This window comes from Pelobates fuscus, chromosome 2, assembly GCF_036172605.1.
Source record: "Pelobates fuscus isolate aPelFus1 chromosome 2, aPelFus1.pri, whole genome shotgun sequence".
NCBI classification, from domain to species: Eukaryota; Metazoa; Chordata; class Amphibia; order Anura; family Pelobatidae; genus Pelobates; species Pelobates fuscus.
In genome coordinates this window covers 49,583,439-49,727,617 of record NC_086318.1, presented here as the reverse complement: position 1 = coordinate 49,727,617, position 144,179 = coordinate 49,583,439, and the positions used below count along the sequence as shown (strand labels likewise).

At 41.5% G+C, this 144,179-nt stretch overlaps 1 protein-coding gene across 6 annotated transcripts; it reads right to left on the bottom strand.

Moving 5' to 3' along the window:
- Positions 1-39,193: 39,193 nt before the first annotated feature.
- Positions 39,194-120,449, bottom strand: CYRIA (CYFIP related Rac1 interactor A). Of its 6 annotated transcripts, none has more exons than XM_063442143.1 (12): positions 120,270-120,359; positions 99,249-99,315; positions 61,208-61,287; positions 53,959-54,080; positions 52,596-52,701; positions 51,361-51,497; positions 51,197-51,274; positions 49,185-49,301; positions 48,992-49,071; positions 47,992-48,118; positions 40,804-40,874; positions 39,194-40,009 (listed from the first exon to the last, which is right to left on the bottom strand). In XM_063442143.1, exons 3-12 carry the CDS (start codon positions 61,275-61,277, stop codon positions 39,946-39,948), a joined length of 972 nt encoding a protein of 323 aa, XP_063298213.1. In that variant the 5' UTR covers positions 61,278-61,287; positions 99,249-99,315; positions 120,270-120,359; the 3' UTR covers positions 39,194-39,945. The 6 variants fall into 6 exon arrangements, with proteins under 6 accessions (XP_063298213.1, XP_063298210.1, XP_063298214.1 ...); XM_063442140.1 differs by lacking the exon at positions 61,208-61,287 and adding an exon at positions 60,918-60,997; XM_063442144.1 differs by having other exon boundaries at positions 120,319-120,340.
- Between the last annotated feature and the right edge of the window lie 23,730 nt (positions 120,450-144,179).

Below are 144,179 nucleotides of genomic sequence, written 5' to 3'. Positions count from 1 at the left end.
CGTTTTAGCCGCGAGGCAAACAAGGCATTTTCCAGGGGGCGGCAAAAAACGCCATCTCCAAATGCCCAAGGCAAATGTCTTGTTAGCCTTGCGGCTAACAGACATGCCGGCGGGCTGCTGGGCGGTCGGGTGGCGCTGGCGGGCGGCTGGCGAGGGAGCACTTCCTCTGAGCTGTCTGCTCAGCTCCCTCGCATGCCGCAGAGTGAGGCTGGGAGCCAGAATATGACGTCATATTCCGGCTCCCAGCCTCACTGCGGTGCGCGAGGGAGCTGAGCAGAGTGCTCAGAGGAAGTGCTCCCTTGCCAGCGCCCCCCGACCGCCCAGCAGCCACTGGACCACCAGGGAGAAAGATGCCTGCCTAGGGCAGCACAAAACCAGGATACACCACTGCTTACAGAGCTGCAGCTCCAGGCCCAGGCGCATGGAATAGGCCCATTTAAAAAAAAAAAAAAAATATATATATATATATATATATTTATTTTTGTACTTTTTTTTTTACACGCTACTCTTAGGTTTGCCACCTGACTGGTATTTTACTGTCACAGCCGGTATTTGAGGCTGCCTGGCCGTGCCGGTATTGCAGTAATACCTGAGACATGGGGACACTGGGAGAAATCGGGACACTGGGAGACTAGGGGACTGGGCGACATGGGGACACTGACACTGATACACGGGGACACACTGAGACATGGGGACACTGGGAGAAATGGGGAGACTTGCGAGACTGAGACACTGGGAGACAGGGAGACACTGGGAGCAATTCATCTATACAGCAGAATCAAACTGTGAGTAGTTTGTTGGTGATTTTACAGAATTTTCTCTTATGTCACTCCTTGTGATTTACATCATGTGATGTCACTCATAACCAATTCATTATACAAAGTCTGGTATTTTTTTCAAAGAAAGTTGGCAACCCTAACTACTCTTTACATACTCTTGCTTAAAGGAACACTATAGGGTCAGGAACACAATCATGTATTTCTGACCCTATTATGTAAAAAACACCTTCTAGGCCCCCTGGCCCTCTCTTGCCTCCCTAAATATAGTAAAATCTTACTTGTATTCAAGTCTGCAGCTTCTGGCTCTGCCTCTGAACTGACTCTGTCTGCTGACATAATCAGAAGTGGTGGTCTGAGCAAATTACAATGCTTCCCCATAGGATTGGCTGAGACTGTCAACTAGGCAGATCAGGGGCAGAGCCAGCACAAGTCAAACATAGCCATGGCCAATCAGCATCTCCTCATAAAGATAAATTGAATCAATGCTTCTCTATGAGGAAAGTTCAGTGTCTGCATGCAGAGGGTGGAGACACTGAATGGCAGTGCTGCACACTAGGCAGCACTGCCCCTGGAAGCACCTCTAGCAGCCATCTAAGGAGTGGCCAGTGGAGTTATTTTCTCTGAGAAGACAGTGTTTACTGCAAAAAAACATTGTAAGAGCACTTAATGACACCACAGAATTAAATAAAGCTGTTGGTTTCACAAGTATTTCCAATGATTGTGCTGACAAACATTTTTGAGGTTGTGATGAAAGGAAAGGCTTTACACCTGCCTGATCAATATATGCCTTCAAGAGGAGTCAACCACAATCTATGAGTGAGTACACGTGCTAGATGTTTGGCACTCATAGACTTCTAACATATGGAGGAAGATGGAGCAGAAGGTTCTTATGATTGACAACACTTTGTGCCAGCTAATGTCAAAGGTTCAAATATGCCTCAAATGTGGCCTCCTTGATTTCTGGCCTGAAGGATCAACATCTGGAGTGCTCAATAAAAGGTCTGCCTTAATAACTTGTTAGGTCCCCCTCCCAAGCATTGTCTTAAAATCTATGTATTCTGGAAAAAAATCCACGTCAGTGCTACAGTTACAGTGGGTCCCTGGTATTGTCCATATTGGTTGCCCATTTAGGGAATTCAGAATAGTGGCTAAACAAGGCTGAAATGTCTGTGTTTTTTTTCTAAACACTCACGTAGTTTGCCAGATATTGTATTACGTAGGTCCAAAGAGATGACTTCCAACTATCAATGACCAAGATCAGCTGGAGACCAATGAGGTTGTGAATGAGTTCATCCACTATATACCCAAACAGGTCACAGTTGTCATCACTTAGGAAAAGAATGTTATCAATATACCCTATATGTACATAATTCTCCTGAAGAACAAAAGTCCACTTTTATCTGAATTTGTGCTATTGAGTTTATTATCTTGTTGATAATGTTTCCCCCCATTTCAGACAAGTTATTTGGTACTTCCAGTGTGTTAGTGTTCATATCCTCAATGGCTCTGCAAGCCATTTTAATGAACCATTCAATATGGGAAGACAAACAGGGGGTGCGTATGTGTGCCACTTTGCTTCAAACCTATCTTTGGATGAGGCTCATTATTCTGTTCATCAAGGCAGCTTGGGTCATCCTTGTTTTGGTAGGAGATAAACAGAAATGAGTGACAACTGATTGGCTACACTTCATACTAGCTCATTATTCTGAAGATCTAAGTTGGTATGCTTCATACTAGCATACCAACCCTGCTATTTTTTACTAGGTTGAGGCCCTTAAGTCATGGAGGATCAAAAAATACCAGAGTACACCCATGGATGCCTCTCTAACTTCCTTTCATTCCAACCTCTTCCCACCTTTTATTTCAGGCTTTTTCCTGTATTCCAGCGGGTACTATTTTTTTAATGTTCCAGCACATTACTGCAGTGTTGTGTGTATAAAGGAGCAGGGACATGACACATTGTAATTATTGTGATTTTCTGCTTCTCTAAACTCTTATACAGCATTCAGCGCCGAAGGAGCATGAATGGTCTTTCCCATGAACCTGCTAAACCATACAATTATTTGTGTATGAGTGGGAATTTGGGAACCCATAGGGAAGGGACACTCCATGATCCCTGGTTCCAGACTCTTCCTCGTTAGTCGTTACAAGACTTTTGGCTTGTTATATTAACTCTGAGCAAAACTCATCTATCATGATATACTGACTCTCCTGCCTCAGTGAATTATCCTTGTTTGTAGTCTGCCTGTATGGAGGTTAGCCACTGTACTATTGTTCACTTGTGGGATAGGATATTTCATTTTATTTACATATATACTTGTTGCATTATTTGTATGTGCATTTTACATGATTTATTAAACATTTTAGCATTTCTCTGTTAAGTCTGTCAATTTCAAGTGATAGTTAGTATTGTTACGTTCTGTATTTAGGACCTAACCTATACATAGGCTCCAATCTAAGAGCCTTCCATTTACTGCTGATTGGACAATTACAGTGCTGAAATAACTCTCTCCTTTATGCTCTAACTAAGGAGGAACAAAGAGTAAACACCGTGGTCCATATCTGCAGAAATTTGACGTTGTGGCAGGCTTATGCAATGTATGATCATATAATGTAACTAAATCCCCATTATTATTTTTTTGCCTAGATGAGGTGTTTTTAAAAAAACTTTTAAAAACTAATAAAATCTGTCAACATTGAAGTTGCTGTTTAGTAGATAGGAGAGTGCGCTGGATCTTGTGTATTGTTTACCATATCTGCAGAAATGACATAGTTACATAGTTATATAGTTACATAGTTACATAGTTATATAGTTACATAGTTATATAGTTACATAGTTATATAGTTACATAGTTATATAGTTACATAGTTACATAGTTACATAGTTACATAGTTATATAGTTACATAGTTGTATAGTTACATAGTTATATAGTTATATAGTTACATAGTTATATAGTTACATAGTTACATAGCTGAAAAGAGACTTGCGTCCATCAAGTTCAGTCTTCCTCACATTACCCCAGCAAAATACCCCAGTTTGAGGCACTTCCAATTTTGCAACAAACTAGGAAAACAATTCCTTCTTGACCCCAGAATGGCAGTCAGATTAATCCTTGGATCAAGAAGCTATTATACTACATAAAAAAATATATATATTTGAATATTCTGTGTTTGCAAGTATGCATCTAGTTGCTGTTTGAACATCTGTATGGACTCTGATAAAATGATATAAAAAGGATATAATCTGTGCCATCTGAAATAGGGGAGAAAGCTTGAAATACAAGGTGGGGTGAGGGTGGAATAGAAGGAGGATAGTGCTTATGGGAGGAGGCTGTGAATGTGGGAATAAACTGGTAACACGGAGCTTGGAAACCAGTACAATTTGTAAATTAGGATTGGAACTAGACTAGATTAAGGGAAGGTGAGAGAGGCTAGCAACATAGCCAGAAATTAGAAATCTGAACGCAAACAGCCTGAAAATGTGGGATGACTGCTAAAGCATTTTAAAACAATTTCATAAACAAATGAGTCCCTAAAACACAAAACCCAACCATTAGCTTGTTCAACTCAAAGACAAGAATTGTCGTTAAATCACCCATTGACACAGACTGTAAGGGAAATATATTTGTTGTGCACAACGAAGTGTAATTTGGTAAAGACATAGAATTTTTAATTGGCCTTAGCCTTTTTTTTTTATTATTATGTATATAACGCCCAATTTTACAACGCCCGCTGAATTCAGATATTTAGTTATTATTGTGTTTACTCTAAGTAACCACTATGCAAAGTCATTACCTTTCCGTTGTTTGATTTATTAAATACAGAATATTTCTTTGAATTTCACAGTAATAATATGGTATATTCTAAAATGCATCCATAGAAAGCTTATCCTATGAACCGTGAATTGCGCTGAAATCACTAAGTACAAAATCTAGTTCAAAACAGTCAATTTGGAAAAATGAACGGGTTTGAGCGATGTTTCCAACTTTGCTCTTTTTTTTTTTGCAATTAATTTAGCAATTTGGTAGCTAATGTTGTCCTTTGAAATGATGGGCTGGGTTCTATGGCAAGAGAACTAAATTGCACATCTCCCATTTGGCTTATATGGTAAATTGCTCTTCATTTACAAGAGACGTCGTGCATATCTCTTTTATTACAATCTCGCCCTGGCTTTGATATTCGTAAAGCGCAATAATCAACGTACAGGGAAGCTGCTTTGCTGCATTAAAAAAAGAAAGAAAAAAAAAAAAGTTCTGTGTTCCAGGCTCTACAGATACACATTTGGAAGAGAGCCCAGCACAGAAGAGATTTTGGTTTATGTGAGATCACGGGTGGTCAAGGCAAAGGGAGAAACAGCAGCATGCGCCTTGGGTGTATATGATATACATTCCTAAATGAATAGGATTTGGGAAACAAAACTTCTGACAGCTGATGGATTAGCAACAGCTAACATCACATCCGAAGGTCTTCTTTGGCACTGCCGTAGGGTTTGTCCAGAATCAAATACCACTGTAATTATTATATCACTTTCAACAGCCATGTTTTTACACAATCCCCGTATTTTTTTTTCCCATTTTGCTGCCGATTTCTTCTCTGTGTTTATCTGCCCCCAAGAGCCCCCCAGAATCTCCTTAATCAGCATCTAGCTGGCTGCTGTCACAGCAAGAAAATTGATAGGATCTGCATTGCAGATGAATCACTAGAGCCAGATTAGCTGCTGATGCTGAGGCGTCCTCTTGCAGCTACGCGGTTCGCTGCAATTTCCTTTGTCTTCAGCTGTCTGGCTTGTGTATAGCTAGTCAGACACATTCAGCTGTTGGTGCCAGACAGACACATACCAGCTGACAGACAGTCTCGCTTTTGATGCGCTAGTGCCATCTAGGGGTTGCTAACGGGTACACCATTCCACGTTGAATACAAGACTGAATAAAAGACAAATGGCTCAAGGACATATTTCGCATAAGGCAGCTTTTTTTTTGAAGGGGGGGATGTATGAAAAATAAAAAAAATAAAAATCTGCTAATTTTGAAAAGCAAAGATACATACATTTATTAACGAGTAGCAGAATACAACCGAGACAAGCTAAATAATTTAATGTTAAATGCTTTAAAAAAAAAAGGCATAACGATTTGCATAGACGAAGGTCATATCGTGGTCACAAGACAGCTTCCTGCAGAGAAATGGTTTTCAATGAAGTGGGCATGGTTATTTTTAAACAATTGAGAGGTAGTTAACTATTCAACAGCACAATGGAATGATAGAGATCGGTTTGTAAGAACTACAGAAAATAGTGACTTTATTTCAAAGTAGTCTTTAGAATGTTACACTTTCACCAAAGAATAAAGCAAGTGTCTGCCTCTCTGCTTAATATATGTTAATGCTTTCAGCCAGTACCTGCAAGGGTAGTATTTAAGGCACGTTAAAGAAAGGAAGATGCTATTTAAAGAGGAACTGACACTTCTCTGGAAATTACACTATAGAATAAAACATTGAAAATCACTTAAAAAAAATGTGTTAAACTTTTATTTTCCTCGATGCTCAGTTCTTTTTTGAAGGTATTTTAAAGATTTAGAAAATTGCATCACATTCCAGTTCAGTCTAGGCAGTCCAGGGTAATCATTGCAAATTAGAAGGAGAAATAGAAACATTCAGAGTTATTTACTAAAGTGAGAATTGTTGGGGTGGAATCATGTCAACAACTCAACCAGTGGCGTACATACCAGGGTCGCAGGGGTCGCGGCTGCGACCGGGCCCGGCCCACCAGGGGGCCCGGCCGCCCCTGCGACCCGGTATGTACGCTCTGGGCCAGCCTCTTCTCCTGGGGGGCCCAGGAGCCGGCCACCTCCGGGCCCCCCGAGGCTGGCCCTGCTTACACCCGGCGGGCAGTCAGGCTGGCCGGTGCGCGAGGGAGCACTCTCCCCTTAGTGCTTCCTCTTCAGCTCCCTCGCGCACCGCACTGATACCGGAGCCGGAAGATGACGTCATCTTCCAGCGCCGGTATCAGTACGCGGCGCGCGAGGGAGCTGATGAGGAAGCACTCAGGGGAGAGTGCTCCCTCACGCGCCCGCCAGCCTGACTGCCCGCCGGGTGACCGGCCTCCCAGGAGCCCAGCAGCACCACTGGACCCCAGGGAATCCCCTCAGCACTCCAAAAGGTAAGGAGGCTGGGGGGATTAAATTTAAAAAAAAATGCGTTAGTGTGTGTGTGTGTATTAGTGTTAGTGTGAGTGTTAGTGTGTGTGTGTGTTAGTGTTACTGTGAGTGTTAATGTGTGTGTGTGTGTGTATGTGTGTGTGTGTGTGTGTGTATGTGTGTGTGTGTGTGTGTGTGTGTTAGTGTTACTGTGAGTGTTAATGTGTGTGTGTGTTAGTGTTACTGTGAGTGTTAGTGTGTGTTTGTTAGTGTTACTGTGTGTGTTACTGTTACTGTGAGTGTTAGTGTGTGTGTTAGTGTGAGTGTCAGTGAGTGTGTATGTTGAGTGTGTGTCTGCTAGTGAGTGTCAGTGAGTGTGTTACTGTGTGTGTCTGTTACTGAGTGTGTTACTGTGTGTGTCTGTTACTGAGTGCGTTACTGTGTGTGTCTGTTACTGAGTGTGTTTGTGTTAGTGAGTCTGTTTGATGTCTGTTAGTGAGTGTGTGTTTGTCAGTGAGAGTGTATGTTTTGTAAGTGAGTGTGTATGTATGTCTGTCGCTGAGTGTGTCTGTCAGTAAATGTGTGTGTCTGTTAGCTAGTGTGTATGCATCTGTTCGTGAGAGTGTGTGTGTGTCTTCAGCACTTACCTTTCTCCAGCGTCGGACTCCCTTGGCGCTGGGGATCCCTCCGCCGCTCAACTCCGAATGCGTACGCACGGCAAACCGCCCATAGGAAAGCATTACTCAATGCTTTCCTATGGACGTTCAGTGTCTTAAAATTGCGGAAGCTCCTCTAGCAGCTGTCAGTGAGACAGCCACTAGAGGCTGGATTAACCCTCAGTGAAACATAGCAGTTTCTCTGAGGGTTAAAACTAGAGGGACCTGACACCCAGACCACTTCATTGAGCTGATGTGATCTGGGTGTCTGTAGTGGTCCTTTAAGTGTGTGTGCATCTGCATGCACTGGTGTACATACTGCGGTCGCAGCCCTGCAACCCCTGCGACCAGGTGCCCGCCGCCATGTGTTGCGGCCCCGGCCTGCGCAGAGTAAGTGTGCGGGGGGGGGGCCCTCAGATCAATTTTCGCACCGGGGCCCCATCGGTCATGTGTACGCCTCTGAACTCAACTCACACTGACCTCTCATTGGCTTAACTGAGTACGTACGACTGCAAATAGCTGCTAATTTGGGGGGGCGGAGCCAGCGCCAGAGACAACAAGACGCACATTGCCGCAGCTCCGTCCTCTAAACCCGCTAAAGACCAATACCGGACCAAAAAACACACACTGCTCAACTCTAAAGAGCTCCACGTGTGCCCTACGGTATGGGGAAGAAAACAAAAGTCTCAAGCGGACCCCGGCCAGGGTTCCCAGGATATTGGGGCATACATACGCACGGCCATGCGCACGGCCATTCCCAAATGGCCGTGCGCATTGCCTCATTCGTCGGACGACGACGGCCTGTTGACCGACTTACCTACTGCAGTACCGGCTCGGACAAAGCCCACGTTACTCATGGAGCTGGGAGACACTGCTCCGGCTACGAAAGCCGATATAAAGGCCCTGATGAAGGACATCCAAGCTATGTTTCAGGCTGATATGGCGCAGGTGCGAGGGGAAGTTTCTACGCTTACCAGCAAGGTGAACTCAGTGGAAGAAAATGTCCAAAACATCAGAGCGGCACAAACGACCGCAGATACAGCCTTACACTCATTGCAGCAGCAATATAACGCACTGACAGCACAATTAGCCAATATGAAGGACTTGAGAATCCGGGGAATTCCGAAACGATCACTACAGCCAAACTGCCTCACTATTGCAGACGGCTTATAGCCACCCTCCTCTTGCCTAAACAAACAAAACTACTGGGAGTTGACTCCTGCTTTCGCCTACCCTGGGCCAGCAAAGCACCGAAAGATGCCCCGAGTGATGTACTAATAAAATTTGTGAGAGACTCTGACCGAGGGGTGCTGATGGGGGCTGCGAAAGGCTCTCCAACGGTTCCCTTTGAGGGGGCTCACCTGGCATTTTTCCGGGACTACTCCAGACACACCCTAACATGGACGGAGATCTTTCAAAAAAATCACACAGCAGCTTCAGGACAATTCCATACCATACAAGTGGGGACCGCATCGCCTGCTGGTGGAAAGGGAAGGCAAGATGAACCCTCTTATACATATATCAGATGCTCCGGCTTTCCTCGAAGCTCTTGGGGTGCCGACTACAGCTTTACAAGCGGTGCAAGGCCCAGCGTGGAATGTGGCCAATATCAGACCCTTCGTGCCAAGGGGACTTGAGCCAAGCATCCCCGAACCTCCCGCATGAAGGCGACGACCGCTGCTACAGCGGGACTCTATATTCACACATTTCTGTTCAGTTTTCACTGTATATCTCCATGGTCACATTAACGTGATATACGTTACGTTTAAGTTTGTTTTTACTTTATGTGTTTCCTAGTTTGTAAATACCTATAACTTCCTACTGGCTCTGTAAGCTTACAGTCAGACACCTAGCCTAGAATACACCCCCCCCCCCCCCCTGCATAACTTTAATTGGGACGTGCAAAGCTCTTACACTCGTACAAGCTATTAGTAGCACGCCCCGAGACAGACCTACTACGGCCTGCACTTACACCAGCTGCCACAAAATATGCATTAGGTCACCGACTGCTCCTCTGACCAAGCAACATCTCTTTAGCACAAGTGCCTAAAGTAAAAAATTCACATGCCCAATATTGATAGAGACCAGGGCGCACCCCGCTCTTAACAAGCACCCTCCAGCCCGAACCACACCTACCATGGCGCAGACATGAGGGAACCTAGCAAACAAACAAACCTAAAAAAGGGTAAACATAATGCCTGTGTTATTCTACTATATACTGAAAATGTACCATTGTTTGTTCACCGTCTCTTTAACACAAACTGAAAAGTTCTGTACTTAAATACCCGCAAAAATAAAGAATGAGAAAAAAAAAATGTTTTCTCTTTTTTTACCAAAACTAAAAAAAAATTATTGTGGAGAAAAATACAGCACGAATAGGATATCAAAACCTGTAAAATGCACTTAAATTGTGTTGTTACCAAGTGTGTGCTTGGAGTGTCCTTTTTATGGCTGCTTTGTAACAACAAATATAAAGAAGAGCCCTATGCATTTTAAGTTCATGTTCATAGATTTTACCCGATCAATTTTGCTTACCACTAAAAACAATCTATAGACATAGTTCAAATAAATAAACCAAAACCATATGTAGTCTACCGATACCATAACTGCAGAGGTAAATTTAATCCCAACCCCTTCAGTCTTTGGTCTGTGTCCTGAATGGTTCAAATGTTGTTCTTTAAATCCGTGACTTTAACTAGACTCCACAGAAAATCATTACATGAAAGAAAACATTAGTGGTGACCTTGAGAATGTTGGGAGATTGTGTAACATGCTTATCAGTTCAGGGGAGAGAGGTGGTGTCCTACATGTAGCACCCAAGATGTACGAAACCTAGGACGGTAATATGAACAACATCCCTGAGTTGCACTAATTAAACCTTTTCAGTACTCTTTCAGCTCTACCCAGGAAAGGCAAAAAATAAAAATAGCCCCTTACATCTCTACACTGTGTGTGTGTAGGTGTGGATGTAAGTGATCATTAACCAAGTAGTAATATTGTAAAGCGCTACGGAATCTGTTGGCGCTGTATAGATGGCAATAATAATCATAATAATAGGGGCTGGTGATTCTCCCAGGCTTTTCTTACACCTGCTATTGTGGGGATGGGGTGAATTAATACATATATGGTAAGAAAATGAGTCTCTAAATCCCCAAACCCATATATATATATATATATATATATATATATATATATACACAAATATTTACAAATTCTGGCACTCTTCCCACAAATAAGCACTTAGAAAAATTCAGACCAAGGTGCTTCACAGTGCTAAATATATAAAAAAAAATCCAAAAAATGAGAGCACTCACTGGTTTTGCAAAAGCTGTGTATTCAAGTTCTAGGCAAACAAATCAACGTTTCGACCGTCAAGCGGTCTTGATAAAGACCGCTTGACGGTCGAAACGTTGATTTGTTTGCCTAGAACTTGAATACACAGCTTTTGCAAAACCAGTGAGTGCTCTCATTTTTTTGATTTTTTTATATATATATATATATATATATATATGTGTGTGTGTTATCCCTATGTAACACACCGCTACTAAACCGGTATTCAAGGCGCTTGTCTGCGAAGAACCGAGACTGGCTTGTGTATAACTGAACACCCTACTGTCCTTGAGCCAGAATTGTTTGACTCCATACACTATGGGTGAGCAATTAATACATATCACAATTGAACTATAATAATAGCGGAATATGCTATGTGCTGTTTTGTTTCTTCGTTTTATTATTTTTTGGAAAATATGCCAAAGACATATATTTGAGCTCTTGAATAGATTATGGTAACTCTGAGTTGTTTATTCTGCACACACTTTTGCTTGTTTTCTATTTTGCTGTACTTTGGAGGCATATACAGTATACACAGGTATTTTGTAGTGTTTATTGGATAGGACCTGCCAAAAATAGGGTACATTAGCGTTATACTAATATACAGTAACTAAATCCCTATTATTTCTGCCTATGTTAGTGTTTTTGGAGAGACTGCTGCATTATGTGATCTTTGTGGCTGCTGTTTGGTGGGTGGGTGGGTGAGTGAGCCGGCTCTTGTATGTTTATATATATATATTTTAAAAAAATACAATTTGTAGTGTGTGTGTGTGTGTGTGTGTGTGTGTGTGTGTGTGTATGTGTGTAAAATAACAGATTAAATTACTATCTTGTAATCTATCCTTTGGCCTTTACATTGAAAAAATCTCTTCAAAACTTTACCCAAAACTAGGTGCCCTGTACATAAACAAATCCTGCCTATGCCCTACAGTAATGAAACAGATAGTGCAACAAATGCTAATCTATCATCTATTATGGGGATGTCGTGTATACACCTTCATCGCAAAGCCACCTTCATAAACTTAATACATTATATAATTCGTTCTTCCACTTTGTATTCAAATGTAATTACTTTACCCACCATTGTGACATGTTAAAATAGCTAAATTGGCTGTCACTGGAATCCCGACGCACTCTTCATCTTTCTAGTCTTGTGCATAAGAGTTTTTCCGGGAAGCTCTCCCCAGCTCTTTCCACTTCCTATAACCTCCGATCCAGTACTAGCACGATATTTAGCATACCGCAATACAAAAATAAAGTGGCTCGATCCTCATTTCCCTACAGAACACCGCAATTATGGAATAACCTCAGGGACACAATCAAATCTTCATTCAATCTAAAATCTTTTAAGAGATCTATGGCTATATACCTCAGCACAGAATTTACCTGTCATGGTTGAATATATTTATCACCTGTTATATGTTAACCCCTTAAGGACCGCTGACGGTTCAGGACCGTCAGCGGTAAAACGTGCGTTTGGACCGCTGACGGTCCTGAACCGTCATAACGGTTTTGGGCAACTTACCTGATCGCCGTCGGTCCCACGGCGGCGATCAGTGCTCCTCCCGGTCCAGGGGGACTGCCTGTCTGCCCGGGCAGTCCCCCCTCGGCAGATCAGGACCCCACGGCCATGTGATCACTCGATCACATGACCGCAATAGGTGTCTGTGTATCTGCCTGCAGGGGGACTGTCTGTGCTGACAGGCAGTCTCCCTGCAAGTAAAAAATCATAAAATAAAGTTAAAAAAAAAAACAATCAGTGTAAAAAAAAAAATAATATGTATATATATATATTATATATATACATGTATTATATCTATATATACACACCTATATATAATATATGTATATATATAATGTCATACTAAGTGTATTTTTATATTTATATATACGTATATTAATATAAAAATACACTTATATTTAAATTACACACGAATATATACAATATATATAATAACTATATATATGGTATATATATATTATTATAAAATACAAATAATATGTTAATAAAAATAAATAACAAAAAATAAAAATAATTTTTAATAATTAAAAAAAATTATATATATATATGCAATTTTATTCTAACAGTATTTTGATATTGATATATATATATTTATATCAAAATACACTTAGAATGTAATGATATATATATCTATGTATAAATAAATAAATAAAAATAATATGAAATATACATATGTCCACATACATAATTACATAAATAATTTCATAAATATACACGTAGACGTCAAATATATAAATATGTATATATATTAAAATTATACGTGCATATTTATGTAATATTTTTACCTAATTAAGTAATTTTAATGATTGCAATTTGAGGGACCTGCCTGCCAACCCAGGCCGAAAGTCCAGATAATTTAATTTGCTAGCACTGTGTTTAACCCTGTAACTTTCTATGACACCCTAAATCCTGTACATGGGGGGTACTGTTTTACTCGGGAGACTTCGCTGAACACAAATATTAGTTTTCAAAACAGTAAAACATATCACAGCGATGATATTGTCAGTGAAAGTGAAGTTTTTTGCATTTTTCACACACAAACAGCTCTTTCACTGAGGATATTATTGCTGTGATATATTTTACTGTTCTGATACACTCATATTTGTGTTCAGCGAAGTCTCCTGAGTATAACAGTACCCCACATGTAGATGTTTTATAGTGTTTGTGAAAGTTACAGGGTCAAATATAAGGCTTGATTTAACTTTTTTTTTTATTGAAATTTGTCAGATTGGTTAGGTTGCCTTTGAGAGCGTATGGTAGCCAAGGAATGAGAATTAGCCCCATGATGGCATACCATTTGCAAAAGAAGACAACCCAAGGTATTGCAAATGGGGTATGTTCAGCCTTTTTTAGTAGCCACCTCGTCACAAACACTGGCCACAGTTAGCGTTTTTTGCATTTTTAACACACAAACAAATATAAATGCTAACTTTGGCCTGTGTTTGTGACTAGGTGGCTACTAAAAAAGACTGGACATACCCCATTTTGAATACCCTGGGTTGTCTACTTTAAAAAAATATGTACATGTTAGGTGTGTTTCGGGCATTTATGACAGATAACGGTGTTACAATGTCACTATTGATACATTTAAAATATATATATATTGAAACAGCAATTTCCTACTTGTATTTATAGGCCTATAACTTGCAAAAAAAGCAATAAAGCATGTAAACACTGGGTGTTTTTAAACTCGGGACAAAATTTTGAATCAATTTAGCAGTTTTTTTCATTAGCTTTTGTAGATAAGTAAAAGATTTTTCAAGTAAAAGTTCAAAAACATGTTTTTTTTTAATTTTTCACCATATTTTTTTTTTTTAATACAATATATGACATAATACAAATAATGGTATGTAAAGAAAGCCCTTCTCGTCGTGAAAAAAACAATATATAACTTGTATGGGAACCGTAAATGAGAGAGCGGAAAATTACAGCTAAACACAAACACCACAAAAGTGTTAAAACTGCTCTGGTCCTTAACGTACAAACATCGCAAAAACAGGCCGGTCCTTAAGGGGTTAAATTTATATATGTGTGTGTATATATATATATATAGTTTGTATATTGTATTTTTTTGTAATACTGTACCCTATTGTAACAATGCAATGTGTTGTAGACCCAGGACATACTTGAAAATGTGGGTAATCTCAATGTATCCTTCCTGGTAAAATATTTTATAAATACTAATAAATACATATATCCCCTTGTTCTTATAGCTTTAACCAATTAAACATAACAATATTAATGATAACAAAAAAGTGGTGAATGGAGTGTCCCTTTAATATTGTCAGGTTCCCTTTTCTGTACTTTTTTTTTCTGAACTGTACTTTTTATACACCAAAAATGTGTTTTATTGAACTAACAATCAACTTTCAAAACATAAAATTCTTTAGCTGTGCAATTTCAGTATAAATCTTGCAATTATAACTTAATTTACAAGTAAGTAAATCGTGGTAAATAGAAAATTTTCAGACTTTTAAATTTCAAACTTAAGAGCATGAAACAGATGTTTATCTTTGAAATAAATAAATCACAGCTACAAATGTTGTTGCAGAGGTGAAACATAGTAGATTAAATGGACACTCCAGTCTCCTAAATCTCGTCAGCTTCCTGGAGTGCTTTATTTGTGAAGAGTGTGCCATCTCGTTTCCATTTTACAAAAAGTGCAGACTTCAATAGAAATTGGCACGTTGATAAATTAACCTTGTTACACCCCCACTGGCTGTCAATCAGACAACTAGTCCTGTAACTTCCTGGTTGTTTAGCTCAGTGGAGCTAAACTCAAGGGGCAGCAATTGCCCAAAACACATGCCTTGCAAAGACTTCTCATTAATATGCATTGGTAAGTTTGTGATTGCACAACCACATAAAGTCTGGGCGAGGTTAGAAGGAGACGGTTTGCCAAGGCTTCAAATTTAAAAAAAAATGCTTAATTAAATACATCCATATATTCATTGTGGTTATATCTACTAAACATAGCTTACATGCATCCATCGAGTTCAGCTTTCTCACAACTGTTTTTGCTTTTGATCCAAATGAAGGCAAATAACCCAATTTGAACTTCCAATTTTGCAATAAACTAAGAAAACAATCATTCTTGACCCAAGAATGGCAGGCAGATCTCCTTGGACCAAGAAGCAGTTACCCAACAAATGAAACATTTAATCTCTGTATATTATGTTTTTGCAAGTATTTATCCAATTGCTGTTTAAAATTCTGCCGTCTTCCACCTACTCTGGACCCAAGACCAGTATCCAGCTTCCAGTAGATAGACCTCTCTTATATCCAGAGAGCAGGAACAGGAACAAGCTCTTATCAGAGCGGAGTCATTATACCCTGATTATCTCCCAAACATGAGCCGAAATGTCATGAAGGTACAAGATGATCTGTTTAATGCGCACAAAGGCATTTATTTTATACACATTTACAGGCCATAGGCACACCCCCTGGACCTAGTGGTAAACTGGGACAAAAGGGACACAAACCAATGGGAACAATAATTAACACAGTAACACTCCCACATACCCAGTAAAAATCCCTCCCCTCTATCCTGGAGATAATTGGCTTAAGTTGCTGTAGTAAACTCAATTATCTCCAGGTACAGAAAATATTCCTAAGTTGAAACTGTAACAAAAATAACGAGCAAGATGACCGCGTAAATCTTTGCTCCAGCACATGGGCTCCACAACATTAGAAAAATAACGATCAGGAACGGCATATCAAACTTTCTAAAACCTACTCACCCGCAATGGCACAACCCAAACCTAAGAAAACCGCCGCAAAGGCGGATAAATTGAGCTTTTTCAGCCAAAAAGGAGCGACAGCATCTGAGGCTGCACGGCTGCTTCCACCTGGAAATCAACAGCAGACCAAATCAAGCAAGAGGCACGAGACCTCTCATCCAGAACCTCCCAGGTGCATCAACACTGCCAGGACTTAACGTCTCAACAAGAAGAAACAAAAGACCACCTTAACAACTTACAACACCAACTAGAGGCAATGGAAGTATGCATGGCGGACTACGAAGATAGGGCACGACGAAACAACCTACAAACAACCTACAACTAAGAGGTGTCCCAGAGTCAATACTCCCAGACGACCTGCAGGTCTATGTGAGAGGCCTCCTCCACTCATATGCCCCACGCATGCCAGCAGACATACTCCTCGTCAACAGGGTACACAAACCCAAATACCTACCGGACTCCACTCCAAGAGACGTCCTCCTCCGGGCACACTACTTCCACATCAAGGAGCTTGCCCTCAGAACCTACCGCAGCAGACCGAACCCGCATGAGGATTACCCCACGGTACGCATCATGGCGGACCTCTCCACGGCAACACTTAGACGACAACGAGAGTTCCAAAAGATTACAACTACTCTCCGAGAGCAGGAAATTCGTTACAGATGGGGCTACCCAACCAAAATTATTCTCACATGAAATGGAGAAACGAAATCCCTCTCTACCCCGGAGGAAGGCCTAAAAATGCTCACAGACTGGGGGTTACCTGCTCCGACATCAAAGAGGCCATTGCCCTCCTACAGAGAGGCCCGCAGGCCCTAGATGATCTAATCGAACTGTAGGACTGAGGTACACCTTGACACAAAATTCCTACGACATATACGATAAGTAAACCCACCAGTAATAATGTTTAATTTGTTTGAGTTAACAAATATATGTTTGTGCATATAACCTAAAGAACACCCGGGCAGTTAGCTGAAGGGCCACGCAGTCTTACACCCACCATATACCCGTTACACAGAGCTAATGCCACTCCGGTAGCCAGACCTACAAATCGGGGCAACAAAGCAGCTTAGACGTTAACAGTTAAAACTAGACGGGGGGGGGGGAGACACTGCGGCCTTTAATCGCTATTACCCAACTCCCACAATCCTAAGATAAACAGTTAAATCCCCATAAAGGGGCCATCAGGGCAAACTGGGTGTCCAACAGCTAAAGAGCGGACCAGCCCGATGGTGGTAATAACATTCCTCCCAAAAAAAAACCCAAAAAACAACGATGAACAGAATGGGGAGGAAAGATCACATGCACACCCATTCCACAGGTTTACACATAAGGCAGGTAGCATAACATAGCTACCTGATGCATTATTCTGTTATAACACAAGCTGTACCTATCGCAAAGAATGCTTGGAAAATGTTTATGTATCTTGTTTATGCAATATATTACTAATATATACGTTCCTGTTAAACTCACTATTAAGATGGAGCCCAAGCAGCCACTGCTTGGAAGTTTACACTCACACCCCCCAGGTGTGACTAACGCACCGGACCCCCCCAGGTCCAAGCACCCACATTCTACACCACCTCGCGACACCCTCCCTAACAACCCTAACCCTACTTTGTTCGACAGCAAGAAATAGGCTATACCTTACAAACAAGCCTTTGTAATTCTTGGCACCCTCCACCCCAGCCATCAATACCGACCACCATGAGGCTATACACGCACAATGTTAAAGGGATTAACACACCCCACAAATGGCGCATACTGCTTGAAGATTTGAAACGTAATAGGGCAGACATAGTCTGCATACAAGAAACGCATTTTCTTTCAAACCGCATCCCCACATTTGCCACAAGGGACTACCCGCACCAACTCCATGCGACCCACACCTCCAAATCAAGAGGAGTATCTATCCTCTTCCATAACTCCCTTATGGTCGAACCTCTCCACACCAAAATCGATAGCCAGGGAAGATTCATCATAATCCATTGCTTGATCAATAACAACCCACTCATGCTAGTGGGCCTATATAGCCCCAACGACCACCAACACAATTTCCAACACAGAGTCCTCACAAAACTGCCGGCCAACACCAATGCCCCAGTACTTATATATGGAGACTTAAACCACACGATGGACTCACGTATAGACACCACAGTCCCTCAGACCTCAGACAGACATCTCACACTTAAACGTACCAACGAAGCATTTGCAAAACTACTACACGACCATGGACTGTACGACGTCTGGAGAACACTCCACCCTACAGACAGAGAATACACCTACTATTCACAAGTCCATAAAACTTACTCCAGAATTGACTACATCCTCTCATCGGGACCCCTCCTCCAACAAATAGAAGACTGTTCGATAGATAACATAGTGTGGTCAGACCATGCACCCATTTTAATGACACTACAAGACCAATACCAACATAGGGGCAAACCCCCCTGGCGCCTCAATGACACACTATTGAACGATGACACATTTACACATCAACTCACGCAACAACTACAGGACTATTTTGAACTTAATGACACCCAAGATGTCTCTGTGGCATCCATATAGCAGGCTCATAAAGCAGTCATGAGGGGAACACTAGTTAGCCGAGCATCCTATCTAAAACACAAGCGAGAAAAGGAACATATAGACCTCTTAAGGAAACTCCGAGATACAACAACCACTCACCTTTTGAGACCCTCAGATACACACACTGACACCATTAAACATATAACCAGCCAAATCAACCGCTTGAATCTTGACAAAACAGCTTACATGCTCACTAAACTGAAAATGAACACGTACGCCCAAGGCAACAAGACCGGGAAACACCTGGCATTGATGCTCAAACAAAAACAGGCAAACTCAAAGATCCCATACCTAATAGCAAAAACAGGGGAGAAACTCCTCAACCCACAAGATATTAACGATGAGATGGCTGCTTACTACCAAAACCTGTACAACCTAAAAAGTGATATCACTGTGCACCAACCTACGGAACACAATATAGACACCTTCCGTCAAAGGACGACACTACCGACGCTCTCAAAGACCCAAGCACAAGCCATACAAGACCCAATAACTACACAAGAAATCTTAGACACAATACAAGCACTCCCACCAGGGAAATCACTGGGCCCAGACGGCCTAACTAATCTATATTACAAACAATTCACACCAATCCTAGCCCCTTATCTAAGAAAACTGTTCACTCACATCCTCAACATGGGGACTATGCCAAAGGAAATGCTGATGGCACATGTTGCCACCCTCCCAAAGCCAGGGAAGCCACCAGATAGGAGCCAAAACCTCCGCCCAATATCACTACTGAACACAGACGTGAAGCTCATTGTAAAGATTTTCTCTAACGGACTAGCACCCATCATCCCGACATTAATTAACAGGGACCAAGTGCGGTTTGTAGGGGGTAGGCAGGGAGCAGACGGCACACGCAAACTCCTAAACATGCTCCATGGGATGAGAGGAGGAAGGGTCCCAAACGTTCTACTCTCCTTAGACGCAGAAAAAGCCTTTGATAGACTCCACTGGCCCTTCCTTCTCACAGTGCTTCAAAAATTAGATTTCCCACATCAATTCATATCAATAATTGAAGCGCTATACTCAACCCCAACGGCACGGGTGGTAAATGGGGGATTCATATCTAAACCATTCTCCATTTCAAACGGTTCCAGACAAGGCTGCCCCCTCTCCCCCCTAATCTATATATTGGCGCTAGAACCCCTGACGCAACTAATCAGAGTCACGCTCAAGGGTCAAGAATACAAACTATCCCTTTTTGCTGATGACATCCTCCTAACATTGGAACAACCCCTTATATCCCTGCCAAATTTCCACCAACTCCCCAACCAATACAGACGCTGCTCTTATTACAAATTAAACATTGCAAAAACCCTAGCCATGGGGATCAATGTTCCGACACAGGATATGGCGCAATTAAAAACCAACTTCACATATGACTGGAGGCATGATCACATAAAATTTCTAGGAGTATACTTCACGCCCACACCTATCAAGCTATTTAAAGTAAATTACATCAAACTACTTGGTGAAATCAGAACACTGCTGCAGAGCTGGAAAGGAAGATTTATCTCCTGGGGAGGAAGAATAAACTCTGTGAAAATGATTGTCTTACCTAAAATCCAATATTTACTTAGAACACTTACAATTCAACTACCTCACAAATATTTCCGGGACTTGCAGAACCTCCTAAGTGAATACATCTGGGAAGATAAAAAACCCGTGTGGCGAAAACAACAATGTACCGAACATTTGCCAGAGGCGGGATGGGTCTACCAGACATAATGGGATACTACAGAGCAACACATATAGCATCCCTATTAGATTTACTAGCCTTAACAGAAACCTGGCTCTCCCCCTCTGACACTGCCACCCCTGCATCTTTGTCCTTCGGTGGTCTCCAACTTACCCACAACCCAAGAAACTCTTAATGTAAAGGTGGTGGTGTTGGGTTTCTCGTCTCCGCTCACTGCTCTTTTAAACCTCTTCCCACCCCCCCTTCCCTCTCTTTCCGTAATTTGAAATACACTCAATTCGCCTTTTCAAACCCTTCTCTGCTAACATTGCTGTTATTTACCGTCCCCCTGGTTCCCCTCCTCTCTTCCTTGACCACTTTGCCGCCTGGCTACCCTATTTCCTCTCTTCTAACATTCCATCCCTAATTCTCGGGGACTTCAATATTCCTATAAACCCACCTTTGACCTCTGCAGCCACTAAACTACTTTCAATTACTTCCTCCCTCGGGCTATTGCAGTGGGCAAATTCTCCCACATGACAGTATCTAAAATCTGCAACACTCCATATCCACTCTCTGATCACCACCTATTATCATTTGCTCTCGCGTACCCCCTCACCCAACAACCTCAGCCTAACCCCCCTCAACTCAGGAGGGACCTTAATTCTCTTGATCTCCAACAGTTGTCAGCTGACATTGATTCACAACTGCTGTCCATCCCTTCCCTCTCCTGTCCTTCACTGGCCATCTCCATATATAACTCTACTCTTACATCTGCCTTGAACACTGCAGCGCAACTCCAAACAAGCACCTCAAGGAGGACCCGCCCCCAACCATGGCATACTAAATCAACACGCTACCTGCAAAGATGCTCCCTTTGTGCTGAACGCTCCTGGAGGAAGTCTCGTATCCAATCAGACTTTCTCCATTATAGATTCATATTGTGTTCATACAGTGTAGCCCTTGCCCTTGCCAAACAGTCCTATTTTTCCTCTCTCATTAGTTCATGTTCCCGCAACCCCAGGCGTCTCTTTGACACCTTTAATTCTCTTCTTCGCCCTGCTGTGGCCACCCCCAAAACTAACCTTACTGCTGATAACTTTGCATGTTACTTCACTGACAAGATTGAACAGCTAAGGAAAGAATTCTCCCCTCCTTGCCTTTCTGTTTCTCAATCACACATAGATCATGCCTTTTCTACCCTTCAGACATTCTCCCCAGCTACTGACACAGAGGTGGCTGCTCTTCTTTGCTCCTCTCGTCCCACCACTTGCCCGCTCGATCCTGTCCCATCTCACCTTATCAGATCTCTCTCCACTTGTCTTGTGCCTTCTCTAACACACATCTTCAACTGCTCGCTCTCTTCTGGCATCGTCCCTGCTGACCTTAAACATGCCACTGTAGTACCTATACTAAAAAAAAATCCCTCGACCCATCCACCCTCTCTAACTACCGTCCCATATCCCTGCTCCCTTTTTCCTCAAAGCTTCTGGAAAGACTTGTCTTTACCCATGTGTCTCATTTCCTCAATTCCAACTCTCTCCTTGAGCCCCTTCAATCTGGCTTCCACCCTCTCCACTCTACAGAGACTGCCCTTATCAAAGTTACTAACGAGCTAATCACAGCTAAATCCAAAGGCCACTACTCCATACTAATTCTTCTTGACCTCTCAGCAGCCTTTGACACCGTTGATCATGCTCTCCTTCTTCAAACTCTTCAATCGCTTGGTCTCTGTGACTCTGTCCTCTCGTGGTTTTCCTCTAATCTCTCCCAACGCTCATTCGGTGTCTCTTTTTCTAATGATACCTCCTCCCCTCGCCCTGTCTCGGTTGGAGTCCCCCAAGGCTCCGTCCTTGGTCCCCTTCTATTTTCTCTTTATACTGTGGTGCTATATTTGGCAAACTTATTACCTCTTGGCAAACTTATTACCTCTTTTGGATTCCACTGCCACCTGTACGCTGATGACGCCCAGCTATATCTCTCCTCCCCGGACCTCTCCCCTGCCGTCCTGCAACGTGTCACTGCTTGCCTTTCTTCCATCTCTGACTGGATGTCCTCCCGCTTTCTGAAACTCAATCTCTCAAAAACTGAGCTCCTTGTCTTTCCTCCTCCTAATACTGATCCTCCTCTTTCGCTCTCCCTTCAAGTTTGTGGAACCAACATCAGTCCATCCTTGCAAGCGCGCTGTCTTGGCGTCACACTTGACTCTGGTCTCACCTTTGAGCCTCACATCCAGCATGTTGCCAAATCCTGTAGATTCCATCTTAAAAACATAGCCCGCATCCGCCCCTTTCTTGCACCAGATACTACCAAGGAGCTTGTCCATGCTCTAGTAATTTCCCGCATTGATTATTGTAATCCTCTCCTGATTGGTCTTCCCAAAAGCCGTACTGCACCCCTACAGTCCGTAATGAACGCTGCTGCTAGACTGATTTTCCTCTCTAGTCGTTTCTCTCACACCTCACCCCTCTGCCAGTCCTTACATTGGCTTCCTGTATGCTATAGGAGTCAATTCAAGGTACTAACGCACACCTATAAAGCACTGAACAACTCTAGCCCCTCTTATATCTCCTCACAGATCCATAGGTATGTCCCTTCTCGGTCTCTCCACTCTGCCCGTGACCACCTCCTGTCCGTTGTCCGCACCCGTACGGCCAACTCGCGCTTGCAGGACTTCTCGCGGGTGGCTCCCTTCCTATGGAATAGCCTGCCTACCGCCATCAGACTCTCCCCTAGTCTTGCATCTTTTAAGAAGTGCCTTAAAACCCATCTCTTTAGGAAAGCTTATGGCCTCCAAGACTACCCCTGCCTCACATACCTGTCTCTTGCCCTCTCCTAAAGGGCAGCCCACCTTATTTGATTGCAAATTCCTGTCCTAATGTGTTTTACACCCCACCTCCTATAGAATGTAAGCTCGATTGAGCAGGGTCCTCTTCAACCTATTGTTCCTGTAAGTTTATTTGTAATTGTCCTATTCATAGTTAAATCCCCTCTCATAATATTGTAAAGCGCTACGGAATCTGTTGGCGCTATATAAATGGCAATAATAATAAAAATTATAATAATCCCAGCAACAACATGAACCAATGGCATGGACAGAAATGGAAAAGAATTACACGAATGGTCTCTCCATCTCAGTTTTAGCCTGGCTACCTAAATCCCAAAGACCAAAACTCACTGGAATGCTGCCCACAACAAGACTCACCATCTCAATATGGGACAACTACAGGAAACGTATGGGCAACAATGCCCTAGCATCCCCTGTCCTCCCACTGGAATCGTTGAGACTACTTATACCGGACTTTAACTACAAACTTTGGCATCGACACGGCATAAAATCGCTCTCACAGCTACTACAAGGCTCCCATCTGAAACCATTCCCAGCCCTCCAGCTCAAATACACACTACCCATAACAGCTATGTTCTCATACAGACAATTACATTTCTGGCACGCCCTGCAATTGAAACAAATGCTCACCCAAGACGCAGACCAAAACTGGCACGCCATTGAACAAATCTGTACAACAACCAAGCCAGCCAGAAAACTCATCTCAATCGCTTACACATCAGAAAACCTCAGGCCCCAACGGCACCCCCCCTCCTTCATAACTGCATGGGGAAAAGACATCGGACACCAACTCTCCAAAGAACAGTGGCAAACTATCTTCAAGACACACAAACAGCTCACTCTATGCACGACCCACCTGGAACTAACCCGAAAATTCTTACACAGATGGTACCTAGTCCCCACACGTCTCAAACACAGCTTCCCCACCACATCAGATGTCTGCTGGAGATGCCAGAAGGACAAGGGTACCATGCTGCACATCTGGTGGTAATGTATGGAGCTACATCAATTCTGGACACAAACTGCGAACCTAATAACCAAATGCACGGGGACACGGCTACCATTTAAGCCCCAAACATCCCTTCTCCTTCTATTACCGAAAGGAACACACAAACACCTGACATACCTCACCTTCCATATCATCATAGCTGCTCTCACTAACATAAGTAGAAAATGGAAGCAATCCACCCCCCCACAATCACTCAATGCATCGCAACAGTAGACACCAACAAAATCTACGAAACCATGGCCAGGCGAACGCAAACAGCAGCCCTATACTGGCCCAAAGCATGGGAAACCTGGGAACAACATAAACCCAACCAAACATGAACCTAAGTAACCCTACCTATAGCACACTATAGACACCAATACAATACAATCAAGCCTCCTTGACCAGAGGCAATACGCGCATCACCACCCCCCACCTCCGCTAACACCAACTACGAATGAAGGCCAATCCCCAAGTCAGCCGTAGCCTTCTCAGCTGTTACCAACTGTTACCGCTGCCTTTCCCCCCCCCGCTCAAGTCCCCCCCCTCATCCCCACCCTACAACGGCCCATGGAACAACAGCCCATTGAACACAAAAACATGCACGGCCGCTCAGAATGCGGAACCCTAACAACTCCCACCTCTGGGACAAGGCGGTACGAGAGCAAAGGCACCGCGCTATGTGAGCCACATTGACGCACTAAAGGACACACTAACACAACCACTAAAAGGCATGTAATACAATGTGTACCACCTTGCAAGGTGGTTCGAATGTTTAAATCAATGTTTAAATATATGAATACACAATGTTGCAAACTGAACAGCTCCTTCTCGTACCATACCAGGGCTCCCCTATCCCCTTCCCCCCCAATTGTTTTCTGTACCCTTACCCAAATCATAAGCATACTGAAATTATGAAAAATGTTTTCTCCCCCCCCCCCAATCTTTTTTCTGTACCCCTTTGACGATACGAAAAACAATAAAAATTGTCAAATTAAAAAAAAATGCATAACTTATGTTTCACAGAATTGAACCCCCACATGTGACATATCCCCAGATAGCTTGGATCTGAGCGCCCAATGTAACAGTGCTAAGATCCCACGAACATAGTCAAATCGCCATGGGCGATGGCTTTCCTGCCCAAAACAGTTCCACAGAATTTGGCTGTGCAGCCGGTCTATTTCCCATGTTAAAGTCAGTTCAAATAGACGAACGGCAACCGTTCGTGCGCTGAAGTTCAGAGAAGGTAAAGTTCAGCGGTGTTCGTGCCGTTGCGTGTCCGATTTGAGCTCCGTGAACGTGACAACCGAACACTGCTGAACGCGTTTGACTAAACAAGATGGCCGCCGCCACATGTTCAACTATACGAACGGCGACCACCCAGCCGTTCTTCAATTAGCTGCGGATAACCGCAGCTCCTGGGAGTCTGGGGTCTGGCTGTTCGTATAAATGAACACCATAGACACAATCCATTCGGTAGTCCTATAGACTGAACTGGGGAAAAAAGACACAAACAAAATCCCTTTCTCCAGTCTGTATCCCAGTCTAATACATGGGCCATAGTCCTGGGGCAAGAGGCTGGCAACCAAGCCCCTCCAAAAACTCATGGCAAATTCACAGGAAAAGGGGAGTTTGTCACAGCGCATATAGGTAAGGTTACCATAGTCTATCTTTGGTGATCAAGGGATCTATTTTCAGACGCTGTGTAACACCAGATCAGCCATTAATTAATTGCATATTGTTGGGTTTGTGCCCAATGTGCAGGAATAATAGATCAGTCTGTATACTGGAAGTCCCTGCCAAAAGATCCCTCCCATATCATATTTTCCACTGTATGCTTGCACGGGGGTAATTCATGTACTATGTCACATGATCATAACATTATGGTCTATTTTCTTGTCAGTGGTGGGAGAGATGCCCGTCAGTCCGTGTGGGTGGTACCGTATATTACCTGTAAGATTAATAAGAGGCTCCATTGATTAAAATGATTAATGCTTAGCTTTTGTAAATATCAAATCATTTTACATGATGTTTTATGGGTTTTTTTTTAGATGTATTCTAAATATTTATTTTAGCATGTTTTATGAAATCCAAGTAACAAATCTTTATTTTAAAAACCCATGTTATTGCAAATCACTACATGCATTCGTCATACTTTTCAAGAAAATCAATTTGGCTGATAGAATGAATCACAATGCTGCAATTAAAGTTGTGTGAAAACAGCTGTACTTAATTGCAACTAAGTTTTAACTGAACTGCAGATGAAGTTAGATGCTAATAAGAAAACAAAAAATAAAAAATGCTGCTAAGATACTAGTGGTGTTTGGGGAAATTTAAATTTGGGGTATCATTATATGGTTATGGCGAATTGGAGGTATCCTTAGGATGATTAGGGGTACCAGATTTAGAATTTTGGTTGCCTGGTTTGTTTCAAGAACCCAAGATCAAGTGAACAAATGGGTTTTGCTTGTAAATCATGAGCGAATTGCTGAGTGATCAACTTTTGTTTCTGATTTGCATAATTTTACCAGTTAACCAATGACAGTCAGGTGGTTGTGCAAATATACATGAAACCAAATTTGCCCTCGGTGAATAGCTGAATGGTTTAACCCCTTAAGGACCAAACTTCGGGAATAAAAGGGAATCATGACATGTCACACATGTCATGTGTCCTTAAGGGGTTACATTTGTTTGGAACTTGTAAGAAAACTATTTTAACAACCGAATCGCACTCAGCAGCCGGACAGCTCTAAGTAAATAGACTGCAGTATCTTACCCGTAACTAAAACATGAGGCATTCACCAAAAAAAATAAAAAAGACTATTTTTAGTTTTGTCATACAAAACAACACAACAAAGAAAAACTGCTCTATAGAATTAAGATAATTCCATTATTGTTTCTTTCGCATGTTACCCAGTCTTTAATTACCACGCCATTCTCTTGAAGATCGTTCTAGCAATGGTCTGTCAACTGGAATTGAATAAAATATAGACAGAATTTTCACACAAACAATTGAGAAATCGAAAAAGAAAATCAAACTGATTAACAATTGTTCTGATTTCTTTTTCTATAGAAATATCTGTTATCTATGTATAGTCCCATTTAACTGGAATTTGAAGGTCCACGCATAGCTTATATGTGTTTATTGTCAGGAAGTCTGAATTAAACTGTTTCCTTAACCATAACATGTTTCAACTAAATGGTACCTTGTAGTTGGTAACTTTGAAGTAAAAACGAGATGATTCTGAATGTCTTTGGAAGCAGACTTTTCGATGAATACACAGTCTGTACTAAACAGAAAACTCTTTGATGTCAGAAAACCATTTGCTTGCATCTATACCTATTTTATTCTAAATAAAAAAAAAAAATTGCATTGGGAATATCAGTGATTGTAGGAGCTAATTCAGCCAGACTAGCTGATTTGAGCCATCTGTTCATAATGCAATTAAATGACTGCCCCGTAATCAGGATGGCTCTGCTAATTTCTTTCATCATTCCCAATTTTGGATCCATTAGGACTGAAAGAGATAAATACAGAATTTCCCTTTCCTTCCTATCAGTCTTGTCAACCTGAAAAAAAAAATTCAAATAGTTTTTTTTTATTTTTTTGCTATAAACAACATATTCTCAGATTCACTAAAGGAGGGGGTAAGGCCAGTATGGGAGTGTGCCAGTAATGTAATATTATACCACATTGTTGTTACCACAAATAAAGGGTGTATGTTATCCCAGTGTGTAAGATGAAAGCATACCCAGCAAGGTGGCCTTTACAGACTGCTAACTTGTTTGCTTATGGGCTACAATGCCCTGGAAATCTTGCTTAGTGCATCATGGGTACATTTAAAGTACTATTACCACTACAACCTGCTCTAGTGGTCATAGTTCCAAGGTGCCCTCCCAGAGCAATCTATTAAACTGTTTTAGGATGGTTTGATAAATTACCTGAGTGCCTCAGGTCTTCTCCTACACGAGAAGCCGACTGTGTTTATTGACCTCAGCCCGTCACACACTGGACCGTGGTCATTAATTTGGAGCATTCAAGTGACGCTCTCAGCCAATAAGCATGGCCATGCGCTGCCCAGCTTAGTTCAGTGGAGCTAACTGGATTCCACAGCAGGGAGAATCCGGAAGTTGTCATTGTGACCGAGGGTGAGACTGAGTCTGCAGAGTCCCAGGTAAGTTGTCAAACCGTTCTTAGATTGTTTTTTAAATGACTCAGAGTGTTCCACTGCACTCTTGGTACCATAACCACAGCAGTGGGCTGATGCACATGCAGTCACTACGAACTTCCATCTGCTGTTCACAATGGTGGCTCTATATAAAATATAATAATGTATGAAAAGAAGAACGCTATCCTCACAGGCGGTCACTGGCCTTTCATTTCTCTGAAACAATGGGATCAAACGAGGGCAGAGACTCTCGCAGGCTGACATGATTGGGCAAATATAGCACCACTCTATTATAAAATCTCTGGAATTGTAGTTTACTCTAATATACTTATTCTCTTGCACACATAAGAGCTGCTAGAGGTTGAAATGGATGTATGGAGGAATATTGTGTTTTGGTATTTACAAAGAAACAGAAATAGTTAGGAACAAATTTCTGAGAGCAGTCATGTGCAGTGCATTCTGGGAATAGGCCGCATGCACTGTTTGTGAATCGCACTGACCGATATTTGCACCGCCTATGACTTTATGCCGACCACATAGAGGTTTGTATTTTGATATTCTGTATCAAATAATATTTGGCAGCAATTTGGTTACCACAATGTATACACGAAATGTATTCATCTACAAAGTGCACGATGCTGTCGTTGCCAAGCAGATGTTCTCTAATTTAACCATATGAGTGCCATACAGGTTAGCAATACATTTACTCATGTACTCATGTATTGTCAATCCACAGGCTCTGGTCAACAAAAAGTTTAAAAGTGCGATTAGAAGGGTGTTGGAATCTCTGATGCTACTGACAAAAACCATGCAACATGCGTATACTACCAGCACAGTAAACGTTTGATTGTTTGGAAGTGTAATAATAACATGAAAGTAATTATATTAAAAGTGGCTAGTATTGCTCATTATTCCAGTCATTAAATGGTTAATTTATTAATGATGTCAGCTAAGAGACCCAGCAGTATTGATATGGTATTGGATGGTTTATTGTCTTTACCTGTGTCGGCAGTGGTACACAAACGCTACCCTAAAGGTATATAAAATAGAAATGTAGGATGTTGTTTTATGACCACATCAGTATTGGCTTCCACAATGCATGTGTTGTGAGTTAGAGTCAAAGGACGAAGGAATTGAAAGCAGACGGATCTAGGTATTTATGAAGGGTTCATTTTTTCGCATTGTGTCACATAGCAAGATCACAATTCGTAAATATTTCAACTTCTCTACAAGGAATCTATAAAAGGTAACTAACTGCTTTTTAAGAACCATTAGTTGCCATAACAACCTTTTAAATAGTGGAATGCAAAAAAAAAAGCATAGACAACCTATTCTAACCTCTAAATTATAAATCCTAACAAACTTGATAGTGTGGGTGGTTTTCCATCTACCGCATTAGTGGAACAACTTTGCATAAATTACTAGCAAACCATAATTATATTATTGGATAATTATTATTTTTTTCATTTTGTATATTAAAAAACATCTGGCCTGCGCAAAGCAGATTAATTATATAATGATCAAGAACAAAATGTTGACTGTAAATCACTTTAATTCGATAAAGAATTATTGAATAATCTTTTACATAGAAGGTATCAATATATTATTTATCACTCTAAAATAGAAGAAAGAAAAAAAAAAACATATAACTGTTTGGAGAAAATACACATTTATCAACATTAACCCCTTAAGGACACATGACATGTGTGACATGTCATGATTCCCTTTTATTCCAGAAGTTTGGTCCTTAAGGGGTTAAAGGAACACTATAAGCCATAACCACTATTCATTTGGGAAAGGATTGAATTGGCTGAGATGATCAATTCTGATGATGTCAGCCAAGGAGGTGGATTAGATCTCCTGCAGACCCACACTGCGCTGAAAAAAAGGAACATTTTCTTACCTTTTATGATTGGCCATGCCGCCTAAATGGTGTTTTTAGAATTAGGAATATATGTTTGTGTTCCTGCTGTATAGTGTTACTTTAAATTTGAAATTCACATAAGTGATTGCCTTACACACCCCAGACCATTCCCTGAGGCTAGATTTTGAGCATGACCAATTTAGTGACACCTCATTATTACAATATTTGTGGACTCCCAGACAGTACCACAACATATTCCTCTTCTGTTCCCTACTACAAGCTTAGCTGTTTGCACATGAAGTGTGTTTATCTATAAATTGGGTGACCCACATAATTTCCACCCTATGGAGCCATTGCCCTCTTTATATGTCGTTTCACCTTGGCTGACTATAGATCCATGGTTGGCATACAGGGCTTCACACATCTCACAGTTGTTGGCTTTGGGGTTTTTAATGGCCTGCAGGATCTCCGGCTGAGTATCCCCTTACTTCTCAGCTTCTTACGCTATTTCCACCTTCTATTTAATGTCATTAGGAGTGCTCAAATGGCCATCTCAAAGTACTCTGAGCAGTACTTGAAGGGGAAATATAGAAAGTGATTATAGAAGTGATTATGGCCTTTATCCCACTCCTCCACAGTCAAGACTACATGTAGGAGTTAAACAGAATGGACTTTATTGTAGCTGTGCAGATGTGTTTATACCCACATAAAAGTACATACAGTTTCCCATCAAGTCCTCTTCCCATGTTCCATTTTGTCCATTTAATTCAAATAACCTGAAACAACAAATACCCCTTGTAGAATTCCCACCAAAGCAAGAGGGACTCCTACCCGACAACCCTGGGTCCAGAACAGGTTCTGTGATCCTTTTCCCAAACCTCAAAGATACATATTTGTATACTTCAAAATTTATATTCCTGACTCTCCAAATGAAGAGTACCCTTATTAAACATGCTCGAACTGCCAGGGAATTGAACCATTCTGGCAATGAAGGCATAGATTTTAAAAACAAATTTGTAGGGACTCTGCATTTAAACCAAAATCTCTCTCCCTATGTTATAGACTCACTTCTCTTATGTCCTCAGGTGGATATAATACTTCAATTTATGCTACAGTGGGAGGAGGCATCTGTTAGTCTATCCACAGAACATTTGATCAAACTAGCTAATGCCCTGAAAGGATTTATGAATTGTTACAATCTGTTAGAATTTTATTGCAAAATTATTTATAGATGGTACTCAATCACACACCAGCTTCATAGAGCATATGCCTCAATTCCACCTATCTGCTGCAGGTGCCAAACCTCCAAAGGCAATATGTTCCATATCTAGTTGAAGAAGCAAAAACGCCAGTCCTTTTGGACATGGTCTCCATGCTTCTGGCTTGACTGGGCTTACAGAATGTTCCCTGAGCTCCATCAGTGTATCTGTGGCTTGATTTTCCAGACACACTCCCATTTGAGTATAACGCTCTAGTGTCCTGTACTATTGACTCCAAAGCACCCCCTTGCTTTCCATTGGAAAAGTACATTATATGCGATGGAGGGCCAACTCCAGGGTATGCTTCGAACAGTATAATCTTATTACTGTCAGTATTAATTATGGCTCAAAAATCTAAAGTAGACTTACTCCTTGGAGTAAATTTGAACCTGGAGTTTTATATATGGAACTGAAATGGACAAGAATAACCGGACGCACACATAACTTGGTTTCTACCAACTATGTTGGTGACACTCCATATGCCACATTTTGTTATGGTCTTTCTACTACTGACCATGTCTACTATTCCAATGATTTTTTTTCTCAATGTGTTTTAATTTCTGTTAATATTCTTGCTGTACCTATCTTGGTTTGCATGTGCAAAAAAACTTCAATAAAGTACAAGATTTATATAAAAAAAAAAAAATCACATTGAATTCACAATGTAGCGACTAACACTGCAATGACTTAAATGTTTTATTTTGTTAAATATAACTAATCCAAACTCACAGTGCCTGTAGGGTTATACTAGTATCCGGGTATCCTTAGCACACCCCTTTCAAAGGGACTTGAGCACAAGTTTATTGAATACCAAATAGCAACATTTAGGCAAAAATATCAGATTTATAAAAAATCACCAGCATTGCTAGTCACAGTTCTGCGTGAAATTTTGTAGTTTGGTTATCAATTGACTACAATTAGGTGTTTAGTTTATACATCTCATAACCATCGATGTTACCATAGTGAATTGTTACAGAATAAAACTTGGCCAGGGTCCAGCTATTTGATCTTACCACTTTACCAGTGTTCCAAAATGATATATAGGCTGACAAGTAACAATGTATTTGTCTTTCCAAATGTGACAGGCAGACTTCCATAGAAATTGTTTTAATTGGACCTCACATTGATAATGCATTAGTAACCAAGAAACCGTTATCCCAAATATGTAGGGTTTTGTTTATATTTAAAGGGGAATTATACAAATATATTGGCTTTAACGTGTCTTCTAGCATAATCCCAAATGTAATGGAGTAAAAGCTTTATTGTCCTTTTATTACAAATAACAATTCAATTTTCACTTTCTATGTGGGGGGGGGGGGGGGAGGGGGGCTATAAAAGACATAAGCATGCTGGACACTAGGCTCTTGGAGTCTAGAATTTCAAACAGTGGGGACCTCAAAGGACAATTTATTTGATTAAAGAAGGAAAAAATGGTTTCCTCCTCCAAATCCTTCTTGTTTTACCTTCACAGATTTGATTCTCAGCCACTTTTGTGGCAACACATGTTTTATATGAATTGATATTAAGATGAATTTTAGTCTACAAATAACTGAATACAGCCTTACCGGGGGACAGAATTCTTAAAACATGATGTCAAGTTTCTTAGGCATTAGAATTAAAACTAGCATACAAACTGCAATTCAGCCAACCTGGCTCTGGCCCAAAGAGAACATTTGGGATGCATTATTGAGTTTATCAGGGGTAACGCGCCTTATAAAATCTGCTTCTGTTTTTGCACCATTTTTTCCCCCTATTTACCTATTGATTTTTTTTCTTCTTCTTCTAAACAACCAGTACTAAATTACCTAAAAAGTAAAGTTTACAATTTTTATTTTCCAGAAATTACAACATAGCCTTGTGTAATGAGTTTTTGGAATGCAATCGGAATAGGTGACATACAATGAATTGTTCAATCACTTTGTTCTTGGTACTGCCTAGGGTTTTCCACTGCAACTTGTCATTGCGTTTGATATCTTGAACCAGTGCAGGATTATTTTGCCTTTATAAAGCTTTTCAAATCTTTTATTAATGCTCTCTAAACTTTGGTGTGCCGCACCCATGTTACTAAACTACAACTCTCATGAATCCCTGGCACTCTGCTTAATTGAAAGAGCCATGGGAGGTGTAGTTCAGCAACATCCTGGGTGAGGGGAGGACTGGTGTATACATTTGGGGTGTTGGCTGAAGAAACTCCCGAAGCCGGAAGGCGTGCCAACAATGCAATCTGACCAAGTTTATAAACGTTTATTACATACTTTACAAGCTTTTTTTGTTTGTTTGCTTGCTTGCTTGCTTTTTTTCCCCCCTCTATTTTGGTTTGTATATGTGTTTACAAGTATTAGTTTGCTGGTAAAAAAAAAAAAAAAAAGATAAAAAATAAAATAAAAATAAAATGATTTGTCTCTTTAAGCACTTGTACACCAGAATGTATTTGTATTCACTTCATGAAAATTCTTGCAGCAGGCAAAATTATTCATTTTCTGTAATCATAAATATATTGAGAGATGTCTAACCAGACCTTAGAATGGCCAAACTTAATGTACCAGAGAATAGTCAAAATACGAGCCGAGGTCAGGAACACAGAACGAAACACAGTTGCAAGGAATAGCCAATAGTCAGGGATACCAGAATTCAGGGAAGTCAGAACAAAGTCAATAACCAAAGAAACATGATCAGGAACACACTCTCTGAGAACCAGCAAAGGGAAACCATGATAGGGCAATGAGTAGAATGAGTGAATTTAAAGGGAAACTCCAGTGCCAGGAAAAAAATCTGTTTTCCTGGCACTGCAGGTCCCCTCTCCCTTCCAACTCCCATCCCAGGTAGCTGAAGGGGTGAAAACCCCTTCAGGTCACTTACCCGAGACCCCGCCGATGTTCCTCGGCAGTGGTTTCGGGTCGGCGTCGCTCCTCCCTGTAATCACGTCAGCTGGTGGGCGAGACTGATCCCGCCCGCCAGCTGAGGAAACCTAATGTGCATGCAGGGCAATGCCGCACACGCGCATTAGGTCTCCCCATAGAAAAGCATAGATTTGTAATGCTTTCCTATGGGGAATTGAGCGACGCTGGAGGTCATCACACAGCGTGATGACGTCCAGCGACACTCTAGCAAAGAAAATCTTTGCTATAAATGCGGAAGTGCCCTCTAGTGGCTGTCTAGTAGACAGCCACTAGAGGTGGAGTTAACCCTGCAATGTAATTATTGCAGTTTATAAAAAACTGCAATAATTACATTTGCAGGGTTAAGAGTAATGGGAGCAGAAGTGGTCTGGGTGCCTGGGGTGTCCCTTCAAATATCCCTCCTGTGAATCCGATTGGCCGTACTCTGCCTTTGACTCCAAAACAAGCGTCCGTCCTCTGCGTGACGTCACCCGCACGTTGACATAGCTACCACCGTGGACAGACGTGGGGCTATATAAAAGCGTGGATCCGCTGTGGCCGGCTTCAACCGGCATGTTGCAAAAGCCTGGCCTTATGGCATAGGACCGCCGAGCAGCACTTTTACTACTCCTGAAAAGGTGATTTATGTTGTGCATAGCAAATGGATATATACGTGACAGATTTATAGTATTGGGACACCATATTATGTGATAGGTTTACTTTGTTTCTCTCATTTCCAAATTAAGAGATGGTGGGTGGAGATAATCCGGGTTTAAACTAATCTGCTCTTTTATGACAGTTACCAAGAAAACCATCAAGTATGGGTTCTATAAATAAATCACCATCACATCTTCTGATGGGAAAATCCAGTTATTCACCAAACTATTAATGGCGATAATGGAGAAGATTAAAAGCATGGTTTGTGCCATACTGCTATCCCATCAAATTGGACAGAATTTTACCACAACTCTGATATGATTGCAGCTTTCTGTTCAAGTAGCACCATAAAATATGTAGATTAAGGTAGATGTAGGAGTACTTTACCTATTGTGCAAGTAATGGCCAGCAAATGCATAGAGTAAAATCCAACAGTCCAGTATTTAGGGATTACCCTGTTGAGTCTAAGGTGTTTTTTTTTCCCCCTTTCTTTTTAAAAACACTTTAGACACAACAGGGTAATCCCTAAATCATGGACTAGTAGGGGGTACTTGAGGACTGGGTTGGGAACTACTGCTCTAGATCAACCTATTTTTGTTCAAGATTAGCCAAACTCCTACCTATGCATCAACCCCAAATAGCTTCTTGGCAGTGGCTATATCGGTATTATATTGGGCTTGGATGCATTTGGGATTTAAAGATCTCACCACGTGCCACAACATTCTCAAACATTTTCAATAACTACAAAATTAACAGTGGTGTACCAAGTTTTTATTTTTTATTTCTTAAGTCACGCAAACATTTATACAAAAATTAAATAAAAAAAAATAATGCAGTTCAGGAAAATCCATTACAATAACCCTAGTGAATATTATCAAACTGTGAAAAAAAATTTGATTTATTTTTAATCTTTGTATTTCTGACTTAATTTGGGAAAAATGGCATTTAAATTATTTTTTGAATATTTTAGAAAGAAGTAAAATATATGGTTTATTTTGTAATAAAGTGGATTCACACCCTTTGTTAATGCTGTATGTTAATATTTAAAGCAGTAGTCACTTATATTTATATTGGACAAGTCTAATCAGAATAGTAACCTAAACGATTACAATAATATACCACAAACCTGTATAGTCATTGTTGGGATCCAGGTAGTGAGCATGTCACACCAGGTCATGTTACAGAGGCAGGTGATTGAGCCACAATCTATTTGGGACATTCAATGTAAAGTACAAGCGACATTTGTACATCTAGCCTTGCTGTTTGCCGCACTAATAATGTATTGCTCAATGACCTGCTCACGTCCAACAGAGACATTAAGATGCACGAGTGAGGGTAGGAAACAGTAAAACACCATGATAATATACTGCAATTTTCCAAAAAATGACATTCACAGTGCACTATCTGCTGCAGTCAAATCATAACTGCAACTTTGTATCACAAATACAAATGTATCTAGAAGTTTTAAATCCTGAAAATGCGCAATTCTTTACTGGAAGCATGGGCAGCATGTCCATCTGAGATACTGCAGTGAATTGGATGAAAAGCCTCCATATAATGCACCTGGAACTAGCAGATCCAGTGCAGTCAGTCATTCTCAATCAGGAAATTCTTAATGATCTGTTTATGAATGCTAGTTTGTAAATTACTTTCTCTGTAATTTGCAATATCATCAGATGTATTTGCCAGTCTATGCTTTCCGGATGGCCCTGCTCTCGGTCTGCCCATTCTGAGGCTACAATGTTACAAGGAGGCATTCAATCCTGTACACTCAGTACTAAATATGGCGATACTATCCACATGGATGCACATAACATGTCATCTTTGGAATCAAATGCTTATGAAACATCCAGGGTTATTCACTAAAGAAAGAATTCAAAGTGAAATATATTTTTTCTAATTTAAAGCAGCACTGTCACCCTCAACCCAAACAATTTATGAAATATTCATATTAACTGTGTTGGAATTTCATTGAAATTCCAACCAAGTCAAAAGTTAAACGGAGACAAAATAGGGAAATTGTCTCTGTATATTTCCTACGCGTGACACTTCTAGACATTGGGAAGAGCTACCGCTGTCTAGAAGTGTCAAGTCCCTCAGCCAAAAAGAGAACTGCAGGCAAGCAGCAACCATAGAACCTCCCAAACCAGGAAATAACTGTGCCAATCAAGTCTCTCCTTCTGGTCTATGGGGCCTGCAACGATTTAAAAAAAAAACCTGCCCAGCAGAAGTTTATGGAGTTTAGATTTCAGCTCCCAGCAGCAGTCCCAATCAGATATTAGTCTATTCACAGTTTTGTGAATAGGATTAAGTACAGCATCACCTGAGCTGCCAAGTGACACAGCTTAAGCTCCAGAGAGCCATAAAGCTGAGGTAGGGACACATTTGCATGACGCGAGAGCACGCCATAAAGAGAGCAGATTCTTCCATTGACAGAGGAATAAGAGGCCGGCTTTTCAGCTGTAATGGTTTTTCCAAAGTAATGGCGTTCTAAGCCACTAGGTGCAGGAAGAAAAGAACGGAGGATCTCCTGGAACCATAACCTACGCAATGAGCATAAACTGTTCTGTGCTGTAAGAGTCCCTTTAATACATTTTGACAGTTTTAATATATAAAATAATTGAACACTGTGGTATGTGAGAGTTAGAGAATGCCCTCTTAAGTTTATTTATGGAATTTCGTGCAATGCTCCAGTAAAAGATTGCTTTTGCATTAGTCAGCAAAGATCCAGTTTTATGTTCCAAATGAGCACAGACATTTGCAGAAACATTTGATCTGCACAATTACAGCAATAATTCCAGTATAAAACAATTTGGATCACAATTTGATCATCACATTTAATATACATTTCCTGGGCGAGAGGAAAGGCTGTGCATATTGTGCTATACTTTATTTTTAGCTTTATAAAATCGGCAGATTCAGTCATGTTACCCCAATTATATGTGTAACACTTACAGATCATAGCAAAGCAAGTATCCAAATGTTAGGGGTTTTTGTGCTTTATCACATTCTTATTTTACATTTAATCTTTTTATAAACTTCTTACATAAAATATTTTTATTTATGTGTGCTTTAAATCTGCATTTTGGGTGGTTAAACATACACCGTAACATGGCTATATACGGCTGTGAGGAGTAGTTTAATAATTGAAGTAGTAAAACAATTCATTGTCATCTCTTGTTTAACCAACTGGCATCACAAAAAAGCTATTTTTTTTGGGGGGTGTGGGGGAAGAAGGGAGGAAACAGGGGGTGAACGATGACAAAAATCTAAGCTTTGCAGGCAGTTGGCAGGACAGTAAAGACCTAGAGGTTTTTGGTATACATTCTACTGATAATTAAAAGAAAAACGAAAAACAACCAAACATGATCCTATAGGAGTATGAAAGAGCATGTAGAAATATGTTGATAAAATCATGGACACTGTTATATGAAGAAACTTTGACAGAAAAAAATAAATCTGTTTTGGTCAAAGCAGCTGTTTTGCATGGCTTCTCACAGCAAAATATCCAATTTCCTTCCATAAAACAGATTTTTAGACAAGGACAACATTGGGAGGTCTTGTTTGGTTTCTATTTTGCATTCCATATGCCTTTAGATTTTAATTACAATAAAAAGATCAGAAAATCTTTGAATATTTGCAGCAGTACAGTAGCAGGTTGGAGCCAATGCGCTAGTTTCTAGAATGCAATGCTTAATGCAGGGTATAGACACTTCAAACATGTCAGCAGTACGGTCACCTAGACGCAGCAGCAGCAAATCCAAATTCTAAAAATATATACAGTATATGCACACATTTGTTGTATGTGTATTATCTGGGAGCACGATCGTTGGATTTATTTGGTAATGCAAAGTGGGCAGCAATGGAGAAAAACACTTCAATATGGAGAATACATAGATAAACTGATCTGTGATTTACTTTATATAAGGTTAAAGCATCCTCTGAAATATAGGACGTTCTTCAAAAAAAAAAAAATAAATAAAAAAAAAACACATGCAAATGTCCATTAGCAGCATTGATCCACAAATCCACCAACAGTCCCAAAAATACACACTGACCGTTTAGGGGTCAGTTGGGTAAAATCCCTTTGTTAAAAAAAAAAAGGAGGGTAAGAAACTGGCCTTGAGGATCAGGATCTAATAAAATAATAATTACAAGACTAGAATATAAATAAATGCCAGTACTGTGATGATAGGAGCTGCATGCTTAACTCTAGAACTTCTGGATTCTAGATTCTAGATTTGTTTTATGAATGTGTATTTTAGGACTGGTCTTCTGCAAGCTGCTTAATACTATAAATGTGGGGGTGCCCAACGGCTCCTTGCCAGGCAGCTGTAGCACGAAAACACCCATAGTTCTAAAAAAAAATAAGATAATTCTGGGTATTGCAGTCCAACAGCAGGGAGGAGCAAAGTTTAACACCTCTGCTATAATGCCTCTGACTGGAAACTGGAAATGGAACAATAAAATTATACATTTTAAAGAATAAGTGCCTAAACATGGTTTGACAAACTGACAAATAACACGACAGCAGATACAATCAATTCACACTATTTTAAAGTATGGTTTAAGCACTTTGGTTAAAAGTAAAAAAAGAAAACAAAACAAAAAAAAAAAACTCAAAAGGGGAACAATGTGTTCAATTTGCAAGTCAAATATAATGGCCGACAGTAAATGCAAGTTGTGCTAGATCAGTCAGATTAAAGATAAGAATACGAGTCTATATTCAGTAACAGGAAGGTAATGGCTATGTAAATACACATAAGTATTAACATCAAATCTGTATTAAATTATGTAAACATATACATCTTCTGAGGTCAGTAAAAGAATCCTCTGCACTTGTAGGATTTTACTGAAGCATAGCCCGGATCTGTTTCGAAGTCGACTCATCGTTCAGGTGCTTTGTGGTAAACCTGCAAGGTTAAACAAACAATGAGTGGCCAATTGTCAAAATGGTTTCCATGTAACATGCTCACCCATATTTAGAATTACATTGTCTGAACCAGGAGGGGGAGCAACAAAAATTTAGCTGCAACAAAAATGATGAAATGCACAGCTGCAAATATACAAGTTTCATGCTAGTTTGCATTAGTGCCAAAGCACGAGAGAAGGGCCATGTTTTTGTTTTTTTATTCCAAAAACCATATACTTGGAAAAATTCTCCCTTTTTGGAAAACTGAAGTGTCCCTTTATGTACTGTTGCACTCCCTATACCTAATACTCCATTCCTCTCATTACAACATTGACCTACATCCACCCGCCCTCAATCATTTCATCATTACATTTCAACCTGTAGGATTACAACACCTCTAGTTTGCAATATCTGTTTAAAACCATTTCCCTAGATTTAAATATAATATAAAATGCTCCTGTTCAGAGAACCTTATTTAGAATTTATAATGAGGTCTCGTAAACATACACTCCAACAAAATCTATTTCTGTGGCCTCAATTTATTGAGCTTTTTCCTTCTTCATAGCGATGTACACAGAAACACACCTCCATGTTCCAAAGAGGCCCACTTTAAGGCTGAAATTCCCAAACAACTTACAAAACAGCAAGCTGTGCTTCAGATTTTTAAAATAAAACTAATTTTTCAGTTTATGGTGATGGACAACCTTTTTCAGTAGGTTACTTTGATTTCACAGATTTGCAGTACGTATGGGCTAACAGTATTTCAGGGCAATATGCCTTTGGACAGTACGGTACCTGAGCGCATTTAGAAGTCCTTCCACACTATCGGGGGGTTGCTCCTTCAAAACCTTTATGCAGCCCTTCATCTATAAGAAATAATAATGTTGTTTAAGGTTAAGGAAGGAGAGTATGACTGCAGTGTTAGGAATAAATAGTTTTACTACATGCAAGGCAAATGCAAAACAACTGAATATTTACATACAAGTATGTGTCTGTTTTTTTCTTTTTAAAACAATTCAAGTAAAAATTCAAGGGGAAAATTAAAATAAAATAAATCACAGAAAACCAAGCAACGTTCCCCTCCCCCCCACATTATATCCATGTGCACTGTAGTATATTTCCCTTCAAATTTAAAACCATTCAATAAATGATGATATGAGCTAGGTTAGCGAAACAAGTCTCCAAGTGAAAGATCTGCTAGTCTTGGAGCCAGTCAAGATTTGGCTCAGTAATACACAAAATAACTTCCCCCCCTGCATGGTCCAATTTATGATATATAGATAATGGAAGGTTTAAATATATTTATTTCCTCCTAGTACTCAATGCATTAAATGGATCAAAATCCAATTTAAATGAATATTACTGGGGAGAGGAAATTAAAGTGACACTCTAGTCATCAAAACAACTTTATCTTAATGAAAGTTTTGGTGTATAGATCATGCCCCTGCAGTCTCACTGCTCAAGTATCTGCCATTTACGAGTTTATTCACTTTGTTTATACAGCCCTAGTCACACCTTCTTGCATGTGACTTGCACAGCCTTCCTAAACACTTCCTGTAAAGAGTCATTCTTTTACACTTCCTTTATCGAACATTCTGTTTAATTGAAAAGTTCTTTCCTCCTGTTCTGTTGATAACTTGCTAGACCCTGCAGGAGCCTCCTGCTTGTAATTAAAGTTCAAATTACAGAGCAGGAGATAAAAACCTTTAACCCCTTAACGCCGTTACGGCGTGCTATGCCGTCACGGGTTAAGTGGGCTTTAAAGCCGTTATGACGGCATAGCACGCCGTAACGGCTTGCAGCCCCAGGAGGTAAGTTATACTTACCTCCGCCGCGATCCGCTTCGGGAGGACTGCCTCACAGCCCAGGCAGCCCTCCCACGGCAAATCAGGCCCCCGGGGGCCATGTGATCGCTCTCAAAGAGCGATCACATGGCCCCCTATAGCTGGCTGTGGATCTGCCAGCAGGGGGACTGTTTGAAATATCAGACAGTCCCCCTGCTGGTGGGAAGTATAAAAAATAAATAAAAGACAAGTGTAAAAATAAATTAAATATATATATATATATATATATATATATATATATATATATATATATATATATATATATATATATATATATATATATATATATATATATAAATATTATATATATGTAACGTCATACAAAGTGTATTTTAATATTAATATAAGTATATATATATTAATATTAAAATATGTGACTAAGTGGCTACTAAAAAAGACTAAACATACCCCACTTTCAATACCTTGGCTTGTCTACTTTTTCAAATGGTATGCCATTATGGGGGTAATTCTCATTCCTGGGCTACCACACCGTCTCAAAGGTAACATTACCAATCTGGCAAATTTCAATTTGAAAATGTAATGTTCTATATTTGACCCTGTAACTTTCCAAAACAACATAAAACCTGTTAATGGGGGGTACTGTTGTACTCGTGAGACATCGCTGATTACAAATATGTGCATTTTTTTTGCAGTAAAACCTAACAGTATTATGACATTCACAGTTAAAATGTCAGACGGAAATGCAAATTTAAAAAAAAAAAATCTTATTTTCTCACATTTTTTTTACTTTTATTCATAATAAATGATGTTCCATATATGAATAGTTAATGATAGATTAAAGCCCTGTTTCTCCTGAACAAAATGATATATAATAAGTGTGGGTGCATATAATTTGAAAGAGGGGAACTACGGGTGAACAGACACATAGCGCAAATTCCAGTTTTTGTTTACGTTTTGTTTTGATCAGAACGTGCACTATTGACTCCGTCCTGAAGGGGTTAACCCCTTCAGGATCGTCATCGGCATGTTTACTTAACCGATCGCCGTCGTTCCCCTGGCGGCGATCAGCGTTGATCCCATTGTGGGGAGACTGTCTGCAGCCCAGACAGTCTCTCTATGGCGGATTAGGACCCCTGTGGCCATGTGATCGCTCAACAGAGCGATCACATGGTCACAATAGGTGTCCTAGTGTCTGCATGCAGGGGGACTGCCTGTGCTGACAGGCAGTCTCCCTGCAACTGTAAAATCATAAAAAAAAATTAAAGTTAAAGTTAATAAAAAAAATATATATATATTATATATGTGTATATATCTATATCTATATCAATATAGATATATATAGATATCAAATTCCGCAGCGCTTTAAAAAGTTAAAGTTAATAAAAAAATATATATATTATATATATCTATATAGATATATAGATATATATAATATATATATATTTTTTTATTAACTTTAACTTTTTAAAGCGCTGCGGAATTTGACGGCGCTCTATAAATAATATAATAATAATAATATAGATATAGATATAAATATATATATCTATATCTATAATTATTATTATTATATTATTTATAGAGCGCCGTCAAATTCCGCAGCGCTTTACGATGGGTGGACGAACAGACATGTAGTTGTAACCAGACAAGTTGGACGCACAGGAACAGAGGGGTTGAGGGCCCTGCTCAATGAGCTTACATGCTAGAGGGAGTGGGGTAAAGTGACACAAAAGGTAAGGATAGTATTAGACTAGTGACTGTTGCAGAAGAGGAATTAGTTGGGAGCTATTAAGAGTTATATATATATATATATATATATATATATATATATATATATATATATATATATATATATATACACGCAATATAGAAAAAGGAGATGCACTCACAGGTCTTTAAATACGTGGAAAAAAAATGGTGCTTTATTAATCCATAGAAAGTATACAAAAATCAGTCGATTTTTGTATACTTTCTATGGATTAATAAAGCACCATTTTTTTCCACGTATTTGAAGACCTGTGAGTGCATCTCCTTTTTCTATATTGCTTATATATTGGACGCCAGAGATTTGCATCCAGGCAATAGATTTATATTTATTTTTTTGTAAGGAGAGTGCCAAGCCTTCACCTTAATATATTATATATATATATATATATATATATAAATATAAAAATACACGTATAATTAAATTACATATATATATATATATAATAACTATATATATTGTATATAAATATTATAAAATACAAATAAGTAATTTAAATTAAATAAAAACATGTAAAAATAAAAAAATAAAAAATATAGATCTATATGAAATTTTATTCTAACTGTATTTTGATAGTAATATATATATTTATATCAAAATACACTTAGAATGAAATTGTATATATCTGGGGGGCGGGGCCTGGCCGCAGAACGGAGCAGTCGCATGTCGCTGCTGCTCCTGCTTACCACCGTGCACACCGTCGACTACCGACGAACAGAGGCTGTGAACCACAACATAACGACTCCCAAACTACTGGGGCTACTGAGACCTACGTGTAGACACCAAGCAAGGTGATCTTTGCACCGGTCCCGACCCGCACGGGGTTGCGGCCTACGAGCATGGCGGCGGTGAGGGAGACGGCCGCTCTCTCACTGCTGAAGCAAGATACGAGACAAGGTTGGTGCCCTCGTTCCCCCCCCTATGGACCGGCGGGGGTTATCCCGGTCCCCACCAATGGGACATACGTTGATCCAACAACTGCACCTACCCACTCAAGGCTGGACTTCGGATGTTCTGGGTCCAGCCACATGGCGGGAACCTCGCAAAGCACACTCCTTAAACCACCCAGGGACGCCTTGGAGTTCCTACACCAGTTATGCACACGCCTGTGGAGGGGGCACAATACCAAGGGCCTGCCTTACAAACGAGGAATAAGAGAATTGGCGGCCTGGATCCGCCCGGCTACCCGGCGCCACCTGTGGGTGATCCCTCCACGGAAGGCAAAGGCGGCCTCTCAACGGAAACGCAGCCTAGGCGAGGCCTTCCCGAACCATGTCGGCAAACACGAGGTGGAGGTAGGACCCAACCCAAGCAAGCTCCTGAATACACCCCGGACTCACCGCCAAACACACCCAGCCACCAAAGGGGCCACACGATCTTCTTCCGAGCTGGGGGTTCGTCTAGAGGTAACCCTCCCACGCCACCCATACACCCGAGGGGACAGCCATGCACCGGCAAACCCTCAGGCCCACGACCCTGTTGATGGGGCCAATGGACTTGTGGCAAGAACCCCTACCAAGGCCTCGGGCCGAAGACACAAGGTCCCCAGACACCAAGCGCCCGGTCGGAGCGGGCGGAGAGCAGGGAATCGGGAAAACCCGGGCAGAAACGATGCTGAGAACACCGCGCCGGACCACGAGGCGGTCTGCCTCCAGAAACATCCTAAAGGCATCGGGTGAACTGTCTCAACAATCCGCACCTCAGCCACCAGTCTAGACACCGGACGGACTTTGGGTGCTATCTTACTGCTATAATTGTAAGGCAGTCTAGAGTCACTAACGTTATTATCTGCTTCAGTTTAACCCCTTACCTTGGTTTTGCTAGCTATAAAGCAATTATGATTCGTATACAGTGCCTAAACTAAACAATAATCTAAACCTAACTAGAACTATCTAAGTCACGTTTGCAACCAGCCTTAATGTTATTACATAAAAAGCGCAAGGTGTCTCTAAAATGGTGATAATGCTTTCTGTGGACGTTGAAACTGTAATGGATAATTCAGACCTATGCACTACCACACTGTTATACCTGCTGTACTGTGAATCTTAAGCCTACAGAAATCTTTTGTCACTAGTGACCTTAACTCGCGACTTCATGACCAAACGCAGATTTTTGTTATGTTATTCACAATGGTCCTGCAAATTTGCCGACTTAGATGTGTTAAGCGACAGTTATCCAGAGGCAGGTCTATTAGTCTACTAGACCAACTTAAGTCTGCCATGCTTAGCGTGTTTAAACTACTTTATTGCTGTTCTAAAGCCTGAAATTTCTATGTATTTCCACGACGAAATTTGGCAAAACACCTGTGCTCACATGTTTTAAAAATGTCGTAACTTGTGCATAGCTTAACTTACCTGACCAGTACCACTAACGCTGAACTAGCCAGACCTGCTTGCATATTGAAGTTAGCATGTACTTAGCATAAGTAACTAATGTTTTGTTTTTTTTGTTATATATGTGTAACCTGTCGCCTGACTGGCATGACCTAGCGAGATACTAATCCGGATCCTACGATCCTTAGCTTGTATTTTCAAATTGGAGCTTAACTACGTTACATAAAAAAAAAAAAAAATTAGGCATTGAAAATCTGGAAATGTACGTTAACTATGAGTATTGTTGTACCAACCCTATAATGTAACTCGCTTTAACGTTTCCTCCGTCTTCTCTTTTGTACCCCATACTATATGCCTTAATAAAAATCAGATTGACAAAGAAATTGTATATATCTATGTATATATAAATAAAAATACGAAATATACATATGTCCATATACAAAATTACATAAATGATTATATAAATATACACGTAGACTTCAAATATATAAATATGCATATATATTTAAATTCTATGTGCGTATTTATGTAATATTTTTACATAATTAAGTAATTTTATTGATTGCAATTTAAAGGAACCTGCCTGCCAACCCAGGTTGAAAGTCCAGAGAATTTAATTTGCTAGCACTATATTTTACCCTGTAACTTTCAATGACACCCTAAAACCTGTACATGGGGGGTACTGTTTTACTCGGGAGACTTCGCTGAACACATATAATTAGTGATTCAAAACAGTAAAACATATCACAGCGATGATATTGTCAGTTAAAGTGACTTTTTTTTTGCATTTTTCACACACAAACAGCACTTTTACTGATGATATAAATTGTTGTGATACGTTTTCCCTTTTTTGAAACACTAATATTTGTGTTCAGCAAAGTCTCCTGAGTATAACAGTACCCCCCATGTACAGGTTTTATAGCGTTTTTGAAAGTTACAGGGTCAAAAATATGGGTCAAATATTTTCACATTGAAAAAGGCCAGGTTGGTTACGTTGCCTTTGAGAGCGTATGGTAGCCCAGGAATGAGAATTACCCCCATGATGGCATACCATTTGCAAAAGAAGACAACCCAAAGTATTGCAAATGGGGTATGTCCAGTCTTTTTTAGTAGCCACTTAGTCACAAAATTAGCGTTCAATTTAGTTTACTTTTTTCAAACACAAACAAATATGAATGCTAACTTTGGCCAGTGTTTTCGACTAAGTGGCTACTAAAAAAGACTGGACATACCCCATATTGAATACCCTGGGTTGTCTACTTTAAAAAAAATATGTGCATGTGGGGTGTTATTCAGAGATTTATGACAGATAATAGTGTTACAATGTCACTATTGATACATTTTAAAAATGTATGTTTTGAAACTGCAATATCCTACTTGTACCTATAGCCCTATAACTTGCAAAAAATCGTGTAAAACACTGGGTATTTTTAAACTCAGTACAACATTTTGAATCTATTTAGCAGTTTTTTTCATTCGCTTTTGGAGATGAGTAAAAGATTTTTCAAGTAAAAGTAAAAAAAAAAATGTATTTTTTTTCCAATTTTTTATCATATTTTTTTAAATTAAATTACATGAGATTATATAAATAATGGTATGTAAAGAAAGCCCCTTTTGTCCTGAAAAAAAAAAACTATATATAATTTGTATGGGAACAGTAAATGAGAGAGCGGAAAATTACAGCTAAACACAAACACCACAAAAGTGTAAAAAGAGGCCTGGTCGCAAATGTACAACATCGCAAAAACAGTCCAGTCCTTAAGGGGTTAAATTAAGTTAGATCCGATTGAAAATGAAACCCATTTTTTGAATGCAGGCTGTGTCAGTCACAGCCAGAGGAGGTGTACCTAGGGCTGCATGAATAGAAAAAGTGATTTAACTCAAATTGCAGTGAATTGAGCAGTAAAACCTCAGAGGCATGATCTATACACAATATTTGCTTTATTAAGCAAAAGTATTTTGGTGACTATATTGTCCATTTCAATTTTTTTTATTTTTTATTTTGGCACGTTACGTATATTCCAAACTTTGTATTCTGTAAACAGACACTTGTACTCCAAAATTAACTGAATTTTCTTCTTACATCAATCTTTGATGTCTTGCAGAAAGCACCAACTGGATGCACATGATCATAAAGTATGATGACACCAACCATTACTCTCATACAGAACATGAGAGTGTCTTCACTTGTAAACCGACTTCTGTATTCTCTGCCAATTAAAAACCAAACAAAAACAAAACACAAATTAATCATTTTAAAACAGCTTACAAACAGGGGACCTCCTGACATGTTAAACAGATACATTCTATATAATATTCCTGGTCAGTTCTGATGCAGTGAAACAAAAATATAATCTAAAATTTCAGCTGTTATAAAATATCACTTCTGTCACCCTCACTGAATAAAATGCATTTCTGATCTATCCCATTAAGAAACATTTCACGCGGGAGGGAAAACCTAGGGTTAATAATTTATGAAGTAGATCAAATATGGCACTAGAGTTATACACTAAAAATAATGTCTCCCTCTAAATTTTTAGAAAACTGCCACATGGAATTCCTGCCTGCTGAAGCTTTCCATCAAGTCTAACTATAGGTATCAACTGGATAATCAACACAGGATACTTCATTCCAGACGGGATAACAGTCATTGTCTGTATGTAACGGCAAGACTCAGAAATATGCTTTTTGTAAAAATACTAAAAGGCTGACTTTACTTGGTATCCAAGTTGGTTCACACTGGCATTGTGACTACTCCAGCAAGGAAAAGGCTAATCTTCGAATTCCCCATTTATGAAAAACTAAAAACCTTGTATTACATAAAAAAAGGAAAAAATAAATAAAGAGGCCCTCAAAAAAGCTTATTTTGTAAACTAAAAGGATGATCAAATAAATTCAACAGTATACATTTTTTTCTGCACACAATTCCAGAGTGCAGCGGTTGTTAGTGATGTACGGTCTGAAAATGATGCAGTGGGCAATTTGACTTTATAGACTTCCTCGAATGCCAGATTTTTTTATATATAATTTAATATCTCAAACAAACAAAAAACGTACATATAAAATTGCAAAAATAAACTTACGGAGTTTCCAGCATTACTTTACATACACTGGCCATTGTACTCAAGCAATCGGTGGTATTTTCGATGGGTAACGTTTTATTCTACAGGGGTTGAAAACACAAAAATATATATTTTATTAAATTCTCTTTGAGGAAGAAAAAATAAAAAAGCGTATTGAAATGAACTCTGTCTATAGAGGATATCAGTAACTTACTTCAGACACAAAGTTTGTTGTAGAATTGCTAAGAGTCTTTAACATTGGCGTAGCTTCGGCGTAAAAAAGGGACATTCGATTGGCCATTTCATTGTTTACTTCATTCTCAATATCTAACTATTAAAAACAAAATAAATCTAGTGTTAGGAAGGAGCACCAGCAAAATACATTTTCAAGTAAGCAATATATAGGTTTTAGAATATAAAATTATTTCAGGGTTTTCAACACAGTGTGAACCTTGGAGAAAAAAAAAGCTATTTAAAAGGTAAAGTCACATAGCCACAATATGAATAGTCCTCACAGAAGGACAAGATGGACATACAAGTTTAAACGCTTTGTCTTTTATTTATTGTTTTCTTCAAAAAGTTGAAAGAGTTTGGCATTAAAGGGACCACTTCAGCTCATTGAAGTGGTGTGGGTGCAGTGACCCTGTCCCTTTAACCCTGTAATGTTACTTATTGCAGGACTATGACCGCTTCTAGTGGCTATCAATTAGACAACCACTAGAGGCACTGCAGGAGGACAAACGTCCATGAAATCCCCATAGGAAAGCAAGAGTTTTCTAAACTCAAACTAGTAAGGAAGTATTTGTTCATGATCAAGACAAACCAAAATTAAGATCTAAATGATTAAATTTACATAGAGTTATTTTAAATGAACTTCGCAGTTAGCAGAACCTTTTCCTGGTTTGGGGAGTGCTCACAGCAGGTACTGCATAGCCTGGGAATATGCAGTGAATGCTGGGACTTTAAATAGGACTATTTTCATTATTTATTTTTTGCATATATTGGATTTTTAAATCGATATAAATAAAAAATAATCAATATCAACCTGGTGTGTACCTAACTTTCTACTGCAGTATTGATCTTCTCCTATAAACACAGATCACACAGTCGAGACGGTTTATACTGATGACATCACTGGGAGACTACTAAATAAGAAAGGTTAGGCAAACGAACACTAACCATTTAGGCAACTTTCATACATTTTTGCCAACAAATTATGCAGAAAAACCAAGTAAGCAACCTTCAGCTTTTAATTTCAGACAAGGAATGAACAGCTGAAGGATGTTGAAACAGCCAGGAAAACTTGCACTGACATCACATTTTACAAGCATCTACCGCACAAAATATGTGAGTGACTTTGCTCTCGCATACTCTGTACTATTTAATACTTTGTATGGAGAGTACCGATTTGCTAGCAATCAGTTATTTTCAAGTGCGTAATTGGCAGGTTTCTATGCTTTCTGAAAAGATTTTTGAAGCACTTATCTACAAGACATGAGGCACTGAAAAAAATAAAAACTGGTCATTTTCCGACCTTTTTGTGATATAATCGAAGTTTAGTTACTAATTATAGCAATATGTCGGCAACGGACCACTCAGCGTGGTGCAGCTGACAGTGGGGATCCTGGGTAATTAGCACATTACTGAATCTTAAAAGCTTAATGTAAAAAAGACGAGAATTTCCAAGCAGTCATAGACCTCAAACACTTTTCTCATAACTGCATTATCCATATGAACGCAAAGAGGTCAATTAGAATGTCGTTATTCATTTGCTGAAAAATATCAATGCCAAACTAACATTTTTAGGTTGATCTACATGGTTGCCTGCAACTGCACTTTCACAATGTATAGGTTTTTTACTTTTTTGTTTTACGCTCTACACATACCGTAAACATCACTGACAGTTATGTTAAGTAAAAAGATGGAGTAAAGTAGAAATCCTACAGACTTTGAAAGTGTAAGGTGAAACCCAGGAAATGAAATGTGCTCAGATTGTCTCCAGTGTTCCAGAAAGACTTCATTTGGTTTATTTCACAAACTTCTTGGCCTTTCACTTTCAACAGGCAATTCATTATACAATTATATGGCACACAAGGTGACCTTTTCCCAGTAACCACCACTACACAGAGAGCTTTTTATAGTCTATTCAAATATTTCCTATGCCTTTAATCTCTGAAACCTAACTCATTGCTTTAAAAAATGTAATAACTTGAGCCACATACTCACATGCATGTTGTTTATTCGGTTACGACTTATTGTCCGCCTGTAATAACTAAAGTCGTTCTGAATTGCTGGGTTTCTCATCTGCAAACACAAATAAAACGATGGAATAATTTGATTCCAAATAGCATCATGTATTCTGTAACAGCTGGTTACAGGTTTCTTAATACCTTCAGTTCATCGAAACGTAGAGTGAAATGCAGAATTTCAGCAAACTCTTTAGCGAGAGCCTGTTCTCGCTCTAGATGTTGTGTAGGAGTATACGGCGGGCAGGTTAAAGATTCCAGTAAGCTCTGCAAAGCTTTCTCTAGAATGAAAAATATAACAGGAGAAAATCAATAAATAAAGGATAGACCAATAAGAACAATATTTTGCTTCCTCGGCTTAGCACTGGGTTTATGCTACAGCTGTATTTTAACAGTTAAGTTCAACTGGATGGACGGGTGCGCCATTTTTATATATGGTGCTTTAACATTACATAAGGTATATATGCCACACGCATGTGCTAGTTTAATTCCTTGTTAACTTAAGTTATTTAGGAACTATGTGTGTCTACCCCTATTGCTGACAGCTTGCTAATACGGATTAGTACTGAACAAATTAAATTATTTTTACTCTACAACGGAACAAATCGATGTGTCTTGGATTTACCTGTGGAGTCGTCGTCAACGAATAAGATTAGACAAGGTAAATCCTGGATGGATTGATTTATTCGTACAATAAGAAGAGTTTGATTAGTTCGACCCTAAGCCTAATACTGATGTTCATGCACTTTGTCCACGTGTAACACAGGCTGTCATATTGGAGTATGTTCAAAGCCATAAAATAATAAATGGGAGACTTTTTATTTTGTTGTTACAATATTCATGGGGTTACACTGTGTTTTATCAGCTACGATCTTAGAACATATCTTTGTTTAAACAACTCCGTGTCTTCTTTATTAGGTTTACCATGATCAATTAAAATTGCGACTCATGTAACAGAAATTCAGGAACCAATTACTTTGCTTCTTTGCAACTCCTGTTAGTCGCCTGGTAATGCTCTTAAACCTTGCATAAAAACCTAAATGACATTTTTTCATAGCCAACACATACTGCCAAGCAGCAATTAATGAAAGCAATTGTATTGAGGATTTATGGCATTTACACTCTTTTCAGGAAGAATTTGTTTTTGTTTACACAATTTGTCCGTGGACCGTGAAGTCACACCTTTTCCAGGGTGGTCCAACCCAATGCTTCTGATTGAGGAGCACTGGGGCCCTAATTTACAAGCTCTGCGAGAGCCACATTAACATTTAAGCTTCTCGATAGGCAAGCACTGATTCAATGCTTTCCTATGGGGGCCTCCATGTCATGTAACCTTTTTAATTGGTGGGGGGGGGGGGGGGGATTGTCCGATAACTTACCAAGTCTTAAGGAAAATTCATAAAATCTTTTCAGTCTCACTACTAGCGGGCATACTGAATTCCATGCTTTTTCCTGGAGTTGCATTCCATTTGGATTCTGTATAGCCTGCAAAGTACACACCGGTATTATACAAGATTATTTCAATTTAAATAATGAAACTACATATTTTGGAGTACTAAAACAAGCATACATCAACCATGTTTTGTTTTAACCCAGAGGTTTCCAGAACATTTTACACCGAGGAGCGACTTTTAGAAAACAATTTAAAATTAATAAGTACACCCTAGTAAATTTCCATGCAGTAGTTATGGTGCCTAATCTGTCCCTTTACTTGAGAAACATTGCAGCTCACAGTGGCAGGAGGATAATTATTATACAGAGCAGTCGGCGTTACATGCAGTGCATGGAGGAGGGTCAGTAACTGTTGGTGTTTATGTGTGTGACGAGGGAAGGAGGAGGAATCCGAGCACAGCTAGTACCACAACCACTACAGCGCATTGTAGGGTTTATGGTGTGCGGCGAGTTTCATAAATATAGGTTTTAATTAAAAAGCTACAGCAATGACAACTTTGCAAAACTTTGCAGATTAACATATGCTATAGTACAACATATCATATTTGTAAATATAAAGATAAGTAAACAGAATACTATAAGCACTGGGTAGAGATAGTTCCCCATCAAAACTTTATACTTCAGGTTAGAGACGTAAACATTTAAAAGTACGTTTATTTTAAAGAAGTAAACAATACTTTTAAGACACATGCAAAACTTGTGAAAAAAGTACACAGACTATGTAAGATTTATGTCAGTTTTCCCTCTGATCACACAGACGATCATTTAGCGTCACAGAGCCTTGAGCACAGACCAGACTGCCATCATTCAGTTTTCTTCAACTCTCACTGTGAGGTCCAGTTAAGACAACTTTAAATTTAAAGAGAAGATGTATCACTCAAAGGACTAAACAGTGAGGAACTTGCATTGACTAGAAACCATTTCCATTCAAATTGAAGCCGGCATGTTCAAAATAGGAAAAAAGGATCGTGGTCAACCACATTTTTTTTTTTTTATTTAAGGGGCACTACAATTGATCAGTGATTTTGACCGAATGAACAGCGTTGCATAATTTGTTGGCGCTTTTATTATTTCATAATAATGAAAAAGCACACACACACACAAAAAAAAAAAAAAGTCTGTGTATTGAATGTGCTACAATGTGCTTTAAAAGTTTTATAAGTACAGGGCGTTTCACGGCTGTCACCATCACACGTATAACTAGGTTGGTACACAAACATTGATTTGATATGAAGACTTTCACATTGTGATATTTAGATTTTCATTTTGACTGGTTACGTTAAGGCATACATCTCTTATTTCTTGTCCAGCGCCTTTGTAAGCCTGGAGATCGTAAAGAATACTTTCGGACTCCTGCAAAACTGCATTGACCTGGTTCCACACCTCCCTTTCTCCTTCAGTAGGTTGAGCATCTAGAAAAAGAGAAGTCAATTAGCTTTAAGATAAATTGTGTCATTATTTGTAACGTGAGTGATAATTATTATACAGCCAGTACAAATAAGAATTAATTTTTTTTTAATTGTGCTTCCTCATAGAATATTAGACAAACCACTATCACTTGTCAGATTCCCAAACCTCATTTCTGCCAGCAAAGATATGGTTTTAAAACATGTTTATGCCAATAAATGGGTTGTGATCCAAACTTAAAGGGCCACTCCAGGCACCCAGATCACTTCTGCTCATTGGAGTGGTCTGGGTGCCAACTCCCACTACTCTTAACCCTGCAAGTGTAATTATTGCAGTTTTCATAAACTGCAATAATTACCTTGCAGGGTTAACTCCACCTCTAGTGGCTGTCTACTAGACAGCCACTAGAGGGCACTTCCTGTTTCCTAGCACAGGAAACCTGTGCTAGAGCATCGCTGGACGTCCTCACGCTGTGTGAGGACCTCCAGCGTCGCTCAAAACCCCATAGGAAAGCATTGAAATGATTTTTCAATGCTTTCCTATGGGGAGACGTAATGCGCATGCATTAGGTCTCCTCGGCCGGTGGGCGGGATCAGTCTCGCCCACCAGCCGACGCAATGGACAGGAGGAGCGTCGCAGAGGAGGAGACAGCGGCAAGGGACATCGCCGCTGCCTCAGGTAAGTGACTGAAGGGGTTTTCACCCCTTCAGTAACCGGGGATTGGGGGTGGGAGGGAGAGGGACCCTCCAGTGCCAGGAAAACTGATCGTTTTCCTGGCACTGGAGTTTCCCTTTAAACAAACCAAAAAAAAAAAATATATATATATATATACATAAAAAATTGGTCGAATTGATGGTTGGTCAATGGTCTATTAAGAACATCTTAACATTCTTATTTTCACATAAAACATCCATCAATATTATGGATCATAAACACAGATAGCATTGTGAAAAATAAAAGTTGAATGAATGTATTATGTGGACTGTGGCTTTGGTATCTGTGTTCATGTTTTTGCAGAATGGATACAATAAGCAAGGACGGCTTCCTTCATACAATAAGGTTTCTTGCTCCAATCACTACAACAAGCGACCAATGATTTCTTATGCCATAATCACTGCTGCACAAGAAATGTTAAAGGCTAGTAAAGGACATATAGATGCTATGGAGGTCTGGCATTATACCTCTTTGCTACCACTTTATTTCTTTGTTTCACCCTCTTTAATGATGGGAAACGATAGCCTATACTAGCAAAGTTCTGTACCATTTAACACAGAAAGTGGAATACGGATATGTATTCACAGCAAGTCTGAGTGCAATGTAAATTGCCAGGAATTTAAAGCAACTGTCAAATCTGGGTCTAAAGTAGCCAATTTGAATACATAGAATACAAACAATCACTTGAATTTCCTGACAATTGTTACGTGAATAACCACGTGAATCTGGAACATTATCTCATTGCTGTTCCTTTAAGGCCCTTATTATGAAGAAAGACTATAGTGGTGGTTTGTAAGTGTTAAAAACAACAACAACAAAAAGTACCTTTCGACAGCACAGAGTGGATATATTCTATGCTAATATGATCATTAAATAATGTTAGAAGGGAAATCCAGGTCTGTCCTGCCTGTACAAATATTATTCAGAAATCATACACTCTTGGCAATAAAACAACAACAACAAATACCGCTAGTTTAACTTGCGCATGTATGCATTGATTGGAACAGAGAACGCAGTCTGACATGATTTATTAAAGCCATACTATTTCTCTGCATTTCTATATGTTTACGGAGGTTTAAATCAGGACCACTCAAAAAATATATAAAAAAAAAAAAAACTTACAAATTAAAAGGAACATGAGGGCAACTGATACTGGCAATGGAGCGGTCCTAAAAGGGCCCTCTATTCCCCCTACACTTAAATGTCTTGGCAGTCTTTGCTAGGCTTGAAACAATGCAAGCATTTTTGACAAGTATGGCTTTTCTAATACAGTCAAAACACCCCTGTGTACTAAGGCCAAGAAATTAAAGTAACCAAGAAGGCCCATTCAGAGAGAGTACATTTGATTATAGAGGAACTTGCATACATACATTATAGGAGTCGAGAAAATACCAAAAGGTCTGATAAAGCAAGGCTGCTGAACAATACATATCTTCTTTCACTAAACATGTAGATTATATACAGTCACAGCCAGTATAATTCATGTAACAAATATCCTGCTTTAGAATCTAGTAATCCTTACACTCTACTGAAACAGCCTTAACCAAAGGCATCCAATAAACTACCAATAGACTTTACACAATTGTCTCCACTGATTCTTTTAAAACTCTATAGTGCTTTCAACACTCTGAATGTGGGTATTTATGAAATTGCTCCTTGATTGACTCAAGTCATTCTCTGGTTAGCTATCTGTGACAAACTCCCTTTTTTAAGGGAGTTTGCCGTGAGTTTTTGGAGGGGACTGCTTGGCAGCCTCCTGCCCTGTGACTATAGCCCCTTTAATTTACTGTGATTAAAACTACTATTTGTGCATATTGGGACTTGGCACAATGCCCCTTTACACCTTCGAAGTGATCGAAGTGGAACTTCGAACTACCGAACAGCCAGACCACACACAAGTGGAGTGTGCAGCCAATTTACCTCCCAGGCTGGGAGTTAACCGCAGCCAAATTAACGAACGGCTGTGTGGTCGCCGTTCGTATCGTCGAACATGTGGCGGCGGCCATCTTGTTTAGTCAAACGTGTTCAGCGGTGTTTTGTCGTAGAACGCCTGGAACGGTTTTCGGCAACTATTTCCACGAACACCGCTGAGACTTGTACCTTCCGTGCATTCGGCTAAATCCATACTTACGGAGAGCTATTTCTAGAGAGCAACGGCACGAACACCGCTGAACTTTACCTTCTCCGGGAGTCTAACAGAGTTTGACAATTCAAACGCCACTTTAACATTGGCTATTTGCACCAACGGCCCCGTTCGTGCATTCAAACTGAATGCTGTATTGGAAATAGACCGCCCAATTCTCTGAAACGGTTTTGGGCATGAAAATGTGCGTGCAGTCGGTCAAAAGAGACTTCCAGGAATTTCCTGAACCCCTGATCTGGGTGATTTTTGGATATGTTGTTCACCCAGATCAGAGCTATCCAGGGATATGTTAGAGTGTTTCTGTACTTTGGGTAAAAAGGTGTGTTTTCTGCCTGTGGGTAATTGAGTTGGTCCATTGTCTTTGTTAATTGTATCACAGGCAGATGGGAGGGTTTGTGTACAGTAACTGGGAGTGTTCAAGTGTAAAACTTTTTTTATTGGATTGTGAATTTCATGTCCTGTGCTCCACAAGGTCCACCTGGGCGGAAATAATATATAAAAGAAGCCTGCAGTTCTACTTCAGCCTCAATCTAGAGTCCTGTCTCTTATTGGGGGAATCTGCTACAAGGGATTGCTATGCTCTTCATACTCCCTTGAATAATTACTAAGCTCTTGTAAGCGCTTGTTCCTGCTTAACTCTGGTGAAAGAGGTTCACCCACTGGAATTTGGAGCCTTGTCGTAGGCCCAGGGTGGGCAGGAGACGGCGAGACCCAAACCAAGCTGCAGCAGTTTGTAGGGTCTGCAGTGCTTATGGTTTCAAGTGGAGTGCTTGGAGCCCTCGGGAAGCACTTGGAGCATCTGTCAACGGAGGTAACCAGTCGGGGTGCAGGGTGATCCGTTACACTATCCATTCTCTGTTAAGGTTTTAAAAAGACCAGTTCTTTTGAAATGCTTGCATCTCAAAAACAGTCCTCATCTCTTATAACTTTGACTCAACGGTTTACAGTGCCATCCAACAATTTGTAACAATATGTTCCATAGCAAAACTACCAATGCCGCATGTGAAATTACGCCTTTAGCAGGTTTTACCCCAAAGTTTGTGTTGTGTGTTCAGCACCTCTGCCTTCCTTCATCTCTGTGCTTGCAGTATGAACGAGCGTTAGCCAGGCCCCCATTCAGAGAAATAGTTCTTGGTTTTACTAGGAGGGTCAAAATATTGCCTGTTACCCAAGGTGACAGAATAAAACATATCAGCATATTAATCCAGTTTGGCAGAGATTTTTTTGGGGGGGGGTCGGGGGGGAGGAGTTTCCTTTGGGTGAGTGCCTGTCTACTTTGTTGAACCATTGAATCAGCTTCTATCCTGCTCAAATCAACAACCACCTTCTACAGCTCTAGAAGACTGGAAGCAGCAATGTTGCTCGGCGAATCCAGGCTAGTGCCAAACCATGGAAAAGCGGTTTGACAGGTTACGATGAGTCCGGGAACTCCTGTTGTAGTTAATGTGTGTGTAATTATATATATATATATATATAAAAATTTACATAAATTTAAATGATGGGGTAATTAAAAAAAAAAAAAAAACTATACACACTACATTACATAGATAATGCATTAATAAGATCCTATAGCTTCATAATTTACAGTAGCTGCCTGCATCTACAGACTGATCTCTCCTCACTGGGAAGAAAAAGCTGTAATGAGGATGGTCTTATTCTTACCTCATAAACTTGTGCTCAGCAAGTGTTTATGGAATATATAGCAGTTCCAGTTATCAGAACTGGGGATTAAGGGATAACTAGTTAATCCCCCAAGAACAGATCCACTCATTAGGTCTGATCCGTGTTGGACCGAGCCACTGACTGACTGCAAAATCTAAAACCTGATGCTTTCAGCACAGCAATAATAATACCCCACGATTAGATGTCACACCACTGTGTTTACCTCCCTAATGTACATTTCCTGCTTCGCATAACAATTTTATAAGAAGAAATTGTCCCTTTTACAATGCATGAAATATAATCAGATACTGCGTACACTGAGGATCAGTAACGAAAAACACAATATTGTGCAACGTGTGTTACAACGATGATAGAACAGATGTTACCATGACACATGCATATTAGTGGCAAGACCATGCAACAAGCATTTCAAATCAAACACACAATCCATAGACTTGGAATATTCAAAAGTCTGAAAACAAAGGGCAAATAAAATAAAATTTTAAATCAATGTAAAAACATTATAATAAAAAAAAAAAAAATTGTATATGAAACAAAACCTGATTTACACAAAAAAAGTAGATTTTCTTTTTTGTACACAAACAAAAGCCTAAATGTATTTATTTATTTTAACTGAAACGTGTCTGCATTGACACATTAACAAAGAAAATTCACAGATTTTGAAACATGCAAAACAAGAACATGCAAAAGCCATGCATGTAGAATTTAAGATCTGCAGCAATCTTAGGTTCGGTTGAGTGAGCCAGAGAGGTGGAGATTTTTATTTATTTTTTAAACCCAATTGGTATTTGAAATCTTTGATAGTCACAAAAAAAGCATTTTCAGTTTTCGGACCATTAAAAGGCACCCAGACCACTTCACTTCAATGAGCTGGTCTGGGTGCCAACTCCCATCACCCTTAACCCTGCAAGTGTAATTATTGCAGTTTTTATAAACTGCAATATTTACATTGCAGAGTTAAGTCATCCTCTAGTGGTGGTCTACCAGACGGCCACTAGAGGGACTTCCGGCTTCTTAGACAACTTTTGGTCATCTAAACGACACTGGACTTCCTCACGCTATGCACAAGGACCTTCAGTGTCGCCGGAATCATTGCCATTGCCGCGCATGCGCATTAGGCCTCCCCCGCCGACATGGTGGCAGTGAGGAACGTGGGCGGAGGCTGATCCAGCGCCGAGGGACATCGGCGCTGGATTCAGGCAAGTGACTGAAGGGCTTTTAACCCCTCCAGCGATGTCGGATGGGGGAGCGGGAGGCACTCCAGTATTCTCTTGTGCCAGAAACACGAGTTTGTTTTCCTGGCACTGGAGAATCCCTTTACCCTGTGCTTGGAAAAACAAACAAACAAAAAAAAAAAAAACTTTACCAAGGCTTCAATAAAAGAATGACTAGAGCTCACCTAGGGTTTTAGGGCCCGGCACAAAGTACAGCTTGCATTCATTAAATAAATGTACAGTTGTGCATTAAAGGAGCACTATAGGAACCAAAACAACTTTTCTGCTATTCAGGAGTTAAATCACTTTGTTTATGGAGGTCTAATTACTCCTCCCAGCATGTGACCTGCACAGCCTTCCTAAACATTCCTTTAAAGTGATCTAATGTGTAAACCTCTTATTGCACATTCTGTTTGATTTAGAATTTCTAATCTCCTGCTCTAGAGCCTTCTAGACCCTGCAGGAGCCTCCTATATGTGATTAGACATTTTCATCTCCTGCTTTGTAAATTGCACTTTAAAGCAAGTTAACATCTGAATGAAAATTAAACCATATTTTGTCATGCAGGCTGTCTCAGTCACACCGGATGGGAGGTGTGGCTAGGACTGCATGAATAGAAACAGAAGTGACTTAACTTCTAAATAACAGAACTGAGCAGTGAAACTGCAGGGGCATGATCTATACACCAAAACTGCTTCATAAAACCTAAATGTTCTGATGCATATAGTGTCCATTTAATAAATAAAAATGAGCCAATAAACATGAACATTGAAGGAAGTCTGACATTTAATTTATTTCAATAGGAATTTTAGAACTTTTCAGTATATATGCTCACCAAATGGCTAACAAATGCCTTAATAAAGTTAGCTAGAATGAACGTTTGAGTTACTCTTCTATACCATCAGCACTTAAGACTGTGCCGCGATGAAACTTTCCAAAATCAATTTGTACTCCTCCTTTTAGTCTAACACAACTTTGACACATTCTAACAAAAACAGATTGTTTGCAAATCTTAAAAAAACATGCAAAACACATGCAGTTAGAGTGTTAGTAAAAGAAACCAAAAGCCAAGCAAGAGGTTTGCTCACTTTCAAAGTCAAGGAAAAAGTTTGGCCCCTGATCAAGCTCTGTGCATGTAAGAACTTTTAAAAGATTTCCCATTTGGTTCCTGGAAAATAGAAAAAAGGAAGAGAAAGAAGAGGTGCTAAGTGGGTGAGATATTCATAAACATGCAGGCGTGTGGATGTTTCCAGTGCAAAGGTTAGGTGTTCCATCTGTGGTGCGTTTCCAGTTCATCAGACCAGCCCAGGAGAAAAACAAAAGGTCACCAAATTTGACTTTTCTTTGCGACAACACACTTCAGAAAAAAAAAACTTACTTTCAAAGTCCAGGAAAAAATGTGGATAGTTTTCAATTTCCCTGGTAAGCACTTTAAGAAGATTACCCATCCCAGCAAACCTAGTGGATGCAATATAAAACAGCACATCGTTATAAATGCATAAACGTAAAAATAAAAAACTCTAAATCTACGGGTTTCATAATGTAGACTAATTAATTATGCAGAAGTGGACAGTCTTGGCAATGATGCATAGAAAAATCAGCAAGTTAGGTGGTACCTGCAAAAAAATATTTATAAATTTCAAAAAAATAAGAATATTTCTTTTACCATAAACAGTTGCTTAAATATGATAAAGTACTACCGGTGTTCTCTAAATACAGTGCACTCTGAAAAGAGAATATTATTTCCCATACAAATTGGACATTGCATGTATGTATGTATGTATTATTGCAGCATACAATGCGATAACATATCAGACCAATCATTAGTAATACCTAGAGGCTCTCTAATCAATACAATCCATTAAACCGTGTCAGAATGAATTTGGCACCATCTCTCGGTTCTACATCACATGGTTTGAGCTTATTGACACAAAACAAGGGTCTCCAGGACATCCATGACCATGTCATTGCTCAGTCTATTGCTATTGCGCAAGTTACACTATTAAAGGGACGTTATAGGTACCGAGACCACTTCATCTAATTAGGACAAAATCACGGTTTAGCGCCCATTTATTAATCTAACAAAGTGCAACACAAAAAGTAAAAACAAAAATCAATAACCATGGATGGTTGTATTCACTAAACAATGAACTGTGAATTGAAACTCAGATTGTAAAATTTAGGCAAATTTGGAGACTAGAACACTCAGTATACAGTTTCAGTGTGCCATTTAGTTTTAGATTCACTATATCTTGGAATTTAGAGATTATACCTCTAAATCTCCAGTAAGCAGCTGAATCAGGGGAGCGATGTGAATCAAATCCACACACATTTGTTTAGTAAATGCAATAAGCGTGTACACATTTCTCAGCAGACAGGAACTGGAGACTGTGGCTTGCAGAGCTAAGCAGGCAAACTGAACTCAATAGGCCTTTCTAGCAGATATTGAAGGGAATGTGAGGCTCCCCAAAAAAAGGGGGTTTTCTAAATCTGTCCCTGGGTTACCGGACTTCGTGGTGTGAACTCAAATTGGGAAACCGGTAACCCTCAAATATGCTTTACCTTTTACAATAAAGACGCTATTGAGACACTGTAATCTAGCTATAAGGGATGAATGTTTTAGATGTATGCCAATCTGAAGACACTGACAAAATTTAGCCATGTCAATATGCACCTGACCCTTCACAGCTTTTATGAAATGGACTCAAATAAAAAAAAGTAAAAAATAAAAAAAAAAAAGTAAAAAAAACTAAATGGTTACTTTAAAAAGGGAGACTATACGGTCAGGAATACAAACAGGTATTCCTGACCTTACAGTATTAAAAACCATATTAGCCCCTGGCCCCTCCGTAAAGAAGTACAAAACCCATACCTTTGTTCCAGCACCAGGCGGGTCCGCCTCCTTGACCGAGATCATAAAACTGATGAACTCATAGGAAAGCATTGGGAGGTTAAGGTGTACGTGCGGCAACAACGCTGCGCTGGCCAGTCAGAATCTCCAGATAGAGATGCATTGAATCAAAGTATCGCTATTGGGAAAGTTCAGCGTTGCACGGGACCCAGGAAGCACCTCTTGTGGCCGCAGGACGTATGTCTCTAGAGAGTAATTTAAACAGTGCCTTTTCTCTGATAGGCAGTGTTTACATTAAAATGCCTGCAGGGAAATCTGTACAAATACATTAAGTTGTAGTTCTGGTGTCTATATTGTCTGGGGAGCCTAAGCTGCACCATTTAAAGTGTTATATGAATTCAATAACTGCTAAGTGCTGATCTAAATGTCCCATTCATCCCTTGCTGGATGTAAAGTAAGGGAGCACCATTGCTTCTTTCTGATGGGCAGTCCATTTAACCCCTTAAGGACACATGACATGTGTGACATGTCATGATTCCCTTTTTTTTTTCCAGAAGTTTGGTCCTTAAGGAGTTCAAGGGCTGCACTGCATAATGCAGAATTCACAGGCTACAGGGTGGAAATCAGAACTATTTAAAGCAGTTAATTTAGGATAAAAGCCTTGATTAGTTAACTGATCCTCCTTCAGGGCTGCAGTTTTCCTATATGGCTCATTACAATGTAGACGTGATAAACATACAGAGGAAAAAACTGTTGATCTGGCAACTAGGAAAGAAATCGGCAATAAAAGACACATCCAGAGTACTAGTGCCCAACTCAGTTTTTACTTTTTTAGACACAAAAGAATTCATGATGGACAGGTGGTAGTGAACACTGTGCCAGTCTCCCATGTAGTTCATTCAGTAGTAGTTTAAGAAGCTCTCAGACTATGCCATGTTATTATTGAGAAGGTTTCTCTGGTGTCCCTATAGAAAGATCAACAAAGAAAAAGGGACCAGACTGACTGGAACTACTTGGAGGTATGAACAAGAGACATACATTTGTATATATGTGGCCCATTCCTATTGAACAATTAAAGATTAGTCTGTTAAAACCAGGTTATCCCTGGGATTAAACTAACCAGGGATTGTGAGTTTTCAGGAGCATTTCTTAAACATTGCTGTAGCACAGGGCCTCCCCAGATTGATCAATTAAAATCTTAAGATTGCACCCACCAGAATCTTTGCAGACTCCAATCTATACAGAATATGAGAACCAAGTATTCTTGGGTGCTCATGCCATAGGTAGGAGGGGGCTAGAGGGCTTATAAAAAGATTTTTTTTAAAAAAAGTGTTTACATCTTTAATATGCTACATGCTTTATACAACCGATGCATTGCATGATCTAAAAGGATTGTGTGGCTTGGTTTAATATGGAAAAAAAAACAGCACCTAGAAAAGCACTTTGATATCAAACGTACATGAAATGCGCTATGATAAACGCTGGGCTACGTTTTCTACACAAAAAAGGACAACCTAGTCATAAAGCTTTATTGTAACAAGCAAGCAGTATTGTCCAGGAAAGCCAGAAAAAGCAAAAACATGCACACACAAGCAGACATTGTGCAGCTGTTTTGACAACCCAGCAATGCTACTCAGTGGATTTCCTGAGAAGGAGACAGACTGGCCTATAGACATTTGCTCATTCAATACAGTTCACATGAAAAGTGCGTAGAATGCAATAGTGAAAGCTATTGTTTATTGTCTACTGCCCCCTTCTGGTACAAAGTGATGTTAGCACACATATCTATATATATCCATCTATCTATATACCTAAAGGGTGGGACAAAATTCAGAGTGGGGTTTGTTGAGTAAATAACTTTTTTTAAATTAATGAACCAATTTCAATTATATTATATACAACGAATGGTAAATGGATGGATATGCGTTTGACCGGGGCCATCAAAACCCTCTCTTTCTGCACATCCAGCTCGTCTTGTTGCAAATACATGTCTGTTAGTCAACTTATTGTACAGCGCTATGGAATTGGTTGGCTCTTTATAAATATTAACATCTTTTAAATGAGACGCATTTGCCACCTTGCAAAATAGGGCACATTCGATTGCATTGTTCATATCATTAGTTCATGCTTGTGACTATTGCTCAAATTTCTGCACGGATATTCTCACGAGGTTTGATTACATACACCCACTCCTTCAGATATCCCCACAGGAAGTAATCGGGAGCTGAAAGGTTGAGCAACAAAGCGGCCAATTTAATCTGGGAATTTCTTGATATTATCCACTCAGATCAATTTTGAAAATAAAATTCCACTACTTCTACTCATTGTTCCTTTGTGAAATTAGTCATGGAATGCAGGATAAAACTTACCAGGAAAGGCTAAAGGATCTTAACATGTATAGCTTGGAGGAAAGACGAGACAGGGGGGATATGATAGAAACATTTAAATACATAAAGGGAATCAACACAGTAAAGGAGAAGACTATATTTAAAAGAAGAAAAACTACCACAACAAGAGGACATAGTCTTAAATTAGAGGGACAAAGGTTTAAAAATAATATCAGGAAGTATTACTTTACTGAGAGGGTAGTGGATGCATGGAATAGCCTTCCAGCTGAAGTGGTAGAGGTTAACACAGTAAAGGAGTTTAAGCATGCGTGGGATAGGCATAAGGCTATCCTAACTATAAGATAAGGCCAGAGACTAATGAAAGTATTTAGAAAGTTGGGCAGACTAGATGGGCCGAATGGTTCTTATCTGCAGTCACATTCTATGTTTCTATGTCATGAGGAATCTCCCAAGACTCCGTTATATGTACCTTCACACTGATGCCAATGTGCTGACAGTGAAGCCAGCATATTGGCAAGAGCAGTGAAATCATCCAGCCTCTGAAAATGTTCCCAGACAGGACCAATCACAGCAGACGGGGCAGCAACGGAGGGTGGACATTACAGCGCTGTGCCTGACATTTACCCAGCAAGCATGCCAGCAGTGAGCCTAAATGTGGCAGGGGACAGGAGAACTGGCAGAGGGAATATCGTAGTTTCAAACACAAATGTTTTGCAAGCGCGACCTATTTCCAAAAACAAACACCAAAAAAGTATTTATTTAATTGGAATCCCAGGATGTTGGTTATAATTATTTTCTCTTCTGTATGGTTATTGAAAATTTTTTTTATTAATAATAAATGTATTAATAAAAACTACTTGAAAGAAATCCCAGGATGTTAATGTAATAAAATTTTTAACATTCTTTAAAAAAAGGAAATGGTCACAAAGCGCCAAGAGATGCAAAAGAATTGCTAAACTAGTACGCACATGTGTTATAGCAGGTGGAATCTTATTTTACGTTGAAGAAATGTATGCATCAACATGAACAAAGAGGCACAGGTTTACCTATTCCATGTGGGTTCATGTTCAGAAGCAAAATCATGGTGGTCATGTCATGCATTGCCTGTGGTAACTGTCTGTGTCTAGCAATTTTGTAGTTTAATAAAAACCATGAACCTACCAGGTCTACAGTCAGCTGATTTCCTCTGGCTAAGCCAATACTGATGTGAACTAAAGACTATAAATATGGGGTGTCCAACCCGATGCCCAGGATCGCTAACAGTGCAGCCTGGTTGCCATCCATGCTGCCAGGTGGCGAGGGAGACAGGGAGCACTTACAGTCTGTGCTCCTCCTGGACAGCTCCCTGTGCGCCCTGCAATGAGCGAGACGCCAGGATATTACATCATCACCGCTGTGATTGCATGTGAGTGCACATCTGATTGTGTGTGTGTGTGTGTGTGTGTGTGTATGTGTGTGTTTACGTACAAGGCTGTGTATATAGGTCTGTCATTGCGTGTGTATAGCTGTGACCGTGCATATATGTCTGTGACTATGTGTGTGTTCATCTGTGACTGTGTGTCTGATTGTGTGCGCGTATGTCTGACTGTGTGAATATGCTCCCTAAGTTGCGATCCTTAAATATGGCAATCCCACATAAGGAAAACAAATAAGATATGTATCTACTAAATATAAGAAAAGGGCTTTTGAAGTTTTATTATATAAATTATATTATAGCTTTTATATGCGGCCCAAGACAATTACTCTGCGCACAATGCGGCCCAGGGAAGTCAAAAGGTTGGACACCCATCCTATAAGCCATGAATCAAGTTTACATGTGTCTTAGAACCCAAACATGACATTTTCCCTAAAATGCATGCTTTAGCATTTTGCATCTTTTACATTACTTTTTTTTTCTTTTAGAATTAGCATTAAGTCTATGGCATATTTCCTATGTTTCCTTAATGCTGAGAGTAGTATTTCAGCTCCTGCCATGGAGGCAAAATTGTACGCTTTCAGTCACCTCAACCTTTTCCTGATACATCAAAAGAGAGCTTAACTATAAATGGAATGAAAGATAAGGAGTATTCCGACAGACTTCAGAGAGTTTCATAGACGTGGTGCTGAGATTACGACATTGCGCTGTGTCAGTCAAACTGTGTTTACTATATAATAATGCACTGAGCAGTATAGAAAGGAAAGCATGCCCTGATATACATGCTCACATTTTGTTAAATGACTGCTATATTGAAAAATATCCTCTAGGTGGTGCAATATAGCAGTTAAATTGAAATGTATTTTTTTTTTTTAAAGAATAAAATTAGCCACTCATACCTTAGTAACTGCTAGGACGCAGTTTACGAAAACAAAACATGCACATTCAAAAACAGACTGATGAGCAGATTTGAGAAGTCAATGGGTTTCAATCTGTCTGTTATTACAAAATAGAACAAATGTCCCTTTTTTCCCCCTCTCGACAGTTTTGTGCACAGTAAAGAAAACCGTTTACCAATAGAAATGTAAAAGGCTGATGCTGTAAACAACCAAAGATATCCACTCCTGTAACATAGTATAATTCTCACTTACCCAACCCCAGTCTTAAAGTAACTCAAATGGTGCAAACGCTAGTGAGAGTATGACCTATAGATGCAGAATTGTGTAGAATATAAATGTAGAATATAAACACATATACAAATAATACAAACATTTAACTTATTAATAGCTTTTTGGAAGCAATATTCTAGTTGTATTACATTGTTACAGAAAACGCATTGAATCCTTCATATATACAATTATAAGCTACTGCAGTGTAGAAATGTTTGACTTATGCTGGCAGGTGACTTATGGGCTGTCCTATGGGGTAGAGATACTGCATTCTCCAGTTTAACAGTCTGTTATAAATAATCAAATGCCACAAATTGCCAGAAGCTTGATTCCAAATATGCACACAACGGCTCATCATTGTTCCTTACACTGTGAGTTCCGTTCTTAATGCGTTACTCCAAGCACCATGACCACTTCTGGGATTTAAAGTGGCCATGATGGCTGGAGTCTTTATGTGCAGCGCTTCGCTTTGAAATGCTGCAAATACAGAGATTAACCACATAGCTGCCAGAGGTGTAACTCCATCTCTGACAGAGTCATTAGAGTTGCATTAGATGTAACTCGAACATCAATTCTGCACAAAATAGGGGTCAGACGCATGCACGCACAGCTTGATGGCAGCAGTCAATGGTGGCATGCATCCCCCCCCATATCTGACAACCTTGTCCTCCTTGACATTACTTCCCATCTGGCGAGGGGGAGACATGTCCAGCAAGGAGTATTCGGAAGCAGGTTTAGGGTTTATCACTACAATATTTAACTTTTTGTGTTGAGAGCAGGGCACCTCAGAGAGGGCTAGTCTAACCTATACACCGGTTTGTGGTTGGAGTAACTACTTATAGTTACAATAAATATCACTAATCATCAAAAACAGGAACCTACAGAGCATTGCAGAAAATATTGTTACAAACTAGTTGGTAAAAAGGCAATATTACAAATCATTTTGCAACTAGGAAACATGCACAAGTAAAAAGGACCTGTGTATCTATCTATAATGCGTGATATCAAGTGCACCTGCATTAACAGAGCTGAATGGGAATGTGTAAAACCAGGACCAGCATGGGACACACTAGAGGAGAGGGTACACAAAAACTGCGGAATCAATCAGAAGATATAAAAGAATACATGGAATGTATTTGGAGAGGGGAAATGTGACTGCTCTGCAGGATGCACTATGGACGTATAAAAATGGGGCTTATTTTTCTAAGGTCAAATGTGACCAGACCATACATTTTTAGAATACCAAATTCTACTGAATGTGCAAAAGGTGCCCATGTTTACAAATCACTTTTTATTTAAAATAAACACCACTAGGTACACATTTTGCAGAGAACAAATGTAGGTGACAGCTTGGCATGGGTATATAGCATTACAAACGCTACCATAGTTCATCAGGACAAGATCATATTCAGAAGAATCCACTAGTATAAAGAAGGTGAAGGATAACACACTAATGTGGCAAGGAATATGGAACTGCAGCACAGGATGGCAGTAAATGAACAGTAGTGTACCGAGAAACTGAGGGTGCGATACTGTTCTAATGCCCTGCGGTTACAGTAAGCTATCCCCAGTTCCCAGGTGGACAATTTTCCTTAGCCTGGGGAAGAATGACCTTATGACACAAAAAGGAGGCTCAATTACAAAACCTCCAAAGTCAGAATGACAGATCACATACTGCTTAATGGTTATATTTTCCTCAAGCACAGATACCTTAACAGGTGGCAAAATGAATGGTTTAGAACGCATCTGGATTTCTGCCATTTGTTGGCTAGAACACACTTTACAACCACAGATTATTTGCACAGGGATTCCTAGTATCAGCCTTTTGGAGGACAGGTACAAGAAAGGCTTAAAAATCGTTTGTTTTACATCTCCACTGCAGGAAGCTTCTAAAATGGTTCTGTTTGATGTTCGATAATTAATCATCTGATTTTACAATCAGCCTTTAATCTCTGCAGGCTCAGGTATCATAACAGGGGTTTTATTCTATACATGAAATAGTAATCCCATTTGCACTCTGTGTAGGTGGAAGTTATACAATGGAGAACAAGAAAAAACAAAAACAAACAAAAACAAATAACAGGTTGTTGGTGTCATGGAATGAAATGTGTGAAATTTCTATTATTGAAACCCTAGTGATACTCCCTGTTCAGGGAGCTAGGTACAAATAATCCAATTAATAAGTCATTCTATAGCAGTATAAATGTATTGTATATCTAAGTGACTACATAGCATCCTTTGTCACAGTTCTTCAGAAAGATTCAATATTTTTGAGAAGTGACAAACACCACAGATACCCTCACATGTCCCTTCATTTCTAAATACAGTTGACCTATCTTAGACATTCCAGTACGATCTGCTGGCAGTGCAGTGTTTGCTTGTTTCCGGTTTCGCTTTCACGGTAATCCTGGGGTTTCTGAAACCAGCAACACTCCTGCAGTGCATGGAATTTCGGCAAATGATATGTGTAAAGTACTTTAAGAGTTAATCCTTCTTACTCCCACAAATCTGTATTACAATATGATACAATGCCTATAGCAAGTCTGCACTAGACTGCAGATTTGTTTAGGAAGAAGAGGAGGGGAAGTTAACAAACCGAAGGCCATGTATACACTACACTGGGAGAAGGCAGCTGACATCCTGTTGCACATAAAATGCTGAAGTATTCAGGATGGCAAGGGAAGCGATACCATAAATTATATTCAATAATACTCTTTCTGAAACCGCTTGCTGGCGAAATGGGGAAAGCCAGCAAGCAGTGTAATCTTTTAAATATGTTCATTTTTTTTAGCTTTATTTGTTAAAATGGTTTTGGGAAATGTAGAAACGTTTCCTTTTACGTTTGCACCAGTATTGAGCGCACGTGACGTTTTTATCTACCTCGTTTGCTCACCATAAGGCAATAGGGGTTGTGAAGAAAGGGCTTCAGGTTTCCAATGTGGTGCCAGTGTATTAGAATTACACGGTTTGCGGTGAGATTTCTGAGCTCCTTTGCCAACTTTCAGGAATTACCATTGTTCCGGGCCATTTATTGATACTTTTAAATGGCACTCCTGTCACCCTTGATGCCATACACAAGATATACAGTCCCACGCAACTTGGTATGGCTAAGTGCTGCAGGGTTGCTGTCCCTCACACTGTGATACTTATAATTAAGGTAAAATGTGTGCATAACAGTTGTCGGGCAGACTTTTAGATGTCCTTGCCGTCCACAACAGGATTAGATAGTCGTGGAAAGTATACCATACCTCGTTGACCCCTGCTTAATCTACGCTGCCCATTCTGTCTTTTACCATAGATGGGTTCCTGGTGTCTCAAACGACCGCTCTGTATTCTTGTTAATCTTTTCTCCTTACGCTTATTTTGCATTTTAAACTAGATGTTTAACCAGATTTCTTCTTGTGGTGTGTTTTGTTTGTATGTTCTACTGTTTCTATATTTATTGCTATCCCACAGACTGTAATGGCAAGATATATATATATATAAATAAAAAAATAAAAAAAAGGGAGGATACTATTATTTTCATATTTTTTGCATATGCAGTATTGCACTGATCTGGTTATGCTATGTGTACTATTCTAAAACGTGTACATGTAGGCAATCACTTCAGGACTAGTTTTAGAACATTTCTTCCTTAATAAAACTTTTCACTTTAAATCCACCTTTTTGTCAGAGAAATTAGTAATATCACAGGGGAAAAAAAACTAAACAAAAACACAGTAGTGTTATTTAACTGGAGAACTAGTACTTTTAAAACGGATAAATAGCTTTAGGATTTCCTGGTTTTGCAGATGTTTCTCTTCTTCTGTACGCCAAAAAACACCCATTAAACCAAAATGACGTAGTGACACTGCTGGTTGGGCTTCCAATCCACACGACCTTTTGATTTTGATACAATCCCTTGTTCTATTATTGGAGTACATCGTAATAATGTTGTGGTCCTTTTTTGTACATGTTCTCTTCCGACAAAAGCAAAAAAATAAAATAAATCTGGACAGAAACTGAGCACGCATGGTTTAACTTTGCTACACAATAGGTCACTGTAGAATTTTGATTTATACAGCATGAAAATTATTATATTTCTAATGTAGAGTGTAAAGGGATAGTATATCGCTTTTTTCCCCATATTGTTTATATATATGCACTCACTATACAATGAACTTACGGTAGCCGTAGGGCATTAAATTAGGTGGTTTGCTCTCTCCTGCTCACCCTTGATGGCGTCATTACAAAATGAAATAAAAATCACTGAGTGTAGATTAGTCTTGCAATCTGTATCAGATAGCCATCAGTGATGCAAACAGATTGCGGCTTGCAGAATAATCAAAGAACAAAAAGCTTGACCAGCTTCAAAATCATAATTATCGTTAAAACTAAGGGACAATAACGGATATGATGTCACGTAAAAGTGATAACTGAATGTACAAAATAAAAAAGCACTCGAACACCAAGGACACTAATGCAAAGTTTATACTGTAATCATGTATAGTCTCCCTGTTTCTGCATCATAGCACATGTGACCAAAATACTGATGCTTGGATCAGTAATGGAGGAGGAATTTTACTCCCACCTTTGCGGCCATGATCCATGCGGCCAGTCCATTCATGCTGCGCATACCACATGCAAATCTCCCTCCTCCAACCTCTAGCTTTCTAGAAAGCATAAGCCACAGCTGTGCAAGATCTGGCTGGCAGCCAGCAAAAAGCTCCTTAGAGCCAGTTTACAAATCTGAACATGGCTATGAATGAAGCAGATAGCGGCTCACAGCTTATTGAACAGTTCCATTAATCCTATCGGAGTGGAACTGCACCTGTAGGCTGAACTACGTGTCCCATAAATCACTGCACTTTTGGGAACTTTAACATTGAAACATATTGCTTCCTTTACTAATTTTAGTTGCATTTTCTATACATTAGCTAAACAGTGCCAGAATATTATTTAGGGTTTACAATACAAAACCCATTATGAACAAAAATGCAAAAATCTGGCAAAGTGGGTAACCAGTTTAGTGAAGAAACGAGTGTACAAAATAAAACTCACCAACGACAAAGGACTAGAAAGAAAAAAAGCTAATAAAATGGAAAGGAAGAGGAATTGTGGTGGAATCTCGGTAAAAATAAATTTAGTAGGCAGAGATTACCACGTGGCATGTGTACGTGCATATGCTGACGTATCGATCAGTTGGTTGCACGAGGCAAGATACGATCAGTAGTGTACGGAGCATGTGCAAGAATACAGGATATAGTATTCCCCCTCCTCCATTGTGCTGGACAAGCCATGCGGTCAAACAGGAAGTTAATTCTTATTTGGGTTGATTGGTTGAGAGAATGTGCGGGTGGAGCTTAATATGGGAGGAGTTATATGCCTATATAAGGAGCCTGCACTATTGTCCGGGGCTCAGACTTTGCTGTATTTTGGTGACATTAGTCCCTCTGAGTCCCGATCGGTGATCCAATAAAGAATCTCTTCCTTCCTGAAGAAACCTGTGTCCATCTCTCTGTGCTTGGCTTCCGTCAGTTTCTCCGGTATCATTTGGTGCATTGGCCGGGAAGCTCATCGTTCAACGGTAGCTGAGAGGCAGAGGCGTGAGACGGTCTATCTTTGCCCACGTTCTCTACGGCTGCACCCCTGAACTTCTGCGTGGACCTCCCTTCGTCTCGGCGCCACTGGTCTGTTGTCCAGGAGATCATCGGCCTCTACGTGAGAAGTGCTGGGGTGTCCCCGTCGATGAGTGTGAACTCAGGTTCAGGAACGAGGAGGTAAGACAACTGCTGTTTTAGACGGCAGGACCCACTAGGGGTATACCGATTGTGCGGTAGGCCCAAAGGGGTTTTTGAATCTGTGTATCTGCCCCCTCTGTCGGAGGGAAGGAGCGAAGGCGCACCGCTCGATCGAACGCTCTTTAGTCAGACCGTTTGATTTGGTTAGTCAGGCGGGGCGCTCTGGTGTAAAATAGCCCTAGCCGGACACCGGTGTCTTGTCTAGACTAGCGTTCTAGGGTGTATATTTTGTTCGCTAGGTCGGAGGGACCGGGAGACTAAGCGGCGTCTGTGTAAATCCGGTTCGCTAGTTCTCATCCTATCTGGGCTAAGTGGGAAGGCGTGTAAATTTGGAACCCACTAGACTTTTGATAGTGCGACTAAGAGGCGTCTGTGTAAATTCGGTCCTCTAGCTCGTTGTATAGTGCGACTAAGAGGCGTCTGTGTAAATTCGGTTCTCTAGCTCGCTATATATGTGGTGATTGGGCAGTGTGGCTAACCAAAACGTATGTAGATTGTTTTTAGGTAGTCCATTCAAGGTACTGGCCAATAGTTTAGTTGGGAATTGTAAATGTGTTAACGATTGTTTAGTAAAGTGTATATCTTGTTAGATAGCGCGAGCTCAGCCGTCTAGCGAGAGTGTTAATAGTGTGTTGCTGTATTATAGTGCACGGTACCATAACCCTGTATATTTACTGACATTGTATAATAAGTACTAATCATTGTCGTCTATTGCATGTTTAACACCATAACCACTAATAATTGTATTGTGACCTTAACTTGTGCTTTGACCTATGCTAACCGTACTGTAACCGCTATTTGTAAAAGACGATGTTACTGGGGTGTGTTATAGACGGGTAATTCGTATATAGAGAATTATAGCGTGGGTGACTGTATAGTTACGCCAAAGGGCATAATATTGATTATATAGTGACTGGTGTAACAGCTGTGTGTGTACGGGAATTCCCTGAGTGTTTATTGTTATTGTGTACGTTTCACTTGGTAACCGTACCACGTGGTGCTGTTGCCAGAGGAAACGGGTGTGACTGTTGAATAGTACGCGTGTATAGTATTCGTTGTCGACGACGTTCCATTGTTAAGTATGGGTGCGTCGCAGTCAACGATTCCGGATCCCTTAGGTTGTATGGTGAAGAATTTTAAAAAGGGATTCAAAACTTGTGATTTTGGGGTTAAGATGTCTCCTGTGCGTTTAGTTACTTTGTGTACTAGAGAGTGGCCTACTTTGGTTGCGGCATGGCCGCCACGTGGCAGTTTGGATCTAACTCTGGTACAGCGCTTACACGTGGCTGTATCAGGTAGGCCTGAACTTTACGGCCAGTTTCCTTATATTGACTGTTGGAGACAGGCCGTAAATGACTCGCCAAAATGGCTCCAGACATGCCACGAGGAGCAGTGTCGCCTCATGGTAGCTAGGACTTGTTCGTCCACTAGGACCGGTGTTAGGCCCATTTTGGACACGCCCCCTGAGTCCGAGATCCCTTTGCCGCCCCCTTACTTTCCGTTAAGAAGAAGTGACGCAAACGCAGGAAGTCCTGCACCCCTCCCCTCATTACCCTCATCCACTTCCGCTTCCTCCTCCAGTACAGGATCCACCCCCCCTCGTACTAAATCTCCCCTTCCGGAACCAGAACCCACCCCCATTAAAAACGAATATCCTGATTTGGCGCCACTTCAGACTTCCGGTCAAGCTTCATCTAGCTCGGCTCGAAGTGTTTTATTTACGACCTTTTCCCAAAACCAACCTCCCACATCCCCATACCCTATCTCTCCCCGACCGGAACCCATGACTGACGCCTCTCTACGTAGCCCCATCCAAACCCGACAGTTGACTGGTGCCCAACAATTAAAGCATTATCAGATGCCTCTTCGCCTAAATCCCGGGTCAGCTTATATCGATGCCGCAGGTCAAATGGCACACGCTGACCCAGTCTTCGTATATGTCCCATTTACCACTACCGACCTTTTAAACTGGAAGACCCATAATTCCTCGTATACTGAGAAACCACAAGCCATGACTGATCTGTTCACCTCAATAGTACAGACGCATAATCCGACATGGGCTGATTGCCAGCAGTTATTAATGACTTTATTTAACAATGAGGAAAGGACAAGAATAAATCAAGCAGCCATTAAAGCATTAGAAGATAGAGCCCGTGCTTTGAATCAAGCTAATCCAGCAGCATGGGCCGCAACACATTATCCCAATACTGATCCCGATTGGAACGTAAATGGTGCTGATATGGTTCAACTCAGAGCCTATAGAGACGCTATAATTGCTGGCATGAAAGCAGGAGGAAAGAAAGCCATTAACATGTCGAAGACAGTTGAGGTGATCCAGAAAAGCGATGAAGCGCCCAGTGTCTTTTATGACCGATTATTGGAGGCGTACCGCTTGTACACCCCCTTTAATCCGGAAGACGCAGATAATTCCCGAATGGTTAACTCCGCCTTTGTCAGCCAAGCATACGGAGATATTAAGCGCAAGCTACAAAAGTTAGAAGGGTTTGCAGGTATGTCCATCACCCAACTAATGGAGGTAGCTAATAAGGTTTATATGAACAGGGATACAGAAAGTAAGAAAGAGGAAGAGCGCAAGATGCGTAAAAAGGCTGATATGCTAGCGGTAGCGATCGCAGGCGTAGATAGACGGGGCCCAGATAGAGGCGATAGTAGATGGAATGAGGAACCTCTAAGTAAAAATCAGTGCGCTTACTGTAGGGAAGAAGGGCATTGGAGAAATGAGTGTCCGCGAAGAGAACAGTCTGAGAGAGACAGACCTAGGTCAGGTTACGGAAACTTTAGAGGCAGAGCGAGAGGTAGAGGAGGCCCCGGAGGGAGTAATGGGTATAGAGGGAGTAATGGGAACAGAGGAAGTGTTAGGGAAGACAGGTATATTCCAGCAGCGCAAAGGTCCCGCGATAGAGAAGGTAGGGACTTTGTAGGATTGGCTGACACGGTCATGGAGGACTATTGATACCGACCGGGCTCCATCCCCCTTGGTCGAGCGGAGCCTATGGTCGATGTATCAACAGGGGGAAAAAGGAGTGCGTTCATGATCGACACTGGTGCTGAACATTCAGTGGTGACTAATCTAGTTGCTCCTCCATCTGGAAGGACTATTACTGTGATAGGAGCAACTGGAAGAAGTGCTGAAAGACCGGTTCTTAAAAGTCGACTCTGTACATTGGGAGGCCACGTAGTAAAACACCAATTCCTTTATATGCCTGAATGTCCAGTCCAATTGCTGGGACGTGATATGCTATCAAAATTACAAGCGCAGATTACGTTCCTACCAAATGGAACAACATCTTTAAAGTTTAATGGACCTTCAGGTATTATGACTTTATCCGTACCAAAGGAAGAAGAGTGGCGACTTTATACAGTGTTGACTAGCCAAAACCCTAGGAGTGATGAGACATTATTTAACATACCAGGAGTTTGGGCAGAGAACAACCCACCAGGACTGGCCCGCAATATTCCACCTATAAAAATTGAACTGAAACTTGGGGTTTATCCAGTGAGCCTAAGACAATACCACATCCCACAGAAGGCTAAGAAGAACATCCAATCCTATCTGGATAAGTTCATACGGTATGGTATCCTAAAATTCTGTACTTCCCCCTGGAACACCCCATTGCTGCCTGTTCAAAAGCCCGGTACAGATGAGTATCGACCTGTGCAGGACTTAAGAGCAGTCAATGATGCGGTTGTTAGTATACATCCAGTTGTACCCAATCCATATAACCTGCTTGCTTTAATTCCGGGCGGGGCTACTTACTTCACAGTCTTAGATCTCAAAGATGCCTTCTTTTGCCTCCGAATTGCCACAGAAAGTCAATGTATTTTCGCTTTCCAATGGGAGAACGCTGTAACGGGCTCAAAACGCCAAATGACTTGGACAAGACTGCCCCAAGGGTTTAAAAATTCACCTACCCTATTTGGTTCAGCCCTAAGTCAAGATCTATTGGATTTCGAGTCCATCCCAGGAGAGTGTGTCTTGTTACAATATGTAGATGACTTGTTGATAGCAGCAGTTACAAAAGAAAAATGTCAGCAAGCAACGCACGATCTACTACATATTCTCTGGAAGGCAGGATACAAGGTGTCTAGAAAGAAGGCTCAGTTGTGTTTGCCAACTGTCAAGTATCTGGGATTCCATATCTCTGAAGGTCAAAGGATTATGGGGCCAGAGAGAAAAGAAGCTGTCTGCCAAATACCAATACCCAAGAATAGAAGACAAGTGCGAGAATTCTTGGGGGCAGCAGGCTTCTGTAGGATATGGATTCCCAGCTATGCGATACTAGCAAAACCTCTGTACGTAGCCATCAAAGGTACAGAGCACGATCCCTTCTTATGGACCCAAGAACAGCAAACGGCATTTGAAGATGTGAAGAAGGCTTTGATGAGTGCCCCAGCATTAGGTCTACCTGATCACACACGACCATTCTACTTATATGTACACGAGCAAAGAAGAATGGCTGTGGGAGTATTGACACAGTACTTGGGATCATGGCAAAGACCTGTTGCCTACATGTCTAAGCAACTGGATGCAGTGGCCAGCGGACTTCCACCTTGTCTAAGAGCCGTAGCTGCAGCCGCCCTGCTAGTAGCTGAAGCCGATAAACTCACTCTGGGTCAAGAACTTTATGTACGAGTCCCACATGCAGTACAGACGTTGTTGGATTACAAAGGAAATCATTGGTTTAGTAACAGCCGTATGACCAAGTATCAAGCAATGTTGTGTGAAAACCCAAGAGTGCATTTAGAGACTGTAAACACCTTAAATCCAGCTACCCTTTTGCCACAACCTACTGAAAGTCAACATGATTGTTTGGAAGTAATGGATGAAGTATTCTCAAGTAGACCAGATCTTCGTGATTTTCCCATCCAGAACCCCGATGTTCAATATTATACCGACGGCAGTAGTTATGTGAAAGAAGGGATTCGCTATGCAGGATATGCAGTAACAACAATAGACAAGGTGATAGAAGCTCGGCCACTGGCGAAAGGAACATCAGCACAAAAGGCAGAATTGATAGCACTAACACGAGCGTTACAATTGGCTGAAGGTTTAAGAGTAAATATCTATACGGACTCTAAGTATGCGTTCTTAACCACTCATGCCCACGGAGCTTTGTATAAAGAAAGAGGACTACTGAATTCAGAAGGCAAAGAAATCAAATACGCAGCTGAAATCCTACAACTATTGGAAGCAGTGTGGGAGCCGAAAGAAGTCGGTATTATACATTGTCGAGCGCATCTGAGAGGAGATGGTGATGTAACCAAGGGAAATCGGATGGCAGATAGTGCAGCTAAGCGTGCTGCTGAATCAGGAAGACAGGAGTATGTGGGGCATATAGCTGCTCTTATACCAACTCCACTGTCCCAATGGACTCCAGTTTATACAGCTCAAGAAGAGGAGTGGTTAAAGACTGAACCGGGAAAGTATTTGGAGAACAAGTGGTATCAGCTAGAAGATGGAAGAATAGTTATACCAGCATCACTAGCAGTAGAAATTGTCCAGAACTATCATAACGGGACACATTCTGGGAGAGACAGTACAGAAGAATCTCTCAGGAAACATTTCTACATACCAAGATTGTCCAACTTGACTCAGGCCATTGTACGTAGATGTGTAACGTGTGCTAAAAATAATGCAAGACAAGGACCAGTAAAGCCACCAGGAGTCCAGTTTATGGGGGGACTCCCCATGTCCGATCTACAAATAGACTTTACAGTGATGCCTAAATCGGGTGGACATCGTTACCTGCTGGTAATTGTGTGCACCTATTCAGGCTGGGTAGAAGCATGTCCTACTCGTACAGAGAAAGCAGGAGAAGTTGTAAGATTCCTGCTACGAGAAATAATACCCCGATATGGACTACCCTGTTCTATAGGATCGGACAATGGTCCAGCTTTTGTTCACCAGTGCCTACAACAACTGACTCATATGCTTGGTATAAAGTGGAGGCTTCATACTGCATATAGACCCCAGAGTTCTGGTAAGGTAGAGAGAATGAATAGAACTATTAAGAACCAGTTGGCTAAAATGTGTCAGGAAACCCAACTTAAGTGGAACGTTCTCTTACCTATAGCTTTATTGCGAATCCGCAGTACCCCTACCAGAAGGATGGGCCTCTCTCCTTTTGAAATTATGTATGGGCGACCACCTCCCGTACTTGGTAACTTAAGGGGGGATTTGAGTCAGTTGGGAGAAGGAATTACCCGGCAGCAGGTTGTAGAGTTGGGTAAGACTATGGAGGAGGTACAGAAATGGGTACAAGATAGATTACCTGTGAATATTTATCCCCCTGTTCATAGTTATCATCCAGGAGACCAAGTGTGGATTAAAGAGTGGAATAATGTACCGTTAGGGCCCAAGTGGAGAGGTCCTTATGTTGTTCTTTTGTCTACCCCTACAGCGATAAAAGTAGCCGAAGTGACTCCGTGGATACATCACTCCAGGGTTAAGCCAGCAGCAGTCGATTCTTGGCAAGTTACAGCAGATCCAGAGAATCCCTGCAAGATCCGGTTGAAACGCACTACTCAGTCGGAGTAACGAGGAATTATTGTGGATTACAAATTTTATTGTTACAGGTGTGAGTGAGAAGGCCATAATAAAGCCTGTCCGCTTACCATCACATAGTGTATAAGCCAGGAAAGTCTCGAAGGGACACCTGTGAAGACGAGCAGAACTCCATTCCCTGCAGCCCTCACATCCTGGAAGCTGAGGTTCCATCGCACGGACGAAGACTGAGGATGACGGCGAAAGATGTGCTTTTGATTGTGTTTATTTACATGTGTTTTTATATTCAGGAAGGTAGAGGTACCGACACTCCTAGCTGTGAGGTATGCATTAAGACTACGAGAACAGGTAACCATATTTCCCAAACCCTAATTTGGCATTCACAATACGAGTGTAAAGGAGAGGTATCAAGATGTAGATACCTAAATATAGACTATAGTGTGTGCCATTTAGGAGTAGGAGAACCTAAGTGCTTCAGTCCAGAGTATCAACCTCGTACAATTTGGTTGACTCTCAGGAATGGAGATCCTCAGGGGACCCTAATTAATAAGACGGTGTTAGAATCCGTACATTCTTCGGGTGTTCTGCTATTTGATGCGTGTAAAGCAATATCGAGTGGTAGAAAACCGTGGAATGTATGTGGGGATCTTAGATGGGAGAGGACGTATGGGTCTAATGATAAATATATTTGTCCCAGTAGTAAAAATAAATATGTAAGTCCTAGATGCCCAAATAAAGACTATAACTTTTGCCCATATTGGTCTTGTGTGGGGTGGGCGACTTGGGGACAGACAGTAGATAAAGACATGATAGTGACTAAGTTGCCGACTAGCCCTTATTGTAAGTCTATGGAATGCAACCCAGTCCATATACTTATTAATAACCCCGACAAGTTCCTAGATAAGTATGGAAATTTATTTGGGTTTCAGATATACGGGACGGGTTTAGATCCTGGGACATTATTGTTTATAGGAATAGAGACTGATACGGTATCCTCCCAGACTCATCAAGTATACCATTCCTTTTATGAAGAGATGAGTATAGATAATAAGATCCCCCATAACGCTAAAAACCTGTTCATAGACCTAGCTGAAAGTATTGCCGGTAGTCTTAATGTTACCAACTGCTATGTGTGTGGAGGTACTAACATGGGAGACCAATGGCCTTGGGAAGCAAAGGAGGTAATGTCCGGTTCTGAGGCAGTTGACCAACTAATATCTACACAAGCCGATTATCATATGAGTGTTAGAGGTAAATCTGAGTGGAGATTAAAGACCTCCATCATAGGTTATGTTTGCATAGCAAGGAAAGGAATAATGTATAATACTTCTGTAGGAGAATTAACTTGTCTAGGGCAAAAAGCTTATGATGATGATACTAAAAATACAACTTGGTGGTCGGCTTCAAATGTCTCAGAACCATCAAACCCGTTTGCTAGATACGCCAATTTAAAGGATGTGTGGTTTGATCTATCTATCACATCTACCTGGAGAGCCCCAGCAAATTTGTACTGGATCTGTGGTAAGAAAGCCTATTCGGAGCTGCCACAGGACTGGGAAGGGGCATGTGTGTTGGGTATGCTCAAACCATCCTTCTTCTTGTTACCGATTGAAACAGGTGAGACTTTAGGTGTTAAAGTGTATGATGTGAATCATAGGAAGAAAAGGGGACCCTTAGAGATAGGCACCTGGGAAGATAATGAATGGCCTCCCCAGCGTATCATAGATTATTATGGGCCAGCCACGTGGGCAGAAGATGGTACCTTTGGTTATAGAACCCCTATTTATATGCTCAACCGCATTATAAGATTACAGGCGGTGGTTGAGATTATCACAAATGAGACATCACAAGCGCTCAATCTCCTAGTGAAACATAATACCAGGATGAGGACAGCAGTATACCAGAATAGATTAGCCTTGGATTACCTTTTGGCAGTAGAGGGAGGTGTATGTGGGAAGTTTAACCTAAGCAATTGCTGTCTTCAAATAGATGACGAAGGGCAAGCAATAGCTGAGCTTACTAGCCATATGGTTAAACTAGCGCATGTGCCTACTCAGGTATGGAAAGGGTACAATCCAAGTAGTTGGTTTGGTAGCTGGTATGAGTGGTTTGGAGGGCTTAAGGCAGTGGTAGGTGGAGTCCTACTGATTTTACTGTTGTGTCTACTCCTACCGTGTCTTATACCCTTAGTAGTTAGGTCTGTGCAAAGCCTGATAGGAAGTATAGCAGAGAGGAAGGCTGCTGCACAGATAATGGCGATATATAAATATAAGGCTCTAGATCAGGGAGAACCAATGCAAGAAGATGAATGTTGAAGATTCACATCATAAGATAAGTCTGGTCTGGTTCAAGGTAACTTGCGGTGTATGCAAACTAAGGTTAAGTGATGCCTCAAGTAATTGTAAAATATCAAGAGGCATCAAAGGGGGGAATGTGGTGGAATCTCGGTAAAAATAAATTTAGTAGGCCGAGATTACCACGTGGCATGTGTACGTGCATATGCTGACGTATCGATCAGTTGGTTGCACGAGGCAAGATACGATCAGTAGTGTACGGAGCATGTGCAAGAATACAGGATATAGTATTCCCCCTCCTCCATTGTGCTGGACAAGCCATGCGGTCAAACAGGAAGTTAATTCTTATTTGGGTTGATTGGTTGAGAGAATGTGCGGGTGGAGCTTAATATGGGAGGAGTTATATGCCTATATAACGAGCCTGCACTATTGTCCGGGGCTCAGACTTTGCTGTATTTTGGTGACATTAGTCCCTCTGAGTCCCGATCGGTGATCCAATAAAGAATCTCTTCCTTCCTGAAGAAACCTGTGTCCATCTCTCCGTGCTTGGTTTCCGTCAGTTTCTCCGGTATCAGAATCAGGGATACAGACTGGAAGAATATGTCACACTATAAGGTTTCATTTTGAACATGGGCTTATTTTTATGTATTCTTTGTGTAAAGAACTAAAGCAAAACTGACATTTTATTTACCAACTAAAGCTTTAAGAAAAAGGGGGAAAAAATTATTTCGACTAAACACACATATCTACATTCCTTTGTACATAGCGCTTAACCATTTGAATGGTCAGCTCCCATACTATGCAACAAATAAAAGGAAAGTCATTTTCCAAAGTTAGAAACATGCCGCTAGCTACAGTTACAACGAATCCACCAATACATTGAAAACATAGCAGCAAGAATGATTTGTTTGTGGGGAGAAACGATCACATGTTGAACTTGACTGATGAGCATTTTCATTTTAACATCATTAATGGGACATTATGCATTAAAAGCATGTCATGTCTTTGAAGTGGTTATAATGCCTGGAGTTCTGTGGTGGCACCTTTCACAGTCATTCATTGATGGTATGAGTTGGTATGCTATGGCAGAGTATACATTTTTACCTTAAATGGACACTCCAGGCACCCAGACCACTTCTGCCCATTGGAGTGGTCTGGGTGCCATCTCCCACTACTTTTAACCCTGCAAGTGTAATTATTGCAGGTTTTTTTTTTATAAACTGCAATAATTACATTGCAGGGTTAACTCCTCCTCTAGTGGCTGTCTACTAGATAGCCACTAAAGGGCACTTCCTTGTCGACAGCACAGAAAACCTGTGCTAGAGCGTCGCTGGACTTCCTCACGCCGTGTGAGGACCTCCAGCGTCGCTCATTTCCCCAAAGGAAAGCATTTTCAATGCTTTCCTATGGGGAGTTCTAATGCACATGCGCGGCATTGCTGCGCATGTGCATTAGGTCTCCCCGGCCGGTGGGCGGGATCAGTCTCGCCCACCGGCCAACGCAATCACTGGGAGGAGCGGCGGCGGCGGAAGAAGCAGCAACATGGGACATCGTCGCTGCCTCTGGTAAGTTACTGAAGGGGTTTTCACCCCTTCAGCAACCGGGGATTGGGGGGTGGGAGGGAGAGAGGACCTGCAGTGCCAGGAAAACTGACTGTTTTCCTGGCACTGGAGTTTCCCTTTAACCATGCTTCTAGTGGATGGTCAAGCTGCAGATGGTTTAACAGTGACCAGATTAAAAGCTCCAAGGGACTTCAGGCACTCTAACCACTTTAATGATAGGCACAGATACAGTCCTATAGTGTTTCTTATATTTAAAAATAAAATAAATTTAAAAAAGCAAAAAAAAGCTTGACTAGTCTCTGTACACAATAATTAGATAAATCATTTATAAAGTGATACAATTTTACATTTTTATGTCAGAATCTACTTGATGTTGCAGTACTGATGGAAAAAAAATGCGTCTCTCTCATGTGAGAAAAACAACTTAAAGGAACTAACACTTCTCTGAAATTTACACCACTGAAACATTGAAAACACCTTTAAGGGACACTAGTCACCTGAACAACTTAAGCTTAATGAGGTTGTTCAGGTGAGAACGATAGCTCCCTGCAGCCTCTCATGTAAACACTGTATTTTCTGAGAAAATACAGTGTTTACATTGAAAGCTAGAAACACCTCCAGTTGCTGTCACTCAGAGTGAATCAGAGGGACTTCCGAGTTGATGGAGGCATAATATGTCTCCATCCACTCAGATCTGCTGTCAGCAGAGCACAGGGCAGCACTGTGCACAGCATCCTGTGATTCAGTATCTCCTCCCTCTGCATGCAGACACTGAACTTTCCTCATAAAGATTCATTGATTCAATTCATCTCTATGAGGAGATGCTGATTGGCCAGGGCTGTGTTTGAATCATGCTGGCTCTGCCCCTGATCTGCCTCTTTGTCAGTACAAGCCAATCCTAAGGGGAAGCACAGTGATTGGATCAGGCTACCAAATGTCAGCAGACTGCTTGTTTTTCTGAGTCTAACAGCATGCAGATTTACAGCTTCAGGCTTGAATACAGTAATATTACTTTTTGTACCTTAAAAGGATACAAGAAAACACTTCATAGTGTAAAACTGTAATTAAAATAAATATAAATAAACCATTTCCCCCCAAAGGGAACCCTTACATGCAAAAATGGTTGATACTTATTTCTAAGATATCACAAATAAGCATATGTAGAAGGAGAGAAGCCGTTACCGCTCGTGGATCTGATGTTTGAAACTCCCGCTCGATCTGCCTGTTAACTAGTTCAGTATCACCATTTTTGCATGTAAGTGTTCCCTTTGGGGGGGGGGGGGGAAGGGTTTATTTATTTTTATTTAATTAAATTACAGTTTTACACTATGCAGTGTTTTCTTGTATCTTTTTAAGGTACAAACAGATACAGTGTTACATAGTATTTTAAAGACGCTGGAACACAGTAGAAAAACTGAAGCAACCCTAATAGGACTACTCCACAAAGACTGTTTTGGACTCTGCAACAATCTTAATGGGGATAGGGAAGTATAGATCCAATGGTTTTATGTGCATTTGACTTTTTGAAATAAGTGATTTTATTCATCATTACTATATTGCATATAGAGGTGTCTGTATTCCATATTTTTCATAGTGATAACCAATTTTGGGTTTTCCAAGTAGAGCGCTTCCACTTATCTTTACATCTGAACTAAAAGTGATTTTTAAGGGGGGGAATTATTTTTTTGTGGATAGCAGCCGTTTTATTTTCATTTGTCATTTCTAAATATTGTATACTTTTATTAGAATTGCGCTCTCCTAGTGTATTTATATCCTTTAACTTGTGTTAATCTTTTTTTCTCATGTGATACTCTGGTTTTAATTGATATCAAACCAATTCATGCCTGTTACAGTGTTGGGTTTTGGGGGGGGGGGGGGGGGGGGATTGCATATTTCTGAACATAGGGCAGTCAGCTTGGAAACCAATGCAATAAGCATGTCCTGGTGATTAGTCCCATATTACAACATTGCACCACTTTTCTGATAAATCCATCTACCATTGTTAGTTCCTCTTTATGGGCACCCAGATGCAGGAGAGAGCGTAGAACAGCAACCGTGAATGACTACATTTAATTTGAATTTTCAGACCTCACATAAGCATATTTGTTAAATATAGAGAATATGTAAATAAATGTATATATGTAAATAAATCATGCTGAGAAGCTATGGTGATCCAAGTAAACAGAATATGCCCTACTCAGAGTATCTGAAATAACACGTTTAGGCTTTCTTGTAACCAACCCATTTAGTGAGATAGAATGTCAAAGACCCAGCGCTAGAAGGATTTTGAAAAGAATTTGGGGAAACTTCTGTATATTTCCACACACCGTCTTCTAAGTGACTCAGTGAGCACCAAGTGAAAGCACAAGGCTCAGAGCAGCCTTGACATATCAGAGCGACTGACAAAAAATTATTTAAAATCCGTGTAGGGGGCTTAACAAATAGCACTTGTCTACCCAGCGACAAATCATAGTGTGGGTTTGGGGACACAGAGGGAATGGAATGACATTAAGTCAGGAAGACGGCACAAAGCAAGAGAAAAATTAATTAACAAAGCCATTTAATGTCCGTTATTTGCAAGAAAAAAAAATTAAAACCATAATGTCAGCCTTTGCAATATATCTGTAGATTAAAGATAAACATAACTAAATCACTCAGTGATTGCTGAGAATACCCCGTAAGCTGCATTATAAAATGTTGGCCAACACTGTGCTGCAGAATATTCAGCTTAAGTATTGTTATACAGGTTAATATGGTTACGAAGAAAAACTCAATAAAAAATTAGAGCAAAATAGGAAAATGAAAAAGCACCAGTCAGCTGCAAAACGAGTCTCAGACACAGGAGGGCAGACCCTGGTCTACAATTAAAAAAAAATTAAAAGGGGCGTGGCCTGGACGCTGAAGAAGATGGCAGCATAGACCTAGAGCTCCCTGTAAGGCTCCGCTAAATCACCGCCTAAAGCACACTTTCACCCTGAAAATGGGCAAAACAAATAGACCCTCTCAACCCCCTAAACAAGCGGACACCCCCAGGAGGTCTCAAAACCCCTCCATGAGGCACTTCTTGACCGCACAAGCGGACGCAGACCCTCAGGCCTACACGAGCCAAACGGCCCCAGAGGACCCGCTCCCACTTACACCAAGCGGAGACGGGACCATGGCGGACAACCTGCCTACCGATCCAGCCGCCCACCACCCAGACTGGATGGAAATGCTACGCAACTTGCCCACAAAGGCCGACTTAAAGCGGCCAACTCGGAACTCCGCACCTCCATCTCAACGGAGCTCCAAACGCTCAAGGAGGAAATCCGAGGCCTACACCAGCGGGTCGCCCAAGTGGAGGCGGATTGCGACCACATGTCAGCGGCGCAATCTGCGAACACGGACACGCTACGACTCCACACCCTCCAACTACAGCAAATGGCGGGCCACATGGAAGACCTAGACAATCGCGGCAGGAGGCAAAATATTAGAGTCCGGGGGATCCCGGAGGAAGCGGACAACTCCGCCCCAGTACAGACCACGCTGACCGGTCTTTTTAACTCCATACTAGGCCGCACACAACATGATCCCATTGACTTTATACGGGCACATAGGGCTCTACGGCCCAAAGGTCCGGAAGGGACCCCACCGCGCGACATCATATGCTGTTTGATGAGCTACCAACTCAAGGAGGACATACTCAGAAAGGCCAGGGACGCAGGAACGGTACACCTTGGTGATACCGAGGTACAACTCTTTCCCGACTTGGCACCAGCCACGCTGGCTTACAGGCGAGCATACGCCCCTTCACCAAACAATTACAAGCAAATAAGCTGCGCTACCGCTGGTGCTTCCCCACGGGGCTACAAGTACAGACACCAAACGGCCCCTTCCTGATGAAGGACAGACAAGACCTAAATGCCCTAGCAGCAGAACTCCAAATCACGCCGGCACCCTTACAGTGGCCGGACCCGTTAGCACCATACACGCCTGCTCGAGGGGCTCCACCCCAACCACAGAGTACGCAGACCCGGAGAACTACGCGGCAACAGGCGCTGAGGCCCTCGGGGGCCCAACTTTGAAGGGATCGACGACACGCGCCAAGATGGCGGACGACACCGGCCGACCACCACCAGTAGAGACTCCCCTACCACAATAGCAGAACTCTAACCAGACACGGACTATCACAACTCACATGGGCTCCCCATACCTGGACACGAGGAATACCCACCTTGTAGATAATACCTAATGATCTGTCTAGAACTTTGACACCCCTCCTCCGGAGACACCCGCCTTCGGAACTACGAAACCCCGGGTGCGGCCCGGACTTTGCAAACCATTCGATATATCACAGGACTGCCGCCCCCGGCCACAACCGAGACGACGCCCATACCGATGGACTCGCAAGTATATGCTGGACTCTTGGCAAGGGACTAGCTCAACCACTTGGGGAGGGAGCGAGGGTTGAAGGGTAGGAAGGTAAAGCCCGAAAGTAACAGATTACGCAAGGGCCGGGAGGGAGACGGGCACAAGATGGGGCCGACTGGGCTGGGCAAACGCTTCTCCTACACCGACCCGTGATGAACCCAGCAGGAGCGGGCGGGTGAGGAGAGGTGTGGGCCCGGCTCACTCGGGAACTGACAGGGCCGCTATCGACCCGTAGAGGAGGAGGATAGAGGAGGGAGGAGGGGGGGACATTCCGTAAAGCCTAGAGAGCAGATACACAGGAAAGGGAACCGCATGTCACCCCATGCGGACCACCTCACACATAGGCTCCAACACATGCCCAGACCACTCAAGATACCCCTTCAGAGCACGGAAGAGCTGACAGGGCACAGGGGCACCTCTCACCACGAGCTAGGGTCACTGGGAATAACTGGGGGCAGGGGGTGATTTATAACCAACTTTGTAGGTATTAGCAGCAGCAACACTATTGTATCACGGCACCACTATCTTACGGTGGAAGGGGAGGGTGAGCGGGGGGGACGGCCGGCCCATAAAGCCGCGCAGGAATAACTTGAATGTTTATGAAGGTTTACTTGTGTTATTTGTATTCTCCAATCATTTCAGAACGCGCCACCTCTCTGACCAAACTATAAAGCTCTGTATAGACATAATTCTATAGCGCGGCATTGGTTTTACTTATTGTATAGACATTGCAAGCTTGAGGGTAAATAGAATCGTTTAATGTATGATTTATTGTTTCTTGTTCTTATGTTATTTGAAGACATGCCCAGGGTGACGATTCGACTACAGAGACGTCCAAAGGCGGAGACAGCCACATACGATCACGACTTGAGCCACTGAACAGGGAGGCATGGGAGGCAGACGTCCCCAGACCACCCAGACTAGGAAGAGATCGAGAACCGGACCACCTGGGGGAGGAGTTTCCCACGTGGTCACGACACTTCTCGGTGTTCCTCCCACACCCCGACGGGATAGGCGCCACATCCAGGTGAGTGGGGTACTGGGCGCGCAAAACGGCCTGGGCCCACACATACACCTCGACGCCATAACCCTAACGTCACCCAGGTGACGGTTATCTCCTACACCTACTTATCCCCCTACTTCCCGACACCCTCCCCACCTTCCCCACCCCCCCTCCCATCCTACGCCCCGAGACCGACCGACTGCAGACGTAGACACACACACTACCACACACCAAACATGTCACTCACACCAGCAAACCTCACATTAGTGTCCATCAATACCAAAGGGCTTAATAAACCTGAAAAGAGGTCGACTACACTACGCGAACTCCACACTCTAAAAGCGTCCATAGCATACATACAGGAGACCCACTTTAGAGAAGGGGCACGACCCCGCTTCCACGACCACAGATTCCCGAAAGGGTTTTATAGCGATTTCCAGGGGGGAAAGGCACGGGGGGTCGCGATCCTAATGCACAAAAGAGTCCCCTTCATAGAAGAAGAGATACTGACGGACAGGGAAGGCAGGTACTTATTCGTGAAAGGGAAGATTGTAGACCAAACTTACACTTTTGCCAACATCTACGCCCCCAACCAGAGACACTATAGGTTCCTATCCCACATGTTGCGCAAACTTCAGAAATTTGCGGAAGGAGTACTCATCCTAGGAGGTGATTTCAACGTAGCTATGGACCCAAGATGGGACACCTCATCGGGGACATCTCACATCCCGACCCAACACTTAACAGCACTTAAAACTCTCCTATCTAAACAAAAACTGATTGACTGCTGGAGGGCGCACCACCCAGATGAAAGAGATTATACTTTCTTCTCCCACCCCCACAACACCTACACCAGGATTGACTACTTCTTTATGACTCACTTCCACCTCCCCTTAGTGGAGCGAGCGGAGCTAGGCACAGTGACGTGGTCGGACCATGCACCTATCTCCATCACGATAACATCCCCGATGCACAGACCAAGGGTGACCAAATGGCGCCTGAATGAACACTTGCTAACACAACCGGACATTAAGGCGGACATTGGCACCACACTAAGAGAATACTTCACCTTAAACACACCCGAACAAACGACACCGACCATACTATGGGAGGCACACAAGAGTGTAGTGAGAGGCCACTTCCTCCAAAAAGGAGCCTTGCTGAAAAAGCGAAGGGAAGCGGAGATATCCGCAATACTCACTGAAATCCAGGAGATAGACACACAAAACAAGGGCACCCAAACACACGCACTACAAGACAAACTTCTTACACTCCGCAGGGCACTGACCCAACTCCTACTGAAGAGACATCTCAGGGACGCATTACGACACAAAGCGTTTTTTGCACTACATGGTGACAAGAGTGGCAAACTACTCGCTAGGATGCTAGCAAAACGCAGACAGCAGACATACATAGAGCGCATTAGAGACGATAAAGGCACACTACACCGACTACCCATGAAGATCCAAGACATAATTAGAACATACTATGCCAACCTATACGATCTGCCCCGCCCACCGACACAGGCTGCCGACGAACGCCTGATGAACAAAATAAATGACTCTCTCACTACACAAGACCTACCCTCACTAGACAAAAACACCGCAGACCTTCTAGAGGAGGAGATCACGCTAGAGGAATTGGCCCTCGCAATAAAACAGACGAAACCGGGCAAAAGCCCAGGCCCCGACGGCTTACCCCGGAGCTACTACAAAACATTTGCGGACATACTTTACACCCCACTAGTTGACACATACAACGCTATCAGGGCAGGTCACCACTTCCCCAAACAATCACTCGCAGCTCACATCACCATCCTCCCGAAAGAAGGTAGAGATGGGGACCACTGCGGAAACTACCGACCCATCTCTCTCATCAACTGTGACCTTAAATTTCTGGCCAAAATACTGGCCAACAGACTGCAACCACACGTGCCCCACCTGGTACACCCGGACCAGGTGGGATTCGTGTCAGGGAGAGAGGCACGGGACAACACTATGCGCACCCTCACTCTGATACACAGCCAGAAACACGCTCACGGGGGCCTCCTCCTGCTGTCCACGGACGCGGAGAAGGCCTTTGACCGAGTCGGATGGTCATACATGTTTCAAACACTAGCGAGAACTGGCATGGGCCCCAGAATCAGAGGCTGGATAGAGGCCCTATACACGCAACCATCCGCACAGGTAGTGGTGAACGGGGCACTGACAACGGCATTCGATATTCGAAATGGCACCCGCCAAGGATGCCCCCTATCCCCATTACTTTTCGTCCTTGCACTGGAACCACTCTTACAGGCCATCAGGACAAACCCAGACATCACAGGGGTGACGGTGGGAAAGACCCACCACAAAATCGCGGCATATGCAGACGACATGCTGTTTTATGTATCGAACCCGGAGGTCTCTCTTCCCAACATCTTGAAGGCACTACATGACTTCGGGGCCATATCTAATTTAAAAATCAACAACACAAAATCTTCCATACTTAACATCAGCATACCGGAACACAGGACAACACACATGCGACAAAGCTACACATTTAGGTGGGCAGCACACAAGATCCGCTATCTGGGCATCTGGCTAACCAGAAAGGCGGGGGACATGTACGGGGAGAATTTCACACCGATGCACGCCCAGCTACACGCAGACATGAGGGAATGGGCATACCCACACATATCCTGGCTGGGCAGAATACAGGTGGTCAAGATGAACTTCTTGCCACGCCTGCTGTACCTGTTCCAGACCATCCCCATAACAATTCCTCGCAAGTTCATCACCACATTACGCTCCGCTCTGGGCAGATACGTGTGGGACGGGAAAAGACCCAGGATTAGCCACAACACACTTACCCTTCCCAAAAACAGAGGCGGTCTCGCTCTCCCGGATTTCCACTTATACTATAGAGCCTGCCATCTCCAGCGGATACTGGAATGGTCCAAGGAGGGGGTGCACAAGCTCTGGAAGCAGGCGGAGGAGGGGGAGGCAGGGATACCGACAGCGATAATACCATGGATACCACCAGGATCAGGGAGTAAGACGCTCACACAATCACAATACATGAGGGCCACCATCCAGGAATGGCAGAGGGCGAAGGGTAAACACAACCTGTCAACGCACCCCTCACCCATGCTACCTCTGACATACAACCCTGAGTTCCCCCCAGGTCAAGACCCGAAAGCTTTCAGGGACATAATTCCAAACCACATACCCAGGCTCAGACATATCTTTAGACACGACGGCATTAAAACCCTAAGGGAGCTTAGAGGAGAGACACCAATCACATTCCTGACGCAATTCAAATACCGACAGCTACGCCATTACATTGCCACACTCCCTCAGGGCACATCGCTCACGAGAACCCCCACAGCATTCGAAAGGGAATGCCTGGAACCCCAACCATTAGCACATGGCGTCTCTTTTCTATACAACCTACTACTGACTCACACACCAACGACCACACCAGGCTTCATGGGAAAATGGGAGGAGGCACTAGGGCACACACTGGACGAAGTGGCATGGGGAAAAATCTGCTACCTCACACACCACTGCGCTAGCTATAGCAAGACTCAGGACACGGCATACAAAATCATGACACACTGGTACCGCACGCCAACGACTCTACACGCGATCTCCCCGACACACTCTCCACAATGCTGGAGATGTGAAGAGGCGAGGGGCACACACATGCACATTTGGTGGGAATGCAAGGGAATCATCCCGTTCTGGCAGGGAATCCATAAAATGCTGCAACTGTTCTCAGATGACCCACCCCCCCTTAAACCTGCAGAAATGCTCCTGCACCATACTAAGATACCAAGATCCGCATACAAAAAATCACTGTCCATACGAATACTGAACACGGCCAAATCCATTATCCCCAAATATTGGAAACAAACCACAACCCCACCACTGACCACATGGTTCGCCCATATGGAAGACCTCCGAATCCTAGAGGAATTCCAACACACAGCAGCAAACACACAACAGACATACTTTAACACGTGGACACACTGGATATTACAGACCTCGAAACCAGACTTTATGGACCGCTTGAGACTGATAGACAGTAACGAACCATAAGGGACTACAGACGCACCCGACACCCCCCCCCCTAATTCCATGACCCTAACCCTCTATCCTCGACCTCTTCCACTCACCCCGACCAAGAAGGACCAAGTCCACGACCTGGAAATAACAGACAGGCCTGACGGGAGTAGCGGACCGACCTAGAAGCTAGCACAGGTAACGGTTGCCATAGGCAGGCTGACGCTAACCGACACCTCTAACCAGACACTCTGAGAGAGCACAGATGGGACTGGGACAGGCACGGCCAAGCCGCGCGAGAATAGCTGTTCCACAAACATCATGGAACAGAGTGTTAACCAAACCAGGGGTAGTAAAGGTTTTCCTATGAGCTGCCGTTCCAGAGACTTGAAACGTCTAGATATGTTGAATATAATAGCATCCTACTGAGATCGGTCTGTCTCTCTATTAACATTTTACTTATGGAGATCACTTGAGGCCTGCGAGCCAAAATTAAGAACAGACGATAAACGGGCCTGCGTGCCCATGTATACATATGTGAGCTAGAGACCTGCGTGTCTCCATGTTAAATTTCTACGTTTGACAATACTTATTCCAAAAATAATAAAAATTATATTTACAAAACAAAAAAAAATTAAAAAATAACTTTTTTTAAAAATAAATTCCGATGTTTGACTTCTAGAAGCACGAGTAAGGATTCTTCAGTTGAGGGTTTGTTTTAACGCAACACAAAACACCCAAGCGGTTCCACTTACAGTCAAGTTAAGAGCTCAATACTACATTAGTGCAATATATTTTCCAATTACTGCAAAAACAGTACTGTGACAAATGCTCTTTTCCATGGACGTTTGCCACAAACTCCTGCAGGAGTGTGAAAGCTGGCCTCCTGCCCACCAACTATGGTCCAGGTTAAAGACCCCGTTCGGGAGTTACCCTGCCCAGCCGCCCTTAGCAGCTTTCCCTCAGTGCCCCTGGTTCGGCACTTTCCCTTCTCATGAATTGTACCGAACGCTACCTCCCTGGCAGCATGAACAAATCCCCGAACGGTCCTCAGCAGTACTTGGCCGCAACTGCTATGAAACTAATTAACTAATTCCAGCATGAGGACTTAGTAGATCCCGGTCACCTTGGATCGATCGTGAACACTAACCGCGAACAGTTCTCAGATGTACTTAGACGCGGTTGTTATGGCTGTTTTCAGCTATTTGACCTTAAGGTTCCTGGGGAATTTGGTCCTGTACTTTGAACTGCTTAGCGACCCACCAGGAGAGCACTTTTTAGAGGGAAGGTACCTGAGACAGAGAAGAACAAACGCTTCCTGAGTGCCAGACGGACCACTTCGTATTTTGGCCACAGGAACTCCCGAAAGTTGACCGGCAAAAGCACACACTACTCTGGCACCATTTTGGTCATAGAACCACACGTACCCTGGTGGCGTTTCCCATATACTGCATGGATCTGAGCGCTATTTGGACAACTTGTCGCTCAGATCAGGGCTGTTTGGAGATGTAGGACATGTGGGGTTATTGTATGTTTTTATAATATTTTGGGGTATGCCACTGGCTTTTGGAAGGGCCTGATTGCCAGCCTCCTACCCTGTGACTATGGCCCATGGCTAAAACTGTGGTACAAGACTGTAAAAAGGCTTTTTCGTGCCTTTTTCTCTACGTGGTTCGGTAAATGGATTTTACCGAACAAACCGTCGAACAGCCGACCACCCTGCATGTGGAGTGTGCTGCTCGTTAACCACCCAGAAGCTGTGGTTAACCGCAGCTTAATTGACGAACGTTGGGAGGTCGGTGTTTGTATTAACGAACACGTGGCAGCGGCCATTTTGTTTATCCAAATGCGCTCAGCTGTGTTTTGTCGTAGAACGCTTGGAACCGTTTCGGCTACTATTTCCACAAACACCGCTGAGACTGAGACTTCTACCTTCCGTGCGTTTGGCTAAATCCATACGTACGGAGCGCTATTTCTAGAAAGCAAACTACGGAACGAGACGGTTTCAATGAAAATATGCACGAACGGATCAGTTCGTGCATTTGTATCTTATTTGAAGGAGAAGATAGACACAACCTAAATCTGTGGAACGGTTTTGGGCATGAAAGCCATGCTTGCGATCGGTCAAATGCGACTTCCATAACACTTTTGAACCCCTGCCCTGATCTGGGTGATTTTTGGATATGTTGTTCGCCCAGAACAGAGCTATCCAGGGATGTATAATTTGTGGGGATATGTTGTTGTTTTGGGGTGTTTCTGGACTTTGGGTAAAACTGGATATTTTCTGCCTGTGATAATTAAGTTAGTCCATTGTGTTTGGTAATTGTATCACAGGCAGAGGGGAGGGTTTGTGTACATTAGCTGGGAGTGTCTAACTGAACAATATTGTTCTGATTGGCTGTTGTGACTGGTCTCCTGTGCTCCACAAGGTCCACGTGGGTGGTAACCTTGTGGGGAAAACTGTATATAAGAAATGCCTTTGTGCTCATTAAACCAGTTCTACTTCACCCTCAATTTAGAGTCCTGTCTCTTATTGGGGGAATCTGCTACAAGGGATTGCCATGATCTTCATACTCCCTTGAATAATTACGAAGCTCTTTTAAGAGCTTGTTCCTGCTTCACTCTCGGGGGAAAGAGGTTCACCCACTGGAACCTGGAGTCTTGTTGTAGGTCCAGGGTGGGTAGGAGACAAGCTGCGGCGGTTCAGGGGGTCTGCAGTACTTATGGTGTCAAGTGGAGTGCTTGGAGCCCTCGGGAAGCATTAGGAGCATCCGTCAACGGAGGTACTCAGTCGGGGTGCCGGTGATCCGTTACAGGGTAATTTTATGTTTTTGTGTAGGGCTCTCTGTTCCTGTGAGATAATTAACTTACCAGTCTTTAACTATTATCTCCCAGGCACAGAGACACCTGGAAGGGGCTTGTATTGTATTGTTTAGAGCCCCCCTGCTGGGGACTGTCCATAAAAGGCAGAGTTTTGTTCCCTGAAATCCGTTGTACTCCCAGGGGAAAGTGCTTATTCACTGCTCAGCATCTTGTTCCTGCTCGTGGAGGATTCAGCAGAGAAAGTCCCTGTAAAGACTATAGCTCCCAAGACTGAGTGTTGTCCAGTCCCCGAGAGGAAATCAAGCTAGTCCCCTACCCTGTTCCAGGAAGGAGAGGCTCCAGGGGGACCCCAGTCAAACCACAGAGACTGGGCAGAAGCGAGGTTTTCCCCGGTTCCAGCTAGGAAGCGATCCTTGGCAGAGGTTCCAGAGCTGGGGTACAGGGAGCACCGCTACAAGTACTTTACATAATTACACTGAATTTCCTATTTCTCATATGGTTTTTGAAAAAAGGGGGAAAGGTGCCACCCCAAATGGACACCATATATGTTTGAAACTAGAACCAAGTCTAAAAGTCACGTTAATAACCAATTACCATTATGAATACCTGTATACCTATATTTTTCAATAATATTTTGCAGATACTGCCAAGTATTGTTTTATATATTCTAGATCATTCATCATAAAGAACTGACACAATGAATAGGTACCAAATCGGCACCAGAATTTCAAAATCAGAGCCAGTTTCAAAGTCTATAATATGTGAGTGGGTTACGAAGTTACACAACTGTTGAGACCCACATACACCATGGTATCAAACAATATTTATACTTATTTTTTATGTAACAGATTAAATAATTCTGATCTACAGATTTTGAGTGAGTACATATTTTTTTAAATGTTAGCTCTACACTTTCCCTTATGCTACGATTGTTATAAGGTGTGGTGTTTTGGAAGCAGTCCACACAAGTGTGGTAGTAACTAATGGGTTATTTGAGAATATTTTTATTGACATAATTAAATGCTCTTGATCTTTTTTCTTTCAACTGTATTTCTTCCCTTTTTAGAATATTAATAATTTACTTCTGTCTCCATTATATACAGCTGCAGTTGTGGTCCTGGTGGCTTTGTAGAAGGTATTTGTTGAGAAACGGTTACTGCTGAGTTTCCTGGAACAAATTCTAAATCTATGAATAGCAAAGAGGCAAATTACAGCTGAATGAAATCGTCAACTACAGTGGCATCTAAATGGAAGAGGAAAAAAAAAAAGTGGAACTTTTTTTGGGGGGGGGGGGGGATTACAATAGTCTGTATTCTATACATACCATTGATACATTTATCAAAACCCTTTAATGTTCTAACTAGATCCAGATTTTTAAAAGTGACACCAAAAATAAAAAATATGAACTACCTTGGTAATGTAACGGAGGACAAATGTAGTGGACTTGGAACATCTTCTCTACGGAAGTACCTTATTCCAACATAAAGTTAAGGACTTTAAAATAATTAACCCCTTAAGGACCAAACTTCTGAAATAAAAGGGAATCATGACATGTCACACATGTCACACATGTCATGTGTCCTTAAGGGGTTAATGTGATAGTGACAATATTCTTAAAATAGAGGAATCATTTTATATACCGTAAATATAGTGCAGAGGTGCCGCATAGAAAGAAAAACAGGTGAAAGTTACATATGAGTGATTAAAATATTACATTTACCAAATATATCGCTTTAATCAGATTTAAACGGATAGAGAAATTATAGAGCATTCTAAAGACCGTTCCAGTTTATAGGTAGACGGTGAATGGGCAGATAAAAATACATCCAGGGGTCCTTGGAATTTTTATTCTTTTTTTTTTTTAAAGGAAGGGTGAAACCTAAATTGACAAATAAGTCACTTAGCAGCAAGTACAATGGTTCTTTGTAATTCAATATTTCTGTATCAAAGTATATCTAGTATCTCATTCAAAGGAGAAAACAAAATCCAATCTCATTTAAAAAAAAAAAGGAAAAGCGTTCCGCAATATATTATTTAATGTGTGGTAATATTACATAGGCATTGTTCAGGATATAATGTTCCACTTTAGAATAAAATTAAAAAAAAAAAAAGTATGCTTGAAAAAGAGATTAACAGACTGTCACATACGATACATCATAATGGGGCATGCATTTCATTATCTATTTAATAGTTGACAGAACAATGAACACATGGGAAGTTTATTTATTATTTACAGGTTTCTAAACACTTTTCTTGTTGGACGTAGGAAATCTTACATTCTGTTTAACCCCTTAAGGACACATGACATGTGTGACATGTCATGATTCCCTTTTATTCCAGAAGTTTGGTCCTTAAGGGGTTAAGAATAATATAAAAGCAGCATTTTTAAAAAGTTAACCCTGTGTGGTTGGGTCCTAGAAACCCTGGTGCTTATATTATAGACTGTCTCAGCATTCCTATACAAAGGAAATACTTTCACATAACCAAGTTTGCCAGGTATACTAAAAAGTTTCATTTCGCAGGCTTATAATCAGCATTAACACTAATGTTTTGTTAGGGATGCACCGGAAAAAAAATTCTGGGCAGAGACCGAAATTTCAGGATGCCCTTGGCCAAAAACTGAAAATCACCCCCCCCCAAATGATTTTTTTTTTAAAAAAAGTTTTTTTCCTTAAATTTTATTGATATAAGACTTTTTAATGAATTAAATTTAATGTGAAAAATGTCCCTTCTCTTTTAGTGGTCCCCCCGCTTAATGTTCATCCCCCCTCCCCCCGATATATAATCATCTATTTCTTTAAAAAAACCAAAAAAAAAACATTTATTTTTGGGCAAATTTGACCCGTTTTCGGCCGAAACAGGATAGGCCCATTTTCTGCAGGAAATTTCGGCAGCCGAAATTTCGGGGCATCCCTAGTTTTTGGAAGAAGCTGAAGCATACAGAACAGTTGAATTTTGTTTTATTTTCTTTCCCCATGTCTCTGCATCTATCTGGGCTTAGGGGAGGGTGTAAAAAAAACAAAAACAAAAATATATGCAAAAATATGCAGTACACATAATCCGGGTACAACACACAGGACACATTCACGTTTAAAAACTTTACCCAGTAAGTTTTAGCAGTGTCTTGAGCATCTATTTCTGAAAATGTAAAAAAATACAAAAATAAGAAACAAAATAGAATTCTAGGATTTACCTTTCTGCTCCAACTGCCTGGATAAATTCTTTAAAGTGTTTCCCCTTCTACCATGAGTTCTACAAACCTGGAAGGAGAAAAAAAGAAATATAACATATTAAATAGGTCAGGGGCATTTTGTGTCACAATGAGTCAATTTCTCAATTGAGATAGTTGAGGACAAACACCAAACATTATTCGTGAAAACAGAGCAAACGAACAGATCCAATGCACATGTAATTTTGTGATTTTGGTTTTCAACTCTTTACTAATTGATAAAAGGTATCATTTACAGGTGCTGTAGCTATAGGTTATGTTCAAACGAGCAAGACGTTTGTGTCAAAAGTACAGCCTCATGCTAAATATTGGGCTCTGGACAGTAAATATTCAGAGCTAAACTTCAGGTGATTTGGAGTGGGCATGGTGCCTGCATTTCACTATGAAACGCTGCCTGTGCATATGGAGTTTAACCTTCTTGCTACTGGAAGTGTAACTCCCCCTCCACCAGCAGGATTGGGAGATCACTAGCCAGCCTGGAACAAGGGTTCTGTGATAGCTAAAGTAATTTCTGTGCTTACTTCTATGCACAGGACGTTCATTCATTGGCTGGGAGTGGTCAGCTACAACAGGCTGTAGTAGCTAGGATAGTTGGAGTAACATTTTCTGGCACCAGTAACACGATGTGCAGACTAAACAATAAGACAAGCATAATAAAGGTAACTAGATTGATTCTGAGCTGTAGGGGTATATTGCTAAACCATTTCCTGATTTAACAGATACCTCTTACCCTAACTCTTTGTATCCATCTATGTATCTTTATATCTCAGGAAAAAAAACTAAAGACACTCCTTACCCTTTATTCATTTAGCATCTCTTTCCCCCCTCCCTTAAACACAATGCCATTCTTTTTCTAGGACAGATACAGTTATAGTTCCTCATTTCTGTTCACATTAATGTGCCATTTATTAGCAGTTTTAAAACATCATAATACGCTACAAAATAAATATGCTTCCGCACACACACACACTTCTAAGCTTAGAAACACAACCACAAATGCAGTAAAATGAAATTCTGATCAGAAGAGAAGCACAAGGTAACCGTGGTGACAATGAACACTTCCAATAGAAACGGTTTGTCTGTGGCAGTTACCATATAAGGTCATGAAATGGTTCACATGGCACTGGGATTACGCTTATCAGATGAACACTTGGCCATGTGGTATCACTGCTGCTGCAAACAGCATGGAAAATTAACCCCTCGTACAGAGACAGAATCAGTCATGCATTACATACAAGTTATAAGGGACAGGTTTTAAAAGGAAATGTAATTATGTAAAATAAAAACATCAATGAATGGTTGGCAAATGCCTGATATAAACTTTTTGAAAATAGGTTATATTTGATGCAGCAGAAACAAATCGTGCTATAAACTGCAGCATGAGATCTACAAAGGACATTCCGCTGCCTACATACAAAGTATTCACTGCTGAGTAGATACACCACAAATTAAAACTTTAATTATGCATTTTTTCCCACTGGAGTTATATCTAAAAACAGCTTGCGAAACCTGCAGTTCTCTTGCCTGCTTCTTTACAATCCCTCCCCCTTTAACCCAGCCCAGTCTTCCTGTGTCTGTCCAATGAAGCTCAATGACAAGTCTTTGCAAGGTAGGTGCTCTCATAGACAGAGTACCTAGACGCCGCATTGCGTGCTGAGTGGCGAGGAATGCCGGCACCATCTTGGACCGGTCGCCGCTCTACTGAAGCTATTAAAGAACCTTTTGAAAGTCCATCTCACAAAAGGTAAGTGAAAGACTTGGGGCACTTATAGTCCTTATCACCCCTACAGTGTTAATTCCCCTACCCCTACAGTGTTAATACCCCTACCCCAGCACACATAGTCCTTAATACCCCTACCCCAGCACACATAGTCCTTAATACCCCTACCCCAGCACACATAGTCCTTAATACCCCTACCCCAGCACACATAGTCCTTTATACCCCTACCCTAGCACACATAGTCCTTTATACCCCTACACACACACACAGTGTTAATACACTGTGTGCTGGGGTAGGGGTATTAACACTGTGTGTGCTGGGGTAGGGGTATTAACACTGTGTGTGCTGGGGTAGGGGTATTAACACTGTAGGCGTAGGGGTATTAAGGATTAAGAGTAGGGGTATTAAGGACTATAAGTGCCCCAAGTCTTTCACTTACCTTTTGTGAGATGGACTTTCCAAGGGTTCTTTAATAGCTTCAGTAGAGCGGCGACCGCATTCCTCGACACTCAGCACGCAATGCCATAGACGTGCGGCGTCTATGTATGTCTATGGGTGCTCTGGGCAATTACGGTCTCTTCAGCTTAGTGCAAATATACTAACCAAACCAGGAAGTAACAGGACATGTCTGCTTGAAAAGCCTGGGGCGTGTAACCAGTATAATATAAAATAAAGTGTACATTTCTATTGAAATCTCACCATTTCCAAAATAAAAAATAAAATAAAAAAAAATAAAACTTTTCAGCAAGCTAAAGTGCTTGGACTTAACACAATAACTCACCATACAAAGCCACTTTTTCCCCAATATCTGTTATAGTTTAATGGCAAACTAAGGTTTCAAAATCTAGCTTTCAAATAAAATAAAAAAAAAAAGTGTATGCCAAGGTGAATTCATTTTTTAATTTTTTAAATGCCAATTAAAATATTTTACATTTCTTTTACAGTATTTATGTAATCTATTTACAAATCTACTTGTTCGAAAAAAAAAAAAAAAAAAAAAAACAGTGTGAGGAATGGTTATGGTTACATAGAATAAACAAAATAGTTCAAGATTGCAATTTGATGGCCTATAAACTAAATATCTGCTAGACTGGCTTCTACGACAGCCAGAGAAACCCTGGAAAGAGGGCAATAATATGATATTGAATCAATAGTTGATAGATGCTGAAGGAGGCATGTGTCAGCCACTAATCATGTCCTGATGTAATTTCTACATTTGGTTAGAAATGTACTGATATGGGTTAATTCTGTAACTTTTTTTTGTTTTGTTTTATTAACTCCTGAGCTTAAAGACTTCATCAGAGGATGCTTTGATCAGGTACTCATCCCCATGATGTGGTCACTTCTCAGAATGTGTAATGTGCATTTGCAGACAAGAAAATGTGTTAATGCGGCATTATTCGTTTGAACTGAATCAATAACATGAAATTCACATTAAGGGACACTGTAAGCACTCAGGCCACTTCAGCTAATTGAAGTGGTCTGGGAGCTGTGTCCCTTTTGCACTTAGTGCTACAATGTAAAACATTGCCGTTTTCTAACAGACAGCCACTGGGGGTGTTTCCAGATTCGTAACAGACTTTTGGTCGGTTATCGGACGCTGGACAATCTCACGGATCTCCAGCGTCAGATTTTCCCAATAGGAAAGCATTGAGTAATGCTTTCCTATCGGGAGGTCAAACGCGCGCATGGCAATTACCGCACATGCGCATTAGGTCCCCCACGCCAACGGGTGGGGGAGGAGCATAGGCAGAGCCTGACCCAGCACAGAGGGACATCTGTGCTGGATTCAGGTAAGCGGCTATAGGGGTTTTAACCCCTTCAGCGACATGGGATGGGGGGGGGCGAATGGGACGGGGGCACTCCAGGATTCTCTAGTGCCATAGTAACAGATTTGTTTTCCTTGCACTGGAGAATCCCTTTAACTAAATTTACACTTTTATGAATAACGCTCTATGATAGCAATCCTTCTTTATATACATTTCCCAGAAAAAAAAATAAAAAATTATAAATTTTTCATAATATACGTTTTACGCCAAAATCTGGGGTGGAAAACTGCAGGCAGCCTACATTCCAAAGGTCACCCGGTGCAATGTCCGGGTAACCGGCATACACCTCGCTCCCCAATCCAGTCAGTCACAGACCGCAGTAGAGGATCTTCATTTTCATCTGCCAAATCTGACAGGAGCTGGGGGTATATGTATACAGAATATGCATTATAGCTCTTATTGCCAATCTCCCACCCCCATCCCACTGTGCAAAGTAAATCTACATCACTTTGCTTAACATAAAATTATACATGTGAATAGAGAACTCTGCAATTTAGACTGACAACACAGCTTTGACAAGTTTAGCCAGGTGCAGAAAATGCAAGGCCATATCCAAATCATAATTACATTATGCAGCATAACCCAACAATATGGTTTTGTTTCTTTTGTGTGTTAAAAAAAAGCCAAAACTAGAATTCCAGGTGTGGAAATCCAATTGCACAATGCTCAGGACAAGCAGTTCCAGGCTCCGGACGGGCATTTTTTTATTTATTCTTTTGGCTCTGCTGTGGACAAGCGGCAGGGCTACCTGGGGGATGGGATTGTCGCGAGGGCAAGGAGCACGAGGTCTGCACTTCTAGTGGGTGCAGACTTTAGTAAATGCTCCCTCATTCAGCCGGTGTGCACGCACACGCACCCACACCCACAACCTAGTAAGCACCATGACATAGGGATAATTCACAAAACGTTTTTCACAATAAATCCAAATGACAAAAAAAAAAAAAAAAAAAAGCCATGTTGTGACTATAGCAGAGTTAGTAAAAAAAATAATAGAATTTTATAAAGAAGAAAGTGTCAAGTTGCTGAATGACTGGGGGGTAACCCCTATAATTTAAATAAACAAGAATGAAGACCACTCACAAAAGTAAAGTGGAACTAAATAAAGTTCCAACATAACTCATGAAGAAAAAAAAAAAAAAGCAACCCATTAGTTGTGGTGAACAAAATAGATGAAAAAAAAAAAAAAAAAACTGTTTATTTGTATATTAAAATAGTAAGCAAGATACCATAATTAGTGAAAAATAATAATCTACTATATCATCAAAAAAGTCTGTATATTTCCATGTACAGACTAACCATGTAGCTGCCGAGCATGTGACAAGTACGGGAGTAAAGTTGATACGGAGAAACAAAAGTATCTGTTGATACAAATTATCAAAAAGGGTCCAGAGAGGCAGAAAGAGCAGAAGTACGGTATTCCTATGTGCCTTCGAGGGCACCCCTACGGCTGATGAAAAATCAGTATGGTCTAGTATTATCGTGCCCTCAAGGGCACCCCTCAAACCTAAAAATTCTTTTAGTTCCACTTTACTTTTGTGAGTGGTCTTCATTCTTGTTTATAGCAGAGTTAGAAACTATATCCAGATCAGCTATATTTGGCTCTGTTTTTCCATTCAGATTTAAAGGGACACTAAAGTCACCCAGACCACTTCAACTCACTGAAGTGATCTGTGAGTAGTGGTACTGTCATTTTAAAGGGACACTATAGTCACCTGAACAACTGCAGCTTAATGTATTTGTTCAGGTGAGATCTATAGCTCCCTGCAGGCAATCTAATGTAAACACTGTATTTTCAGAGAAAATACAGTGTTTACATTGATTGATAGGAATACCTCCAGTGGCCGTCACTCAGACGGCCACCAGAGGGACTTCCCATCATGTATGGCCCTAAAAAGGCCCTGTATTAACACATGTGTATTAAGATACGTCTGACGTGTGCCGGAGAGAGAAGGCACTGCCGCCCTATGAAATACGTGCGGCGAAGCCGCGTATGTGCACAAGGGAGCAATGATGCTTCCAAATGGAAGCGTCTGATTGCTCCCTGCTCGTGCCCGCCTTTTTCGTCACTTTGACGAAATAGGGGGCGCAGCTTCACGAGGCTCCCGGCGCTGGAACCAGGTGAGTAAAATACTCTGCCTGGAGAGTCCCTTTAACTAAACATTGCAGCGATAGATACACCTGTAGTGAACGTCTTCCTTACCACCACTAAAGGCACCTCCCTTCAGAACAGAATGAAACCCATTCATGGAATCAAATGGTGCGTATAGCAGCATTTGATTTGAAAAGTGCAGTATACCTAGTTCCAATCCATTGCAATGAAGCATTAGATTGGAGCAGATCGTGGAATATGTCAGCAGCATGCCAACATCTTCAAACTAGGAAAGAGTGGCAGTAGCAGCAGAGGTGTTCGAGCAGGAAACATGGTAAATAATTGCTTTTAAACGTGTAAGGGAACAGTTATTCCCATTAATATTTAGTTCTAAATTTTTTTAAAGGGTTACTGCAACCACTTCAGTGATTTGAAGTGGTCATGGTGGTAGGAGTCTGTATGTACCGGTAAATCAATTTGTTTTTAACAGGGGCGGAGTAACCCTTTAATTTATGAAAATGTCAAGTTTATCAAATAACTTTCTCAATGTACAGGGCGCTCAGCAGGCAGGGGGCCCCAATATTTCAAATTAAAATTATTTTGTGCCACAACAAGTAGATTGTCATGAGGGACGAGTTGATTTGGCTCCCAATTTAGAAAAAAAAAAAAAAAAAAATTCCATACACTTGTATAATGTTTTGAGAATTTTAAACAGAATCGGTTTATAGATTCCACAGTATACAATTAACTGTTGTAATGCATCACCTTCAATGGGTTTATTCGCAATATAGGGCATTGGGGTGAAAGGAAAGCCACATTTGAGGGCACTGTTCATGAACAGTTTGACTACAAAGTCTTGAATCGAGCACCATTTAGCTTTGCCCCTGTCCTTCCTCTTTCAAGAATCTCAGAAAAGACGAAGGCTTGGACAGCCAAGAATCTCAGAACTTTTGAACCCCCTAAATGTAAGCCAGCAGCAGGGACCTCATGGCACCACAACAACTTAATTCCAATTATAGTGTTTCTTTAATTAGCATCATCAATTAGCTCACTTGAGCATACATTTTGCAAATTTTTCAACTCATTGCAATTACCCATTTATTGAATGAGAACAAAATTTGCTCAATTTGATGTTCAGAAGTATACTGCACTGGGGCAAACCCAGGACAGATGAAGTGCAATATAAAAAGTATATTAAAATGTGCATGTTACATCTACACAGAACCCTAACTTTTATTGGGGTGGAGAAGATTATCGGGAAGCCCTGTATTCTAAAACCTCAAACAATGGAAAGTCAAGTCTAAACAGCAAGCTATAAACATTTACTATAACAGCAGATGTTTAATAGTGTCCTTAAAAGTCACATATACACAGGGTAGAAATTCAACAGTTGAACGCAGAACGCCCACAGTTAACACTTAGTCACCACATTTAGCAGTTCACAGTTTTAACATGAAGGCAAAGCCTTTTACTTCAAAAGCAGGCACATACTTTCTATTTCACAGTGCAGGTGTACATGGTTATTCTCTGAAGTGTGAATTGTCAGGAATTGACAATGACATTTTAAGGCCAAAATTTGTGAACGAAAAACCGCCGGGGCAAAATTTTCCACTTCACAATTGTCACCTATAACTTGTTATTCATTTTCAATTCTTGCCAATTCACACTTTTGTAACCAACAATGAAAATATATTTTTCCTGAGGTTTATAACCAGAGGCAACAAAGGAGAGGGTACGAGTGATTGTCTCAATTAAACACAGTGGAACACTATACACTTTAAAGGCACCATATGCACCATAACCACTATGTCTTATTGTAGTGGTTACAGGATGTGTTGGGTGCTGTCTACCCCATTATATTCTGTGTCAAGCCTTTCTTCAGAGAAAAGCCTGGGTACCCAATGTCTGGCTCTTCTGCTGTCACCAAGATGCATACGTTTAATATCTAATATTAAAAAATATATATTTTATTGCTTGATTTATAATAAAGTATCTAATATTTATCTTTAAAGTGTAAGCTTAATGACAGAAAGAGTATTAATTACACTTTATTCATGTTTAAACTCCTTGCATTACAGCAAAGGTTGGGGGCAGGTTGAGGGTCAAGGCATTTTCACCTCACTATTATTATGTCCTGAATGTGAAATGATTAGTTAGAAAAACAGTAATGTGATCACATTCTCTGCCTGTGTGATTTTTTTTGCTTCCTGTGATTTTTTGGTTATTTAATTTTTCAGCTGTTGTGTAGTTTAAGGCTACACAGGCACTAATGGGTTGAAAAAGCTTTATGTTAGGGGATGCCCAATACCAGACACCCAACAGTTGCCAAACTACAAGAAGTCTCAAACCGTGGCTAGCGAGGGGTTGGGGGAGGTAGTTACCATCACCGCTTGTAGAGCACTACACCATTTTTGTCAACAACACTCTCCTTTAATGTTCCCCATAGTTCAGAAATGTCTGAGGTACAATGGTTGGTATTTATGGCATCAAAGTTCAGATATAGACATAGTGTTCATGTTAATCTATTGCAGAAATGACTGGGGACTTGGAGCTATTATATAAATGGCTCAACAAATCTAGGGAATATGGGTGCCCCACTGGCACAAACTGTCTCTTTTGGACGTTAAATAGTCTCCTCTTACGCACTTTTCTGTTTAAATATTCCCCCGCCGCCAGGCACAGCTATCTGTGCTAACAAAGAAGAGTAAGGAGATCGGCCACATGATCTGTCTTGTTTTACCTAATGCACAAAACTGCAGAAAATGTTGGTGCTATATACAAAATTCCAATAAAAGACAGACACTGTAGGCACCGTAACTGCTTAATCTGCTTGAAGTGGTTTTAGCTGTGGAGTCCCCTGGTGCTGTCCTCCCATTCAGAATTGAAATGTGTGTTATGTTTTAGTCACTTGCAGTCCATCTCCTCTGCTTGGACTAATGAGTAAGTGTTAACCTGTTGCAATAGGTGGTTATTGTCAGAGTATCAGCTGACTGCATTTAGCCTATCACAGTGCCATTGCAGGTATGTATCGGTATGGCTACAAGGAAGTGTTTTATCTCTGCCTTAGCCACACCTCCAGTAGAGGCAGGGCTATGGGAAGCCAGAGACCCTCATTTTGTGTTAAACTGTCTGAAACTGTTTAACACTGAATGGAGAGACACTGCCAGGGGACTCCAGACACTATAATAATTTCAGCTCATCTAATTATAGTACCTACAGTGTCCCTTTAAATCTGTGGTGTTAAAGATAGGGTCGACTGATATTGATTTTTTTTTTAGAGCAGATACCGATAATCTGTGAACTTTTAGGCCGATAGCTTACCGATATTCTGTACATTTACCGTATTTTTTTTTGCTATTTTTTTATTAAGTGGTAAATGCACAAAATATACATGCCAGTCAGATTTTTATGGTTTCAATAATATTTATATGTGTGTGTAGTGGATGCAGTGACAGCTTTTGATCAGTAAATGCAGGTAATTATTCTACTCACCAGAACAAATTCAATAAGCTGTAGTTGTTCTGGTGACTATAGTGTCGCTTTAAACATTTAATTTTCTCTCTAAGTTCCAAGCAATTCCCAAGATTTAAATTATATTGCCCAACTCAAATGTCCCATATTATTGGATTTAACATAGGGTTGAACATGAAGAGAACCTGATGTTTGAATGGGTATAAAAAAATGGTGCCTTACCCGCTTGCAGTGATTTCATTGGTAATCCAATAAAAACCAGCTATAAAAGATCCAGTGCAATAATCACAGAAGTCACATGTTAAGGAATAAACAGCTTTGAATGCCTGAAGTTGTGTTTCATAAGTGTTGCAGTGAGTGAAAAAATGTGTCAACCCCAAAATAAGGTATTTAAGGAATTGTTTAGATTGTACAAGCCATCACTGAGCCTTATGGGATTTAATTGCTGTAGTTACTTTACATCTGGTGCCATATGGTAACAACAGAAATGGGACAGAGACACACTTAAAAAAAAAAACGAGACACACTTAAAATCCCCCTTCTTTTAGGTTACACATTTTCTTGTTCTTGTAATGTGTATTACTTGTCCTTTGGTTCAAATCTTAAACACAGTTTAAGCATAATGGGAGGGGGGAGGGATACTGTGTGTGACATCACATTACCTAGTTAAAAGTACTCTATAGTCAACATATAAAAGCAAGAAAGACAGGTTCCCCCAGCCTTCCTTCTTGCTTTTATAGGAACTTTCATTTAATAAAAATAATTTTCGGAGCGTTTTTATATTAAAAACTTACCTCCGTTCCAGCGCCGAGCTCCCAGCCATGCCGCGCCCCCTTTTTCGTCAAAATGACGAAATCGCGGGGCCCAATAGGACGCTTCTCTGAGAAAAGCGTCATCGCGATGGCTTCGCGCTGCACCAATCGCGTTCTTCATAGAGCGGCATTGAAGACACTCAGCAATTTACCGCGCATGTGCGCGGAATGCGCGTTCGCGAGCTGAGCTGTCTGACTGACAGCTCAGCTCGCTTTCTATACACGCCCCCTCCTACTCCAAACACTATATATAGAGATTTCTCTATATATAGTGTTTACATACACACACACACAAATTAACAATAAGAGGGGGACCTACTGTCCCCCCCCCCCGGCCCCCACCCCTGAGCGGTGGGTGGGGGCCCTAAAATTAACAATAAGGGGGACCTACTGTCCCCCCCCGGCCCCTACCCCTGAGCGGTGGGTGGGGGCCCTAAAAATAACAATAGGGGGGGGACCTACTGTGCCCCCCGGCCGCCACCCCTGAGCGGTGGGTGGGGGCCCTAAAATTCAAAATAAGGGGGGGACCTACTGGGTAAAATGAGATAATGGGGTAAAATACTGTGATCTGTATTTTGATCACTGTAGGCAGTGATCGACTGGCAGGGAAGGGGTTACTTTTTATTTGGACTGGGTAAAGGGGGGGGGGGGGTTATTTTTTACTTAAACGTTATTAAAACTTTTTTTAACTTTAAGTCAGATCATAGTAAAATGAAATCCCTGCCAATTGATCACTGTAGTCAGTGATCAATTGGCAGGGAAGGGGTTAATTTTTTTTATTAAACTGGGTAAAGGGGGGTGGTATTTTAATTTAACTTTTTTTTTTTACAGGGGGCAGGATCAGCACTGATCCGTCTCCCTGCACTTCACAGTGAACCCGGAAGTGCAGGGAGGCGGAAGGTGAGTATACTGGGCACATGTGCCCGCTCTGACATGCTGTCAGAGCGGGCACATGAGCTGGGACAGCCGGATCCGGTGCTCCCGGTCTGCCTCTAATACAGAGGCAGACCGGAGCACCATTAACCCCTTGATCGCGGCGATCTGGGGTTAATTTTAACGGGTGACGGACGAGGTCCGTCACTCGTCGTTAAGGGTTTCCCCTGAGTGACGGACCTCGTCCGTCACTTGTCATTAAGGACCAAACTTCTGGAATAAAAGGGAATCATGACATGTCACACATGTCATGTGTCCTTAAGGGATTAAATCGGTTTTAAATCTGCCTGTAACATATTTGTGAATGTCATGGTACTGCAGTAGTTAGAAGCAGAGAGGAAAGATCAAGCTCTATTACAGCAGAACATAGCTATACAGAATACAAAGTCCACTAGACTAAACAAAAAGTTTTCTTCAAAGCAGGACAATTGACAATACATTTAGACGAGGATTCACAGTGTTTTTAGATCAGAATTAAAAAGGAACTCAAAGCAACATGACCATTAGATAGCTCTAGGGAGCCTACAATCAATGGGTTCTATTTTAAATTGTTTAGGGACAATTTGAGGAAAATAGGGAAAAAGGAGGAGGGGAAAAAAAAAAAAAAAGGAAAAAACACAAAACAACAAATTGAATTTCCAGTATGATTTGTTAAACATCTGCTTTAAAGATAAGTCACATTACAATATTTAACCCCTTAAGGACACATGACATGTGTGACATGTCATGATTCCCTTTTATTCCAGAAGTTTGGTCCTTAAGGGGTTAAATAAAATTATATTAAAACGCATTTCATGTAAATTTTGTTTAAAAATATAAGCCAAAGACAAAATAGGTTTCTAATTGTCATGGGTTCTGGATGCTTAATAAGTATATCAATTGCTAAACCTTCCATTTTACGGCAGCTGTCAAACATGTACAGCTGCTGTAACAGGCATTTTTTCCATTGAATGGCTATCGTAGTTTTTTTTGAGCAAGATGAGTCTAGTGATCATTTGTTCACTTGCTCCAAGATCTCATCGGACATCATACAAGAACTTTCAAAGAAGCAAATGGCGTATTCCCACACACATGCTAGAATACATCAGTGATAGCAATCAGAGTCTCCAAAGAAAGAAGACTTCAATGAATTCTGGGGAAAATATTACACATTCAAATTGGATCCACTTGCTGACCTAGCCAGAACCCGATTACTCCAATGGACACTGCTCTCAATATCTTACTAAGAAGCCAAGTTGCAAGCAAAATAATATTTACCCTAAATCAGGATTAATTTGTTCTCTTTTTTGGAAATACTAAAACTATTTTTCTCTTTCTTTCTTAATTCCAAATTTAACAACTCAACCCATTATCATCATCATCATCATCATCACCACCAATTATAACTTATTTCGAAGAGCTTCACAATGTTATAAAAATAGGGAAATTTAACAATAAATAAGACAATTACAAAATATTACAAGAGTAATAGGTTGAGGAGAACCCTGCTCAAACAAGCTTACAGCCCCCCTTAGTTGTTTACACACTCACAAATATTATTTCTACTTAACCCATGTAGTAGTCAGTTCCTATAGGTTTTCCTGCTGTTCAATCTTTATTGAAAATTCTTATCTTTAGCAAACAAATAACTAAATAAAGCAAGCAAAAGGGTTTTCTTGTGGGGACATGCATAGTTAAAATGTGAACAGGAAATAACTTCATTATTTACACATTTCTCATTGAACATGAACCTAGAAATTTTATTACATAATTATAATTAAAAACAATGATATATTCTTGCATACATCAGGTTTAACACAAGAAGAACAAGCCACATTCACTGAAACAAAGATACACACAAGCTTGAAATTGTGCAATAAAAGTCTCAAAATTCTGTATTTTAAGGGACCTGTGCACACTGTATCCTCAAAAGCAGGGATAGGGCCACTTCATTAAAAATGGGTGCACAGTGCACATGCATACATCAGTTATTCCACAAATAGGGGGCCATAAGCCCCCCCCCCTCCCCCAATTAAACATTTAAACAAAGGATTCTTTAGAGAATACAGAAATGCAAAAGGATGAATGGCATTGAGTGTGACCAACCTCCCACCATCTGTTCTCCAAGGCAGAGACATTATCCCAGCTTGCAGAGTAAATATGTAAAGGACAAATAGCTCAGTCCTCATCCAAAGTAAAACCATGAGAAAAGCACAGCCTATGCTGAAAAGTCATTTTATACAGCACAAGATGAAAAATGCAGAATTACTAAAAGAAAGTTTCTGATAAACAAATATTTTCCTCACAAAAAAAAAAAAAAATGACGTATAGACAGTGGGAGAACAGGTTGTGTAACTTGAAACCAGTGACATACTTGTTTGGGATTTAGATGGGAAGTAACCAAAGAGCAAACTTTTGTCCATTCTCTGTGTTCTTTTACATCGTTTTCTATGAAGAGAAATGAAGCTGCCAACATTTTGACACCTGGGTCTTTAGTCAAGCTTAAGTAACTTCAGGTGTCCAAAGTTTAAATGTCCACTTTGATATATGGTTGAATATAGCAAAGTTACACTGATGAGAATCTGTTTTCTTGTCAAATTGTAATATGTGGGAGTCAAGAATCCCCACCAGACTACCAGCAAACATTACAATTCATTAGGAAAGCTGTGAATATCTTTCCATATTTATTTTGTGTGGGACAGTAGAAGACCATGTCAGGGAGAGAAATTACATCGTAGTACTTTGGCAGATTCCACTAGCTTAGTGGATTTTTAAGTTTGGAAACTAAAACAATGCCTGATAAGGGACTTCAATATCCCTATCAACAAGCTCAACTGCCCTGATGCCTCCCGTCTGCTCTCTGTAACCTCCGCCTTTGGACTCACACAGATTTCTACCTCAGCAACTCACACCGCAGGAAACACTCTTGACCTCATCTTCACCAATCTCTGTACCAACTCTGATCTCTCCACTGTTCCATTTCCATTGTCTGACCACCATCTGCTAACATTTAACATCTGCATACCCCATACCAAAATTTCACCACCATCAACTCTCCAACCTCGCAGAAACCTCAACTCCCTCGATCTCCAGCACTTCTCCACCAAACTCCAAACACTCCTTTTACCCCATCTCAAATCTCAACTGCCCTAACTCTGCAACCACACTTTACAACTCCACTCTCTTCTCTCAACTTGACATCACGGCACCTCCTACAGTTAAACGCAGCAAGCGCCCCCAATTACAACCCTGGCACACCAAGCTGACCCGTTATCTCCAAAAATGTTCCAGAACTGCTGAACGCTGCTGGAGAAAGTCTCACTTTGCATCTGACTTTGTCCACTATAAATTTATGCTGCGCTCCTACAGCATGGCTCTTTCCTCTGCAAAAGTAAACTACTTCAACACCCTCATAAGCACACTGTCCCATCAACCCAAACACCCATTTCACACTTTTGATGCTCTTCTTCTCCCTGTGACTCCCCCTCCTTCCACCACCTTGTCCGCCACAAACTTTGCATCTCACTTCACTGAGAAGATCTCTACAATCCGGAAAGGATATCTAATCTCTCTCCTACCCCTATCAATACAACACCCAACCCCACTCCCCCTGCCATCCTATGCTCATTTGCACCTGCTACAGCACAAGAGGTTTCTGCTCTGCTCCTGTCCTCCCGCCCCACCACCTGCTCCCTCGATCCTATTCCCTCGCATCTCAGCCGCACTTTGTCCCCCTCTCTTGCTCTTCCTCTCGCTAACATCTTCAATCTCTCTCTTTTTTTCTGGCACATTTCCCTCACCCTTCAAACATGCAACCGTAACCCCAATTCTGAAAAAGCCCAACCTTGATCCCAACTCCCCATCCAACTACCGCCCTATCTCGCTACTGCCATTTGCCTCCAAGATCCTCGTGAGAGTTGTGTACGCCAGATTGACAGACTTTCTCAAATCCAACTCCCTGCTTGACCCCCTTCAGTCTGGATTCCGGGCTGGTCACTCTGTCGAAACTGCTGCGACCAAAGTATCCAACGACTTAATTGCTGCTAAATCTCGCAGCCAATATTCTATCCTAATCCTCCTTGATCTTTCTGCCGCCTTTGACACTGTTGAACATCAACAGCTTCTTCACATTCTCCATAACTTTGGTCTACGGGATACTGCTCTGTCCTGGTGCTCCTCCTACCTCTCCCAGCGCTCTTTCAGTGTTTCTTTCTCTGGCACTGCCTCTTCTCCCCAACCCTTCTCTGTCGGCGTCCCCCAAGGTTCTGTCCTCGGCCCCCTACTGTTCTCTATCTATACTGCCTCCCTTGGTAAACTCATCAGCTACTTTGGCTTCCAATATCATTTATATGCAGATGACACGCAAATCTACCTGTCCTCCCCTGATCTCCCCTGATCTCTCTCCACCCACCTTGACTCGTGTTTCTGATTGCCTCTCTGCTATTTCCAACTGGATGGCTGCTCAAACCTTCCTTAAACTCAACCAGTCCAAAACAGAACTTCTAGTTTTTCCTCCCTCAAGTGCTGCTACTCCTGTGTCTGTCTCCATCCAAGTCAACGGCGCTACTATCTCTTCTACCTCGCTGCCTAGGGGTTCTTCTTTACTCCCCATGTCCAATCGATAGCCAAATCCTGTCGCTTCCAACTCAAGAACATAGCGCGCATCCGCCCATATCTAACGCAGGACGCGGCTAAGGTACTGGTTTATGCTGTTGTTCTCTCTCTTTAATGTTGTTCATTAAAGCGTATCAATTACACGGTCAGCAGGTTTCTCATCCCGCACCCCATGACTCCTTTCCTGCAACTGTCAAAAATGACATACCAAGCACTCAATAAACCCCTCTCTAACAAACTATTTAATTCCCCTACTCTAACCCTTTGTGTCACTATACCCCACTCCCTCTAGCATGTAAGCTCATCGAGCAGGGCCCTCAACCCCCTCTGTTCCTGTACGTCCAGTGGCCTGATCTCAATTATGTGTCTGTTAGTCCACCCATTGTACAGCGCTACGGAATTTGTTGGAGCTATATAAATAATAATAATAAGGCCAGTGAGAAAATAAGAATATGGCAGCCATGGATAAACTACTTAAAACAATAGTTAAATGTGTGGATGTGAAACGAGGGCTATCAAAAATCCATACAAGGTTTGATTGATCAATTAAAATGGTTCATGATGGACAAAGGATATCTTATTTGGGGTAGAAGGGTGGCGTACTTCATAGGCGAGGGCAAAGACTTTATATTGAATAAAGATGCAGGAAGCTAACATAATCAGTGAAATAGGGACGTGATAGGAAAGGCATGCTGGGAGTATTCAATGTAATATTAAAACCACTATAGGCACCCAGACCACTTCAGCTTAATGAAGTGGTCTGGGTGCCAGGTCCATTTAGGATTAACCTTGCCTGCTGTAAACAGCATTGACAGCCACTAGAAGCGCTTCTCACTGATTTTCACAGTGAGAAGACGCCAGCGTCCATAGGAAAGCATTGAGAATGCTTTCCTATGAGACTGGCTGAACGCGCACGCGGCTCTTGTCGCACATGCGCATTCAGCTGATGACGGCAGAAGGAGGAGGAGATTCCTCAGCGCCGGAAAAAGGTAGCAATTTAACCCCTTCCTCACCCTAGAGCCCGGCGGGAGGGGGACCCAGAGCGTTAGGGGGACCCAAGGACCCTATAGAGCCAGGAATACACTATAGTGGTCCTTTAAGAAGAAGCACATTTGAGACTAATGGAAGTCTTTCACAGTGGAAAAAACAGGAGATACAACCGTTGCAGTTGTTCATGTGCTATAAATTTGTCAATGCAAGCGGTCAATTCAATAGATGAGAAGCAAGATTTAGAGAAGAATTGCATGTGCAGAGTCAAAAACAAAAAAAACATTTAAAAATAACAATGGAAATTAACATGTTGCAAAACATTGATGGTAGCAGAGTATTAGTGCTCAGTGGAGTGAAGAGATACTTCTATCCCAAGTGAGAATGGTCAGGCATTCCAACAGAATTGTAAATTAATTTCAAATTTAAGGCCAAAACAGCTATGCTTACAATTGTCCATTTTGGAATTAAATTTGAAATTTACTTGAACTCATGACAATTCTTACTTTAGTGAAATACCCTGCACTTGAGGTTTTTTATTGGTTTTACAAATATCTAAAAAAAAAAAAAAAAAAAAAAAAAAAATTATATTATATATATATATATATATATATATAGAGCTCTACTTTACGGTTTACAACACTTTCTAAACCTTCATATGGGTTTTACTCATATACTAATGAGAGTAGTAAGATCAGAGGAAGAAGTCATTATCTTAAAGTCATTAGAATAGGAGGTACTGGAATCCAAAAGTTGTCAAATTACACACAAAAAAATAAGTTAAAATAATAAACTTAAATATTTATGATACACAAACAGAAGGAGGTAGCAAGCAGGAGGAAGTGTCTGGGGGAAAAAAAAAAGCCCAGTAGGGGGTAAGATGAGAACCAAGAAAGAACAATGGCACAGAGTATAAAGTTACGCATGGTGTGATACAGAAAAAACGTGGTCCAGTGTCAAAGAGGGAAGAAAAGTAAACAATAGGTAAAGATCACAACCAGACACCGGACCAGTTGTTGGACTTTAACAATCCTACAGGAGGTATTAAAGGAACACTTTAGTGTCAGGAATAAAAACACGTATTCCTGATACTACTGCCCTGAATTGGCTGTTAAGGTGACCGGCCCCCCTTAGATATCAGAAAAAAGTGCTTTTACTCATCTTTTCATCCACGCCATGACAGTCGTGCTGTGGTTGGTCCCGCCTCTATGGCTGAGATCAATCTTGATAATATTAGCCAATCCAATGCTTTGGGGCTACTGTGCATGCATTGCAAAATGCAGTGCTGAGCCAATCGGCATCTCCTCTTGGAAATGCACTGAATCAATGCATCTCTATGGGGAATGTTCAGCTGAATGCCAGTGCTTCAGCACTGGACAAGGAAGCACCTCTAGTGGCATCTGAGTGGCTGCCACTGGAGGCATTACTAGGCACCAATGTAAACATTGCCTTTTCTCTGAAAAGGAAGCATTTATATTGAAAAGCCTGCAGAGACAGGCTATATAACTGAGGATTACATTAACCTGTAGTGGTTCTGGTGACTATAGTGTCCCTTTAAATTGAACTGCCGATTATGAATGCCTGTTTGCTCACTACAGGTCTCCAGCTTATAGTTAACGGTCAAATATCTAACCGTCAAATATCTAACCATGGTATAGATGTAGAAATAAGTCAAGAATGTTGGGGTAGGCCTGGGCATAATAAAAGCACAGATTTCAAGAAAGTACAAGTATTTTAGCTTTGCCTTAACAAGAAGCACAGTAAAAACAACGCAACACACACACACAGGTTTCACAATAAAAAGGCTAGCTTGATAACAGATATAACCAGATCCCATATTGGAAACGCCAGAAAAATGCCTCAATATAACAAATTTAATAGGTTAGCTTTATTTTTTAGCAGGACACTGAAGAAAACAAGGGGTCTGTGGTGTGAGGTCCAAAATATGCCGATGAGCACTTTGACAAAAGACCTGTCAGAATTTGGTCTCTTACATTCTGCTCCAGCCACATGTTACCTGTAGCACTATGGAATAATATCTTGGTCTGAGGCTTTTCTTGGTGGGATCTAGGTTAGATCCCTGTTCATTTCTGGTTCAGCCTCTCAGAGAAACTGAACAACTACATCATCACAGCCAATTCAGGGGAATCCAGGGGGGAAAGTTCCCTTTAGTTGTGTCTGTGACACATTTGCATGATAGTTGAAAAATATAGTCCAGCAACTGGAAGTCTAAAGTTCTATACTCTAAATATACATGAAAAAGTCAAAACAGACCTAAAAAGGGTTAGTGATGCACAAAAGCTTGAGTTGCAAATGTTAGAAGCCATCATTGTCCAAGCTGGTTCAAAACAAAAACAATGAAGCTGTCAAATACCATAAAATAGAGATATATGACAGAGAAAATACATTGTAAGTCCATCATGATATACTGTACTGGGTTTTGGCCAACCACTTGTCATGAAAGGGTTTTTAAAAAAAAAAAAATGACAGCCATGATGACAGTACCATATGATAGACTATCAGCACATTTATAAACTGTTTACATGGGAAATAGTTAAACAGGTTAACCCTTTTATGCGCAAAGTGTTTGCCAACAGCTTTTCAGGAGTTGTATAAAATAACACAAACATTGGAGACAGCCTGGATTCCCACCCCACAGAGAAAGGAAGAGACACTGTAATGGTTAAGGGGAGATAAACATGAGCTCATTATGAAAATTAATGTTTGGAAACAGATGATTCATGAAGTTGTTGGGGGGAGGTTGTGATATATAGAACTCCCAGTGATTTAATTGGTGGCATGTGGTTAGTGAGAAAAGGAGATAAGAAAAACCACAATAGCCTGGATGAGAGCTTGCAGCAGTGAGATACAGCACTGTGTAACAGGTCTGCTGGAATGCACAATAATTACACAGATCATGGACCATGGATACAGCTCGATTCTAGAATAAAGTGCAGAAAGAGGCGCAATCGCCATAGAAACCTGTAGGATCTCTACTCACATCTCCACATTTTACATGTTGCCACGGAATTGCTGCACATGGTGAGATCACTCATTTTGTCCTGGAAGGTCAGTGTTAACCAGGAGCATGTCTTTCTAATAAACACTCAGTGCAGCATTACACTACCACCTCAATAAAGAGCAAACCTGCGTGAATTGTACACAAAAAGCCTGGGGGATTATGGATAATTTGGCATTGATACACAGCTAACCATTGACAGTAGAAACATTATCCCACTGTCAATGGAAGCCAGTAAATGACTAGCAAAATTAACCCATTAAGGGGATTGATACCCAGTAGTTAGCCTGTTAGGGAGATAGATACCCAGTAATAGGCTGTAGTAAAATTTACCCATATGGGATGGTTAAACGTAATATCTGCAATCACCGTTTATTAAATATTTATGTACAACAAAATGCTGGGAGAACATGAACACTTACAAACCAATATGTATTTAAATGTTTTTAGCTTTTTGTTTTTTTAAATGTAGGCATTGATATACAACAAATTTGAGGTTAAGGAACCATTTAGTGAGCTTGTACATAGTAAATAATACAATGGAAATTGACCATTTAGTACTAGAAATTCTAAGTTTTGATACCCAGATATTTTTCCTATAGGCACTAACAATTGTATAGATATTAACCCATAAGAATAAGTAAAGCTTTAAAGCATACATGCATAGAAATTAACCCTACAAGCACTGGTACCACAGAACCTAAAGGATATCTGTGGAAGGAGCCATTCATGCTAATATCAGCCCCACTTAAGTAGCAAACCCTGCAGCTGGCACTCAGTAATTAACCCTGCACGTAATAGTACATAGTAATTAACCTGCAGCCACTGGTACCCAGTAGTCAAGCCTGCAAGTAATAGTACCCAGTAGTCAAGCCTGCAAGTAATAGTACCCAGTAGTCAAGCCTGCAAGTAATAGTACCCAGTAGTCAAGCCTGCAAGTAATAGTACCCAGTAATTAACCCCTGCAAGTAATAGTACCCAGTAATTAACCCCTGCGTGCCCTGGCTCTCAGTGATTAACCCCTGCGTGCCCTGGCTCTCAGTGATTAACCCCTGCGTGCCCTGGCTCTCAGTGATTAACCCCTGCGTGCCCTGGCTCTCAGTGATTAACCCCTGCGTGCCCTGGCTCTCAGTGATTAACCCCTGCGTGCCCTGGCTCTCAGTGATTAACCCCTGCGTGCCCTGGCTCTCAGTGATTAACCCCTGCGTGCCCTGGCTCTCAGTGATTAACCCCTGCGTGCCCTGGCTCTCAGTGATTAACCCCTGCGTGCCCTGGCTCTCAGTGATTAACCCCTGCGTGCCCTGGCTCTCAGTGATTAACCCCTGCGTGCCCTGGCTCTCAGTGATTAACCCCTGCGTGCCCTGGCTCTCAGTGATTAACCCCTGCGTGCCCTGGCTCTCAGTGATTAACCCTGCGTGCCCTGGCTCTCAGTGAAGAAGGAGCTATAGAGCAGCAGGGCGGAGAGGAGCAGGATAACGGGAGTGGGTGGAGCTGCATCCCTGGTACCACACACACCATACACCCCCCTGTACAGCACGGCTGGCCGGGGAAGGAATGCTGACAATACGAGCCGGTACTCACTGCAGGTCCAGCGGAGCTCGCTGTACTCCCGGCTGCGGCTGCTGCTGCCCGGTCTGCTCGCTGCTCAGGGCTGCCTCCCACACACACTGTGCGCATGCGCCACGGCGCCGCCAACTGCACTCCCAGCCCGGAGTGTGGGATGGGGGGGGGGCGGGGCGACAGAGCGCACGCGCGGTAAAGGGTTTGTGGCGGCCTCAGGGCGGGGCCGATCGAGACAGCTGCGTCACTGGTTGCCAAGGGTTTCTGCAGGGGGGCGGGGCCGGCACTGCAGGAAGCAGCTGCGCTGTCACTCAAACCTCAGCCTGTCACTGACCACGCCCTCTGTCTGTGTCTCCTCAGCCAAGTCAGAGATGGGAGGGAAATGGGAGCACATAAACCCCTATAGCTTGCTGTCTGAGTGGAGCTAAACACCAAGAGGCAGCAATAGCCCAGAGCACCTGCCTTACAAAGACTTCTCATTGTGCTGCATTGGGAAGGCTGTGATTGGACAGCCACAGAAAGGCTGGGCGGGGTTAGAAGGGGAGGGCTTACAAAGGCTGGAGCATTAGAAAGCTGTTTTAGATATAACTCCAATGGAAAAAAGTGTAAATAAATGCATGCACATTGTCATTGTTTATCTACCAAACCGTGATTTCCATTTTATTAATTTTTTTGTTTTTGGGCAGTGGTGTGTCCCTTTTTTATTTTTTTTTATAATTATTTTTGTTGTGCACATATAACAATACAAGCTTGCTTCGCCACAGCAGCATCAGCATGCATAGGTATTACATATAATAGTAAACAGTGCGGCTTCCAGGAGACGGCGCACTTTTTTATAATTTTAGTAAGACAGTATGCATTATTAATAGTCAGCAGAGGCACTAGAAGGTATGTGTTAGGCTTGACATCTGACTGTATTAGTGTTAAAACATATATAATAATAATAAAAATAAAGTAATCTATAAAAGCAGATACAAGGAAAAATAGTAATTGGTCGTCAGTCCCAAAGAGTTCCACCATACAACCCAGCTCAACCTATGCCCTAATGGGGCACCTCATAGTCCTGCGTTATGGAGCGATGCCGCGATCTTCCAAGCCTTGTGGTGGGCCAGATTGGCCAAGCCTCTCACCAGAGTCTAAGTCCCCTCCACCACCTCTGGAGCGTTGGAAGACCTAAAGCTATGGCGCAGCTGTGCTCGCTTGCGTGGTGCCCGCAACCGGTGCAATGGACGCCTCTTCACTCACCGCCATTTTGGGGCCTTTATCATAGCCGGTACTATAGACTGCTGCTGCAGGATTGGAATCCGCCTAGGAGGTGAGTATCCTCTCAGCTGCTGTGGGGCATCTTCATGCATCCTTTTCTCCAGCTTCAGCCAGAAGTTTTGAAAGATTATATCCAACCTGGAGATCAGGTTTTTCTTTGGGTAGGTCAGGGAGCCTCATGACATCTGCCATTTTTGGTACCTCGCTCAAGTCTCCATCGGCCCCTGTGGCTTCAACCCGAGTGCCTGTTAGAGCAGGATAGCCTCCCTGGGGTGGACCGGGATCACCCCCGCCGGCCCAAAGGGGAAAAGGTAGCTGGGCGCCTACCCGCTGTGGCACGCAGCGGGGTCACTCCAGTCTGGGAGATTGGCCGCCTCTCCCGCCCGATGCGCTCCATCTCTTTATATCTCTTGACTGGTTTGGAACTTCAGTAAAATCCTACACAGTCAATGGGTATTTCATAAAGATTATATCTTTATGAAATACTAAATTTTTAAGGGAGGATGACAGTGCTGCTTTAAAGGGGCACTGTCATTTTGCAAGTCTTGTTTTTAAATTAAACATTTTCAACCCTCTGTTTCCCTTTGTTTTTTTTCCTCAACATTCACCTTTTTCTAGTTATGCTTAATAAAAATTTGGTACCAATTTTTACTCATTGGGGATGTGATTTTTGTTAGTCTTAGGTAAAGTTCCATTTTAGTCCCTAAGCTAATGTACCCACAGTCCATGAGGCAAGCAGGAGGAAGAAGGACAGCAAAAACACTATAGACGAAGGATAACAAAATGGCAGCGCCCGTATATTGAGCATAAACAATTGGCTGATGGAGAAGGACAACTGAAAGAAATATAGAACCACAACAGTGTTGCTTTAAAGGGTAACCCCTAATTTCTCTGTAAATTATACCATTGGAAAAAAATATATAAATCATCTATAACAGGGGTAGGCAACCTTTTAGCAGCACTGTGCCAAAATATGATTGTGATGTCCTGTAGCGTGCCGGTCCTATTTCTTTAAATTGAGGTGTGTATGTTGCCATATTCTGCTTGTGTTATTTATACTGCATTTGCTTTGTATCATTGTATTTGTGCGTATATGAGCTATTATATTGTATATGTTCATTAATAGTTTGTGGTATCATGTATAATACCTATGAATTTGGGCTGTGTATGGGGGCTGTTTGTGGAATTGTGTGTGGATGGATATGTCACATTGTGTATTTGGTAGTGTGTGTATGTGTGGGGCTGTTTGGGGTATTGCATGTGAGAGGCTGCATGTGGGGTTGTGTGCATGTATGTGGATTGTTGGTGGTGGTGTGTTTGTGCGGACTGTGTGTGTGTTTGTATTATTTGTATGAGGGGAGGGTTATTCTGCAGCTCTGAGGCTTCCCTGGGTTTTAGTGGGGACCAGGCTGGCCAGGTACAGCTCAAGGACAGAAGCTGCAACAGGAGACTGTGGGCTGCTCTACTTCAGTGTGGATTCCTATTCACAAGTGCTGGGAGGAAGTGATCTGAGATCACTTCCTCTACGTGCTGCAATGCATAAATGGAGGATTGTCCTTCACCACCTTTTCATATTAACAGATATCTTAAGTTTCACTGGGACTCCTGACAGGCCAGAGCCTGTTTGGCTATTGTACCCTTGAGTGCCGTGCAAAGGCACCTCGAGTGCCGTGCATGGCACTAGTGCCGTAGGTTGCCTACCCCTGATCTATAACTTAAGAAAGTTAGTGTCAGGAACAGAAACATGTATTCCTGACTCTATAGTGTTAAACCAGTGATGGCGAACCTATGGCATGCGTGCCACAGCTGGCACGCCAAGCTCTCTCTGTGGGCACGCAGCCATAGGTCGCCGGATCGCTACTCATAGCCTGCGCTCCTTAGGGGGGCACTGCTGGCGCTGGTCGGCAACCTTAGGCCTTCCCAGGCGTCAATGCAGAGTAGGCACCTGCCTGCCCAAATCGGCAGGTGCCTACTCTTCTTTCGTATCGTTGGTGGGTGAGTGGGATGGATGGCTGCGAGAGAGCACTGACTTACGTGCTGTTCCAGCACTGCGCCCTCTGCTGATGCAGTCGAGAGACAGAAAATGACATCAATCAGGCGCTGGGATCGGATCCACCAGTCAGGAAGCATGGGTGGACTTCAAACCACCACCCGCACCAAAAAAATTGTATACATTATTTATGTGCTAGGAGGGAGAGGGGGATATACTGGGGATGGGGGTATGCTGGGGGTAGTGAAGGGAAGATGCTAAGGGGAGAGACAAGGAGAATCTGGGGGGAGAAGAGGAGATGCTGGGAGGAGAGATAAGGAGAATCTGGGAGAGAGGAGGAGGAGATGCTGGGGGGAGAGGAGGAGGAGATGCTGAGGGGAGAGGAGAAGGAGGAGATGCTGGAGGAGAAGGGGAGAGGAGGAGATGCTGGGGGGAGAGGAGGAGATGTTGAGGGTAGAGGGGGGATATGCTGTGGGTAGAGAAGGGAAGATGCCGGGGGGAGAGAAGAGGAGAATTAGTTCGGACAACTGTATGAGTTTTTTTTTCTAAACTTAAACCTCAGTATTTAGGTTTAATTGCCTCATTGGCACTTTGAGGAAAAAACTTGTCATGTATTGCGGTTTGGGCACTTGGGCTCAAAAAGGTTCACCATTACTGTGTTAAACTAACTATTTAGGTCTGAGGCCCCTCTCTGATCTCAGTAGAAAGGTGTTTAAACTCACCTTTTCTCCAACGCCAGTCTCGCCGATCTCCATATGCTGAGATCACACATTTTTTTTGACAATCTCAGCCATTCCAAATAAAAACGCCATGCTGCGCCAGTTAGCATCTGCTCATAGAGATAGATTAAGCACCTCTAGTGGCCGTCTGAGTGACTGTCACTAGAGGTGTGGTATAGACACCAGAACCACTACATTAAGCTGTTATGGCTCTGTTGAATATAGTGTCCCTTTAAGCTCACCAATTTTCCATATGCTGCTCTGTTCTATTTTAAATTTATTTTAAAGATTAGCAAATTACTTTACAATCCAGTCTAGTCTAGGCACTGAGAGGCACGGAGTTCCAGGATAGAGATAATTAAACTGGGCAGATTTGTACATTTAAACATGATATTAAAAATCCTGAGAATAGTGGTTCAACTTTAAACTTCTTTTTAGTACCTGTCATTAATGATTAAACAAACAAGTTCTTGCAAGCTCTGCAAACTATATTTTGCTTTCTTTTTTTTCTTTAATATCTTGCTGGTGCGAGATTAATGCTCATATTTTATAGTGGGGTGCATATAATATAAGACAAATAGATATAAATAACACAGATTAAATGGAGAGAAATAGCGTTTAATTGTGTGGGAATAAGTGAAGTTGTATAGTTTACAATTGGCCACTCACAAATTGTCAGATGTAAATCAGCCTTGAGTGAAATCTTTTTCTTCTGATTCTTCACACTCCCATCAGTCAATCAGAGTATTAGCTCAAAAGAGAAAGTATATGGAAAAAAATATAAAGTGCAATTCCAGAGTAAAGTATAAAAAGTATTTAATAACTTACATATAAGTTAAAAGCAATGAGTATATCACCACTGGGCGTCCTACGCGTTTCGTCCTAGATTACCAATAGTATGAACACAATTAAAATAGAGATGGAGAGAATGAATATAAAGCTAAGTTCTGCACTAGAAAAAATCACGATAATGGAAGATCAAATAAAGTGCCTGCAAACAGAGAATATCCAAACAGAAGATAAACTACAGCAAATGGACTCGAAGATTAGAGATTTGGAAGATCGCTCAAGGAGGTGCAATGTGCGCTTTAGAAATATTTTAATTTCAGTTGAAATCACAGGAGAGTTAACTTTAATCTAGACACAAAAGCAAGAAAAGAAACTAATTTTTCAATTGGCTATTTTCAATCAGTGGGGATACTGCAACATTTACTTGTTTCCCCTAGGTGCCTGCAGTCCATGTAATCTTCTGGAAATTGATAAATATCATCCCACTTTAGGTATACTAATATTGTCCCTATTTGGGAAGATTCCATTGGCTGAGAGTGTGTGGACTGTCAGGGATTCAGGAATTTCAAATTTCAGACCAAAGTAGTCAAACTGTAGCTGACTTGAATAATTTTTTCAGTTCTGGAGTTTTGGCCAAACATATGAAAGTCAAGTGTAGTCAGTGTAGCCAGCTCATATGTTGACTGGCAGACTGGAAATGTAATGATATCTCTGTTCCAGAACGTTGAACGGATAAGACTGTTCTCTTTAAAATACTAGAGAAATCACTGCATGACTGTAAAGCAGAACCACACAACATGCGGCCCGCCAAAAGCCCTTTCACTAAGGGGGCCCGTGAACTTAGGCTACACGATGGGCATGTGTTAGCAAGGGGCCTGGTTGGGAGCTGCGGCCTTTTAACAACGCGACCGAGCCCCTCGCTTATCGACAGCATGAGACTGAGACTGTCTGTCATTTCCTCCCACAGGGATGTTGAGCCGCGTAGGAGGCCAAGGAGGCAGTGAGGAGGGGGCCAGGCTGGGAGAGAGAGAAGGACAGAGAAGAAGGCATGAGAGGAGGGGTGCAGGCTGCAAGAGCTAGCCTCAGCCTGCAAACTGGACACAACAGAAGCTATCCTCCAGCGTGCAAATGGTAGGAAACAGGAGGGTGGCTACTATATTTTGACCTGCATGTACAACAGAACACACAGAGAGGATAGAAAGTGAAAAAAATCGTCTCCACTCCGTGCGATATTAGTGCAGCGCTAATTTAGAATAAAGTCGACTCACCCTATTGGTATTGATTGTGTGGTTCAACTGAGTTGGACATATATAGAAAAAACACAAATAGAAGATATATAGTGCAGGGTTGTTTAGACCACGAATCAGAGTTGTCTATAAATGGCACACTCACATGATAACGAGCCTTTTTAGAAACAGGCTCTAAACTTTTCAGCTGGTATGTTATAGGGTAACATACACCCCCCTTTTCTGGATCTCCTCACCGATCGCACTTCCAATATATATGGTGGAGAAAGGGAGAAAAAAGATCTCTAAGTGAGATCTGTAGGTGTAAAACACAATTTTGAATATTATAAAATTTGCTCACCTGGCTCAGAGCCTTCCAAACCGGCTCTGAGTTTCAGAAGTTTGCGTCAAATAAAGGGTGACAACCCCCTCTTGAACCTGGGCAACACCAAAGGCTGGATCCACTTTTAGTCGAAATGCTCAAAAAAGTGCTTTTAATGTAATTAAAATTAAATGCAATTCGAATGCAAATAAAAATACAAGTAAAATACAAATAAAAAATACATATAAAATGTCTGTCTGGATCCTCCGAAACGCGTTTCACCTATCCTGTAGGCTTTTTCAATCGGCATGGTGTTGCTTCCTGGTTCCAGAATTTACATCATCAGTCTGGTACTTCCTCTTCAGCTCCGATCCTATCGGAATGCGTCCTTGCGTTTGGCCCCTCCCTTTCACAGCTTAACTCAATGATATTGTTTCATTAGGTCATCAACAGGTGGACGGGACTACATATCCCGAAATGCATTGCGGCCGCACTATTTTGTCATTTCCGGTACGGCAGAAATGACAATCCCATCATGCTTAACAATATTATAGCGAATTTCGCTCAAATTCAAAGAGAAAAAGGGGGGAGAAAGATTTATACAAGCATCAGTAAGATAAACAGGCTAAATCAGATCCATGATAAAATAAAGAAAAAAATGTGACTCCAAAACTTAATATATGATACCTTACTATATACAATATAGGAATCCCTGATATCAAGTCAGAAAAAGGACTAGTAATTTGTATCTCAAACTTCTAGTTGAGCATGGATCTGACAGGGATATAATAAATCATTTGTGACTAGGTGTGGGTCTGACAGAGATACAGTGGATCACTTCTGACCCTAAATTAATCAGGCAGGAGCACAGTGGGTCATAGGAAATGGTACAACTCAAAGTCCGCATTGAGACCATGCGGAACCAGAGTGTCCAAATCAAAGATCCACCGCATCTCCGCCTGACCCAATTTCTTAATTATGTCGTCACCCCTCCAATTGGGACAGACCTTTTGGATAGCGTAAAAAAGTCAAATACTGTGGATCGCAACCATGATATCTTTAAAGTGAGACGAAACACTGTGTTGCATAAATCCTCTCTTGATATTACGAACATGTTCGTTTATCCTTATATACAACGGTCGTTTCGTTCTCCCTACATAATATAAATTACATGTGCACCTAAGTACATATATGACTTGCTTGGTATAACATGTAATCATATTTTTGATCGTGTATTTCTTTTTACCCTGTGGATGTAGAAAAGTGGTCACGTGTCTCTTAATACTCCCTGTCCGCCTGCATGATATGCATAACCCACATCCAAAAAAAACATCTTTGTGTAAAAAGGTTTTGGACTGATTGCCATTTTTTATATGATTTTTAACTAACTTTGATGCTAAACTCGGGGCTCCCCTGTAGACAACTTTTGGTTGTTCTGGTAATAAGTTATAAATTATGGGATCCGCCCTCAATATTGGCCAGAATTTTGTAATAATTCGTTTCACCTGTCTACTTTTCGAATTAAAGTTACACAAGAAGGGAATATTTTGACTTGCATTAACGTTTTTGCTCTTATACTCCAAAAGTGGTGGTCTATCCTGAGATTTTATTTCTTCTATTGTACTTTGCAGGATATTATTATTATATCCCTTTTCTATAAAGCGGCTTTTCAATTTTTTCGCTTGGGCATTATATGTTGTTATATCAGTACAGTTCCTTCCTATCCGAAGGAACTGTGACTTTGGAATATTTAGAAGCCACGGCGAGAAATGGCAACTTTGTAAATCTATATAGTTATTTACATCTACCAACTTGAAGTGGGTTTTGGTTTTTATGATGTTTTCCTCGATGTAAATTGTCAAGTCCAAAAAATTCACACTCTGTCTACTGTAATCTGCTACCAAATTGATCCCCCAATTATTGAAATTTAGATATGCCAGAAACAGTTGAAGAGTTTCTTCTGGGCCGTCCCAAACAAAGAAAATATCGTCTAAATAACGACGATAGGAAACGAGGTTTGCACACCAGTCCGCGTTATCCAAAATAAAAACATGCTCCCATAGAGCCATAAAAAGATTCGCATAACTGGGTGCAAACCTCGTTCCCATCGCCGTACCACATATTTGCAAATAAAAATCGCTGGAGAACCAAAATAAATTGTTACATAATATAAGATGAATGCCTTGAATAATAAAGTCTATTTGGTCTTGTTGATACAATTCTGACTGCTCTAAATGGAATCTTACTGCCTCCTCTCCTCTGTTGTGGGGAATAACTGTGTAAAGAGAGCTAACATCAGCCGTAACTAGTATGTAGCTCTCTTTCCAGGTCATGTCTCGTAAGGTCTGAAGTATGCTTATAGTGTCCTTAAGATGACTTGGAGTTTGTTGGACAAGGGGTTGGAGGCAGTGGTCTATATATTCCGATAGTCTACTGGAGATCGAATTGATTCCAGAGACTATCGGACGGCCCGGTGGAGCAACAGGATGTTTGTGGATCTTTGGGAGATGGTAGAGTACTGGGACCCTTGGATGTTGAATATTCAGATAGCTGTATTCTTGATCACTAAGGATCCCTTTGTCTCTACCAACCCCAAAGAAATTCCTAAATTTTGTTTCAATCTCCTGTGATGGATTGCCAGGAAGTCGGAGATAGGTAGTAGTATCACCCACCAGTCTCAGACCTTCCTGGAGATATTTGTCTACATCCCCCCCCCCCCCCCTTGTCCGCAGGTTTGATCACTATGTTTTGATCTTTTTGTAATTCCTTCAGAGCTAGCCACTCTTTCTTATTCAAATTCCTATTGATGGTTTTGGTCTTAATATTATTAATTTCCTGCATGACTGCCTTTTCAAAGCTTATCATTTCATCGGAAATAAAATTATGCGGAAAAAAGACAGATTTTTCTCTGAGTGTTGTATGTACAAACTCAGATTGGGTAATTTCTTCATTGAGGTGTATATCATTCCTCACAAAACATTTTTTCAAACACAACTGTCTCTTAAATTTGTTCAAATCCACATACATCTCAAATTGGTCTAATTCTTTTGTCGGGACAAATTTTAATCCCCTATTCAAAACTGAGCTTTGGGCCTTAGTTAGCACCTTACCGGACAAATTAAAAATTAATGATTGTGGTGTGTCCAGTCCCTTTTCGCTCTTCTTAATTCTCTTTCCTCCTCTAACTCCCCTTCCTCTACACTCCTTCTTCTTTTGTATGGAGAGTCGAGGTTTGGAGATCTCCTCCAAGTAGGGGCAAAGGTCTTGTGTTTGTCTTTGGGCCTCTCGTTTTGAAAAAAAGTTTCTGGTTCCCAATTTAAGACACTGAACCTATTGTGGGTGGTGGTTAAATTATGAGGGTTTTTATTTTGGTGGAGAATAGGGGATTTTGATCTTCGATCTCTCTCTTTTTGTTTTGGCCTTTCAAATCGTCTGGAATCCTGATGTGAAGTGGATGGATATTCCATCCTTTCCCTTAATGGATTCTCTATACGTTTAGATTCATGGCGGGGAGTGAACACAGAAGATATACATTTTTAATTTGTCCAGTAAGGTGCTAACTAAGGCCCAAAGCTCAGTTTTGAATAAGGGATTAAAATTTGTCCCGACAAAAGAATTAGACCAATTTGAGATGTATGTGGATTTGAACAAATTTAAGAGACAGTTGTGTTTGAAAAAATGTTTTGTGAGGAATGATAGACACCTCAATGAAGAAATTACCCAATCTGAGTTTGTACATACAACACTCAGAGAAAAATCTGTCTTTTTTCCGCATAATTTTATTTCCGATGAAATGATAAGCTTTGAAAAGGCAGTCATGCAGGAAATTAATAATATTAAGACCAAAACCATCAATAGGAATTTGAATAAGAAAGAGTGGCTAGCTCTGAAGGAATTACAAAAAGATCAAAACATAGTGATCAAACCTGCGGACAAGGGGGGGGGGGGATAGTTGTTATGGATGTAGACAAATATCTCCAGGAAGGTCTGAGACTGGTGGGTGATACTACTACCTATCTCCGACTTCCTGGCAATCCATCACAGGAGATTGAAACAAAATTTAGGAATTTCTTTGGGGTTGGTAGAGACAAAGGGATCCTTAATGATCAAGAATACAGCTATCTGAATATTCAACATCCAAGGGTCCCAGTACTCTACCATCTCCCAAAGATTCACAAACATCCTGTTGCTCCACCGGGCCGTCCGATAGTCTCTGGAATCAATTCGATCTCCAGTAGACTATCGGAATATATAGACCACTGCCTCCAACCCCTTGTCCAACAAACTCCAAGTCATCTTAAGGACACTATAAGCATACTTCAGACCTTACGAGACATGACCTGGAAAGAGAGCTACATACTAGTTACGGCTGATGTTAGCTCTCTTTACACAGTTATTCCCCACAACAGAGGAGAGGAGGCAGTAAGATTCCATTTAGAGCAGTCAGAATTGTATCAACAAGACCAAATAGACTTTATTATTCAAGGCATTCATCTTATATTATGTAACAATTTATTTTGGTTCTCCAGAGATTTTTATTTGCAAATATGTGGTACGGCGATGGGAACGAGGTTTGCACCCAGTTATGCAAATCTTTTTATGGCTCTATGGGAGCATGCTTTTATTTTGGATAACACGGACTGGTGTGCAAACCTCTTTTCCTATCGTCGTTATATAGACGATATTTTCTTTGTTTGGGACGGCCCAGAAGAAACTCTTCAACTGTTTCTGGCATATCTAAATTTCAATAATTGGGGGATCAATTTGGTAGCAGATTACAGTAGACAGAGTGTGAATTTTTTGGACTTGACAATTTACATCGAGGAAAACATCATAAAAACCAAAACCCACTTCAAGTTGGTAGATGTAAATAACTATATAGATTTACAAAGTTGCCATTTCTCGCCGTGGCTTCTAAATATTCCAAAGTCACAGTTCCTTCGGATACGAAGGAACTGTACTGATATAACAACATATAATGCCCAAGCGAAAAAATTGAAAAGCCGCTTTATAGAAAAGGGATATAATAATAATATCCTGCAAAGTACAATAGAAGAAATAAAATCTCAGGATAGACCACCACTTTTGGAGTATAAGAGCAAAAACGTTAATGCAAGTCAAAATATTCCCTTCTTGTGTAACTTTAATTCGAAAAGTAGACAGGTGAAACGAATTATTACAAAATTCTGGCCAATATTGAGGGCGGATCCCATAATTTATAACTTATTACCAGAACAACCAAAAGTTGTCTACAGGGGAGCCCCGAGTTTAGCATCAAAGTTAGTTAAAAATCATATAAAAAATGGCAATCAGTCCAAAACCTTTTTACACAAAGATGTTTTTTTTGGATGTGGGTTATGCATATCATGCAGGCGGACAGGGAGTATTAAGAGACACGTGACCACTTTTCTACATCCACAGGGTAAAAAGAAATACACGATCAAAAATATGATTACATGTTATACCAAGCAAGTCATATATGTACTTAGGTGCACATGTAATTTATATTATGTAGGGAGAACGAAACGACCGTTGTATATAAGGATAAACGAACATGTTCGTAATATCAAGAGAGGATTTATGCAACACAGTGTTTCGTCTCACTTTAAAGATATCATGGTTGCGATCCACAGTATTTGACTTTTTTACACTATCCAAAAGGTCTGTCCCAATTGGAGGGGTGACGACATAATTTGGACACTCTGGTTCCGCATGGTCTCAATGCGGACTTTGAGTTGTACCATTTCCTATGACCCACTGTGCTCCTGCCTGATTAATTTAGGGTCAGAAGTGATCCACTGTATCTCTGTCAGACCCACACCTAGTCACAAATGATTTATTATATCCCTGTCAGATCCATGCTCAACTAGCAGTTTGAGATACAAATTACTAGTCCCTTTTCTGACTTGATATCAGGGATTCCTATATTGTATATAGTAAGGTATCATATATTAAGTTTTGGAGTCACATTTTTTTCTTTATTTTATCATGGATCTGATTTAGCCTGTTTATCTTACTGATGCTTGTATAAATCTTTCTCCCCCCCTTTTCTCTTTGAATTTGAGCGAAATTCGCTATAATATTGTTAAGCATGATGGGATTGTCATTTCTGCCGTACCGGAAATGACAAAATAGTGCGGCCGCAATGCATTTCGGGATATGTAGTCCCGTCCACCTATTGATGACCTAATGAAACAATATCATTGAGTTAAGCTGTGAAAGGGAGGGGCCAAACGCAAGGACGCATTCCGATAGGATCGGAGCTGAAGAGGAAGTACTGTGGTGGAATCTCGGTAAAAAAATTAATTTAGTAGGCCGAGATTACCACGTGGCATGTGTACGTGCATATGCTGACGTATCGATCAGTTGGTTGCACGAGGTAAGATACGATCAGTAGTGTACGGAGCATGTGCAAGAATACAGGATGTAGTATTCCCCTCCTCCATTGTGCTGGACAGGCCATGCGGTCAAGCAGGAAGTTAATTCTTATTTGTATTGATTGGTCAAGAGAATGTGCTGGTGGAGCTTAATATGGGAGGAGTTATGTGCCTATATAAGGAGCCTGCACTATTGTCCGGGGCTCAGAACTTGCTGTATTTTGGTGACATTAGTCCCTCTGAGTCCCGATCGGTGATCCAATAAAGAATCTCTTCCTTCCTGAAGAAACCTGTGTCCATCTCTCTGTGCTTTGCTTCCGTCAGTTTCTCCGGTATCATTTGGTGCATTGGCCGGGAAGCTCATCGTTCAACGGTAGCTGAGAGGCAGAGGCGTGAGACGGTCTATCTTTGCCCACGTTCTCTACGGCTGCACCCCTGAACTTCTGCGTGGACCTCCCTTCGTCTCGGCGCCACTGGTCTGTTGTCCAGGAGATCATCGGCCTCTACGTAAGAAGTGCTGGGGTGTCCCCGTCGATGAGTGTGAACTCAGGTTCAGGAACGAGGAGGTAAGACAACTGCTGTTTTAGACGGCAGACCCACTAGGGGTATACCGATTGTGCGGTAGGCCCATAAGGGGTTATTTGTGTATGGAATCTGCCCCCTCTGTCGGAGGGAAGGAGCAAAGGCGCACCGCTCGATCGAACGCTCTTTAGTCAGACCGTTTGATTTTGTTAGTCAGGCGGGGTTCTGGTGTAAATAGCCCTAGCCGGACACCGGTGTCTTGTCTAGACTAGCGTTCTAGGGTGTATATTTTGTTCGCTAGGTCGGAGGGACCAGGAGACTAAGCGGCGTCTGTGTAAATTCGGTTCGCTAGCTCTCAACCTATCTTGGCTAAGTGGGAAGGCGTGTAAATTTGGAACCCACTAGATTTTTGATAGTAATCGACTAAGAGGCGTCTGTGTAAATTCGGTCCTCTAGCTCGCTATATGTGGTGCTTGGGCAGTGTGGCTAACCAAAACGGATGTAGATAGTTTTAGGTAGTCCATTCAAGGTACTGGCCAATAGTTTAGTTGGGAATTGTAAATGTGATAAAGATTGTTTAGTAAAGTGTATATCTTGTTAGATAGCGCGAGCTCAGCCGTCTAGCGAGAGTGTTAATAGTGTGTTGCTGTATCATAGTGCACGGTACCATAACCCTGTATATTTACTGACACTGTATATAAGTACTAATCACTGTCGTCCATTGCATGTTTAACACCATAACCACTAATAATTGTATTGTGACCTTAAATTGTGCTTTGACCTATGCTAACCGTACTGTAACCGCTATTTGTAAAAGACGATGTTACTGGGGTGTGTTATAGACGGGTAATTCATATATAGAGAATTATAGCGTGGGTGACTGTATAGTTTCGCCAAAGGGCATAATATTGATTATATAGTGACTGGTGTAACAGCTGTGTGTGTACGGGAATTCCCTGAGTGTTTATTGTGTTATTGTGTACGTTTCACTTGGTAACCGTACCACGTGGTGCTGTTGCCAGAGGAAACGGGTGTGACTGTTGAAAAGTACGCGTGCATAGTATTCGTTGTTAACGACGTTCCATTGATAAGTATGGGCGCGTCGCAGTCAACGATTCCGGATCCCTTAGGTTGTATGGTGAAGAATTTTAAAAAGGGATTCAAAACATGTGATTTTGGGGTTAAAATGTCTCCTGTACGTTTGGTCACTTTGTGTACTAGGGAGTGGCCTACTTTGGTTGCGGCATGGCCGCCACGTGGCAGTTTGGATCCAACTCTGGTACAGCGCTTACACGTGGCTGTATCGGGTAGGCCTGAACTTTACGGGCAGTTTCCTTATATTGATTGTTGGAGACAGGCCGTAAATGACTCGCCAAAATGGATTCAGACATGCCACGAGGAGCAATGTCGCCTCATGGTGGCTAGGACTTGTTTGTCCACTAGGACTGGTGTTAGGCCCATTTTGGACATGCCCCCTGAGTCCGAGATCCCTTTGCCGCCCCCTTACTTTCCTTTAAGAGGAAGTGACGCGAATGCAGGAAGTCCTGCACCCCTTCCCCCATTGCCCCCATCCACTTCCGCTTCCTCCTCCAGTACAGAATCCACCCCCTCTCGTACTAAATCTCCCCTTCCGGAACCAGAACCAACCCTCATTAGATCTGAATATCCTGATTTGGCGCCACTTCAGACTTCCGGTCAAGCTTCTTCTAGCTCGGCTCGAAGTGTTCTATTTACTAACTTTTCCCAAAACAAAGCTCCCACATCCTCATGCTTTATTACCCCCCGACCGGAACCTCTAACTGACGCCCCTCTACGTAGCCCCATACTAACCCGACAACTGACCGGTACCCAACAATTAAAACATTATCAGATGCCTCTTCGTCTGAATCCCGGGTCAGCCTATATCGATGCCGCAGGTCAAATGGCACATGCTGACCCAGTCTTCGTATATGTCCCGTTCACGACTACCGATCTCTTGAATTGGAAGACCCACAATTCCTCGTACACTGAGAAACCACAAGCTATGACCGATCTGTTCACCTCGATAGTTCAGACACATAATCCGACATGGGCTGATTGCCAGCAGTTATTAATGACTTTGTTTAATAATGAGGAAAGGACAAGGATTAACCAAGCGGCCATTAAAGCGCTAGAGGATAGAGCCCGTGCTTTGAATCAAGCCAATCCAGCAGCATGGGCCGCAACACATTATCCTAACACCGATCCCGACTGGAATGTAAATGGTGCTGATATGGTTCAACTCAGAGCCTATAGAGACGCTATAATTGCTGGCATGAAAGCCGGAGGAAAGAAAGCCATTAATATGTCGAAGACAGTTGAGGTGATTCAGAAAAGTGATGAAGCGCCCAGTGTCTTTTATGACCGATTATTGGAGGCATACCGCTTGTATACCCCCTTTAATCCGGAAGACGCAGATAATTCCCGAATGGTGAACTCCGCCTTTGTCAGCCAAGCTTACGGAGATATTAAGCGCAAGCTACAAAAGTTAGAAGGGTTTGCAGGTATGTCTATCACCCAACTAATGGAGGTAGCGAATAAAGTATACATGAACAGGGAAACAGAGACTAAGAAAGAGGAAGAGCGTAAGATGCGTAGAAAGGCAGATATGTTAGCGGTAGCGATCGCAGGCGTAGATAGACGGGGCCCAGATAGAGGCGATAGTAAGTGGAATGAGGAACCTCTAAGTAGAAATCAGTGCGCATACTGTAGGGAATAAGGGCATTGGAGAAATGAGTGTCCGCAAAGAGAACAGTATGAGAGAGACAGACCTAGGACAGGTTATGGAAACTTTAGAGGCAGAGCGAGAGGTAGAGGAGGCCCCGGAGGGAGTAATGGTAATAGAGGGAGAAATGGGAACAGAGGAAGTGTTAGGGAAGATAGGTATTTTCCAGCAGCGCAAAGGTCCCGCGATAGAGAAGGTAGGGACTTTGTAGGGTTGGCTGACACGGTTATGGAGGACTATTGATACCGACCGGGCTCCATCCCCCTTGGTCGAGCGGAGCCTATGGTCAATGTATCAATAGGGGGAAAAAGGAGTGCGTTCATGATCGACACTGGTGCTGAACATTCGGTGGTGACTGACCTAGTTGCTCCTCCATCTGGAAGGACTATTACTGTAATAGGAGCAACTGGAAGAAGTGCTGCAAAACCGGTTCTTAAAAGTCGACTCTGTACATTGGGAGGCCACGTAGTAAAACATCAATTCCTTTATATGCCTGAATGTCCAGTCCAATTGCTGGGACGTGATATGCTATCTAAGTTACAAGCGCAGATTACGTTCCTACCAAATGGAACAACATCCCTAAAGTTTAATGGACCTTCAGGTATTATGACATTATCCGTACCAAAGGAAGAAGAGTGGCGACTTTATACAGCGTTGACTAGCCAAAACCCTAGGAGTGATGAGTCCTTATTCAACATACCAGGAGTTTGGGCAGAGAACAACCCACCAGGACTGGCCCGCAATATTCCACCTATTAAAATCGAACTAAAACTTGGGGTTTATCCAGTGAGCCTAAGACAATATCACATCCCGCAGAAGGCTAAGAAGAACATCCAATCTTATCTGGATAAGTTCATACGGTATGGTATCCTAAAATTCTGTACTTCCCCCTGGAACACCCCATTGCTGCCTGTTCAAAAGCCCGGTACAGATGAGTATCGACCTGTGCAGGACTTGAGAGCAGTCAATGATGCGGTTGTTAGTATACATCCAGTTGTGCCCAATCCATATAACCTGCTTGCTTTAATTCCGGGCGGGGCTACTTACTTTACAGTCTTAGACCTCAAAGATGCCTTCTTTTGCCTCCGAATTGCCGCAGAAAGTCAATGTATCTTCACTTTCCAATGGGAAAACGCTGTAACGGGCTAAAAACGACAAATGACCTGGACAAGACTGCCCCAAGGGTTTAAAAATTCACCTACCCTTTTTGGTTCAGCTCTAAGTCAAGATTTATTGGATTTCGAGTCCATCCCAGGAGAGTGTGTATTGTTACAATATGTAGATGACTTGCTGATAGCAGCAGTTACAAAGGAAATATGTCAGCAAGCGACGCACGATCTACTACACATTCTCTGGAAGGCAGGATACAAGGTGTCTAGAAAGAAGGCTCAGTTGTGTTTGCCAACTGTCAAATATCTGGGATTCCATATCTCTGAAGGTCAAAGAATTATGGGGCCAGAGAGAAAAGAAGCTGTGTGCCAAATACCGATACCCAAGAATAGAAGACAAGTGCGAGAATTCTTGGGGGCAGCAGGCTTCTGTAGGATATGGATTCCCAGCTACGCGATACTGGCAAAACCTCTGTACGCAGCTATCAAAGGTACAGAGCACGATCCCTTCTTATGGACTCAAGAACAGCAAACGGCATTTGAAGATGTGAAGAAGGCTTTGATGAGTGCCCCAGCATTAGGTCTACCTGATCACACACGACCATTCTACCTGTATGTACATGAGCAAAGAAGAATGGCTGTGGGAGTATTGACACAGTACTTGGGATCATGGCAAAGACCTGTCGCCTACATGTCTAAGCAACTGGATGCAGTGGCCAGCGGACTTCCACCTTGTCTAAGAGCCGTAGCTGCAGCCGCCTTGCTAGTAGCTGAAGCCGATAAACTCACTCTGGGTCAAGAACTTTATGTACGAGTCCCACATGCAGTACAGACGTTGTTGGATTACAAGGGAAATCATTGGTTTAGTAATAGCCGTATGACCAAGTATCAAGCAATGTTGTGTGAAAACCCAAGAGTGCATTTAGAGACTGTAAACACCTTAAATCCAGCTACCCTTTTGCCACAACCTACTGAAAGTCAACATGATTGTTTGGAAGTAATGGATGAAGTATTTTCAAGTAGACCAGATCTTCGTGATTTTCCCATCCAGAACCCCGATGTTCAATATTACACCGACGGCAGTAGTTATGTGAAAGAAGGGATCCGCTATGCAGGATATGCAGTAACAACAATAGACAAGGTGATAGAAGCTCGGCCACTGGCGAAAGGAACATCAGCACAAAAGGCAGAATTGATAGCACTGACACGAGCCTTACAATTGGCTGAAGGTTTAAGAGTGAACATCTACACGGACTCCAAGTATGCGTTTTTAACCACTCATGCCCACGGAGCTTTGTATAAAGAAAGAGGACTATTGAATTCAGAAGGCAAAGAAATCAAGTATGCAGCTGAAATCCTACAACTATTGGAAGCAGTGTGGGAGCCGAAAGAAGTCGGTATCATACATTGTCGAGCGCATCTGAGAGGAGATGGTGATGTAACCAAAGGAAATCGGATGGCAGACAGTACAGCTAAGCGTGCCGCTGAATCGGGAAGACAGGAGTATGTGGGGCATATAGCTGCTCTTATACCAACTCCACTGTCTCAATGGACTCCAGTTTATACAGCTCAAGAAGAGGAGTGGTTAAAGACTGAACCTGGAAAGTATTTGGAGAACAAATGGTATCAGTTAGAAGATGGAAGAATAGTCATTCCAGCATCACTAGCGGTAGAAATTGTCAAAAACTACCACAACGGGACACATTCTGGGAGAGACAGCACAGAAGAATCTCTCAGAAAACATTTCTACATACCAAGATTGTCCAACTTAACTCAGGCCATTGTACGAAGATGTGTAACGTGTGCTAAAAATAATGCAAGGCAAGGACCAGTAAAGCCACCAGGAGTCCAGTTTATGGGGGGACTCCCCATGTCCGATTTACAAATTGACTATACAGTGATGCCTAAATCGGGTGGACATCGTTACCTGCTGGTAATTGTGTGTACCTATTCAGGCTGGGTAGAAGCATGTCCTACTCGTACAGAGAAAGCAGGAGAAGTTGTGAGATTCCTGCTACGAGAAATAATACCCCGATATGGACTACCCTGCTCTATAGGATCGGACAATGGTCCAGCTTTTGTTCACCAGTGCCTACAACAACTGACTCATATGCTTGGTATAAAGTGGAGGCTTCATACGGCATATAGACCCCAGAGTTCTGGTAAGGTAGAGAGAATGAATAGAACTATTAAGAATCAGTTGGCTAAAATGTGTCAGGAAACCCAACTTAAGTGGAACGTTCTCTTACCCATAGCTCTATTGCGAATCCGCAGTACACCTACCAGAAGGATGGGCCTCTCTCCTTTTGAAATTATGTATGGGCGACCACCTCCCGTACTTGGTAACTTAAGGGGGGATTTGAGTCAGTTGGGAGAAGGAATTACCCGGCAGCAGGTTGTAGAGTTGGGTAAGACTATGGAGGAGGTACAGAAATGGGTACAAGATAGATTACCTGTGAATATTTATCCCCCAGTTCATAGTTACCACCCAGGAGACCAAGTGTGGATTAAAGAGTGGAATAATGTACCGTTAGGGCCCAAGTGGAGAGGTCCTTATGTTGTTCTTTTGTCTACCCCTACAGCGATAAAAGTAGCCGAAGTGACTCCGTGGATACATCACTCCAGGGTTAAACCAGCAGCAGTCGATTCTTGGCAAGCTACAGCAGATCCAGAGAATCCCTGCAAGATCCGGTTAAAACGCACGACTCAGTCGGAGTGACGAGGAACTTTGTGGATTACAAATTTTATTGTTTCAGAGATTTGGTACGTGAGTGAGAAGGCCATAATAAAGCCTGTCCGCTCACCAACGTATAGTATATAAGCCAGGAAAGTCTCGAAGGGACCCCTGTGAAGACGAGCAGAACTCCATTCCCTGCAGCCCTTACATCCTGGAAGCTGAGGTGCCTTCGCACGGACGAAGACTGAGGATGACGACGAAAGATGTGTTCTTAATAATGTTTTTACATGTGTATTTTTATATTCAGGAAGGTAGAGGTACCGACACTCCTAGCTGTGAGGTATGCATTAAGACTACAAGAACAGGTAACCATATTTCCCAAACCCTAATTTGGCATTCACAATACGAGTGTAAAGGAGATGTATCAAGATGTAGATACCTAAATATAGAATATAGTGTGTGCCATTTAGGAGTAGGAGAACCTAAGTGCTTCAGTCCAGAGTATCAACCCCGTACAATTTGGTTGACTCTCAGGAATGGAGATCCTCAGGGGACCCTAATTAACAAGACGGTGTTAGAATCCGTACATTCTTCGGGTGTTCTGCTATTTGATGCGTGTAAGGCGATATCAAGTGGTAGAAAGCCGTGGAATGTATGTGGGGATCTTAGATGGGAGAGGACGTATGGGTCTAACGATAAATATATTTGTCCCAGTAGTAAAAATAAATATGTGAGTCCTAGATGCCCAAATAGAGATTATAACTTTTGCCCATATTGGTCTTGTGTGGGGTGGGCAACTTGGGGACAGACAGTAGACAAGGACATGATAGTGACTAAGTTGCCTACCAGCCCATATTGTAAGTCTATGGAATGCAATCCAGTCCATATACTTATAAATAACCCCGACAAGTTCTTAGATACCTATGGTAATTTATTTGGGTTTCAAATATATGGGACGGGTTTAGATCCTGGGACAGTATTGTTTATAGGGATAGAGACTGATACGGTATCCTCCCAAACTCATCAAGTATACCATTCCTTTTATGAAGAGATGAGCATAGATAATAAGATCCCCCATAATGCTAAAAACCTGTTCATTGATTTAGCCGAAAGTATTGCCGGTAGTCTTAATGTTACCAACTGCTATGTGTGTGGAGGTACTAACATGGGAGACCAATGGCCTTGGGAAGCAAAGGAGGTAATGTCCGGTTCTGAGGCAGTTGACCAATTAATATCTACACAAGCCGATTATCATATGAGTGTTAGAGGTAAATCTGAGTGGAGATTAAAGACCTCCATCATAGGTTATGTTTGCATAGCAAGGAAAGGAATGATGTATAATACTTCTGTAGGAGAATTAACTTGTCTAGGGCAAAAAGCTTATGATGATGATACAAAGAATACAACTTGGTGGTCGGCTTCAAATGTCTCAGAACCATCTAACCCGTTTGCTAGATACGCCAATTTAAAGGATGTGTGGTTTGACCTATCCATCACATCTACTTGGAGAGCCCCAGCAAATTTGTACTGGATCTGTGGTAAGAAAGCCTATTCGGAGTTGCCACAGGACTGGGAAGGGGCATGTGTGTTGGGTATGCTCAAACCATCCTTCTTCTTGTTACCTATTGAAACAGGTGAGACTTTAGGTGTTAAAGTGTATGATGTGAATCATAGGAAGAAAAGGGGACCCATAGAGATAGGCGCCTGGGAAGATAATGAATGGCCTCCCCAGCGTATTATAGATTATTATGGGCCAGCCACGTGGGCAGAAGATGGTACCTTTGGTTATAGAACCCCTATTTATATGCTCAACCGTATTATACGATTACAGGCGGTGGTTGAGATTATTACTAACGAGACATCACAAGCACTCAATCTTCTAGCGAAGCATAATACCAGGATGAGGACAGCAGTCTACCAAAATAGATTAGCCTTGGATTACCTTTTGGCAGTAGAGGGAGGTGTATGTGGGAAGTTTAACCTGAGCAATTGCTGTCTTCAAATAGATGACGAAGGGCAAGCAATAGCTGAGCTTACTAGCCATATGGTTAAACTAGCGCATGTGCCTACTCAGGTATGGAAAGGGTACAATCCAAGCAGTTGGTTTGGTAGCTGGTATGAGTGGTTTGGAGGGCTTAAGGCAGTGGTAGGTGGAGTCCTACTGATTTTAATGTTGTGTCTACTCCTGCCGTGTTTTATACCCTTAGTAGTTAGGTCTGTGCAAAGCCTGATAGAAAATATAGCAGAGAGGAAGGCTGCTGCACAGATAATGGCAATTTATAAATATAAGGCTCTAGATCAGGGAGAACCAATGCAGGAAGATGAGTGTTGAAGATTCACATCATAAGATAAGTCTGGTCTGGTTCAAGGTAACTTGCGGTGTATGCAAACTAAGGTTAAGTGATGCCTCAAGTAATTGTGAAATATCAAGAGGCATCAAAGGGGGGAATGTGGTGGAATCTCGGTAAAAAAATAAATTTAGTAGGCCGAGATTACCACGTGGCATGTGTACGTGCATATGCTGACGTATCGATCAGTTGGTTGCACGAGGCAAGATACGATCAGTAGTGTACGGAGCATGTGCAAGAATACAGGATGTAGTATTCCCCTCCTCCATTGTGCTGGACAGGCCATGCGGTCAAGCAGGAAGTTAATTCTTATTTGTATTGATTGGTCAAGAGAATGTGCGGGTGGAGCTTAATATGGGAGGAGTTATGTGCCTATATAAGGAGCCTGCACTATTGTCCGGGGCTCAGAACTTGCTGTATTTTGGTGACATTAGTCCCTCTGAGTCCCGATCGGTGATCCAATAAAGAATCTCTTCCTTCCTGAAGAAACCTGTGTCCATCTCTCTGTGCTTTGCTTCCGTCAGTTTCTCCGGTATCAGTACCAGACTGATGATGTAAATACCGGAACCAGGAAGCAACACCATGCCGATTGAAAAAGCCTACAGGATAGGTGAAACGCGTTTCGGAGGATCCAGACAGACATTTTATATGTATTTTTTATTTGTATTTTACTTGTATTTTTATTTGCATTCGAATTGCATTTAATTTTAATTACATTAAAAGCACTTTTTTGAGCATTTCGACTAAAAGTGGATCCAGCCTTTGGTGTTGCCCAGGTTCAAGAGGGGGTTGTCACCCTTTATTTGACGCAAACTTCTGAAACTCAGAGCCGGTTTGGAAGGCAAATTTTGAGCAAATTTTACAATATTCAAAATTGTGTTTTACACCTACAGATCTCACTTAGAGATCTTTTTTCTCCCTTTCTCCACCATATATATTGGAAGTGCGATCGGTGAGGAGATCCAGAAAAGAGGGGTGTATGTTACCCTATAACATACCAGCTGAGAAGTTTAGAGCCTGTTTCTAAAAAGGCTCGTTATCATGTGAGTGTGCCATTTATAGACATCCCTGATTTGTGGTCTAAACAACCCTGCACTATATATCTTCTATTTGTGTTTTTTCTATATATGTCCAACTCAGTTGAACCACCCAATCAATACCAATAGGGTGAGTCGACTTTATTCCAAATTAGCGCTGCACTAATATCGCACGGAGTGGAGACGATTTTTTCACTTTCTATCCTCTCTGTGTGTTCTGTTCTGCTTCCTAAATAGTGGGTGATTTTTGGAGCATCCACAAAGTGTTCAAGCTGCTACCATTTAAAATAATCACTAAATAAATAAGCGCCTGTAATTCACACATTTGTCTTTTCCGTGACCTGCATGTATGTCTGTATGTCTGTCAGTGTGTGTGTGTGTGTGTCTGTCAGTTTGTCTGTGTATCTGTATGTCTGTCTGTCAGTGTCTCTGTATGTATGTCAGTGTGTGTGTCTGTCAGTGTGTGTCTATGTGTCTGCCTGTGTGTGTATCTGTGTGTATGTGCCAGTGTGTGCGTGTGTATCTGTGTGTCTGTCAGTGTTTATATATCTGTATGTCTGTCAGTGTTTGTGTGTATCTGTTTTTTTATATGTAATTTTCCATTTCGGCCAGCACTAAGTCCTCTACATTTCTACATACTGGGTTAAGAGACACCTTTTATATGGTTATTCACTGAAGTGAATTCAAGGTAAATGTCAAATTTAAGGTCAAAATAGCCAAACTAGAAAAAAGCAATGCATTCAATTCTGGTCTTGAATTT

Bases quoted from the DNA above. Each gene is read 5' to 3' on its own strand.
- CYRIA (XM_063442139.1), bottom strand. From the start codon at position 120,414: ATGCGCACAGTGTGTGTGGGAGGCAGCCCTGAGCAGCGAGCAGACCGG. The intron at 99,316-120,318 runs GTGAGTACCGGC...TTCTCCTTCCAG, and splicing joins CGAGCTCCGCTGGACCTGCA to GTTTGTAGAACTCATGGTAG. The intron at 48,119-48,991 runs GTAAGTTTATTT...TTTAATTGGCAG, and splicing joins AAAGTAATGCTGGAAACTCC to AGAATACAGAAGTCGGTTTA.